This window comes from Labeo rohita, chromosome 2, assembly GCF_022985175.1.
Source record: "Labeo rohita strain BAU-BD-2019 chromosome 2, IGBB_LRoh.1.0, whole genome shotgun sequence".
NCBI lineage: Eukaryota > Metazoa > Chordata > Actinopteri > Cypriniformes > Cyprinidae > Labeo > Labeo rohita.
The window spans coordinates 9,011,678-9,155,856 of record NC_066870.1 but is presented as its reverse complement, the minus strand read 5'-3'; the positions used below and the strand labels follow the sequence as shown (position 1 = coordinate 9,155,856).

The 144,179-nt window shown below is 36.6% G+C and overlaps 3 protein-coding genes across 5 annotated transcripts; 1 reads left to right on the top strand and 2 right to left on the bottom strand.

Annotated features, from left to right (window-relative positions):
• Positions 1-39,255: 39,255 nt before the first annotated feature.
• Positions 39,256-42,966, bottom strand: bambib (BMP and activin membrane-bound inhibitor homolog (Xenopus laevis) b). Its single transcript, XM_051125473.1, has 3 exons — positions 42,501-42,966; positions 41,708-41,989; positions 39,256-41,007 (listed from the first exon to the last, which is right to left on the bottom strand). The coding sequence occupies exons 1-3, from the start codon at positions 42,574-42,576 to the stop codon at positions 40,592-40,594; spliced, it is 774 nt and encodes a 257-aa protein (XP_050981430.1). The 5' UTR covers positions 42,577-42,966; the 3' UTR covers positions 39,256-40,591.
• Positions 42,967-45,073: 2,107 nt separating this feature from the next.
• wacb (WW domain containing adaptor with coiled-coil b) lies at positions 45,074-59,446 on the bottom strand. 3 transcript variants are annotated; one of them, XM_051125383.1, is made up of 13 exons: positions 58,988-59,442; positions 58,754-58,787; positions 57,904-58,096; positions 55,618-55,694; positions 54,399-54,514; positions 54,207-54,319; positions 53,837-54,073; positions 50,476-50,598; positions 49,968-50,113; positions 47,710-47,807; positions 46,866-47,034; positions 46,621-46,748; positions 45,074-46,523 (listed from the first exon to the last, which is right to left on the bottom strand). In XM_051125383.1, exons 1-13 carry the CDS (start codon positions 59,026-59,028, stop codon positions 46,454-46,456), a joined length of 1,545 nt encoding a protein of 514 aa, XP_050981340.1. In that variant the 5' UTR covers positions 59,029-59,442; the 3' UTR covers positions 45,074-46,453. The 3 variants fall into 3 exon arrangements, with proteins under 3 accessions (XP_050981340.1, XP_050981356.1, XP_050981348.1); XM_051125399.1 differs by having other exon boundaries at positions 59,026-59,441; XM_051125391.1 differs by lacking the exon at positions 50,476-50,598 and having other exon boundaries at positions 58,988-59,446.
• mpp7b (MAGUK p55 scaffold protein 7b) lies at positions 58,131-121,858 on the top strand. The gene is made up of 19 exons (XM_051128976.1): positions 58,131-58,484; positions 60,301-60,431; positions 61,213-61,289; positions 61,805-61,923; positions 68,092-68,169; positions 74,515-74,595; positions 77,135-77,275; positions 81,482-81,563; positions 82,181-82,266; positions 82,607-82,681; positions 82,777-82,973; positions 84,329-84,393; positions 88,533-88,571; positions 96,121-96,285; positions 100,617-100,697; positions 108,963-109,056; positions 112,433-112,541; positions 113,171-113,314; positions 121,102-121,858. Exons 3-19 carry the CDS (start codon positions 61,262-61,264, stop codon positions 121,279-121,281), a joined length of 1,764 nt encoding a protein of 587 aa, XP_050984933.1. The 5' UTR covers positions 58,131-58,484; positions 60,301-60,431; positions 61,213-61,261; the 3' UTR covers positions 121,282-121,858.
• The last annotated feature ends 22,321 nt before the right edge of the window (positions 121,859-144,179 follow it).

The window sequence follows — 144,179 nt, the reverse complement described above, 5'->3', positions numbered from 1 at the left end:
TTTAATATGCATTTAAATTATAATACATTTTCAATTAATTGCAAATCGCATGAAGTTATGTGTCCAAAAACATTACTTTTAGTATGCACCTAAGTATAATCTTTTAAAGTATATTATTTGCGTAATAAGTAGGCCTACTTCTTTTTTCACAAGGGCCCGACAAATGGACTTGTAGCTTGGCTAATGTTTTGCATGTTGCTTTGTAAACGCATCCAAACCAACCTTATTAAGTTGTTACTAGACAAGTAAATGTCAGGTAAATTACCAAAATTACAATGAAACAACAATAATGTTGCAGTCAGCTCTGCAAGAGGACTTTTATTAGTTTGGATCAGTCATCACCTCCCCTATATTTACTTGTGGAGAGAGGAAAAAGGCACGGTAATGCTCGCAGTGGCAAACGTATGCAATGTGTGTGGGATGGAGAGCAGCCTGTTTAGTTCTCTCACAAAAGTGCCAGTTCGCCAGAACTTTTCACAGCACTGTCTCCCCAGACCAATGAAAACAACATGCCTCCGCACTCCGCACTCCGCAAAGAGAAGCAGGAAAATAAATGTTAGACCTTTTCTCCATTACTGCGGCTCGGGCAAAAGGGCGCACAGTGTTCCCAGGATCGCTCATGATGTGGAACGGAATAGGAAAAAACTTATTAGGGGAACCAAGAAAAAAAAGTTGGAAAGAAACGTGAAGCAAAACAGTCCTTTTAAGAAAAAGGAAGAGTTGAAAAAGTGATTGTCAGTTGCTAAAAACAGTTGTACAACACCTACAAAGTCATATTTTTATATAAGAGAGTTCATATACACTTTTTAAAAAAGTATGTTTTAACATATTTTTAACAAGACTTTAAATAAATAAACTTTAATCCAAACTGAATATAACATTTTGCACACATACACTCTTAAAAATAAAGGTACTTCACAAAGCCATAGACATTCAGATTATTAAAATGTAAGAAAGACAAGGTTCTTTAACAAACCTTGGACTGAATGGCTCTTTGTGGAACCAAATATGGTTCTTCTATGGCATCATTGTGAAGAACCTTTTAAAGCACCATTTTTAAGAGTGTAGGCTGTGTCCGAAAGCTCTTAAATGCGGCCTTCGGAGGCAGCATTTCAAAACGGGAAGGCATTAAGGCACGTCTAAATCCAAATTCTGCTTCACTTCCTTTCTCCGGAGGTAACTTCTTTTGATCGAATTTTGAAGACAGCATAGATGCCTTTAATTTACCACAATCCTGTGCGTGTGTGTCATATAGGCTATATAAATAAAGATATTCTCGTGAAATTAAACGTGTTACTTTATAATAGATGAGATCTTGACCATGATATACTTCATGAATAGTAATAGTGTAAAAAGCATAATAAGCAATATTGTTTTTTGGCAACCCAGCACTGGGTAAATATTGGACAGGACACATGCTGGGTTCTTTTGACCCAGCTGGTTGGGTTAAATGTTTTTACCAAACATGCTGGGTTATTTTATTTAAATCAACTATTGTTTAAAAACTATTATATTGCTGGTTTAAAATGCACTGGAACTTACGAAAACACACAAAAAATTACTAGAGGCAACAGCAATGATGAACAAAGATTAACAATTAACTGCGAACTTCAGACCGCGGCCTCGTGTTTCACTAGTAGATGAAATGACTGTAGATGTCATGACTGACTCCAAAAACTGCCCATAAACAAACAGTACTGAAATTACAGAACATATTTTAAAATTAAACTCAGTACAATAACGAATAAAATCAATTTATTTTATGCAAAGCTAAAGGCGTTTCCATCCTGCGAAACAACTGCTGCTGATGTAGCTGACATCTCGTCATTATGTTGTGTTGCATAAAATAATACATTTTACAGCACAGTAAAGATTTATAAATGAAATAAAATGTATACAAACCTTTATTTCGCTGAAGAAGTCCAAACTGGCAGTGCTGAGAACCGCTCTCTTTAGTCGAGTACTCAAAAAGCCTGTGCTCTGACTGACTGTACTCAGCAGCTGGGTTGTTTCGTCAGAGACAGGCTCAACTCAGTGGCTGGGTAGAAAAAAAATAACCCAGCGTTAAAAATGACCCAGCAACTTAGTTACAGAAAAACTACCCAGCACCTGGGTAAAAATATTAAAAATAACCCAATAAAATGACCCAGCATTTTTTAGAGTGTAATAACAGTATATTAAATATTTAATATACTGTTATATTATACTGTAATATTTAATATTATAAAAATGTTAAAAGGGTTCAAATAAGTAGTAATTTTTTATTATTTTTTTTTACAATATAGTACTAATAATAATGAAACAGCCTTATAACAATGACCTGTTCTGCAATAATACTTGAATCAGTACTTTTATTTTTTAAGCAAAAAATAGCTGCTATTCTCAGTCATCTTCTCTAAAACGTTTTTAATAGAGTTTCTTTTATATGGTTGCACTTGCACATTTTTGGTGTTTTTTGTGCTTCAAAAATTATTAATCCTAACAGTGTTTAGAATTTAGCAGTACTTGCATGACATTGTTTGGTACATTGTACTACCTGTAGACAATAAAAGTTGTTGTTGATTCTTTACTTAATGTTTTTAGTTCAACTTGATCAAACTTGATCATTTTAAGGCAATCAGTTTCCTAAAATGTTCCTAGTAATGTGAACAGTAATAAGAAGTTAACACAACTAATTATTTTGAGTTAACAGTATTCAAGTATACTTTATTATTAGTTTGCTGTACAAACCGTTTTAAGTTATGCCTACTTAAAATTAATACACTACTTAAGGCAATCGGTTGCCTTCGTTTTTTTCTTTTTTTTTTAAGTTATTAAATTATTACATTTTGTAAAATATGTGAAATATGTGTACTGCAGAATGTACTATTTAAGTATTTAAGTATTTATGGTAAACTAAAATATTTTTTAATCTAAATTCTATTTACTCTTGTATTGTATGTCATTTGTTTTTAATATATTTGTAATTACAAATTTGTAAAGGTAAAGTTGCAATGTACTAACATATGAGCGTTAAATGTAGTATCAAATATCACACTACAATTAAAATGTAAGTACATTATAAAAAATTAGTGTATTTCTTTAAAGATTCTAAAAAAAAATGATTTAAAAAGTACTGTTAAGTAAACCCTTTAATTTCACATCATTACAAAGTGCAGTTTTTCTGTGTATCAGTATAGATCTGTAGATTTAGCAGTGACAAATTACCTATACTGTGCTAATGCACTAAAATTATTAATGTTGATGCATTTGAACAACTGTCCAATTGGTGAAGATTTTGCAGAGTAATAGAGGCATGTCATAAGATAGGCCCAGACATGTTCTGCGCTCACTATAGTAAGACACAACAGGAGTCTGTCATAGATTTACTATATGATATCAAAAGGCACTGGTATTCTAACCATCCCAGCTGTAGTGATTAAATCTCTTGATGGCAATGCTTTCCCCAGTCCACCTCATTTTAATTTTAACAGCTGTATTTATGTTAATATTATTTACAATAAAATGTTACAACTAGTCTTAAAATGATAACTTATTTTAGTAACAATAGTCTTAATAAGAATTTTTAGTTGTTTTTATTATTAGTAGTAGTAGTAGTAGTATTATCAATAACTGCACAACGGATGTATTCTGCTTATAACACTGGTAAAGGTTGCAAAAGGGTGTTACTCATTCTAATGATTTTTATTTTATTTTATTTATTTATTTATTTTTATTTATTTACAAGCCGCTTTTGTTGTTCCTGCTGAAGAGACCACCGGGTAAGCAGAAAGCAGTCAGATCATAGAGGGACAAGAGGGGTCTGATGGCAGGCTGTGATAAGCAGGTAAGCTTTTGCCTCTCACCATATTGTCAGCAGGTCCAGACAGATCTGTCAAGAGTGAGAAAGGGAGCCACACATGTGAAAATGAATACAAAGCATTCATCTCCAACTGCAGATAGGAGCACACATAGTCAAACATTACTGTGAACAGTTTTTCCTTGAGGTGAAAAAAAAAAATGTTGTTCATGTTGTTTTATCACGTGTAATTCTCTTATGTGGAACACAAAGATATTTTAATGAATTATCTTTTCCAATTACAGTGAATGGGGGCAAGAGTCAAAAAGGATGCAAATGCAACATAAAAGTACTCCAAACATTATTTTCCAAGTCTTTTGAAGCTATATCAAGAATAAAATAAATAAATAAATAAATAAAACTACATTTACGTTATCTGCTTTCTCCATGAAACAACTATTCCTTTAACATATTTTATAAAGAAAACAACCAAAAAAACAACCAAGGTCATAATGGGTTGAATAATAATAATTTTGCTTAGTCAGGTATTTCAGAATAGCTTACTTTTTAAGTTTTAGATCCTGTGGTGTTACTTAAGAAAATATAAACAAAAGACCTTTTCAGTTATCATTCTATATTAAAACTTGCACAATGCAGATCTGTTTCCTTGAGTAAACAAAATTTTCTTCCCATATTTTCTGCCAAAAACGAAGTAAACCATTCTCACAGCACTTACAGTAACCACATCCTTGACCCAACAGGAATCTCTTTCAGGTTAGTGACAGAGCCCCAGGCCTCAGACTAACAGGCACATTTGTGGTGAGCCATTCCAGGCCCTGGGGCCAGTCCCATTAGTCTCTATGGCACCAGGCAGTACTGAAAGATACATCAGGCTCTTTTATGTTTTCACAAGAGGGTCAAGAGTGCTTTTTCTCTACAACTTAAAGGCAGGACACAATGGGATGGGCATTTAGGTAAAAAACTTTGCAGGTCACACTGCTTTTTGGTCCCTGGAATTTTGATTCGCCATGATCACATGTTCAACAACCAGATTTAACATTAGGCCTCTTTGTTAAGCTTGGATGTGGATTCAATTTACTCTCTGTAAACAGAAAATAAAATAAGTCCCTTCTTCTGCAGGACTCCCACAGTCTCAGCTGAGAGTATTTCTCTAGAACCTCCCCTTACGAGCATATGAATCAGTGTTTATGGACATTTGGCTAAATCTGGCTGAATTCATTGTGCTGAAAGGAGATCATCCTGAGGTGTGTCTCATTTGGGCATGGCTCATCTGGGTGGCAGCTGAGAGCTGTCAAGGATGAAGGCATTGGAAAAAGCACATGTAAGGGATACGGCTGTTGGCACTGGTAGGAAATGAGCCAATGGTGTTTCCGCCGCTGATTCGTTTTTTCCCATCGTGGCTTCCAAGTCTTTTTTATTGAGCCCATTAAAACAGAATAAATACACCAGCATCCTTTGCAAAATTGTTCCTAAACTCCTGTGTGTAAACATACTGAATGAGAACTTTCTCCAGAAGACCTTGAGGTTTATGACTGATCACCAGGCCGGAGATTTGTAATTGTATTCTCATACAATGCCTATATATATATACACACATTTTGTGTTACCCCCTGAAGAAATCAACATCTTGACTGCCAATTGTCTCCAAAAGTGTTTAATTAGGTAACCACAGTAAGAAAACCTTCGTTTTTCTCAGATGAATTCAGCCTGCAGCCAAAAGCAGTGTTTCCTCTTGTTTGGGGAGCTTAAAGCTTTGATTCTTTGCCATATATTGTGTATTTTCCAGTGCAGGCCTGTAATTATGGTGAATTATCAGGAAGTTGAGTTTCCAGTGGTTTGCTGTTGATTTAGACTCTAAAGACTTTGGAACAACATTGGAACAAACACCTTCTAAGGACCTTATCTTGATTGTTGCTGTATTTGCAGGCATGTTAGATGCAAGAAAACCTCACATAGCATACACAATAGTCCCTATAGAAATGATTTCATGAGTTTGTTTGCCCATATAATCTTTAAGCAATTAGTTATACCCCCAAGTTAGTTAAAACCACCAGTGGTACTTCTAATGCTTGGACGATGCAATTGTGGATGGTAACGTAGTTGTACTTCCTTACTGTCCTTAAGTACATGTTTCAAGTATCTGTACTTTATTGGAGTAGTTTTATTTTGAGTAACTTTCACTTTTACTTCACTGCATTCCAAAGCGTAAGATCATACGTTTTACTGTACTGTTTCATAAAACATATTGTTACACCTTATAATACATCACATGCTCCGAGACGCAGAAGCGGTGTCTGATTCATAAACAAACTGCTTCTTTTCAATGAACCTGTTAAATCAATTTGCAAATCGCAACAAACTATTCATTGTATTGATCCGATTGCAGCTGTTCTCGAGTCGACAACACATTGATTCAAATGATCCATTTAGAGCAACGGTTCTCAATTCCAGTCCTGGGGGAGCCCTGCTCTGCACATTTTTCATGTCTCCCCCCCCCTTATTTAACACACCTGATTCAGATCATCAGCTCGTTAGTTCAGTTCATGGAACTCTCTCCTAATAAGCTAATGATCTCAAGGACCAGGATTAAGAACCACTGGTTTAGAGCGAGTCTCCAGTGAACTGAATTCACAAGCAGGGTGCGCGGGGCACAAACTAACGCAGGGCTAATTGTACCACACGTGGTCCACACACCCTAGCATAACCAAATTTATGGTATTTACTATACAGAGAAAAAAAGTGTGCCAAAATTCAAAAGCCTTTTGATGATATTACTAAATATTTATTTTACCATAGTAAAAGTAAATTTCTGGCTGAAGTAAATTTTTCATCTCAGTTCTTAGTATTCATGTAAAATGAGACAAATTTGCAATTATTTTAATCGCCAATCTGCTGTTTATCAGTTTAGATAGTTTATAAATGCTTGGCAAGTCAGCAGAAGACACTAACCACTTTTAAATTCCAGTCGCGCTGATGGGGAAAGTTGTAACACTGCATTAATGTGCTCCGCTATATTAAACTATGCTATTCTATGACATTAGCGATGTAATTTACACTATTTACTTTTATGGATTTTAAAAAGAAACCACAAGAAACAGGTGAATAAAGACTCACAATTGACGTTTAATGTTGAGAAATTATTATTTCAAGAAATGTAAAGCATTTTGGCTCGTTTATGTGTCTCGTGTTCTATGAGAGCTGTGTTTGGGAGGGAGGGGGGTGTTTTTTTGAATGTTTGAATGTGTTTCATCTATTTGCGCACATTGTTTTGAACTATACTGTATAGCTGTGTTTTGCGATCAGGGCGGTCCCACGCATGGTTGCGATGTGTTTACTGTGAACCTCAAATTTTTTTTTTAATTCTTAAAAAACGCCATTATTTTATTTGAAAAAGTGAATCATTTTATTTTATTGACAAAATATTTTAGTTTGTCGTGTATATTTTTTCATTCGATCAGATAACATTTTAAGCTGTCATATGGTCATGTTACAACGTGCCCCTCACATGTTACAATGTACCCCACCTACGGGGCATGTTGTTACTTTTTACTTCCTTTTTTTTTAGGAAGTACGAAAAACGTATACACTGTGATTATGAAACAAAGTGACATATTTGTAGTGCTTGAAGTGGAAAAAAAAAGAAGTGCCGGTACTACTACGTACTGGTGCGTACCGGCCCACTTTAAGCACTGCATATTTGTACAAGACAAGTGTGAAATTAACGTGGATAAAAAATTATACTCTGAACACATGGATTTACACAAACTGAGAAATTCAAAAAGTGTTAGGTTGTCCAGGACATCTTGTGAGAGCATACGCGCGACTTATGCTGCAAACGTAAGTCACTAATGTCGAATTTTAGGATTGTTTATTCATAACCATGCTGAAAATAAGTGTTAGCTTATGCGGTTCGCGAGTCGACAACACATTGATTCAAATGATCTGTTAAGAGCAACGGTTCTCAATTCCAGTCCTATTTCATGCTGAAAATAAGTGTTAGCTTATGCGAACTGTCTAGCTAACAAGCTTGCTGGTGCTAAGTTGAGGTACTTTTTAGATATAAAGTCTAAATATTTGTATATTTGTACCACCTAGATAGATTACATCTGAGAGAAAAATAAAGGATGTGATGTTCAGAACATGGTAACTACAGTAATTATCAAAGTGGGAAGTGATGCCTTCTGGGGACGTTTGGCAAGGGGTGTTTTTACACCACAGACAATGTTTGAGAGGGAAAAAAACATTATGAATATATAATTATATTTTCCTTAAAATCTTCTTGCTAACTTCAGGCTTTATTCTCATGTACAACTGTGACATTATGCAAAACTACAAGCTTTGAAACTTTTTTTCTTACTGGAAATATTTGATGGTCGAATCTGTTTTCTCTCAGGTACATAGCAGTGTAAGCTTCACAGTGAATATTACTACATGTCTCAAAAACATAGTCCATAGCAACAGCAAAAAATTTATTTTTACTCCATATAGTGTTTATTTTGGGAAAATCCTAGATAATTTGAACAGTAGGATTATAAAAAAAAATATGTGCTAATATATATATTGCAAAATAAATCTACTTAAGTACATAAAAAAGCGGGTACTTTTGTACTTTCACTCAAGTAAATTTGAAAAAGGACCACTTTTAGTTTTACTTTCACTCAAGCACTTGATTTGTGTACTTCATCCACCACTGGGAAAATGGGAAGAAATTACATGACATGTACCTGCAAGGTTACTTTTAGTCAGAAGAATATCTTTTAGGGGACTATCAAAATAATGTTAGCATATATTAAATACTAATACTCTAATGACTGGTAGTTAGCATGTAGCCGTAAAAAATACTTACCAGCTGTACCTGCTACCAGCTCTAATCTGCAAAAATAAAGGAACTAGAAGGAACCACTATGCATCAAGACCTAGGGGGTTAAAACTTTCTGAATTTGAAGATCAAGGTAAATTGTACTTAATTTGTCTTCCAGGAAACATGCAAGAATCTTCTGTTGCTTCCGCAGGGCTGTACTAAATGGGGAAAAAAAAGAAATTTAAAAAAAATAAGAAAATATCTTCATCCTGTTCAAAAGTTTTCACCCCCTGGCTCTCAGTGCATCATGTTTCCTTCTGGAGCATCAGTGAATGTTTGAACCTTTTTTAATAGTTGTGTTTGAGTCCCTCAACTGTCCTCAGTGTGAAAAGATTGATATCAAAATCATACAGTCACTTCTGGAAGGGGTTCAAATATGCTAAAGATTTTGGAAAACTGAAGAATCTGCAGGACCTGGAAGATTTTTCTGAAGAACAGTGCTCAGTTTAACTGTTCAGAACAAACAAGGGACTTATGAACAACCATCACAAAACAAAAACAGTCATAGATCATCCAGGTAACCACACACAATATTAAGAAGGGTTCCCAAGCTTTTAAAGGGGAATATTTTCATAATTTCAGCTTTTTTTTTTTTGGTCTTGTGGACAACATGTAAAAATCTTTTATGTAAACTATCTTACTCAGAACAGTACTAAATAAAAAAAAAGAACATTTTATAAGATCTCTCTTATTTTATTAAAATTATTCACATTTTTACAGATTCTAAAAGGGGTTCCCAAACTTTTGCATGCCACTGTATAATAGTCCTAATATTGGCTTCATGTCTGTAAGCCAAATAAAAATTCTTATTTTAATTTTGAAGAGAAATATGACTTTTTCTTGGCAGGCTTGTGAGATTCGCCCTTTCAGGTGATTTTCTTTTGACGCTGAAGTGTATTTGTTGTTCCATGCCAGTTTAAAGCCATGGTTCAGTTTAAAGCTGTGTGAGTGCCATGTGTTGATCTGGTCTTGAAAAGGAAATAAAGTACTGATGGACTAGTCTGAGCAAGAGCTCGGTCCACGTGACTCATTAGATTTGTAGCTTGTGAATGCTTCTGTCTGTGATCTCCCTGACCAGCGTCACAAAACAGACATTCCTGCCGTCAAAGATCTAATCAGGCAGGGAAGTGGCACCTCAGGGTCCTTCAGGTCAGATAACAACCTCTCCCCCAGGGCTGTCATTCCCTGTGACCATCAGACTGACCTTAGCTATTCAGTTCTAGCTCTCTTTCTCTCTCTCTCTCTCTTTCTCTCTCTGAATTTTTCTCTCTCAGCGGGTAATTTGATTTATACAGTGATACTTTTTAAAGGGCTGCCAAGAAATTGGACAAAAGGATGGGAAGCTCTCTGAGTAGTTATGAGAGACGTTTCCCTGTGAACTTACTTCAGAGTGCAATTATAACCAAGTAGAAATGGTTCTTGGAGATTTATTGAATAAAGAACACAGAGTAGCTATTCAAGACAAACAACATTTTTATTTTAAGGGAATATTTATCAAAGGTTAAAGGGATAGTTCACCTGAAAATGAAAATCCTGTCATCATTTACTCACCCTCATGTTTTTCTAAACTGATCTTTCAGTTTTCCATGGAACATAAAGGCAAAATTTTGAGGGATATTCTGGCCAATCTTTTCCAGAAATTAGAAAAGAATGATAGCTTGGACAGTTAAGCTCCGAAATGCATGGAGAGCTTCCATAGAGTTCAATTATCAATGATTTTTGGTAAATATTGTCTTGAGTATAAGTGTAACTTAAGATAACTTGGAATATAATGTACAAGTTGTATGGACTTGTTATGGTACTTTTATGGTACTTTATGTAATTTTGTCAACAAAGTCCTAATTAAATTTGATTATACTGTATATGAATGAGTGGCCAGAATATTCTCTCATAAATAACTTTTGGGTGTTACATGATTCATACATGTTTGGAATGTTTTGGAATATATTTTTAAATACATTAACTGCAAAACTGTAGTTTAGCATACTAGAAAAAAGGTACTGCTTTTGCTGTATGTGCTTCTGTTTGGTTTTAAGAAAGGTCAGGGAGGCAGAGAAAGATAGGGTGAGTGAGGTTTATCTCTTATCAGCCCTTTGGTGTGACACACTCTGATCATTGATTTAACATGGAACAGGATCCAGACTGTTTGTCTTTCTGTCTGCCTGGAGTGAGACTGTTGGTCTTACTGATTAAAGAATAGTTTGGCACTGAGCATGTTTAAACCACAATCTCAAATACCACATGACTACAGTAGTAGTGGTGTAAATACTCATAAATTGTAAAAAGTCATAAATTCAACTTAATAAATGATATGACCATTTGAGACTAACCATGTGATGCCAGCATGTGAAAAATATTTTTGAGGCATATAATAGTCAGGAAGGGTACTGTCAAGCTTAACAACTCAACTCAATTTTTTTTAACATTTTATTTTAATCCGTAAGTATATACAATGTACTTCTCTCATTGTTGCCATATATGGTCTACTCTCCTAACTATACATGAGCAGCAGTGGACATTTTGAGTGAAAAACCTCAACCCTGTCACAAATATATTTCTCATTGTTACAGGGTTGTAAACTTCTGACAGGGCTATTAATAATTTTAATGAAAAAAAAAATATATATATATATATATATATATATAATAGTCATGGTTTCAACATTTTTGTTATAAATAGATTTTTTGATGTAATATGTCTACTTAAACTTTGACAAGCATCCTACATCAGAAATTGCACCCCACATCTGCAGCAGAAAAACAGTGTTGGGCATGCAGATATGTTGACCCAGAAATAAGGGGACAATATGAGAGAGAAACAAATCCAGAAATTAAAATTTAAGGCAATGTATCTCTTCAGATGTGTTACAAACTTCAACCCCGTCACATTAATATTTTTGAAAAAAATATAGGGAAAACAATAAAGAATAAAAGTATTTTTTGCTGATTACTATCTGACATGTTAAGGACTAAAACAATAAAACTGTAGTCTTAGTTAAACTTCTAAATTAAAAAAAAATATTTGTTACAAAATCCAAAAAAACCACACCCACCTCACCTACCACGTCTCCCGATTACTAATCGCTCACACCTGCAACCACTTACCTGCACATTCAAATACGCACTCACCCCATTCCCTCGTTGGCTGATCTCAAGGTTGCACACAGATTTCTCAGCTCTGTCTTACCTGCCTTACCTGCATCTTACCACATGCTTTCGATGTCCCTTTTGTCGTCCTGAATACCTATGGACACAAGATAAATCTGTTTACCTTTCAAGCCCTTGAGCTTCATGTTTATGTCTTTGTTAATTTATGAAGATTGGGAAGTTATCCTCAGTTGTGTTTCTAATAAAGAAGCTCCCATTGAACCTACCGTTGCCTGCCTCTTCACCAGTTGTGACAGAAGACCAGCCCAAAATATAACATTAAGCCGCACGGAGAACTCGCTGGATGGACACTCGGAGCACCCTCTCACCAGAGCACTTATCGGACCTCGTTCGCACAATATGCGATTCACTACAGTCACCTTCCACTATGTCAATTTCACATGTCCCACGGCCAATCCCGCGACCTTTTCCGGTGAGGCAGCTTCTTGCAGCGGGTTCCTTCTCCAATGCTCACTCTGTTTTGAATTACAACCTCAACAGTTCGCCAATGACAAGGCCAAAGTGGAGTTTATAATTTCCCTGCTATCAGGGTGAGCTCTGCAGTGGGCGGAATCTTTCTAGAATTCACAAAGCCCTTTAGTTTGCTCACTACATGACTTTGTAGATCATTTCAGAGATGTGTTCGGCAAATCAACTACCACTCACTTAACTCTCAAACCATTAATTTCACCTATCCCCTTCCTCTGGTCCCTACCACTCTGGAGGAACTGCGTGGAGCCATGGTATCCACCAAACTCGATCTGCGAATCACTTAAAACTTAATCCGCATTCGCAAGAGAGACGAATAGAAAACTGCCTTCGTAACACCTTCCGGGAACTACGAGTACCTGGTGATGCCCTATGGCCTGTCCAACTCATCTTCAATCTCCCAAAACTTCATTAATGAAATCTTCAGAGACATGCTCAACCTGTTTGTCATCATATACATTGACAATATTCTCATATACTCACCCAGCCTCAAAGAACACCACAGTCATGTCACCAGAGTACTCCAATGCCTGCGAGAACACCACCTGTACCTGAAAGGAGAGAAATGTGAGTTCCATAAGACCATAAGTCCTATGTGATCACCCCCGAAGGGGTACAGATGGACCAGAGGAAGGTGGAGGCGGTCAGGGACTGGCCCCAACCCACAACAGTCAAGGAAATGCAACGATTCCCGCTACCCCTACCTCGCCGGCCCTGGTCCCATCTGGGAGTGGACTTCACCACCGATCTGCCTCCCTCACAAGGATTCACCACAATCCTAGTCATCGTGGATCGCTTCTCCAAAGCCTGCAAGCTCATTCCTCTGAAAGGATTACCTACCACACTGGAAACTGCGGAAACCCTGTTCCATCATGTCTTTCGCCATTTCTCTATCCCAAAGGATATCGTCTCCGATCGAGGACCCCAGTTTATATCCAGGGTCTGGTGAGGTTTCTTCCACCTGCTGGGAGTGTCCGGAAGTTTATCCTCAGAATACCATCCGCAGACGAATGGCCAGACCGAACGTAAAGTCCAGGAGATTGGGTGGTATCTCAGGGTCTACTGTCATAAACATCAAGACAGCTGGAGCCAGTTCCTACCCTGTGAAGAATACGCCCAAAAATCCCTCTGTTAAGAAACCACTGATCTAACTCCATTCCAATGTATCCTTGGATACCAACCACCACTATTCCCCTGGACCGGGGAACTTACAGAAGCCCCTGCAGTAGACTACTGGTTCCGTGAGAGCGAGAGGGTATGGGACTCAGCTCACATTTACTTCCAGCGGGCAGTCCGGAGACACAAATAGTATGCCGACGCTCATTGCTCGCCCACTCCTCTATACCAACCAGGCAACCGCGTCTGGCTTTCCACCCAGGATATCCGTCTCCAGCTGCCCAGCAGAAAGCTGTGTCCCCATTACATCGGTCCATTTCCCATCAGTAGACAAATAAATGACGTCACCTATGAACTCATCTTACCTAATTCCTATCGCATCGCACCTACCTTTCACGTATCCCTTCTCAAGCCATATGTTAATCCTCTTCTCCCTCCATCCACAGACCACGAAATACCTCCTCCCCCCGAGGTCGACGCCAACAAAACCATCTACCGAGTCAAAGAGATCCTAGACTCCCAGGGGGCGCGGTCGTCCTTGCCGTCAGTTACGGGTATCAGGAGACGCCCATGGGGGAGGGGGTACTCTCACAGAGTCACCAGCAACACCCACCTCAACTACCACGCCAACCTCCTACACACCTGCAACCACTTACCTGCACATTCAAATACACACTCATCTCATTCCCTCGTTGGCTGCTTTCAAGGTTGCACAAGGACTTCTCAGCTCTGTCTTACCTGACTGGATTTTACCACATGCTTTCAATGTCCCTTTCGTGATCTTGAACTCCTATGGACACAGGATAAGACTATTTACCTTTCAAGCCTTTGAGCTTCATGTTTATGCCTTTGTTGATTTATGAAGATTGGGAAGTTATCCTCAGTTGAGTTTCTAATAAAAAAGCTCCCATTGAACCTACCGTTGTCTGACTCTTCACCAGTTGTAACAATAGACACACATTTTGTGTATTTTTAGTTTCAGTCCTATATAAATGTGAAATATATGATACATTTGTTTGATATGTTACATTTGTTATAATTAAATTGTTATCAGGGACACATTGAGCAGTAGGTAGATGTTTGTTTTATAACAAGTTCTGTGTAAAATCCTTTTTAAACCAATCCTATTTTGTCCGTTACGGGTTAAGGGAAAAAAAAACTGTGAATAATAAGGTCTTTAATGCCTAAGGTGGGAAAATATGATTTTTTTTTTTTTTTTTTTTTTTTTTTTTTTGGAGGTGTGGCATATGGCTAATTATGTGGGATACTTTTTGGTTATTAAAAAAAAATCAGATCAAATCAAATAAAAAAAAAAATAATAATAATAAAAAAATAATAATAATAACAATAATGGCTTAATTACTTTGAACAAAATTAAAAATCACTAACAAGACCTTTGTCTTAAAATATATTTGGTAAATTTAACTATTCTAATTTGTACATGCATACACACACACATATATACAAACATAAATATTAGATAAACTTCTAACTTCTAACAAAATCTCCCATATGTATTCAGTTGTGTTGAGATCAAAGACCTTTTGCATAATTTTCATCCTCATCAAACTATTTAGTGACCCTGAAATCCAAGTGACATCCTGGGAAAGACCACTTTTATCAGAAATGGAATGTTTCGTTCAGAACACCTTTGTATTGATTTGAAATGATCCTTCCATCTAAGGGAAAAGTGAACCCAAACCATGTGAGCAAAATGCGCCACACAGCATAGCAGAGCCCCCAGCTTATGTAGGTTGGTCTCAGATAATGAGCTGTGCTGATTCATTTACATATATTATATTCCATTCATGTTTTTTTTGTTTTTGTTTTGTTTGTTTTTTTTAAAAAAAAGGTTATTCATAGTGGAAAATGATTTGTTAGATTATTAAAATGTTCTTCACAACTTCTATAGCATGAATGCAATAAATTGCTTTATTTATCAGTGTGCATTATAGATAACAATAGGCCAGTTAGTTCATACATTTCTTCACCAACACTAAAAATAAGCCATGCATATCACAAAACAACAAACCAGTTGGAACCAGAATAAAATGCTGCATAAATATATAATGTTATATTGTGTATAAAAAGGCTACAATTTTCTATGCAATAAGCTTTTTGGTCATAGTGTATAGTCATATTTTTTTCAGAAATCCAGGCTTTCAGTATCACTTAATATGTTTGATACTTTATATGTTGTTTAACCAGTGTTCGTTACTTCCATGAACACATTGCATTTTATGCTATCCTGCATGAAAAGAACTCTATTAAAGCTTTAAATAATAGCAAAAAGAAAGAAAGATAGATACTTTCAGTTGAACTTCGGCGGAGGTGGGTTGAATCTTGGAAATATTTATATGTTTGTGAAGACTCCACCATTGAGCAGCACACGCAAACAATACTGCTATAATGAAAAACAACCCAAGAATCAAAGAAGAGAACCCAAGAAAGAGCCTGGAAAGAGACTGTATGAATGGATCTTCATCTCTATTATCCAAAAATAAATAAATAAATAAATAAATTTTGGTGTAAACCAAACGCTAAATCAGAAACACACCATTCACCACCTTGGCTTGTAAAGTGCTGACAAATATAGGGAGATTTTGCTGGAATGAATACTGACTTTCAGACAGTGATCGCAAGCATAAAGCCAAAGATGTACAACAATGGTTAAAAATCAACAATATAAAAAGATAATCCAAATGCATTGTGAAAACTTCCAAGGGGTTGAATACTTTTTATAGATGCTGTCATCTACATTTCTACTGTATGCCCACGCATGATGCCTCAACGTAAGCATTGTTCAATTCAATCCACCACATAACCGCATCTGACATGCATGACAGTAAGTGCTTGCTAATTACAGCTCAAATGTTGCAGGACAAGGTTTTGTGTCACCAGCCTTCCGGAACAATCCACCGATTGTTGTGTGAGTTGATTAGGCAGACAGGGCAGGGCTCTTTCCCCCCCAATTATCTCCATTTGGGAAAGTATTTTCATGCCTCTATGCTCATGACAGAAAGAGTGTGGGAGTGGTTGGAGAAGTGGAAAGGGGGGTGGGAAAAAGCTGAAAATGTAAGATCTGCTATTTCATGGTGTTTATGAGGTCTGCTTGGAGGTCCTCTCCAGGGTATTTAGTTCACTTACATCTCCAGTGTGACTGAAGAACGGCAACATTGTGCCCAGAGAAAAGAGAGGAAGAAACAGGTCACATACCAGTAACAAACCAAACAAAAGATATCAGATTTTACCACTGACCATGTGACACTTTATGAATGAATGCAGCTCATTTGCGCCTTTGATTGTTGTTGAAAAAGTGAGGCACTTCATTTTAACATTTTATATAAACGTTTGATGACACTTACGTTTTGTCTTTCTTATGCACATATTTATACAGTAAAGAGATTATTATAGTTTGATTTAAAAACAAATGGGATTGAACACAACAGAAAATATAGGCTACTCTCTTGGCATTCTCACTAATAGTTTGAAATAACAAGTGATATGTATCTTGAATTTTCTTCACACATTATTGTTTCATATTCTTTATCTGCAAGCTCTTCACTGGCACTGTTGTCTACCTGCTGAACAGGTAAGCTAAATTAAAATAACAAGAATTATTATAATTATTGTTATTATTGTTGTGTAAATGGAAGTGATTATATGAATTATTCTCATATTAAAAATACTGAAGTGGTTTATGTTTATTTTACTTTTCACCATGACATCACTCAGATCATCATGTTGTTGTTGTTTTATTTTATTTTATTTGTATAGAACAGTAGAGTGAACAGTAAAAAAAAAAAAAAAAAATAGAGAGAGAGGGATTGGAAAGGATCACAAGCCAGGACTCAAAGTTGGGTTACTCAAAGTGCAAATGTGCCACCAGGCTATTTGCTCTGACTAAATAACTAAATATAATAATTATAATTCATGACTGATTTTCATAGATAAAACTCTGGTTAGTTTGATTCTTGTAGTCAAACAATTAAGTCAATGAAAGGCATTTGAAAATAAAGCACAGATAAATTATGAAAGCCTGGTAAAATGTTTCTATAACAATTATGTGACCTTCATATAACAGAAAAAAATTAAAATCTATTCCTAACTGATATAAACATGAATAAAGTCCAAGTAACACCAAGAACATTGATTAGCTCATTAGATGTGTCAAGCAACTTTTTGCCCTTTATGCTATTTCAATTTTAATTTACTACACTAGCACAGAAATGAATGTATTGTGTGGGAGCAGTTACCTGTCCAAGCAACTATTTGACACATCCAAAAGTCTCAGTTTTAGATCTTCCGTCTTGCTTACCCATGAGTCATTCTATATTTAGGGGTACATTTCATGTCAGCCAAAAAGTCAGGAAATACTTGTTTGATAAATAAATTAGGTGGTTGAATAATATATCCCCTTAATGTGCTAAATTAGCTTAAGCTTAAGCTCTAATGACTTTTGAAATATGTTAATGAAAATTAATATTTGATTCATTATTTTGTCAACTGTGTTACAGACAAATGCTGTCAAATGAAACACAAATGAAGTACCACATGTTTGATAACATATTTGTTTGAAGGCTTTTGAGCTAAATTTAGTGTTATTCACAATCCTTACCCAAGACTTCCATCTCCAGAGATATCCCCATATTCTTTTTTTTTTTTCTTACGGTTTAGTTCACATTTAAAAGATTTCTGACATAAAAACCACACATAACACAGCTGACAAAGTAACACAGTTGACAGGACACATTAGAAGAAAAAGAGAAAACTTTCTTTAAGATAAAAACTTTTTATTTTAACTTTTTCAGTTTTTCATTAGTCATGACCAAGCAGAAATAGATATATGTCAAATATATAATATTATATAGGTTTAAGTCAATCATGAGGAATTCTGAATGCTTTATAACCCTTGACAAATGTGAATATAATGTGTATATAATATTATGGATACTAAGTTCATAGAAAGCATAGTGTGGCCGTGATTAGATCAGTTAAGTTTATCAATTGTAATGCAAATCATGATTTTAGGCAATTCCTATGTAATTTCTGTGTAATGATCAGCAACAAATTGACACTAAATTGCCAATAACATCCTTGTCAACTGCGTTACAGTTGATGGGTAACAAAGTTGACAGGTAACACAGTTGACATTTTGGCCATTTTAGGGCCTTGTGCAAACTGCTGACCTTGGACTAGGACCTTGATTAACTTATGTTTTTATATTCTTTCTTTACATATTTATAAATATAACATGACGTAAGTTCACCAGAACATGCTGATAACACAGTTGATGGTCAGTTAATTTACTCTATGTGCAGACAATAATATAGATAAAATATTGAAGAGGAGAAGTTATGGCCTACCACACTGTCTTCAAATTTCCCTTCAAAAAGGAAATTACATTAGGGGATGTTGAACATGTGACTTTGGAACAAACCATTGCTGATTTAGGGGGTTTTATAGCAAGTAACACAGTTGACACTGATTCTCAGATATACACAAAATGGATGATGTAATGCAGATGCATGCGCAAAATTGTTTTAAAAACACCTTTCTCATAATTTAATATGTATAAGAATAACATATAATGTATATAAGAAATATGTATAAGAAATATATACTGATTTTTAGAGCTAATCTGAAGAGCAAAACCTTACATTTACCAAATCAGACAGCACAAAAACAGCAAATTCCAGTATAGAATATGCCATTTTTGCAAGATAAAAGATGGGTATCTGTTGGATTTTTGTATTAAATTAATTAGAAATGTCCCCTGATATAAAAGTGATCATTGCTTGAAGGGAAAAGTTGACTCCCACAAGCCCCTGAAAAGGTAAATTTATACTGTTTAAGAAGGTTTTGCAGTGCTATGGCATCTCTTGCTTTGACTGGGCATAGGTACAGGCCAGATGTTATGGCCGCTCATTTGACCTGATCAGCAGTCTGGAGAACAGCTACCCAACTCCGACTCATACCCGCCCGCCCCAGGGCTGCCTGTGTGTAGTTATTGAAGTGGAAATCCTGGTGGGAAGCAGGTTTCATTTAAAAAGCCTGTGTTCCTCTTTGGGGCCTGTAATTATGTGATTTACAGCCAGAGATCTTTTTCTTTTCTTTTCTTTTCTTTTCTTTTCTTTTCTTTTTTTTCTACCCTCCTTTTGCTGGACAGTTTACCTACCTCAATTTTCAGTGACATCCTTAAATCTGAGGCTGGTTAAATAAAAGAGCATTAAACAAGCTGACTAGAGAGGGGGCCATCGAAGCTACCACTCAGGGGGCTAAACGTTTCCATCTGTTTGTTTAATAATTTAGGCTTTCTGTTTTAAACTCAACCCTCCTTTTTACTCTCTCTCCCCCTGTTTCTATTTTATTCATCCCTTCTGTTTGACTCCCCCCCGTCACTAGACAGACTTAAAAGTAACATGCGTCCGGGAGGGGCTTGAAGAAAAGATAAGCCGCACTAGGCCAATCAGACACAGCATTACTGGGCACCGCGCCTCACTTACCCACTTTAACTGGTACCTTGGGGTGCACAGATGTTCCCCTATAATGATTTTTTTACCCATTAGCTTAATAGTTGTTTATGGCTGTGAAACGCAGGAATGTGGCCGTCTCATGAAGAAGAGGTAGAATAATGAGGGATATGGGAAACTGGCCGCAAGGTACTGAAGGTAAAAGCCATATAACACACCTTATGACTGTAATATCATTACACAGATTAAAAAAAAAAAACATTAGACTGCAACCCAACATCTAGTTTCATAGTTTGGTCTGTATTCCCATTCTAAAATAAAAGTAAATAAATAAATAACAAAACAAAAAAAAGGTCAATAATGAAAGAGAGACCTAATTAAGACCTTTCAGAACGCTTCTTAACTGAAAATAATTTTAATCTTTTTAAAGTTAAAAACTCTCTGCCTTTTCTATTAAATTAATTTATACTGTACAATTAAAATTGTCATTAGTTCTACTAGTATCTAGGGTCAAAACTTTTAAACTTTTAAAAGCAAACAGCTACAGTGCTGCTTGTAAGCCTGGATGTGACATAGGTAGCCGTTTGTCACCAGAATGTTCTGTTTTGTTTTTGTTCCAAAATGACAGCGTTTCCATTAAAACTGATGTTATGCGACTAAACATATTTTTTTCCTCTGGCTGATGGATGTTGATAGGTTTACATATGTTGAAGCCACTGCACTAGCAATTAATTTGAACTGTAGGAGACATAGGCATCTATCTTTACAAAAGCAGCCCAGAGAGCCACTCTGGGCCACTTCTGAAATTGAAACGAGCCGCGGCGAGGCTGAAATAAACACAAACATTGACTAGAGTGGCTGCGATCAGCTCTGTAGACTTAAGGTGTTATCCAAGCTTTAAGCAGCCACATATGAGATGTTTATTTTTTTTTAGTTATAGTGCATTAAAGAATGATCATGTGACTTTTATGTACACAAAGTGACCTGTAAATGCGAAAAAGGCATTTTCATTGCAGTTTTGCAAAATATTACTTTTTCGAATTAGCTGAAAAACCACCTTATGCGAGCATAAAAACTTTTTTTTTGTGATAAATGGGAGTTTTTGCGAAATTGACATGTTTCCATTTGTCGTATTCTGTTAGGCAGTGAGCTACAACCCTTGATACAGATTGTCATGGAAATGTCTTATAGAATTTTTAATTCACATTGCCCAATGAAAACCAAATGTGGAACACATTTGCCAAATTAAAGTGCAGATTTATTAAATGTATCGACAACCATCACTAATATCTCACATCACTAATATCTCACATCAGGCATTAGATTTTTACTCACTGTACATACACTGAAAAAAAGGTAACCTAAAAAATTTGCTTCACAGAATTTATTCAAATAAAATGTTTATTTAACAATACTGAATCAACCTATTTAGATCAGGTAGAAAAAGCTCTTTTACGTAACAATTGCAAGTTACCACTTTTTACAGCCTGGTCTCATTGTTTATACGTAGGTATTTATACGTAACATTTAGAGGCACAAAACTTAGATTTTTGTGCCTTTTTATTGATGCTAAAATGTACACTTTAGACGTATTTCAACGTTTAAAACATACAAATTGCTACAAATTTTTAGCTAAAAAACGTACAATATTTTTGTATCTTTTATATCATTAAGATATTCGTATCAATGCCTTTTTATCATTTTATCAACAAGCAATTTAGATTTTTAGCCCCCTTAACCCACCCCCAAACCTAAACCTACCCATTTTATAGCGAATATGCATTTTTATCATTTTATCAATAAGCGATTTTGATTTTTAGACCCCTTAACCCATACCCAAACCTAAACCTACCAAATTTAATATTGAATATAAAAGGATATAAAATGTAACTGACCAAAATATGCTCGGGATGGAGATGAAGATCGCCGAATAAAGGCTTTAATTGGGTCCGTTCTTCGCAATTGTATGGATTCTCAAGATCTAGATTACAGTGCACAAATAAAATTGTTTCATTTTGTAATTATGATGTGTGTTCGTTGTATTTTATGGTTCTATTGTTAGTCACAGAATGTCAGAGAAAACACCTTTTGTGTCCCGTCACGTTAATATTACATGAATGGTTAAACGATTGCAGAAATATTATTTATTTTAAGGGTTTAAAATGTAGTCTTTGACATTATGTAGGCCTATTCTTATTCCATTATGTAGGCAGCAGAAATCACACAGAACAGAATGAAGTGTTATAATTTCATATTGAATAAACGATCAACAATTCAATAATGCAATTGAAACATAAGGTCATTGGTAGGACAAATAAAAACAACAATAATGAATTTAATGCCGCAATTTCAGTATTCATAAGTATTTGTTTTTAGGTGTCGTCAATACGTCAGTATTGTACATTTACATGCTGAAAATACGTAAGTATTGTATGTTTTAGTGTCTGGAAAAACTTAACTAAATGTATATTTTGTAGAACCACATTTAACGTAAAATGCATACGAATTATCATGAGATCACATTGCTTTGTACATTGTAAAAATAAACCTCTCTGAAAGCACAGGCATCAATAGACATGAAACCCTCAACATTCAGCGGTCGCATGATTAGGAAATGACAGGATCCATACACGTGGAACTATAAAACAAAACTCTGTTTCCTCTAAAACTGCAATAAAACAATTCTGTTTTCCACTACTACAAAAGCACTTCATGCTAGATATCCATTTAGCACAGGTGTTAGCCTCCATACCCAGAAGCAGGGCAGCTTGTGTCCTTCTATGTAAAGACCTGCTCCAGGGCTCTTTTTCTCTCTCCTCCCACCAAAGGGTTTAATGAACTCCAGACCCCTCTGTAAAAAGGACCAGGGACTCTCTTGTGTACAGTTGGTGATGGCGTTAACACAAACCTCCTGTTCGAACCAAATAAAAAGGGGCCCTCTCAGAGTGACTTTATGGAGAGCACAGTCACCCAAATTTCAGAACTGTTTTTTTATGGAGAGCACAGGGAATGGTTTTCCTCATCCTCTTTCCTTTCATTTCTACCTCTTTCAGACCTGGAGCACTCTGAGCCGTGTAGTTTCGTCCGATGTAATTCCCCAGGTCATAAAATATCCATGTACAAGACTAAACAATATAAATGCTAAACACTAAATGATTTAGGCCTGGAGTACATCTAAGCCACTCGCATTTGAAATGTATTTGGTGGGACACGGTCTATTTTCAATACTTTAGCCAAAGCGATTATAAATAGCTAACAGGAATAATTAAAGAGGACTGGTGTGATTGTTTTGTAGGAGATCAAGGTCTTTGCTTAAACTGTCTAATAGTTTAAAGCACTAAAGCCAGATCAACTCCAGTTCAGCTCTGGAGTCCAGACAAACCACAAACAGATGTCAATTTACTGATGTGCCCATTTGTTTTTACATCCTGAGCCCTTTAGGGAATTGTTTCAGAAGGAAGGTAATACTCATTTGTGGGGTAACCACAAGTGTTTCCCGATGCCACTTCAACGTTTGATGAGGCTATTAATGCAAACAGACTACTGGCAGAAATCACTTTTTTGGACTGGCCAGAGGTGTCTCTACCATTCTTTCCATGAACAGTATTTCCATTGTGGTGCAAGACATCAGCAAACATTTAATCATTTTGGTACATTTGGTGCTCATGAGGTATTAAGGAAGTTGACATGAAATGTCAAGCAGTGTCAGCAGTGTGACATGCTCTTTAGTAACTGAAATAATATTTTTTAAAATCTTGAAAAATTATTATGCTTATTGTTTTTTTAGAGACTATGTGGAACATGGACTACATTGTGCTTTTAAATTTAATTACATTTTTTAACAAATAATTTGCTACACCACAGGACTAAACTATGCAAAAAAAGAAGTGCATCTAAGGGGACGTTTACACTACACTGTTTTCAACTAAAAACTTGTCAAAATGGGTTTCAAAGTGCAAGTTTTTGAAAGCAATACAGTTATTGTCTCTGTGTAAACTACAACAATGTGCATTTGTGAAGTGGTGACTATGCGCACGCATATTACGTGTTCAGTCTATAGAAATGCATATGTATGCAGATGTGTAGTTTTTCTTAACAAAGTGTCATCTCCCAACTACAGCCCTGGCATGCATAATACAGCTGTTTTAAATCATTTTTGCGGATCTGTGAGAATAGGGATGGCTTTAACAACATTGTTTTCGTTACGCAAAGCGCAAAGGGAAAACTTTCTTTTTTTAGTACAGTTGTCATGTAATTTCACTGAATATCCACTTGCAGTGCACATCAAATCTTAAAATTATACTTTCTTAACATAAAAAACATTACTTTCAAATAAAATAATATTAATAAAATAACACTTTTAAAAAGTGAATTTTGTGATAATGTATTTTTTTTTCTTTACAGTATATTTTAATCACATGTCGTTGTGCTAAAGATACTAATTGCAAAGTACTTGATTACATTTTAACCGGAGTTATTCAATATTACAATTAAAGGTTTAAATATATATCAAATCGGAGATCGGTAAAATAATCCATGTGACATCAGGGATTCAACCGTAATTTTACGAAGCTACGAGAATACTTTTTGTACGAGAATGAAAAAAAAAAAGTGACGACTTTATTCAGCAATTTGCCTCCGTGTCACCCTAGCGCCATTTTGGAGAGTATCTCCTGAACGCAAATATAAAACAGCGTATGCTGTTCTGTGTCAGCTGCGTCATGCAGACACGCTGTTTTCACTGAAATCAAAGCGTAAACGACATAAACAGCGTATCTGCATGGCGCAGCTGACACTTTAGTTAATGTAAACATTAATTCATGTTTACAAATGACACTTTATTGTAAAGTGTTACCAAAAAAAAAACTAATATACAAATTCAAACCTCATTCAAATTTCAACTCAAACTTCAAACTCACGTGCACTACACACATTTAGTACACATTTAGTACCCATTTATTGTTCACTACATTTAAAACAGTCAGTGAATCAAGCTAGAATGTAGATCTAAAATTTGTCTGCTGTCTCACAAGTCTTGTCTTTCATTGGGACTAACAATGGGTGTAGAGTTCACTGTAATGATAATAATATGACTATTGCATCACGTCATTGTGCAACATGCATAAACTAATAGAGCAATTTTATACACACCTAAATAACAAAATGACAAAGAGGAGCATTGAGAACACAGTTTTGGCTTGTTCAAAGCTACTACACACAACCACACACAGAACGGATAGAGGGTGGAGAGGAGATGTAGGCAAAATTTGGAATGAAATATTAATTTAATAGCTTGAAAACTTTGCTGTATACACTGTATAATGCCTGCTATTAAATAGAACATCAGATAAATTACTTGAACATCAGACAAATTGCTGTCTGGATTGAATTTTAATTGATTTGATATTAATTTTCACACTGTTAATCCATCACGCTGTAAATGAAAGGTCAGGTTGAGAATTTTGTGGTTAGGTTGAGAGCATTGTGGGAGACAATATTCCACGCAGTGTTTACTGCACATTCTGGCAAATGCAGTTGGTGTATATTATGCAATTTTACATTACATGCACAATACATATACAGTAGTATGTTAACATGCTTTTCTAAAAATAACTGTACAGGTAGGCGTTAATGATAAAAGCCTGGGATATGACTTGGACGAGCCACATACAAAAGTCAATACAAACGTAAGTGTACTTCTTCTGCCTGCAGGTCTAACCAGAGATACTGGGTGTGGGAACCAAGTGGGAACAACCAAGCGCTTGGGAAACCTGTTGGAAATAATCATCAAGTGGTATAAAACCTTACACTGTGTGTTCGTTTATGTTTTGACAACAAAACCAGCAAAAAGCAAAAAACTCATAATATCAAATCTTAATTCAGTCTGAGGATGCAGAAACGGTTTAAATAGTGGTTTAAAATGTATAAACTGCTCTGCCTTAGCAGCATTCAGGTTTTCATTCAGGTTCACTCAGGTATAAATCAGCCGCCTCGTCATAGAACATTACAAACTAAACACCCAGACTATGTAGAACAAAAAGGTAGTGTGGAGCCATGGCTGTCTGTCAGACTATTAAATAACAAGGATGGGGCTTTGAGAGCGTCTCCTCCCTTCTCTCAGCCCAGGCCTGAGGCTCTCTCTCACTCTCTCTCTCTCTCTCTCTCTCTCTCTCTCTCTCTCTCTCAGCCTGTTTTTCCCCAGACAGCCTGGCACACATATAATTACAGAGCAGAGCACGTTTAAACGCAGAGACGAGCTCAGCAATCATAGGGCAGGACCCGGCAAGACGCCCTTCTACACACACAGCTCAAAGAAACCACCTACACAAGGAACAAGCTGAAGGAAAACAAGTCATTAAGCATATATGTTTTTAAAACACAGTAGGGGAGATTGGGGTAAATTGTGTCACCCCCCTTAATTTAGAAAATGGTGCACTTTTTCAAAACCTGTACCAAAATATTTAGAAAAGACCCAGCTACCTGTGACTAACACAAAAAAATCACTACTATATAAAACTATTATTATTATAATTATATAAAAAATAAAAAATGACCCCCTTTATATTAAGTGTCTGTAACTACTATGTACTTACATTTAAATCAATCATTTGATACAACAGACTTATTGTATACTTACATGTTTCTACATCTTACTTAGATAAATAAATAAATAAACTTCATGTAATTACTTTAAATAAATTATGTAGTTACATCTATAATTACACTTGCAATTCAACATGAATACAGTAGGTTTGTTCATTCGTTCATTCATTCATTTAGACATTAAATATGCAGCTACAGACACTTAAAATAAAATGGTAATATTGTGGTAATATATAAATTGTAATATTGCGATTAATGTATATATTAGCATTAATAGCATTATAGAATTTTATTCTGAGTTTTCAAAATTTGAATGTTTGTTTTAGGAAATCATATTTCTATGCCATATGTTAGAGATGCTTGCTTCCAAACATTCTATAATTTAATTAGGTGTATTATTTTTCATTTTTGTTTGTTATCTTTTACTTTTATATTTGCCTAAATAAAAAGTGGCACAACTCACCAACATCAATCACTCCAAAGTTTGCATGCTGTAGGTATGCATGTATATTTTTCTCTGTATAAGTATTAGAGATGCTTTTGCACAATGTTGCAAAACAAGAAAAATCCCAAGGCACAGGGGTTATATAAGGTGAAAGGTAAGCTAAAGCAGGTAGCTGTCACTCTGTTATGCTGAAAATGTATGTATGGCTCCATAATCACAGCCTCTGACAATAGACTGTCAGACTCAGCTAGAAAAATGGAGCCATGAAGCATTCAAACACACATTTTCAGAAACATCAGTTTCAGCAAAACCAGAATCCACATTTAAACTGGACAATCATCATGCCTCACTAGGGTTCTGCTTCATATTTTACAAAGAAAAACTCCCTCCATTTTTACAATCGTATTTAAAGGTGAAGTATTTATGTTGTGTTGATGTTTGGATACTTTCTTCGATCACAACATAATATGTAGAGAAAACTAAAAGTATAAGTCATTCATAAGCTTATTTCATTAACAGGGCTCTATGGCACTATCAAAACATTGCTGTATCCTGAATGGCCTGACACAGCAGCATTGGCTTAACCACGGGAGTGTGAAGTGGGATCTAGGTAAGCATCTACCTAGAAACCATAGCAAATTTGTCACACATTTTGTAGTTCAAACCACATTGGTTAATGATGTCACACAGGGGGTGGACTTATAACTATTTATAATAAATGCATTCAAAATTGAATTAATGTCAGGTTATTACCCCTGGGGTAATGCACATTTATATATGCACAATTAAAAACAAACAAAAAAAAAACTAACAGATTAAACAAATGAAATTTGTGTATACTGTATATGAAGTAAATATAGATTACTGCATGTTAGCTTTCTTATTTTGCTCTAGAGAATTATCTCCACATGTTATACTAAGAAACTATGCTTCTAAATTCAGGTTGAGAGCTGTAATTCCAACCAGACAACTTTGCAATGCTGTTTGCAAATGCACAACAGCACTGGAACACTGGACCCTTACTCTTTATGGAGTTTAACAAAAATAGATGAATCCCACACACTGTTATAGCTTGCAGATAATATTTTATTTACAATGTTTCAATCATCTAGCACTATTTTGTTGAATTTAGGCATTAGTCTTCCAAAACCCACATTCTGAAAAAAAAAAAAAAAAAAAAAAAAAAAAAAAGTCAAAAATTGGAGGATGGCTGTCTTGCAGTTCTAGCACATCTAAATACAGCACTCAGCAGAGAGTCTGTTTCCTCTCATTCCTTCTCCAGCACAGGCACAGATGCAGCACTGTAATCTTGGCTGGCCTGTGGAGATGACTTCAAACCCTACAATCTTCCGGCCCAGTAATTAGAAGCACCGGGTGCTGGCTTGACTTAGCTTGACTAGAGAAAGAGAGCGAGAGACGGAGGGTGGGAGAGAGAGAATTCTCTGCACATTGTGGTGGCTTCAAAGCTACTGTAATGCAATGCAGCAGAGGGTAAGGACTAGTCAGGATGTATTTCAAAACCAAACTTACATTTTATTTCACCAGATTTGCTGCGTCATCCCATTATCCTTCTTGCCCGGCTCATTTTGATTTGTACTCAAGCCTCTGAGGCACACATGCTCTTATAAATGTAGGCCAAAACCTGCCTCACTTTCAAAGTCCCTATATCTCATCAGCGTTCTGATTTAATAGCTTCGCATTTTTCGAGCACAATATCCTGTCCATTCGCCATCTTTGACTGGCTGCATCAGAAAGCTGAGCTGGTCTCCATCGTCACTACCAAATGTGTCCAATAGTGTTACTTCCAAAACAAAGATTCAAATATAATGTACTCACCCCCCTGGTCATCCAAGATGTTGATGTCTTTCTTTCTTCAGTCGTAAAGAAATTATGTTTTTCTGAGGAAAACATTTCTGCATTTTTCTTCATGTAATGGATTGATATGGTGCCCCGATTTTGAACTTCCAAAAGGCAGTTTAAATGCGGCTTCAAATGATCCCAAATGCGGTTGTAAACTAACCCAGCTGAGGAAAAAGGGTCTTATCTAGCAAAACGATCGGTTATTTTCATTAAAAAAATACAATTTAAATACTTTTTAATCTCAAACACTCGTCTTGCCTTTCTCTCCATGAACTCTGTGTATTCTTACTCATGTCAGGGTATGTCAAAAAACTCAGACCATATTTTCTCCCTCAACATCAAAAATCATTTCAAAATCATCCTACATCACTGCAGAAGTACCGACCCAGTCTTTGCAAAGTGAACATGCAAAGAAGATCAAACAACAAAAAAGGTAAAACAGCGAAATAGGATGATTTTGAAGTTGAGGGAGAACATGAGATGGATGTTTTTCGACATTCTCTAACTGTCATGAATGGGAACAAAAACAGTCCAGGCAGACGAGCGTTTGGCATTAAAAAGTATATAAATTGTATTATTTTTATTAAAATAACTAATCGTTATGCTAGATAAGAGCCTTTTTTTTCAGCTGGGATTGTTTACAACCGCATTTGGGATCGTTTGAAGCCGCATTTAAATGGCATTTTGGAAGTTCAAAATCAGGGCACCATTTCAGTCCATTATATGGGGAAAAATGCTGAAATGTTTTCCTCAAAAAAACATAATTTCTTTACAACTGAAGAAAGAAAGACATGAACATCTTGGATGACAAGGGGGTGAGTAAATTATTTGTAAGTTGTTGTTCTGGAAGTGGAGTTCTCCTTTAATGTATGAGTAGTATGCAATATAGCTCTTACATTAACTGTGCTTTAAAGCTGAATCATGCTGAATACGCTCCACTTCTTCAGCTGAGACAAGTTCTGTTCTGACACTCTTCTGATCAAATGACACCCAAAACAAATAAAGTAATGAGAAAGAAAAACATCTCAAGTCAGCTTACATGCTTCTCTTTAGATCTCGTGGATGTTTGGACTAACACAAACCAAATGGAGGGGAATGAACGATAATAGATTACTTATATAAGTCTGACAGCCCTTCCACTGATTGTGCAAATTTACAGAATGAATACACTTAAAAAAATAAAAAGAAAACACTATAAAATAATAAGTGAAAATGAATGTAATGTTTTTAGACACTTCATTGCTTATTTATAGTTAAATGGTAATATAAATTTACATTAAATGCATTTAGTTAAACTTGAGAGTACTTTTTGAGCCACTTAAGTAAGACTTCACTACATCTTCGTATGTATGTTAAATAACACAAAGTAGTATGTTCTGACAAGCATTCGGGGGAAACTAAAATACACTTTAATGTCGTTTCAACTGGTACTTGTATGCAATTTAGTACATTTAACAAATACATTACAGTAACTTTGTTTTCATTGTCACAGGACCTGCTGATGTATTGTGGTATAGCAGACATCTGTTTGCGGTTGGTCACTGGTAGTCTTTGGATGCCACAAGGCAAAGTGACATCCTACGTGCAGGAACAAACATCCTGGCCTGTTATTACGTCCTCAGCCACTGGAATGCCCTCCATCTCACGTGACTAGGAAATTAAGTTTAACGTCAAAGATATGTGTGGAAGTGTGTGTTTATCTTCTTAGTGTGTACCTTACAGAGAGAGAGACATGATAATGTGGAGTCTAAGGGTTTGGCTCAGAAGTAGACAGCTTTGTGTAATTACGAGCATGACAGGACATGACAGGGGAAGATCTGGTGTTGGCTTCAGTAAGCCTCTATGAAGCAGCGTGTTCCTTTGATCACCTACTATCACCCTGTACTACACCTCCCAGAAGTCAAAATAACAGATATTGACAGACAGTCACCCAAAGTACATTGAAACATTACATTTAGCCAAAAACATTTGCCCTGACTACTACAGATACAGCACATCCTGTCAGGTTTTCATCTTATCAAAAGATGACAGATTTGTAATAAATTCTAAATAGCACATCAAATAGACTTCCCCAACAGTCATAACAAGTGTTTCATCTAAAAGAATTTCCTGGTTCTTGTATTCCAGTGAATATTAGAAACACGAAGGGGAACTGATCCGAAATGAGCACATATCAGCACAGACACTTGCGGAGCAATGACGTATGAGTGGACAAGTATTGAAAATGAAAAGAAAAAAAAATTAAAAACTCTTCGAACATTGAGTTCTTAGAAACATGCTTATTGAATTTAAGTTGGTTTTAAGCTGGATGCTTTTTATATCTATGTATATATATGTGACCCTGGGCCACAAAACCAGTCATAAGGGTCAATTTTTTTAAATTGAGATTTATACATCATCTGAAAGCTTAATAAATAAGCTTGATTTATGGTTTGTTAGGATAGGACAATATTTGGCCGAGATACAACTATATGAAAATCTGGAATCTGAGGGTGCAAAAAAAAAAAAAAAATCAAAATACTGAGAAAATCACCTTTAAAGTTGTCCAAATGAAGTTCTTAGCAATGCATATTACTAATCAAAAATTAAGTTTTGAAATATTTACGGTAGGAAATTTACAAAATATCTTAATGGAACATGATCTTTATTTATGACAGTTTATGGTAGTTTTGTGGTCCAGGGTCAAATACTTTATATAAACACCATATAAATGGCGCATAAATTAGGTTAACTGGAACTGTGAACATTTCCCATAACATCCAATGAACCCATTACATTGTAAGTGGAGTGGTGTCTACACTAATATTAGGCCACATTCGGAGGGGAGCGCGGGGCACAACCTAACACTTTTTGAATTTCTCAGTTTATGTAAATCCACGTGGAGTTCAGATTATAATTTTTTATCCATGTTAATTTCACACTTATCTAATACAAATATGTCGCTTTGTTTCATAATTACAATGTATACGTTTTTCGTTATTTACCTCAAAAAAAGTATGCCCTGTAGGTGGGGTACATTGTAACATGACCATATGACAGCTTAAAATGTTATCTGCTCAAATGAAAACAATATACATGGCAAACTAAAATATTTTGTCAATAAAATAAAATGATTAAGTTTTTCAAATAAAATAATGCAGTTTTTTTAGAATTAAAAATAATCAAATTTTTGAGTTTTACAATGAACACATCGCAACCATGCGTAGGACGGCCCTGCAAAACACAGGTACAGTATAGTTGAGCCGCGAGTTCATTCCTCAAACCGTCATTAACCAACAGCAGCTTTTTCGAATTCAATTCAATTAAAATTTATTTGTATAGCGCTTGTCATGATACGTATCGTTGCAAAGCAACTTTACAGCAAATTAAAGTTTTTACAATATATTAAGTAGTAGCTTACTAGTGGTGACTATGTCAAGTTGATGCACATATGGCAGAGATGTATGGTGAAAATAGTAGCAAAATTCGGTAGTGCTGTTGTTTGAGGGTTGGCATCATCTGAAGTCCTCTGAGGGGTTGGCATCATCTTTTCTTAAGTGTTCTGGATCCAATATTTGGCTGAAAAGCAGAGCATCTGAGCTGAGCACAGAACACAAAACTGACGGGAGTGGCTCCAGTGGAAAATATAAAAGTTGTAAGTTACTGAAACCATAAATGAGAGTACACAACACACGGTAGAGGCATGTCCGTGTGGCAGAGCGGCTCTCTCACACTGAATGACACAACAGACAACTAGTTCTCCAGTCCTGTTCTGTTCACACAGTGCGTGTGTTCCGATTGTGGTTGTCACATCCGTAAATAACCATACTGTGTGTGAACGTAACCGTATTAAAGGAGAACTCCACTTCTAGAACAACAATTTACAAATAATTTACTCACCCCCTTGTCATCCAAGATGTTCATGTCTTTCTATCTTCAGTCGTAAAGAAATTATGGTTTTTGAGGAAAACATTTCAGGATTTTTCTTCATATAATGGACTTCAATTGTGCCCCTGATTTTGAAAGCTTATGTAGCACAGGCTCTGGGATGCGCGTTCTCGAATGATTCATTTATTTTGAACGGATCTTTAATGTGACTCGGGAAGAACGAGTCGTCTCAGGGAGTGATTTGTTCAGTTGCGCATGGAATTAGTTCACCTGTTTCGAGTCTTCGGGTTTTTCGAGTCGTTCGTTCATCTTATGAGGCTGTCACGTGATGAATGAACGACTCAAACCCGAAAACTTGTCAGATAAGAGGTGAGGTGAGCTAATCATAGACTAAAGACCCAGGTAAACAATGAATTAATCTTTTCTGTTTCTTATAGCATTACAGTTTTGTCTTGTTTGTAGTGTGATCAACATTTGTGTAAGCAGTAGGTGTGTTAGGGAAGTAACACGTAACATTTTAATTATATTTTGCTAAAATGAACGAAATGACTCGAAAAAAGATTCGTTCATTTTGCTGAACGAGACTCAAAGGTCCGAGTCAAATGATCCGAACTTCCCATCACTACTCCGAATCACGTCTAAGTTCATCGTCTGTGTACTGCGGCTCAAAAAGGTAGAGATTGGAGAAAAACTCTTATCTTATTTTCTCCTACAACTTCAGAATCGTCCGACATCACTGTAGCGTTTTGTTTGTAAATAGCGTTTGACTTACTTGCACTTTGTTAGTCTTTGCGCATTCGTTTTGTAAACACTGGGTCTGTAGTTCCGCGTGACCTTTCGACGTGATTCAATAGTCAGTAGTGTCGTGAACGCGCATCTCAGAGACTGTGCTACACGAGCTTTTGTGCTTAAAAGTATACAAATTTTTATTTTTCGAAAAAAAAATGATCAATCGTTTCGCTAGATATGACCCTTCTTCATCGGCTGGGCACGTTTAGAGCCTCTTTTGAAGCTGCATTTAAACTACATTTTGGAAATTAAAAATCGGGGGCACAATTGAAGTCCATTATATGAAGAAAAATCCAGAAATGTTTTCCTCAAAAACCATAATTTCTTTACAACAGAAGACAGAAAGACATGAACATCTTAGATGACAAGGGTGTGAGTAAATTATTTGTAAATTGTTGTTCTGGAAGTGAATCTCCTTTAAGGTCTCAAATACAGGACTGACAACTGTATTTTGCCGCTGTGTGAACGTGGCCTTAGTTTGTCTGTATATCTAACGCCATCTCACGACCAATTCGTACGTATTTTATGAGGTGGCTAATTTTGTATCTCTATTGTGGTTATTGTAGCCACCTGGATCCAGTCTGTATTGAGACTAGTTGGTGGATCAGCACCTAGTGATGACCACAACAGCTCTCAGTGTCAGCGGAGACCATGGTAAGGCATAGAGACAGATCCCCAGGAATAACCATGAGAACCTCTGCCCAGACCCTATGACCAGCTTCAAATCCCCCACCAAATGGCGTAATGTATCCCGATCTTCAGGGAGAATGAACTGGGTGAAATATTCTGAAATATATCAATCCAAGTATAAATATATATAAATATTTTAAATGAATTAATTAAAAAAAGGAGTGTCACCTTAATGAACCTTACAGGCTCCAATCTGTCCTCATATTCCTGTTCAACTGTGCCACTACCGCATAATAAATCCTCCTGTCCTCAGCTCAAGCCCTATGTATACCAACTAGCCAGTACTTAACAAGGCCACAAGGAAATAGTAGCCAGGAAGAAAAATGCTGTGGGGGGAAAAGACGGTACTATTTTACAGACAATATTGCTCTAATGTAAGGCTTCTCTGAAAAAGCCAACATAAGAGTCAGTTTCTGTCTCCCCTCATCTGTCGGCTCAAGACCGCCTTTGTGAATATTTTTTACTGCAGTTAGCATGAGGCTTTGATAAACAAGAACATAGTAGTTTCTGTGGGGCTTGCGTGGTGAGGCTTTGTAAGATCTTTCATTTCCAAACTCGCATTCAAAACTTTAATCATCATTCTGAAAATTACAGTTGTGAAAGCACTCCCTCACTTAAACAGGGGGCAGAAAATAAGTAGTCTGAATACAGTTTGGTTTTTCAACGTGGCTCCAGTGTCTCAACATCTTGTTGTTTGTGTTGAAATCATACAAGATATGATAACAATTTCTTTGATTTTAGATTAGAGTCTGACATTTTAAGTGTTGCTGTTTTAAGATGAACATTCGTAGAACATTGTGTGAGTTAAATGTGATTCGATATCAGTGGATTTAACTAGTTATCTAACACAAAACCATTCATGGTTAATATCTGGCTATATTTATGGATGTATGTGTCATTGTTATAGAAATGTTCTATTTAGTTTCTTGCCAATATTGAGGAAATTATCCAAGTAATTCAAGGAATAAATACAACCCGATTATAGCTCCAAAGTTTCATAATGATCTCAGAACATTTTGTTTTGAGAATGGAGAGTGAGCCAAAAGTTATTTATGATTCCCAGTCCACCTATATCTGTTTTCATTACTTTTCATTACTTGGCTACTTCAAAAACTATAAAGCTGCTATTTCTAAATCTAAATCACATATGAATCTTAAATCTCATTTGAGCTCCATATTCACTGTTTTCTTACTCATACCCTTTTCTTTCTTCTTAATCCTTTTTTTTTTCATTCAAACCAAACTCCACACCCATCTTGAACAACAAGGCCCATATCCAGGGGGTACTGGTTGGGCTACACCCCCTAAATTTGATGTTTCGAATCATAATTTATGTGGGGTTTTCAGAATGTTCTTATCTTTCTATGAGAACATTGTTTTCCCCGTCAAAGCAATTAAAAAGTAATGAATATGCTCCAGTTTAACTCATATGTGTAATAACAATTGCTTGTTTCTTTTAAATCAACTCATTTTATACTTGAATCACAATAAATGTTAGCTGCTAGCAGTTAAAGTTAAAATGTTACAGTGCTAACAAACTTTAAACGAGTTTCCCCTCTGCTTGGTGACGTAATATTTGTAGAATGTCATTTGAGTTGAGGATCAAAAGAGCCTAAACTTAAAACAATATTTTCATTTTTACTTTCCCGACTACTACAAGTCAAAAATCAAAAGGTGAACATCAAAAAGTTACAAGTGTGAGACCTCAGGGGTAAAGAATATCTGCAATTTCTGAAGTAAACAGCAAGTGACTAAGTACTCCCTGTCTGTTAGCAGAGTTGGAGTGAGTGAAGGTTGGAGAAAAAAGGAGGTCACCAAACACACTGCAGATTTAGAAGCTGGTCCAGCTCTTTCTGAACCACCTGGTGTAGGTTTTGCTCTGGCTGAGCTGTTCTTCTAGCTTTTTCATAAACGTCTTTTTACAGTTAAACATTTTGAGATGACTGTTTTCTCTACAATCTGTCATTAAAGCTTAAAGCTCTGACAACTCTTTGGCTCTGTTCTTAAACATATAGCAAGCTGCCCTACTGTCTACAAAGGAAGCTACCTTTCAATAAAGCATTCAAACTGAAATGGAACCGCATAAGTGACTAATTTAAAATACTTTACATGCCAGGAATGTCTTTAACAATCATTTGTGATTCTCATGAAACCACAAGTGAGACTCCAGTGCTTATAGTTGATTCCAGTAGTCTGCCAATAGCGGATATTGCTAAACAAACACAATAAACTATTCAACACAAAATAATGAAAATCACACTCAAATATGTAAATAATGCATATCACACTCTGTCTCACTTTCTCGGATTAAAAATGATTCAAAAGTTATATTTATTCTTTGCCTGCAGATGCTTTTATCCACATATGTGATTGTGGACCACAAAACCAGTTTTAATTAACACAGGTATATTTGTAGCAATAGCCAAAAATACACCGCATGGGTCAAAATTATAGATTTTTTGTTTTATGCCAAAAATCATTAGGATAATAAGCAAAGATCATGTTCCATGTTCCAGATATTTTTTTCAATTTTCTGCCGTTAATATATCAAAACTTAATTTCTAATTAGTAATATGCATTGGTAAGAACTTCATTTGGACAACTTTAAAAGCGATTTTCTCAGTATTTTGGCTTTTTTGCACCTTCAGATTTCAGATTTTCAAATAGTTTTATCTCTGCAAAATATTTTCCTATCCTAACAAACCATACTTCAATAAAAAGCGTATTTATTCAGCTTGTAGATAATATATATATCTCAATGTCAAAATATTGACCCTTATGACTTGTTTTGTGGTCCAGGGTTACATATGCAAATTCAGAGTTCTTAAAGGAGAAGTCCACTTCCAAAACAAAGATTCACATATAATGCACTCACCCCCTTGTCATCCAAGATGTTCATGTCTTTCTTTCTTCAGTCGTAAAGAAATTATGTATTTTGAGGAAAACATTTCAGCATTTTTCTTCATAATGGACTGCTATGGTGCCCCGATTTTGAACGTCCAAAGTGCAGTTTAAATGCAGCTTCAAACGATCCCAAATGTGGTTGTAAACGATACCAGCGGAGGAAGAAGAGTCTTATCCAGCGAAACGATCAGTTGTTTTCATAAAAATAATGCAATTTATATACTTTTTAATGTCAAATGCTTGTCTTGCTCTCCCTGAACTCAGTGTAATCTGGCTCAAGACAGTTAGGGTATGTCGAAAAACTCAGATCATATTTTCTCCCTCAACTTCAAAATCGTCCTGTATCGCTGTTTTACCTTTTTAAGTTCTGCTGCGATGTAGGATTATTTTGAAATGATTTTTGAAGTTGAGGGAGAAAATACGATTGTAGTTTTTCGACATACCCTAACTTGAGCCAGAATACACAGAGTTCAGCGAGAGCAAGGCAAGATGAGCGTTTGAGATTAAAAAGTATTTAACTTGTATTTTTTAAATGAAAATAACCGACCGTTTCGCTAGATAAGACTCTTCTTCTTTGGCTGGGATCGTCTACAACTGCATTTGGGATTGTTTGAAGCCGCATTTAAACTGCGTTTTGGAAGTTCAAAATCGGGGGACCACAGCAGTCTATGTGGAGAAAAATGCTGAAATGTTTTCCTCAAAAAACATAATTTCTTTACAACTGAAGAAAGAAAGACATGAACATCTTGGATGACAAGGGGGTGAGTACATTATATATGAATCTTTTTTTGGAAGTGGACTTCTCCTTTAAACTCAATTGAATCTTACCATTTCACGTCTGTTTAACTGATAAACACATAACTAATATAGCTCATTCTGGCCATGTGCCTCTGTATTTCAGCTGTTGTATGTGAGAAAATGGCCTCTGTGCCCTTGAAGAGAGGACTTGCTATGCGCTCGTGCATTAATCCACATTCCTCACACTACAAGTTCAAAGTGCACACTTGCTCTGCTGATCATGTTCGGAACAGGCCTGGGATTTGAGGGAGTCTTGAAAGGTTGAAGGCACAAGGCATTACTGAAACCCCCCCTAATCTGACACCTCCTCATTCTAGACACAAAAACCAAACATTCCCTTTCACTCAGTAGTGTTCAAGGCATAAAAAGCTAGGGGTCAGACCTGTTTTGAAAAAGCTAAATTAATCTGTCTTACTTTTTTTATTCCTTTAACACATTTTATTTGTCTGCAGGGACACTGGGCCCCCTTTTGGTTTCTAAGACTCGCTTAAACACTTTGATATTATCTGGCATGTTTGAGCAGGCATTTTAATAGCTCTTCAGAGGATGAGAATGTACTGTAAGTGTGACATGTTGAGGGCTTTTGTTAACAATAAAGATTTACAGTACTAGAAAAGAGGATTATTAGTGTATCTAAAATATCATAAAATGGATTTTTAAATAGAAACCTCAATTATTAACTCATAATTATATTTCACTTTGAAATAATCACATATTGCAGCAAATATTTCTAAAACATTCTGGAATAAGTGTCACCACCAAAATCCCTAGAAGGCAAAAGAAAGGGTGGTTCTATTCTCCGACCCCGATGTTAACCTCTGCAAAAATGCACATTAAAGAATCCGAGCTTATGTTTTAAAATATATGTGGACCACGGAAGAAGTTCCCTGTTATTACTGTCAGAGGAACATGCCTTTTATTCCATTCACTTTTATAAAGCTTGCATTCTCCTCTAGGGCCAACAATAACTGTTAACTTTTTGTGCATTGAGCCAGAGGCCGAGTGTGCAGTGCCACGATGACTTGGAAAGTGAACAGGAACACATTTCTGAGGAAGCGTATGAAAGACTCGGGATCTCAGAATTGACTAAAATGCAAAATGACAGTAAATGTTAAGTGCATTGACTGCATTTCCTGCAAAAGAAAATTAAAAATGGGTAGAGAGGCATGCTGTGCTGTCATGAGGGATTATTTGTAAAATGATTTTAGGACCCACTGCACTACCTGTTCGCAAAGTGAAACAAAGGAGCCAAAGAGACCAACATAAAATCTATTTTACACTGGAAACCAGTGTCAAATGCACCTTCAGTCCAGTGGAATTAACAATAAGTAGTGTGAGAGGGTAAGTTTACACAGAGGATCTGAATTCTTTCCAAAGAAGCCGAGTGAAAGAGTCTGAGTGATTGTGGCCAGGGAATTGAGTCAGTCAGACGTGTAGCGCTACTGTAAAACAAGACATGATTGTAATAGCTACCACACTACACTGCCATGCCCTTATACTGCTGCTAATGATTCCAATTCCTCAGTCGAGCGGTTGCAACTGTGCACGTGTTGACATACTGAAGCATTAGCCAAGACTTCTCCCTCTGGGTATAATGAGCTTGTCAATATCGTACACAACGCTGAGTACTTTTAGTGCTGTTCAGCTTCACCCACACGGTGCGATCTCAACGAACAGGAGACAGTAAAGATACGAATACCAAAAGTGATTCCTTGTTGAACATGTAATATTTACATTGAAAAATCTTTACAGCGAGCACAATCTACAAGCAGGTCAGAGGTGACTGGTGAATGTTAAGGGGACAGTTCATCAAAAAGGGAAAAACTCAAAAGTATTTAAAGTATGTATTGGTTGTTTTTGATTTTGTCCGTACAGTGAAAGTCCAAAACTTTTAACCCAATGAGGTTAGATGTTATTGGCACATCACCTTATTTGATTTCGTCTTCGTATAAACAAGTTTAACAATGATTTGATCTGTAAATGAAAACCCTTACATTTTTGGCTTGTTCATTGTTCTAAATGAACGTAATGTTTCAGAATACATTCATTAATTTACTTGAGTTTTGATCTGGATTACTTACTGTATGAACAGCTGAAAGCCCATACATTTGAGTTTAGAACACCATGAGAGTGAGTAATGGCAGAATATTCATTTTGGGTGAACTATCCCTTTAACAGTGAGTCACACATTCACACAGCAGCAGTCATCATTCACTGTGAAATAATAGCAAAAATTGTACCTCACTGATACAACAGAATGTCACCAGGATCTTTCCCTAAAACCTTAGAATAGTAACATGCACCCTTAAGCTACCTCCTTAAAACTATTAGGTGTAACTAAGGTATAAAGATGTCCCTTTAAGGGTACTGCTTCAGTGACAAGATGTTGTACGCCTACAATTTTTACAATTTTGGTGTTGACACACTGGTTTTGCTCTACTATTAAAGCAAATAAACCACAGTTTCTTTATACAAAAAGTGCAAATTATAAAACCAAAATACATTTTTTGGAATCCTTCGGTGATAAAGAATACCAGCACGAATCCGCTCCTCGTCGCAGCCTATAATACAAGCAGTCTTCTCCTCAAGTCTCTAATTCAAGTAAAGTGCTTCTAGAGCAACAACCATATGGTTAGAGCTTTCAAGTTTTCTCTTTTGAGTTCTTGTTTGCAGTACCTCCTTTAGAAGGCTTGAAACAAAACAAGTTTTTATTCAAACAAGTCCCACGAAGGAAAGCAAATTCTAAAGCCATCACACAAACTCCAGCTTGCCTCGGCCACTGTACTTCCCCCAGCTGACCAATGAAAGAAGTCTTTGGCTGCTAAGGTCAGACTGCTGAATTTTGTCACAGGTCAGGCAGCAGTTCTCGTGGCCTCCTACTGGAACCATACACTCTAAGTCCAATTTGGCCACATGACCCTTGGTGAGGTGTTGGCCGTGAAAGCTGTAATGAAGGCGAGACAGCATTTCTCGCCGCTGTTGTCGCAGTCTGCGGTTTTCGCTGCGAAGCATGCGCAGGGCCAGCATGATGAGGAGGACCAAGATGAGGCCGCCAGCAATGGGTACGGTGATGACCGCAGCACGGAACCATACTTCTTTGGAGGAAGGGATTTCCTGTAGTCGTGCAATCACGTGACGGCTGCCTTCGGTTTGATGTCGCCGTTTGTCTGAATAAGAACAGAGAATGTTTAGGGCCATGTTTTTATGAAGCAACTGAAGAAAAACACTGACATACACTCTTTTAAATTGTATGATATTCTGTGGTACACAAAAGAAGATATTTTGAAGAACGTTTCAACTGTTTTTGTCCATATATTTAAAGTCAGTGGGGTCCAAAACAACACCAGACAATTTTTTTTTTCTAAAATAGTCAGATTTGTAACAACATAAGAGTGCAATTTTTTTGTTTTTTGGGTGAACAACCCATTTAATTAAGTGAAATGTACTCTGTTTCAAAACCATCCATTCATAGAGGGGAAATGTGCCAAATGCACAGTATTATTATTAGAGATCAGCATGGCTGACAAAGTAAAACAGCAATTGAGATGCAACTGATATTCTGAAAACAATCTTTTTCTTAACTTTTTATATTTTTCTCTTTTCTTTAAACATTTTTTAAAACACCATGTGCAAGGAAACAACGCACACATATCTCAAAATGCCTCAAAACAAAAGCTGTTAATTACTTATTGACAAAGCTGTTTGCAGATAATTCACGGATTATAAATTGATAAACTGCTAGACTGGAAGAATTCAGTAGGTGCTTTTATTAACTGGCCAAGTGGGCACAGTTAATGACTGAAATCCAAAATTGGCTGATTTATCTTTCCGTCACTGGCAACAACTAAAGAATACTCATTCTCGTACCATGAATTTCACTTCCTCTGTATGTGACATCTTGCAGGCCTCTGTAATTGCACATATCCTCATGGCAACACTGAAGTGTGGCAGAACCATGAATGGTATCATAGGTTGACTCTGGATGGCATGTTTTGCCAGAGTTCAACAGAGGGTCGTAGCATCCATGAGATAAAGGAGATTTAGTGCTTTGAGGGTCTAAAGTGCGGGTGAAGCAGGCATTCAGCTCCGATTTGCACATGTATCCGGTGGCCACACAGTGGGGTGCATCGCAGTAACACCGTATTTCCCCTGTTACATGAAAAGAGAAATTACTCATATTGATAGAATTAACTTCAACTGAAAATGTAAAAGAACTTAAAAATAAAGCCTTTGAAATAAGCCCGTTTAAAACCTAGTTCCCAAATGGACAAAAACGTCATATGATCCTATGTTTTCAATTTGGCTTTAAGACTGTTGTTTTTGTATGTTTTTTTTTTTTTTTTTTTTTTTTTTTTTGTAGATGCTGCTCCAGATAATTGCTCTGACAGAACAATACAACATTTAATATTGATATTTGTGCTTAATTATGTCACACACCCAGCATAAAGGGATAAAAGTTATAATTAAGTGTTCAAAAACTTTTGGTCAACCTTTACATAAGATTTCTTGTTACAGTGTAATAACTGCGTAACAGTGATTATTAATACGCGTATTTAGCTTTATAAACACTTATTTGGTTTTACTACAAATGTAATTAACTGTAGTTCAACCGAATCATATATCAGTTTGGAGACGGCCCTATAAACAATTATTCACTCACCTTTAGTGAGGAGAACAGCCATCGCGCACAGCTCGAGCTGAAGCCAAATGGAAACGAGACTGCTGTTCCGCTGCATTGGACAAAAACACTTTCTTTGCCTCTCAGATTCGCATCGATACGGACTTTATAGCCAAAAACACTGTATTACTGTCCCCAATGTGTTCCAACTTGCTTCATTCAAAACTTTTCTTAACATTTTTGGATAGAAATGATCACTTCGTGATTCAGTCCTCGCTGCTCTTCAAGACCAGATAAAATCATATGTGCGCAGAAAAGCCGACGTGCAGTTGTTTGAATAAAGATTAAAAACCCATGTTAGATATAATCCATTTTGGTTTTAATTCGAATGCGAGATTCGGAGTTCACAACTGTTCAAATGGATAATCTCCTGTATATACTCCGCTTGAGTGCTCTTAAATGTTGAAGACTTGAGAATGAGAGCAGCTCCTCCTATAAGAGTCATCGAGCCGCTGGGACTGTTCATTCACACGCGTGAGAGTTGTGACTGTTGCCTCCCCGTGTGCCCATGCACAGCTAATACAGCTTAACCCTTGTTCTGTAGGGAAAGCATGGCTTGACTTGTAACCTACAGTGACCCCTGTGTGTAAAAATACCAATTGCCAGTTGTTGAATAATTTCTTTTACAGCAAAATCACAGTACAGGCAGTTTTAGCTTGAAATAATAATAAAAAAAAATTGTAATTAATAATTATGAATTACAAAATTATAATAGCCTAATTAAAACATTTTGTTAGCTAATGCTAATTGGCTAGCTAACTAGCTACCTGCCCTGCTGAAAAAAAAACAGCTAAAACCAGCCTAAGCTGGTTGGCTGGTCTTAGTTGGTTTAAGCCGGAAGTAGTCGGTTTTAGCTGGTCTCCCAGCCCGACCAGCTAAAGAAGTGGCCAAAGCCCCTCTAAAACCAGCCTGCTGACCAGCCAACCAGCCTAGGCTGATTTTAGCTGGGTTTTTTTTTTTTTTTTTTTTTTTCAGAAGGGTGATGCTAACTTGACATAATTTTTTAAACACACTGCCCTCCAAAAGTTTGGAAACACCCCTGGCAAAGTGTGTTTCTGGACGATATCAGCATAAATCCTTGTAATTTTTTGGTGCAAATACATTAAATTAACTTGATATTATCATTGAAGACCAGCAATAATAATTTTCATTTTGATTACTTACATAATGGCAATATATACATGCCAAAGTCAGACATGCCCCTTTGCCAGCTGTGATGCCTGGTTACTGGTTTAAACTTGGCCCAGGTTTTTAAAAGATTTTTGAGCCAGCACACTTTAATAGCTTCAACAACTGATTGCTAATTAAGTTTAGAAAACAATGAATTTAGGCCCAGATTATGCAGAGCTGTAGCTGCTAATGATGGATATTTTGATGAATCGAAAATGTAAGTTTTTTCTATGTATAAACTGTTTATGTAATAAAATATGTTTTCGTAGTTTGTGTTGTCCCTTATCAGTGTAAAATTATCACAAATTAAAAAGGATTCATGCCAATATTGTCCAAAACCCCACTTTTCTAGGGCGTTTCCAAACTTTTGGAGGGCAGTGTATAAAATTCAAATATTTTTATTCAACCAACTAGTTAGAATTCATTTGATGGAAAAACAAAGGATTTGGTGTTCAAAACAGAATAACTACATTAATTGTCCAATGCTCCCTAGGGGGCGTTTTACCCCACTGACAATGTTTGAGAAAAAAATTAGGTCATTCTGAAAATAGAATTATATTTTTATTTAATAACACATACTCCCTATCTACAGGCCCTATTGTTCTCGCATCATATATATAACTTTAATGTTCTACAAAAACAAGCTTTAAAACATTTTTTTCTTACTGCTGAAAATTAGATAATTTACTGTGAAATCCTTTTTCTCTCCGCTGCATCACCAGTCTAAGCTTCATGGTGAAAACTTATACATCACTCTTGTCAATGTAGTCCATAGCTATAATAAAAATGTATCTTAATTTCATCTTGTGGTTATTTTGGGAATAACAATAGGGGGCGTTTTCCCCCATTCTACCCTCAATATATGCATGGTTTATTTATGTTTTCCATAAGACAAAGCAACAATTTACCCCAGATATCATCTTAATGCATCTTTTGTTACCTTCTTAAATGTAACAAAAAATGTAAATCTTTACATCTTTGTAACAGTATTAGTAGGAGTGCATCTATTGCGTGAAACAGCTTATTTAGTGCACTCAAAAAAATTAAAAATAAATAGAAGCAGTGTTTTCACCTTCTTATGTTAAAATGAACATTTTGCAGGTTCTGCAAGCATTTACACTTATGACTATAACTGTACATATAACACATCTAATATAATATGGTTACGACTTACAAAACAGAACATGCATTTTAAAAGGTTTTTATTTTTATGCCTAGAGTTCTGAACAGAAAAATCAAAATCAGATCAGATTTCAAGTGCACATGAAACATTGTTCCACAGGAGGCCAAACATGGACAAAATGTGTTTTGAGTTCTTTTAGTTCATGATTGCATGCAACCTTTTTAAACCAACCAATGCACAAAAGCAAACATGTACCAAAACATAATGTGGTAATTGTTTATTTCCTGTAGCTTTTAGAAACCATATACAAAGCAACATACCCATCTCTATTCTGAAAGTGAACTCCATTTACAGCCTATAGTTAAAATTGGTCTAAGTTCAAACCCTGCATCAGAGGGCAGAGAAGACAGAAAGAACAATGGAGCAAAACTATGAATGACATTGCAAACATCAAAGAGGAATCACCAGTTTTGCCTTTTTTCACATCCTTGTCAAATACAAACTGACAAGTTAACTAAATGCTTACAGTTTTTTTTTTCTTCTATAGACTGGTTGATATTTTATGTAAAAGATGAGGAAAAATGTGATCTGATCCTATACGCCTCCATTCTCCTCCCCTAGTAGGTCACCTTGGACAGTCCTCATGGTCCTCTTTTGTCTGTGAAGGATGCCTTTTTGATGTGCAACCAGAGCTCATGTACAAAATATGGAGTCCTCTCATTGCATCCTCCTAATTTGGGCAATATGGGAATGACTAAACTCAATTCTATGAGTAAAGAACAACTGAGCAAATACAAACAAATCAAAACAACATTTATACAAAAAGAGTCAAACAGTGCTGGGGTGCAGCATGAAAAGTAATCTCTGTTAGATGTGTAACAGCACTGCAAAGAACAAGAAACATCGAAGGCAGATAGTGACAACCCTTACATCAGGGCCAGAAACTCAGAAAATGTGCGTCTACCGCTTCGGCAAAAGCTTTTAAGTGCCACGTCACCAATTCAGAAATCTTTAGCACCCATTTGTTTTTTCTGCTGTGAATTAAGGAAGATCACTTATGCATCCTACATAAACCTTCTGAGGGGTCAGAGAATCATGCCTAACTTTTGAGAATGAGTGCTCAGAAGTATATTGGGTTTATTTTAGTTGGTCACTTTGATAAATGCCAGCGCAGCTGGAAGCGTCTTTGTGCACAGATAGCCCTTCTGACATCATTCATGATCACTGTCAGTCACTGGAGGACAAGGGGATATTAAGCTTCCAGTGTGACAGTGAACTTTATGATCCGTTAACACAGGCATAACCCTGAAAAACCAGCACATGAATCAGCAGATCCACTGCATGATTCCTCAAAGGTTAGTCTGGGTTGGAGAGCGCTCTCTGAATCTCTCTCTAGTCACCTGTGGATCTGAGAATAAGAAGCGATGTACATCAAAGGATAGTGAAATTAATCTATGATCTCAGGGCCTTGTGTTGCCTTGATAAGCACTTTTGTAAGCTTCCTTTCTCCTTTGTCCCATTACAGGCATTGCAGCCTACAGTTCGACTGCGAAACTGAGAGCTCGGGCTGAGAGCGGGGGTCCAAACAACCAAGGGCTGGACATGTTTGGAGAAAGACTGCCATGAGCTCTACAGCCACCTCTCAAACCATGAATGAATTCTGATTTTTCAGTTTGTCAAGTTCTTTGATTTGCTGTCTCAGAAACAGAATCCTGCATGAAAAGAAGAAAAAAAAGGATTGATAAAATGTTAAAATTAAACATTTAATTATGCATATTTGATCATTTCATCTAAATCAAGGGTACAAACCTTTGCTCTCTCAATGTGGCCTGGATTTCACATACTCTCACTAAAGAGCGAAGGTTCTTAAGTTCGGTGCAGATCTCCGACATGTAGAGGGTTCCCATATTATGGATATCCTCACGTAACCGTGACACCTAGGCGACAGGAATTTACGATGAAGAGATAGAAAAAAAAATTGGAAAATAGGAAAACTGTTGTCTGATCTTCAGAAGATCGATGAACAGTTGAAGAGACAAAAGGCTTGCTCATACCTGCTTCTCCACATGTTCTGCAGGCCAGCCTTGAACATGCTTGATGAGATTTTCATCAAAGTGCAATGCTAGAGAAGGAGTGAAAGTGCTTTGGGTTCGAGAGGTGCTGCCTGAGGCGGGAATGTTGATACCCGCGCTGCCATTGGAGCCCGACAAGCCCTCTTGACTGCTATAATATAAAAAGCAAAACATTCATTATTCATTAAAACAAATACATTGAGTTTTAAAATAGAACTAGAACCATTTAAATAATTAATGCTTAGTATACTACTACTACTACTAATAATAATAATAATAATAATAATAATAATAATAATAACAACAACAACAACAACAATAAACATATGCTTATAATAATAAATATGTGACCCTGGACCACAAAACCAGTAATAAGTAGCACAGGCACATTTGTAGCAATAGCCAACAATAAAATATATGGGTCAAAATGATTGATTTTTTTTTATGCCAAAAATCATTAGTAAACGATCATGTTCCATGAAGATATTTTGTAAATGCCCTACAGTAAATATATCAAAACTTTGATTGGTAATATGCATTGTTAAGAACTTCATATGGTATCTCGGCCAAATATTGTCCTGTCCTAACATACCATTCATGGTGGTCACATGTATTAAAGGGATAGTCTACCCAACAATGAAAATTCTGTCACTATATATTCACACTTATTTTGAATTAAAATTATAGTCAAAGTCAAAGGGAACTGAAGGTGTGTTTGGTTGCATTTCAGCACTGAACAGGTAGATGGTGTTGTAGGACAATATCTGATAGGCTGCTTTTATATTACCAACAGAAAAAAAATAAATTCCTACTGAGAGATCCATACATTTGCCTGTTAAGACGGGGATCACTGAATTCCAGAGGTTTGTCAGAGTTGACAGACTGCTGGGATGTTGATCCTTGTCTCTGAATTGATGCACTGACCTGAAAGTGAAGAACAGTTTGAATATGAACAGAAATGTCAATTAAATAATGGCAAAAATACCTACACCCGTTCATTCTAAAGTGCGCTGGGACATAATACATACAAAGTGGTTCCAAAAAGTATTTGGACACTTAAGCTACACTTATATGTATGAATATCATTGCAACTAAATAACCAAACCAGCGTAACATTTATTTAACCCTTGTGCGAGCTTTTGGACATTTTTGTCTTTTTCAATTTTGTTTTTTTGATCATTTTGCCTGTGTTATTGCCAGGTACATAAATTTTGGCACAGGCATGTATTTTTATTGGAATTTTACTATTTCACCCCCATTTCCTATAATAAATCTATTTTGCACTAGGTCCTCTCAGGACCTCAGAACAAAATGTCCCAATTGAAACCCATTAAAACTGCTATTTTTTTTTTTTTATCACAGAGCCATTTAGCTGTAAAATGATGCAATTTTTGTTAACAGACTTTCATTCTGTTGGCAAGGCTTCAGAATTATTATTTTTACCATTTTTTACCAGATGGTGCCATTTATTTTTTTTATTTTTTTATTTTTTCAGATTTGGCCAATAAAGCAAATACTCACCTTATTCCTGTTTTTTGCTTCTGCATATTATACAGCTAACTGTGTGGGTGTGTTGGTATGGATGTCAGAGTGTGGTTTGTATGCGTGTCATAAAAAAAAAAAAAAATTGTGTTCTTGTAATGTTTAAGAGAGAAAAACTGCACTGTGTGCACCAGCGGAGTTTTGCTGGCATCTAATAGGGAAAATCTGGTACTTCGCCCAAACAAAATCTTACTGAAATCAGATTTTTTTTTTTTAAGATTTTTTGAGATCAACCTCAAATTTGAAACACAACTTGTTTAGATTTATGGTTTTGATTTTCTAACAAGTTTAGAGTTCAGCAAGTTTCATAAAATATATTTTTGATATAAAATATTGTTCATAAAGCATTTTCATAAACTTAAACCTCTATAATGTTTTTGTTTTATTTCACTTTTTAAACTCTTTCTACTTCAACAATAGTCTCACATAACCAGACTTACGACAGAAGGTCTGGGAGCTTTGGCCACTTTGAATGGCACCATGGCATTTTTGTTTCCAAGCAGAACGTTAAAGAATGCGACACACACGTCTCCCAGAAATCCTGTATGATCAAACCAATCTGATGACGCTTCGAAACTCCTGAAGTGTTTCCAGCTAAGTGTGCCTTATGCAACAGATGTTTAGCCAATGTTCCATGAGCGTGACTTCTGAGGCTAAGATTACTTCGGCAATAATCTGCCCTGGGTCTTCTTTAAAATGAGACCAAGCTTCAAATTTGTATGACAGTTTTTTGACATGGACATTTTTGTCCACTAAGGACCCATGCTTCACTTTTTTATTGATGCACGATGGTTAAAATAAAGACACATTTTAAACCAATGAGATAAGAAGTTATTAAAATATATAAATACATGCCTAGTGTTTTGAAATCTGTTCAGATTTTAGAATACAGTGATTCTATATTATATATTATTCTTAGATTATGGTAATGCTTTATTGGGTGGTTGCTCTGTGCACTTATACACAAAATCCAGCTGGTCCACGATGCAGCAACTATAGTTCTTAATAGAACCAGTGGTTTAACTCCGAAGTACTTCAGTGTGCTCTTATCAAACCAGATGAGTTCTTTGCACATTCTGACTGGTGTTGCAGCCTGGAATTAAACCACACCAGAACTGGCCCCCCCAACTGAGCCTGGTTTCTCTTAAGGTTTTTCTGTCACAAATGGAGTTTTGGTTCCTTGCCTCTGTCGTGTTAGGCTTGCATAGTAGGGGACACATAATTTTTGGCAATATTATCAACTTCATTGCACAGACACTATTTGAAAAGAACTAAGCTGAGCTGGACAATGACATCACTGAATCAATGATAAACTGACTTTAACTGATCAACTAACTGTTTACTGTTGAAGTATTAAACTACTACAGAACTACAAAAAAACTACAAAAAAAAAAAAAAAACATGTCAGTTCAAGGTGTAGCATATTCTTTTTGTATATTTCCACATGGTTTGATGTTATCTAATGCAGTGATGTGCAAACACTTTCTGAGACCGCTGTAAGAGAGAAGTTAAGGAAATGATGAACCACTAATTGCTACTAACCTTTGGTTGTGAAGAGAGAGATGCAGAGCTGAGCAGGGGTTTAGAGACAGCATTGGTCTGAGGTGTGCTGACTCTAGGAGACACGTATGACCTCGGTGAAGAGGCATCTGATGCTAATGACATGGGTGACTGACCAGACTGTTGAGCTGTTTATTAGAAACAAAGTTTAGTTAAATAATATATGCAGTCCAGTAAATAAACATATTTACAACAATATACCAAATCCTGCTGAGCTAGATTAACAATATTATAGGCATGTCTTATTCTGCACCCAAGTTTGAGTACCACTGTGTTAAATAAAGTTGTGTGGCTAAACCTATTAAGAATTATTTAACATGTTTTTGTCCATAGCCTTGTGCGTGTATGAAAGGTAAACATACCTAAAACACCAGTATAACAAAATATTGTAAAATACGGTCACATAGTTCTATTACAAAATGTGGATTAGTTGCTCTGCAGCACATCATCAGTTAGAAGAGTTGTGAAGTGACTGAGACTCCAGCCGTACCTTGTGTGGAAAGCTGAGCAGCTTGGGAAAGCAGAGTAGTGACGTTGAAAGCGGACGGTCCGGCAGTGAGAAGCTTATGAAGCATAGACTGTAAGGAAGCTTGTGTGACAGCGGCTGTGAGGACTTGGAGGAAGACAAAGACAGAAAAAGACACGCATACAGTCAAAGATGTCCTACACACTGAAAGCAATCTGAAAAAGGCACTACAGGTGAACATGAAGCCTTGTCGGCTTACGTTTTTTTTCACCATGTGGAGAGAAGATGCCACATATTTTGCAAAAAAGCAGTTGTCAAGTTGGCAAAACAGCTAGGGCACAACATTTTAGCTATCTGGATGAACGTCTAAGTTTAAGTATTAGTTGCTACAGGTTGATGCATTTGTATAGATTTTTATTTATTATTATTAAATATTTTATTATTTACTTAAACTCATGTCAAGTTTGACGTTGTCATTTATGAATCCGTTTTGACATGAACTGAGTTAACGACAACATCCAACTAGTTCAAAAGTGTTTGAAATCATTACGCTAATGAACACAACTCAAAAGAATGCACAAACTGATCATTAAAGAATAAATCAAGGAAATGAACTGAAGGCTCTAGGGAAGTGGTCAAACGATATACAACCAATACCAATATTACAGGAAGGTATTTGGAGTTTTTATATTATTAGAATAGGTTTTTCTGCTTAGCAAATGTGTCTAAAGCGGTACTTTTATTTGTCCCTATTTTTAACCATTTCTTTGTGGGGAATAGTGCTTATTTTGTTAACGAAAACGAAAAAATGTTTGTTGACAAGCTTTTTCCCCCCATAACTAAAATGAGACAAAGACGAGACGACAATAAAATCAATACACAATAACAACATGCAATTTTGTTGATGAAAAAAAGATTAAAATGTATTCAAAAAATAAACACTTTACCAAAACATCCTTTTATTGTCGTCATAAAAAGAGACCAAATATTATTGCGAACTGCTTTACATGCCTCAACTACAAAGCTTTCATGTGTGCGGTTGCCAGACATAAAAAGTTCAAATCTCTAAATCAGAGCTTTTCTGTTGCTTTGCTGTTTTATGCAATCTGGCAACCACGCACTCGAGCTCACTCTTCATTGTGGCAGCGCCGCCGCTGATGATCTGAAAACACCGACAAACAAGCTGGAGTTCAGTGATTTAAATGAAAGTGTCACTCAGCCAGTCTGTCTTCTGTCATGAGAACTTGACTATATTGTTTGTGACTGTGGTTCCTGAATAAATGCACTTACTCAACCGCTGTTATTTTAACAGAGAGGCCATTGCAATTTGGTATTATTGAAATTACACTGTTATAATATTTTTCGTTTGTTTTACCAGTTTTCATAATGAAGACAGTGCGTGCATAAGTCACTGATATTAATTTAATCAGTACATTAGATAAGGTCAAATAAACCTTATCAAATAAAGTGCAACACCTGAAATGTAAAAGTAAATTTCTCAAAATGACAACAATCATTACGATTATAATTTTGAGCAAAAATATATTTTTTTATCAGTTTAATCATAATTTTAATCATATACAGCATGATGAAAATGGGACAAAGACTTCATTTACTAAAACTGGACTAAAATAGTTTAGATTTTCTTTGACTAAAACTAGACTAAAATGCTGAGACTTTTAGTTGACTAAAACTTGACTAAAATAAAATAGGATAAGGTTGATTAAATATGATAAAAACTAACAAGGACATTTAACATGGAACTAAAACTAAAAATAGCTGACAAAATTAACACCAGTGGGAAAGAAAAATACTGTAACAGAATTACCGAATCAAAAAGTTGTTTTCTAAAGTCTTTAAATTAAAAAGTATGATTTATGTATCTGCTTTACATCAGCTACCCTGGCAAGTACAAAAAAAAAAAAAAAAAAAAAAAGTCAAGATAGGGACCATCTCTGATTATACTATACTCTTTCTCCCTACAGCAACAGATCAGGTCAGCTGTCTACTGAATAAGGTAGAGTAATACTGATTTCCTTTAAAACTGCAGTCTTCATTTGAGCAAATACTAATTCTCAATATACCCAAATGAATATGATTAAACTGCACTGAAAAATGAATTGAAGGAATCTGGAGTTAGTGAATGAGAACTGATCTTGAAAAAAATCTGTACCCAGCTCTTCCTGTATAATTTATGCTTGAATCACATGTGTTCAATAGGAAATTACACAGAAAAATAACAGTGTAAGCAGCACAAAAAGTTACAAGACTGGAAAACCTAACAAGATCTGGGGCCTCATTTATAAAACTTAATGAGATTTCATCCTAAAAGTGTGCGTATGCACAAAAGCTAGATTTTGCATACGCACAAAAGTTTTCAGAATTATAAAACCATTCGTACACCTAAAGACACTGCGTACACTGTGCAAAAATTCCTATAAATCCCAGTCAGGCGAAGATTGGACGTACTAGCATCTTTACTCCGTCTCCTCCCCGAAATCACCATATATGAAGCTTATAACGCCTTGTTTTACTATGCATAACCTCATCTGCATATGATTTCCATGCATATTTCCATCCAAGTGACATGTTTAACACAACATCAAAGGTAGGAAAATATGAGATACGGACTATTAATGCTATTTGTGCCATACACATTACATTGCTAAAATCTTACAGTATCCTTATGTTTTAGAATAAATATTTCAAAATATCTTTAAAAATCAAATTGTATAAAATATTTATAACTTCTTTTTTTTTTTTTTTTTAAAGAGGTCATTCTTTAAAATTCATTCTTTTCCACTGGCCAAATAGTAGGCTAACTTAAGTGTTTCAAATAAATAAAATTAATGCCGTATTGAAAGTAAACACGTTTCAGTCTATAGTTTGGCCTACTTATATTTTGTTGTGAAAATGCAGTTGACTCGGCGCATCACTGGCAAAATATTTAGCATACAAACTGAAATGGGTAAATCTTACAGTTTCCTTTAAATTCTATCCTTCAAAAAACGGGTGATTTTATATGAGAGAAAATAATAGAATAGAAAATAATAAAAATAAATAAAAAATGCATTCCCATATGTACACCGTAAATTATAATCTGTATTCTAAATGTCTGACCTCCTAAAACAAACGTAGACTGAGACACTATCACAATTAAAAAAGGTTTTAGTCCACATTAAAGTCCAGGTACAAATCAATGCAAATTACTCTATTGAATTTAGACACTGAAAACAGGTTGGAGCTCTTAATTCTGAACTCTCAAAGTACACTAAATTGATGCATTTAACTTCTAAATGTACAAAACTTTCTTACGGTCCCTCACTATACAGTCCACCCCCCACAGTCTTACAAAATCCTGTGGGAAACACTGCGACGCCATTACCTTCATTAATTTTGCCCATGTCTACATTGCCGTGGTTCATCTGCAGGGTGGCCTGGAGTGCAGGCAGCAGCTGTCGGAGGAGAGCTGGATCCTGGAGCAGAGTGGAGGCTGAAGCTTGCAGGGAAGGAGACACAGGCACTGTGGAGGACGAGGAGGAGCTGGACGTGCTGGAGGGGTTTATGGACAAAGGCTGAGAATAACCAGAATTTGATAATGGCTTCTCCGCTAAAGTAGATTCTGGAAGAATGAAAGGGATTGTGGGAAAACACAAGACAAATGCGTTAAGAACCACTGAAACCATTAACAAAGTGAACATCTATCAACAAAACTCCACTTTTAGGAACCAAAGAAAAGTTTTTCTGCCACTTACTTGTACTACTGAGGGCACTTGTGGCACTGGCCTGCATCGCCTCTTGTCTGTAGTCTCTGTCTTTGGGAAAGCTGTTAACCATAGTCTTGGCACCTTCTCTCTGCCTTTGTTCTCTGCTCAGACAGGAAGTGTGGTGTCAGTTTATGTTTGAAGAGGAAGAGAGGCAGTTACAGGGGATCTAAATCAACTCACCTCTCCAGCCATTCTTTAGGTTTCTCCCACTGAGAGACCTCTGTCCTACAGTTGTAGTAGTACTTCTTGCCAGATGAACTGATATGCTCTGACCAATCATCCGCTGGCTCACGGGGCTGGCAGAGAAAGGAAATATGCAGACATATGAAGAAAGAGAGCAGGGAAATCTGTCATCTGAGAGAACATTAGGGATAGGGATGAGTCAGCATGATTTGTTAGTCTGGTCGACTTATTTTTTTTTTTTTTTTTTTTTTTTTTTAGGAATGTTGCTTTAGATATCCGTAAAGTTAATTCAACCTTACAGTTGTATACACAAATACTATGTTTTGCAACATGTCTAAATTACAATACTATTTTTTATTATAATATCAGTACAAAACAACTTACTTGCACGTTGTTATACTAAATGGCCAACCAGTAAAAAAAACTGATTCAGGTCTCACAAACACAGATATATACCGCAGCAACATTTTGTTAATGTATTTAAAATCATATAAGCAAACATTTATTTAGCATGAAAGTCAGTCATGAACTTAGCAACAGGTCAACATGGCACAAGCTCTGTAACATTGCACTGTTTAGTCCCACTTTTGGTTTGTTTGGCTTCCAATATGTACGGCTGAACACCGGTTCTCTCGCTCTCAGTCATGTTGCTTCTACCGACTGTTTATTGCTGTAGGTATGCAAAGCAGAGATGCATACGCTATGCCCTCTTCTGAAGACGGGGCAGGAATATGCAGATCATTTGCATTTAAAGTAATAAAGCTCTTATTTAGACGCCCCAAAAATGACATTTTCCAGCTGTTAGAATAAATTATCTGTGGGGTATTTTAAGCTCAAACTTCACAGACACATTCTAGGGACACCCAAGACTAACATCACAGCTTGTGAAAGGGGGCAAAATAGGTGCCCTTTAAGTCTGTGATCTATGGTGGGCAAGTTTTAGAATGTAATGTTTATGTTTTAATCCTCTTTTTCACATTGCATAACATACATATATACGTTTTTCAGTTTGAAAACTGTTTGGAGAAAAATACTGGGCAGGATGTCATTTTTTATTTATGTATTCATTTATTTATTTATTAAAATCATTCATATATGGCTAATAAATACAACTGATCTGTCTATTAGACATGGCAGATAAAAAAAAAAGCCTTATAACCCAGGCTTCCTAAACACAGGCTAGTTTTTCAGACAACCCACTGACTAATCAACTTACCACCTCTGAAGTTCTGTTTGGATGAGGGTGAGAACTGGATGCATGATGGGAGTTTTCTTGTGGAGAAGAACTGACACCTGAAACATAATTAAGAAGGTCAGAAACAAACTACCATGCATGTCTACCGTTGCAGAACACAATTCATTGAAACAAAACAGTATTCTGGATTTCCATTTAACACACTGGACTGCTAGTTTATAGGCTTGAGCTGACAGTACTGTGGCTGAGTGGTGGAAACATGGCTTCCTGACAGGATGAGCTGAAGTTTCCACTGACATCCAAATTGTATGGGCCTACATACAACTCTTTAAGCTTGTGTTTTTTTACATTTTTGTCCAGTTGAGAATAAAAAAAAAAACACACACACACACATGCATAAGGTTAATTCTTACTAAATTATCTGTATGCCATATCACAAAGGCTGAAAATACACCAGAGCTCTGAAAATATCGGAATTAAAAGCATGGTATAAACATGCACAACACAACCTATCAGAGAAAAGACCAATGATAAGAGGCCACTGACGAGTTGAGATGAAAAGATAAATACTACCATGCACCTGCTGCAGCATCATGGCTGTGGCAATAACAGGAAGTAAAACCGTATGAAGGGAGCACAAGAAAGTATCCTGTGTTTTATTGCTGCTTGATTTACTAAAATGTAGCTACTATAACTATTCCACAAAAACATGTCAAGCCCATTTTTAATATTAACAATTTTCAAAAAAAAAAAAAAAAAAAAAATTAAGATGAAACTTAGCCTTAGTATATAATCCTTCAACTTTTAAAGGGTGTTTTGGTTTGCAGACCAATTATATGTTTGTAAACATTCGGGATGCACACGCATCATGGTTGCAGGAAACCCGGGAGAGATAGCCTTTGCGGTTAGAGAATTACATGGATACGGTACAAAATGGTTAGATTTAAAAAGATTATAGATTATACTGATTAGATGTTATTTTCAAAATGTTCTCCAAATATCACAAGAGCTTGTCACCCAGTGATAAGCACTGTTATTCAACAAAATTGATGTTAGATGTAAATATAAAAAAGATGTAAAAATGTTAATAGTAATAGGTTTAAATAATATGAACAGCATATGTGAATATTATGTAGACCTGTTGTTTAAATCCAATATATGCTTTAGAAGTAGAGTATTCATAGCAGTTTCCATCCATAGTACATTCGTTTAACCATCTGTGTTTAGCTTCATATTGCATCTTTGATGACAGTATTCTATAAAAATTACTTGCGTTCCGATTTTGACATCAAAAAGCACAAAAATATTTTTTTCTCTTATTCCATAGATTTTATCCGATTATCTCCATGTTACCACTGTTTTTCTGCAACCACTATGTGTGCGCAACTGCAAGTGACGCAACTGTGACGTTTACTCCAAATTGGTCTATAATGTACATTTTCAAGAGTAACTACATTAATAACACAGCATTCTAACATGCAAGACTGCAAACCAGGGATTAATGAAATAATGCATTATGTTAGTTATTGGCTATTTTAATTATATAGTTTATTACCCGTTAACATGGTTAAAGGTAGCAATTCTCAAAATTAATATCCATTTCACAAACTCCATTACATACTACTACTGTGAAGACTAAATTGACTTAAGTATTTAGAATTTGTAATTTAGACAAAACACTATAAACAACATTACTATATATTAATATCAATAATAACATGAACATGGATTATAAGAATCAGGCAGAATTCTGCTCATTTAATATTGATCTAGGCCTAGTAATAAATTAAATAAACAAATATTAAAATACAGACCTGTAAACCAAACCATAAAAACTAAATATAATGCATAAAACATCAATAAAACAGTTTTGCCGAACTCAGAATCATTTGTCACAGTTCTAGATTTTAGCAGTTATCTGAAATGCGGGTTCATTGCGATATCATTAATAAGTTATTCTGTAATAACAGTGTTTATATGACTTCATGTTATTTCTTAGCACCTAATTTCAGTTACTAATAATGCCTAAACAAAAGCATAAACTAAATAGTTTTTAAAAAACTATATAAAATATAATAGGTGCCGAATTGTGAAATGTTATTGATCTCTTAATTCTAATGCCCTTCTTAACCACACATCCTGTAAAGACTTTAGAGTGTAATAACAAGCGCATAAGTATTTAACACTATGACATTTCCGCATATAACCCACTTATAAATAGGATTTTGGGGTTCTGAGGAATTACAACATGCAACCATACAATATTAACCATATGCATGTTGTACCCCTTCTCACCCATGTTCTTACCGCTGTCCCTCTCACGGGTCCGGTGAACGTGGAGTGCTTTCGTTTGGATGTGCCCCGTTCCATCACTGTGCTTGTTGTCTGGACTGTCTGAACGCCGCAGCATTTTAGTTGGTGGAGTGGAGTCTGACGAATCTCGCATCTTGTCATGGCGATGGTCATTTGACGAGTGACTCTTTGACTGATATTTGACAGACTGCAAAATACAATGCATCAGAGGACTACAACAACCTGTGTACAAAGACCACTGAGCTTGAACTTTTATTCTTGAAGAGATTATCTGAAATGGTTTCAATATTATAAAATCCCTAAATGCAATTGAGGAAGTTATTTCACAACAAATAACATGAATGAAAACCTGGTGCTTTTGAAAGAAACTCAAATAGGACGTTTATTGAAACTGAACAGGGAAAGAGCTGATCTGCACTCTTATCAGTGTTTGTTGAGCTCACGAAGTCAATTCACTATAATATGTAATAACAGATCTGATAAAACCTAATAGTAAATGAGAATTGCTATTTTCGATTTGTTGTGAATCCAGTAATTAGGATGGCTGACTTCAAAACAAGCTAGCAAGCTAAGACGTGAGCTCTCTAGTCACATCATTAACGTTACACCTGTATAAGCTAGTATTCCAGTTTAACTGTAGAGTAATTTGCCTAATACAAATAATTGAGCGCTATTACCTATAAAGTATGACGTGCAGTGTATAACATAGTTTCATGTAGCAAGCAGGAACTAGGCCTGTGAGCTCTTGTGTTGTGCTAAAGCCGGCTAATAAAATGTTGATACTATTTCGGCTTCTCTCGAAATTACGTGACTACTTTCAAAGATAAAATACTTCTCTGTGTACCTGGTAGGCTTGAGGATCTCTTCGATCATTACACCTGTAAAAGACAAGAAAGTTAATATGGTCAGAAACGCGCTCTCTGCTAGCAAGCTACAATGCTAACGTAGAGAAATAAAAACAACTCGCTATCAGAGGAAAAACCTACTTTGAAACTATTTCTTCGAACATAATATGCGCTTAGTTTAAGCTTTAAAAGATTAGCTGAAGGGTGTAAACTGGAGGTAAATGTCTGTTTACCCATCATTGAGTCTGGATGGATTCGTTGCATGCATTACCATTAATGCTGCAATGATGTGGAAGTGAAGTGTTACTACTGAAGCAGTTCTGCTGCACTACAGCTCTCTTTACTGGTACTGCTTGCAAAAACAAACTATAATATCTGTAAAAGTAGCTCTGCTGCAGTGCTGCTTCGCTATTCGGGAAAGAGCTGACGGTCCATCTCTTCGTTTTGCTCGCGACTGCGCCCCGCAAGTGCACGAGCAAAGCGCTGAGACCAGTGCTCGCGACCTGCCAGGCTCGCGATCAGCACGCGACGTGCACGAGCAGAAAGACTGCAACCTGTGTTCACGGACCTACAGTAGCAGTTGAGGTGCTAGACGTATTTAAGTAAAGCTAAAAAAAAAAGAGTTGAATGTGAAAAGTACAATTCCAATTAAATTGACTGAGTACGCACTACTGATACACAACGGAGCTGAAAGCGCAACGCAGGAAAGGCGCATTTGATATTATTTTCCTCTAAACCACTAGATGGCACAAAACCAACACCAGCTCTTTCCTGAACATACGTGTTTGACGTGATCGCGGGTATCAGCGCAGAGTCAGTGCGTTTGAGCTGATCTAATAGTTAATTTTTGGAAAATGCTATAGATTTGTGTACCTACTGATAACTCTTAAAATTGCCAAATGTATTTTAAGACAAGAATCTTGATAGTAATTTTTAATTAAAGCAACAGTTTTTCAGTAACTGAAGAATATATAGAAAGTATGGTATTTGGGGTAAAAAGCGCCCCCACTGCCGAGGCTAAAGGCATAAATATTGACGTGATAAAATGGTGGCTGACTTTTCCATTTGTTGACAGTAAATGGTTAGCATCAAATGGCCGATATCATTTATAAAGCTGGGTGTCCACCTTAGACAGAATTACAACATTTCTTATAAATTTTAAAATATGATATTAATCATGTGATATTAGTGTTAATACTGTATAGCTATATGGAATTATTATGAGATCACCCGAGACTCACTTGACGTTTGTAAGGTTTAATTATTTACGTAAGCACATCTGATGGTGCAGCTTTCTTAAACAAACACTGAAAAACTTCTTGCACTTCTTTCTAGACTGACACTTGATTTATTCTCTAACTAGACTGGAGGTGCTACAAGACCATATTATCAACTGTTTACTTAAAATTGTTTAGTAAATAAATGTTGTTAGTATTGAATGTGCCTGTTTTATTGCAGAAGGTGGTTTATTTGTGCTATATGGGAGTTAAAGAGGTCAAATGCTGTGCTGCATTATTGAGTGTTTCTGCTTGTCTGTTTTATTTAGGTCATTATTGATGATGATCAATCTGCCTGATAGTTTGTGAGTGAGCCTCTGTCACACTCCTTTCCTTCATGCAGGGTTTAGAAGTCAACTACCAGACAAGACCATTACTGGAACCTCATTCTACAGGCCAGGTAAGATAATAGCATAATATTATAATAATGACATTTCTTTTTGAATAAAATGCAATAAAATACAGAAAAAAAAAAAGTTATTTATTATTAAACCAATTAAATTATGACATTTACAAGTATGATCAAGCCTTATTGTTTCAGTTGTAATACTGTTAAACACTTATACATTACTGTTCAAATGTTGTTGTTTTTTTCCTTTTAAAACCTTTTAAAATAAGTTGCTTTTGCTCAAATAGTGAAATATAATTACAATTTAAAATAGCTGTTTTGTTTATAAGCATATTTTAAAATGATGGCAAAGCTGAATTTTCATCAGCCATTACTCCAGTTTTCAGTGCCACGTGATCCTTCAGAAATTATTCTAAATTATTATTAATCATCAATGTTAAAAAAAGTGCTGGTTAATATTTTTTTATGGAAACAGTTTCTTTTTCATAATTCTCTGATGAATAAAATGTTCAAAATAACAGTATTTATTTGAAATATTAATCTTTTGTGACATGTTTTGACTGTCACTTTTGATCAATGCCTTTGCAGATTAAAAATATTAATGCTTGTGTATGACAATGAAGTACACCACTAAAAAGCTTGAGGGGAAATATTTACCACTAGGTGGAAGCATTCCCATATGTGATACCCCTTAAAATTGCACAATTAAATTTATGTTTAGTTTTTTTTATATATATATATATATATATTTGAATTAACGTAATACGTCTATCAATAAAATAATTGTAATTAAATATTAATTACATATTCCATTTTTTTCCTGCATAATCAGGGCCTTTATCTGCTGGCTTTCTGTATATCATCACCAAACCACGGGAATAATGATAAACTCATCATCTGGACCAGGAGGTGAGCAGGATGGTTAAGGGTCATAAATACATTTTGATGCTTGCAAATACTTTGGCTTCAGGCTTGAGTCTGTTGGATGTGATTACTTTATGGCTTTGTTTCACAGCTGTTATGGAAGATTCATTGAAGCAGTTTCATATTTTATGTCTAATCTAAAAGCCTAGTTTTTATGTCTAAGTTTCAAGCCTAGTGCACCTCTCCTAAAATTAAGGTTAATTATAAGATCTGTAAAAACTTATAATGTCTATATATGTCTATATCTTATAATGTCTAACTTTTATATTTGTATCTGCATTTAAGCATCCCCTTTTAGTTTCAATACAGAGGGTGACAGCTGCAAATCCTAATTTATTGTCAGTAGAGGGCGATATGTGAATGAGATAAATCACAAATATCCTAAATGATCATGTCTTTTTGCTCTCTTAAAAAAAAAGAAAATGTACAGTATAAGAATGTAGATGAATATTTAGAGACTATTAGATTATTTATCATATTCCTTTCCTTTTTACTTTCAGGTGTGTGTAGGTTACTGGCGTCTTTGCTTTATAGGCTGGAGTCTCACATGGACACCTCAGAGGACAGGACTTTTCTACAGGACATGCTCATGGGCAATACTCTGCATCTGCTTATTAAGGTCAGACTTTATTTTAGCAGCAACCAGTATATGAGTGTTGTTAGCCCACTTTAGTGACTGCTGTTTGCCAGGGCTACAACTTGAATTGGGTGAAATTATTCAGATCAAGTTGTTGGTTTGACCATAAGAAGTTACACCTGCACATTTACACATTCATTCATTCATTCATTCACTGACTCTTTTATACATCCATGATTTCATTCATTCACAAATTTTTGCATTCACTGACTTAAGGCTGGAACACATGATTTTGCACAGATTTTTGCCCTAGTTTATCCTATCTGCCTGGTCTTATAATATCTTATAAAATTTATATTTATTTGAAAAGAATTATGATTATGAAAGCCTAAAGTAGTGTGACCCCTTTGCAATGTTAAAAAGAAAAAGTGATAAAAATGTCATTAGATTTATTTATTTTTTCTTTATTTATTTGTGTGTGTGTGTGTGTGTGTGTGTGTGTGTGTGTGTCTGGCAGCCCATTTTTTTAGATGTTCTAATTTTTTTCTTCCTTGCTTCCTTCCTTTCTTCCCTCCTTTATTGAGTGAACTTGTTTATTGAAATTGTTCAAACAAATTTGTTCATCTATTCACTTTCTTAACCCTCTGGTATTCCTTATTTAGGACCATGTTTTCCCTAGTTGCTTCAGAAGGTATTTTCAGACATAATTAATTTTAATTAGCATTTAAATATATATTATATTTAGACATTATCAAAGAAAACTAATTTGTTCTGTGTTTTCATTTCAAGTGGTTATTTTTGATTGCAAAGTTTTACAGTTTTACAACTGTGACTTTTTTAAAGATCATTTAGCATTTTTTGTCATGTCCACATTTTTTCTCATATATCAAGTACCACAAAAGTCACAATTCTGATGAGGTTCTGGGATGGAACAGCATGTAGAAATACACAAACAGTTTAGAGATACAAAGTCTCATTAGTTTAAAAAGATGTTTATGAAGGTCCAAAGTACTGTGAGCCCTTTGCAATGTTAAAAGGGAAAAAGCGATATGGCTTTCTATCATAAAACATGTCTTAGAAAATTTACATCAATATTATGTTTTCTGTGAAAGAGTGAGCACAATCATTTTCACATCGTTTTGAAGTAAATATTCTAGCCTACAAGAGTGATTACTTAAAAGCCTTGTTCATGACTATTCAGTATGAGTTTTATGGCCTTATTTCAGCTACATTTATTTTTCCAAAACTTACTAACCACGCATAATCTTTTTTTTTCTAAAAAAATGCAAACATGTACATCCATCTTGCTCACATATTATTGTAGCACTGTTTGTGCTGAATACAAAAAAATATATATGTTGGCCAGTAGTATGTTATAAGTAGCTGAAATAAACACAAATGTCAGGGCATGTCAAAACATCTAAAGACCCCCAAAATCACCTCAGACCCCAGAGGGTTAATGAACTTTAATGTTTTTGTTGTTGTTGTTGTTTGTTTGTTTGTGGCTGGGCAGCTCATTATTTCAGATTTCAGTTCATTCTCATTCATTTACATTAGGTTTGCATTTAAATGTAGTCATTTGTCAGACGCTTTTATCCAAAGCAACTTACAAATGAGGACAATAGAAGCAATCAAACCAATAAAAAGAAAACAAGGTACAATAGAAAAAGAATAGGGAATGCTAGTGTTATAAGATCAAGGTTTTTCAATAAATAAAAAGAAAACAAGCAGATTGAACAGAAATAGAATAGGTAGTGCTAGTGTTAGAGGGTCAAAAAAACAGCTGCTCGGATCAAGTTGGGCAGATCATTCCACTAGGAGGAAACAGTTAAGGCAAAAGTCAGTGAAAGTGATTTTGTGCCTCTTTGGGATAGCTCTATAATGTGCCATTCACCTGCAGGGAACATAAGTCTGAAGTAGTGAATTTAGACAAAATTTAGGTAGGCAAACAATAATGCCTTGAATTTTATGCAAGCAACTATTGGTAGCCTGTGCAAACTGATGAACAGAGGTTTAACATGCCGTCTTTTCAGCTCATTAAAAACTAATCTTGTAGCCACATTCTGGATTAGTTGCAGAGGTTTGATTGAACTGGCTGGAAGACCTGCCAAGAGAGCATTGCAGTAGTCCAGCCTGAACAGAACAAGAGCTTGAACAAGGAGTTGTGTAGCATGTTCTGAAAGAAAGAGCTTTATTTTTCTAGTTTTGTATAAGACAAATCTGCAAGACCAGGCACTTCTAACAATGTGGTCTGTGAAACTCAGCTGATCATCAATCACAACTTCAAGGTTCCAGGCTGTCCTGGAAGGTGTTATGGTTGATGCGCCTAGCTGGATGGAGAAATTGTGATGAAGTGATGGGTTGGCCTAAACCACAAGCAGTTCTGTCTTGGCAAGGTTGAGTTGAAGGTGATGGCTCTTCATCCAGCAAGACGTGTCAGCTATCGTCAGATCATCAGGATGGAATGAGAGGTAGAGTTGAGCATCAGCATAGCAGTGATATAGAAAGCCATGTTTCTGAATGACAGGACCTAGTGATTCCATGTAGATGGAGAACAGAAGTTGTCCAAGAACTGAGTCCTGAGGCATCCTAGTAGCTAGATGTTGCAATTTGGACACCTCACCCCTCCAAGATACCTTGAAGGGTCTATCTGAGAGGTAAGACTCGAACCACTGGAAGGCGGTTTCTGAAATGCCCTTGCCATGAAGATTTGGAAGAGCTCTTGCAAGTCATAGGGCTTCAACATCCAAGAGCAGGGCAGTCTTGGTTTGTGAGTATTAGTAACAGTAGGGATTTAGAAACACATAGTAAAGATCAGTCATAAAAACTGAAACAGAAGTGAAACAAGCTGTAATTGAATTCAGCAGGACGCTTTACTGTTTAACACAACAAAGGGCCAAGCCAAAGCACAGAACTGACATGGCATGCTATACAGTATGAGACCAAACTTCCTTCTTAACTTCCTTCCTTCCTTCATTGAGTGAAGTTGTTCATCCATTTGTTCCACCCTCTGGTATTCCTCATTTAGATAGGGCTGTGCATTCCCTAGTTGCATCTAAAAGCATTTTCAGACATAATGAATTAATTTTATTAGGTTTTGCATTTGGATATACAGTATATTTAGATATTGTCGAAAACTGCAACAAAACAAATGTTCTGTATTTTTATTTTAAATGGTTATTTTTGACTGCAAAGATTACAAGTGTGACTATTTTTACAGACCATTTAGCATTTTTATGTCATGTCCACTTTTTCATATATCAAGTGCCAATGGGACATTGAAAACATACAGTTATTTAGTATAAAATTACCAAAGACCACCAGAGGGTTACTCATTCCCTTACTGACTCACTCTGTTTTAGTTATGAGTATCGGGCACACTTCAGGATGAAATCTTTTGAAAGCTGAGTTCTCCAAACACTGCAGTGAGTGAACACCCAGCATCATCATTTGCTGGCAGACGGGTCTAATGAATCCAGCACATGCTGTCTGTGACACAGAGAGAGGGGGAGGCGAGGAGGGAGGGAGGGAGGAGAGGTCGAAGGGGAAAGGACTGTGATAAAAGCCCAAACACAGCTCAGCTGGACTGCTGGGTGCTCTATTCCATGAGTCACGTGGAGCTGTTAAGTGTACAGTGCTCTTGCTGGATGTTGGTCTTTTAATGCTAGGAAAGAATCAGATTTTCCTATCAAGATTTTTTTCTTTACTTAGAGAAACTACACAACTGCTCAAAACAGTTTGAAAGGTATTTCTATCCTTAATACAAAAATACTTAAAATGTATGCCAAAAACTTAATAATGAACACATACATTAAATACAAATAGTATTTATGAAAGTCACGTTATATGTTTTATATTTATGAATATGAATCAATCAATTAATTAATCAGTATACACCACTGTTAAAAATGTTGGGGTCAGAAAATATATATATATATATATATTTTTTTTTTTTAAATAATGCTTTTAGTAAGCATTAAAGTGATCAGAAGTGACAGTAAAGACATTTACAACATCACAAATATAGTAATATAATAAAAAAAAAATCATTAAAAAAGTGAAAATTAATTTAAAAATCTAAACTAATGACTGATTACTAAAGCTGTCAACTACACAGGAAGCCCTATACTTGCACATTGTTGTAATATTAAAGGTTACAATTAACAACTATTCCACAGTAGTCCAAATTAATAAATTCAATTGCAATTTACAAACACACACACACACAAATGCAAACATGTAAATTGTACATAAGGCAGTTTTTACATTTAAATCTTGTAAATCTAATTATTAAATTATGTATGATCCGTTGTTGACATAATTATTTACACAGTTTCTGTCATAACTTGTGTTTATTACAAATTTACTTAAACATATGTCAAGTAAAAACATCACTGACAGGTAAAATACACTGATATATTTTATATATTCAACCCATTTATTTTGTATAGACATTTCATATAAATGCTGTACCTTCGAACACAGGTTTCAGTCAAATTAATGTAAAATGTAATGTATCACAGTTTCCACAAAATATGTACACATAATATTAAGCAGCTTATTATTTTCAATAATACTAATAAGAAGGAATGTTTCTCAAGTATCAAATCAGCATATTACAATGATTTTTGAAAGATCATGTGAAACTGAAGACTGGAGTAATGACTGCTGAAAATTCTGTTTTGCCATCAGAAAAAAAAATACTATACTTTATATTTTACTAAACTATATTTTTATTGTTTTATTTTTTTATTATATTTTTATTTTGTTTTTATTGTATTATTTGTGTCGAATAAATGCAGCCTTGGTGAACATAACACACTTCTTTTAGAAACATTAAAACATTTAGCTACACCCATACTTTTGAACAGTAGTGTATATCTGGGAAAGTGTATGTTTAATTTCCTGTAATTTAATAATCTTTTTTGCCTTTATAATAGTTAATTTTATGGAGAAAAAAAAAAATTATGAACAATTTTAAAAATACAAATATTCCATGTTGTTATAAATTAAAATGAGGTCATGAAAACATGTATTTAATAATTATATTTAAAAAAAAATCTAAAATAGACGCATGTGAAACCACAGAAGACTGCTGAAACTGCCTGAAACTTCACCCACACACACCTGTTAAGGGACCATTAAAAAGAAAAGTGTTCATTACATCAAGTATCTCAAGAGGCAAGCTATGAATGTATTTCATGTGCAGAACATTTCAGCGTGAGTCAGAAGTGTCTTCGACTGATATACCAATTCTCAAGAAGGTCCAACGAATGCCAGCGTCCATCTCAGTACCGAACACAAACATGCAACTAAAGGATTATACTAAGTATGCACAAAAATAATGTTTTTGCATTTTTTGACATATGACTGTAAAGGAAATCAGAGCTCTTTTTCTTTTGGAAAATAAGCAATTATACTGTCATTACAAACAAGAAGAAACCTTAAAAAGAAATGTACTATAAGAATCTGAAATTAATGGATGCTGTCTGAGTCAGAATCTCCATAAATTGTAGTTTTTGCATATCACTGGGTTCACATACTGGCAGTTCTCTTATTGTGGAAATAAATAATTCATTATATTTAATAATTATATTTAAACGTAAGTATTTTGATATTTTGGCATTTCTCTATAGAAGATGTGATATTTGGCATGTGGATTCACATTAAGAAACATTAAGAGACATTATGGGACAGCAAGTGTGTAAAGATGCTTTACGTGCAGTTTTGTGTTAACAGAAAATGTGGCCCCAAACCTACAAGCCAAAATGTGTCTGGTTTTAGTGTGTGACATCATCTTTTAAAAAATTGAAAATTGTTTTACTTAATACATCTGTTTTGAAACATGTTCGTCTTTATGAGCTCTGTTAGCTGTGTGAGGGCCATAAATAAATTACATCTTTCTTGGCTGATATTCTAATAGCTTTCCCATTGCCTACACCGTACAGTCCAGCCAGTGGATGGACAGACAGATAAACAATAAACACACAAAATTCCTTTGCCTTTCCTGACTCTTCAATGTCACTATGGATTTGACTGATATATTACACTTCGGTTACTTCTGATTGTCAGACTGTGTGATATCTATCTCACATAATACAGAGAAACATTTTGCTACTAGATGAATTTCAGGGGTGAAGGTCAACAGGGTGAGCGGTAACCCTCTGGGCATCGGACGGCAGTCTAATGCCACTTCTCCTCTTCTCACAGGTCTATGACAGGCTGCAGAAGTACAGAGCCCAGCGGCCTGCTCCACTGTTGGATAGCACACAGGGCCTGGCTCAGGACGTAAGTTCTCCTCTGGGGCATCTAGTGGTTTTTGTCTCCAGACCAGAGTGATCAGACAATCCAGCAGAGCTGGGACAGGATTCAGTTGCAGGACCTTTAGTCTGTTTAGTGTTGTCGGTTTGAAGTGTACTGGAAGGGATTACTTGTGAACACCCCAGTGTCACATAAATATATGTGCAGCTTTACAGACACTCATTTATTTATTGTATTTTTTTTTAAATCTGGCAGCTCCAATCTATATTCAAGGCCAAAATGGCATTTTTGTGTATAAATGCCCAGCATGACCCAATTTTCCCTAAACTCTATAAAACTGCAGTGTATAATTTCTGCACCACTAGCATGACAAATTGGAAATTAATTAAAAAATAATTATTGTTTCAAACAAGCTTCCCAAACAACCCTATCATCTGCATTGGTCGAATAAATAAATAGTCCTGTCCTAAATTCACACCATTGGTTAAGCCCCTATTGCAGTGTCAACTGGAATTAAGGAAAGATTTGAGAAAAAGCTTAGATTTAACTATAGATTATTTGTTATATATAATTTATAATATTATATGCTATATATGTATGTACTATTTGTTTACTTTGATCAAATATTGCATTTGGACAGCTACAGAAAGAAACTAGTACCCACAACAACATCTCCTTGTTATCTCCAGTGATCTCCAACATTAACTCCAGCAATCTCTAGTGTTAACTCCAACGATCTCTTACATCTCCATAAGTGCTCCCATGTGTATCTACTTGTTTCTTCTGTAGGGTGACCAGACGCGCCACTTCCTGGGGACACGTTCAGCACAGGATCTCTAAATTGCCTAAAATAACCAGGTGTTGGCTGATTGATCGTTGTACGACATCAAATATAGAGAGCACAGACCAGAGCTATAGAGAGCAGAGCAGACGCTCCATGCTTTTGAATCATTCTTGCTGTACTTTGCTGTCATACAATGATCGATCGGCACAGCGCAAACAACCAACGTGGAAGGTGGCACGTCTGGTCTTACCCTACTCTTCTGCTCCACTGTGTAGTGTGCTGCTCTGATATTCTGCAAAAGACATCGTCATTAGTATTGCTACTCTATCTCTGCAATATCTCATCTGCAGATTTACTTAGCTGTCAATATTGTTCAGCTATGCAATAAGTACCTGCAGTTGGGTTCCTGAAGTCTTGTCTACAGCATTTGGTGTTCTGTGACAGAAGTCCAGACCACAACTCACTATGAACTGTGCAGGGACTACACACCCTGATTCATTTTAATAAGGAACTCTCCAGTGGGCAGAAATGATATGGAGTAAAGCTGGTTCTGCCACTCAGTCACTTCAGAACCTCATATCCCATTTACATGAGGTTTTTGGACATCCTCTTGGTGATACTTCAGTCAGTGAGCAACTCTCAATTACATAAAGGAAAAACTTAAATCATAAATTATGCTTTAAAATTCCAGACCCTCACATTTGTCAGTGGCAACATTGTTGGCAACATACCGACAAGGACTCAAACTAGTGTTGCGGCTGCAACTCGCTGCTTACAGTGACTCCATCAGGCTTGTAAGATTCATTGCTGTCCATTCATGTGGCTCACAGAATTGCATTTACGATACACCTCACCTGCAATCCTCCCATTTCTATCACCAGCCAGCTTCTCCAGAACCACTAGTTTTGTCACTTGTTACAATCGCCACACCTCTGGGAAAATCTGTGAATCTTCATAAAGGATCCTCTCAATAATAAGAAAACCTCTGGGTCATGGCACTATCCAGTACTGTGTGGGTTCAGTAAGGCTGCTTGCACATGGACAACATCTTGGGGTACCCATGGATCGCTAAACATTCACCCATAGTATCCTGGTCAATAGGACACATGCTGAAGTGGAGTTCTCAGTGTTTCATTGATTGCTTTCCATCACTTACTCCATCCAAGTCTCCGGTGCTGGAAGTCAATTCCACCTCCATCGAAAGCCTGATCGAACAATAGCCTGTCAAGGCTCCTTACTGTTCTTTTCAGTTCAAGGGAGTCTTCTGTCCTAAGCAAGCCTCCCAATTGAACTGTTACCCGGTGAACCAGTGCCTAGAGAAAAGATTTATCCACTGTCATTCCTGAACAGAAGGCCATGGAATAGTATGTGGAAAAAGCACTACATCAGGGCTACATTCATCCATCAACATCTCCTTCTTTCTTATTTGTGGTGAAAAAGGATGGAGGCTTTCCCTCATCCCGGCTGCTTTGGAATCTTTATGATGGTTGACCTTTGCAGCACATTCAGCCTCATTCAGATAATGAATTTAATTGGAAAATAGCTTTCGTAGCCACTACAAGATGCATGCTGCATCATGCCATATGGCCTGGTCAACGCCCCCTCCATATTCCAAGGGTTCTTAAACTAGGTAATCCAGGAGTACCTCCATTGTTTTCTCCTGGAACAAAACTGACCATTGTCACCATGTCGCACTTGTGTTTGCCAAGCTGAGGGAGTACCTTTACTTCATAGCTGAAAAATGTACATTCCATTCCATTAAGTTCCTTGGATACCACCTTAGCCCTAAATGGATCAAAATGGATGAGGGAAGGTAGAGGCAGTACAATCCTAGCTCACTCCCACAACCTTGGTTTCTCAATTTAGACTGTTGATTCATTAATAAATACAGTATCTTGACTGCTCTGCTTACCTCCCTCCGTGGATCGAAGGATTGAAATCTCTGTCCCCAGAGGCCACCCACAGCTTCAAGTCCCTCTCTCATTCAAGTCCCTTCTCATCAGCTCCTCTTTTATCCACTCCTATTCCAACAAGCCTTTCATAGTAGAAGTAGATGCATCAACCTGCAGGTGTGGGTTTTGTCCTCTTTCAGCAGAAAGGGAAGACCTTCCAACTCCATGTGCTGTCTTCTCCAAAAAGCTTATCCCAGCAAAACAAAACAATGAAGTTGGAAACAGAGAACTCCTCGCTGTCAAAATGGCCCTAGAAGATTAGTGGCACAAGTTGGAGGAGGCCTATCATCCATTCCAGGTATACACATGCCACCCTAAACTTGAGGACATCTGTAAAGCGTCTTAACCCAAGACAAGCTAGATGTGCTCACATCTTCACGTGTTTCCAGTTCACCAACTCCCAGGGACAAAGTACAGCAAAGCAGACATCCTCTCCTTTCTCTTCTCAGAAATCATGGTCAGTCTTTTCCAGTGGTCATTGGACAATAGATTCACAGATGCTACCACCACCGAATCCACTCCGCAACAATGTCCTATCAACCACACCTAAGTTCTCCTCACTGTATCCACTCAGTACTCTGTAGGCACTGGTCACCCAAGAATAATCAGCATTGGCCAGTGCGACATGGTAACAATGGTCAGTCTTGTTCCAGAAGTACACACTGTATGTTGTTGATGTAAACCAGGACAATGGTTTTTCAGAGGTTAGGCTAGGCCCCTTACATTCAGTGATGGCAAAATCTTACTGCTTCACCATACAAAGATATTTCGGACAGTGTTATCCTTTCAACTTTGTGGTAAGAGTTTAGGGAAGGGCCTTTTCTATTACAGCCTGACTGTGCCCCAATGTACTAAGCAAGATTCATAAAGAGTTTGGTATGGAGAAACTTGACTGGCCCGCACAGAGCCCTGACCTCAACCCCATCAAACAACTTTGGGATGAACTGGAATGGAGACTTTGAGCCAGGCCTTCTCATCCGGCATCATTACCTGACCTCACAAATGCTTTGGATGAAAGAGCAAAAATTACCACAAAATCTTGTGGAAAGCCTTTCCAGAAGAGAAGAACTCTTATAGCTGATAAGTGAAGTCCATATACTTTATATATATTATTACAATTCGAATAGTGGAGTTAACCTGTGGCAAATTCAATTGAATGAGTATGATTTGAAAAGGCACAGACCTCTCAATAAAAGGTCTAACAGCTGAAAATGCATATCAGAGAAAAAACCATGCCATGATGTAAAAAAAAAAAAAAAAAAACTGCCTGTAGAGCTCAGAGACAGGATTGTGTCAAGCCATAGATCTGGGAAAGAGTTCAGAAGAAATTTGCTGCATTGAAGGTTCACAAAAGTATGTAGCGTCCATTATCCTTAATGGAAAAAGTTTGCAACAACCAGGACCCTTCCTAGAGCTGGCTCCCTGGCCAAACTGAGCAATCAATGGAGAAAGACCTTGGTTAGAGTGGTGACCAAGAAGCGAATGGTCACTCTTGGTGAGTGGAGATGGGAGGAACTTACAGAAGAACAAACATCACTGCAACACTACACCAATCTGGGATTTATGATTGTGTGGTCAGACTCAATCCTCTCCTCAGTGAAGACACAAGAAAATCCACTTGAAATTTGCAAAAAAAAGCACCTAAAAGACTTTTAGACTGTGAGAAACAAGATTCTCTGCTCTGATGAACCTCATTTCTAAGCATCATGTATGGAGGAAAGCAGGCACTTCTCATCACCATCCCAACAATAAAGTATGGTTGTGGCAGCCTCATGCTGTGGGGGTGTTTTTCAGACTGGTGAACTTGGCAGAGAAGAAGAAAAGCTCAATTTAGCAAAATATAAAAATAGTCTTAATAGTCTAGAGCATTCAGAACCTCAGACTAGGCAGAAGGTTTACCCTCCGACAGGACAATGACTCTAAGCTCCTATCACACAAGGCAAGAGTGCCTTATGGACATCTCCATGAATGTTCCTGAGTGAGGCAGCGAGAGCCAGGGCGTAAACTCAGTCAAACATTATGCTTTCAAAAAAAAAAAATTCTTTCACAAGGCACTGTATATACAGTACATATATACATACATACAAACAAACAAACAAACAAATAAAATTCCTGAAAAAATGGGGGCAGGGGAAGGATTTCAAATGTGTGTGTGCGTGTTTTCCCATTTATTTATTTGTTTGTTTGTTTTTGAAAGTCTCTTATGCTTCCCAAGGCTGCATGTATAATTAAAAATACTTTAAAAAAAAATTAAATAAAATAATAATATTGAAAATTATTCTTACAATTTGAAATAAATATTTTTGATTTGAAAATGATTTTTGATTAAAACGGATCCCCCCACCCCCCACTGATAACAAAGCTGAATTTTCAGCAGTCATTATTTCAGGTATATGTGTCACATGATAATTCAGACATTATTCTGATATCCGGATTTGGTGCTCAAGAAACATTTCTTCTTATTATAAATGCTAAATTATTATATTATAAATTATTATATAAATTATTTTTTTCTGCTTAATTGTGTTATTATTTTTATCTTTATGTTCTTTCTTTCTTTCTAAAAAAATATTTTACAGTAAACACTTTTGTAATGTTACAAAAGAGTTATATTTCAAATAAATTATTAGCTATTCTTTTGCACTTTCTATTTATCAAGGAATCCTGAAAAAAAAAATCATGGTTTTTACAAAACTTTTAAGAAGCAAAAAACTGTTTTCAACATTGCTAATAATAATGTGAAATGTTTCTTGAGTAATGTTTCTTGTTTCTGAAAGATCATGTGACACTGAAGACTGTAATGACTGAAAATGACACAAGAATAAATTACATGTTAAAATATATTAAAATAGAAAACTTATATAAATTATAATATTAATTATAAGTTTGGTAAGCAGAACTACTGACTGAAAAAGTTGTTAATAAATGTTTCTCTTTTTGCTGAGTATTTTAAATCACAAAAACAGTTGGATTACACTTCTTTCTTTCCTCATTACAGTTATCTCCCTTCAAGAGTATTCACATTTCTTCAACTAAAGATTTTCCTCTTCCTTGCACATCTTGCAAAAACAATCATCTCTGTCTTTATCAACTCAGTTCTGCAGAGACTCTTAAAACAAAGATTATCTCCAGCTTTTGACGGTGCACGCTGTATTTCATTAAGGCAAGGAGCAGTTTTAAAGTGATATCACTTTCCATCTTCTCTCAGACTGAAAACGAGCAGGACATTTTGGAGCATTAAGCCATTAAAAGTGTTTTCCTTACGTCGCAGCTCAGTGTAAAATTTCAGTTTTGGAGATTTAATGTATGCTTAATGTCGGGTCAGGTGTCACTCACAACCGCATTCAGTCTAGTTGGTTGTTGCTTGGCTGAACCACAACAGAAACAGCTATTTCTCCAGGGCTTCTGGTACTGTGGCTTTTTGACCTGCTATGCAAACATTCACATAATATTGTCAAGTGGGCTGGGATAGATTGAACCAGACCTCTGAGCATTGCCAAAGCAAACTGGCACCAGATCAGTTCATGATACCTGGAGCATAAACTAAGCCAAATGGGATGGTCAGAGACTCTTGCCTGTTATACCATATCATTTAGACATTATTAAATGTTTCATGCTTCTTATTTTTCATTCCAGTTGGCAAAAGAGCTGCACGGTGAAGTCGCCAGCCCAGAGACAACAGAGTTGTTATACCTGCTCTCCAAACCTCATGTACAGGTGAGAAAAGAACGCACATTTAGGTCAAGATTTAGTGACAGTCACAAGAAAGGCATAGGATCGACATAAAGATTTGACTGAAAACAGAAGCAAACAAAAGAATTCCTGCTTTTATGGTGGGCTGGTGTCAATAGACAAAGTACATGAATAGTATTAGGCGGAAATTTCATTCAAATGATAAGTATTTCTCAAATACTCATCACTTGGTGTCATGTTAATACTATTTTCTTGAGTTGTGTGTTGTATACAGTTGATAAAATATGGAAAATATACTTTACTCTCTGAATCCAAGCATGAACTGGATATGAAAAGAACAAAAGAAAATAATTCATCTTTAGGCCTGTTAAAAACCAGACCCACACATTAAGTTTATAGAGTTCAGGAGTTGCACTTATGAGGGCTTTGACAGCTTTATTTGTGATTGGTCTAATGATATGTTGCTTCTTGGATCGTATGTTTGGCTCTCACATTTTATGAAGTAGCACTGGGTTGCCTCAGAAAGGTGATATTCAATGTGGAAAGATTCTTTATCAAGCAAAGTGTGAAGACCAGTCAGCAGTGCTGATTGTTGATTTACCTTCAGATTTTCTGAGAATATTTTACCATTTATATATACACTATACACTCTCAGAAATAAAGGTACAAAAGCTGTCACTGGGGCAGTCCCTTTTCAAAAGGTACACTTTTGTAACTTTCAGTTATTAATATGTACTTTTAAAATGCTAATATGAACTCTTTAGGTACAAAAGTGTACCTTTTAAAAAGGTACCACCCCAGTGACAGCTTTTGTAGTGTAACCGTTCAAAAGATTGGGGTCAGTAAAATTTTCAATTTTTTTTTTTTTTTGGAAGTCACTTATGCTCACAAAGGCTGCATTTATTTGTTCAAAAATTTAGCTGAAAGAGTACTGTTGTAATATAGGAATATCATTTAAATAACTTTTATATTTTAATATATTTTTAAAAATGTAAATCTGAATTTTCAGCATCAATTACCAGTGTTGGGGAAAGTTACTTTTAAAAGTAATGTATTAACAATATTGTTACTTCCTAAAAAAGTAACTAATTACATTATTTCGTTACTTTTTATGAAAAGTTTTGCATTACTTTTGCGTTACGTTTTACATCTGGACAGGGCTTGTTTGTTTTTAATATAAAAAGTTCGATTTTTAGCAAATGTAAAAGCCCTTTCACACCAAAAAGTGAAATAAATAAGCCTAAGGCTGAAGGAAAAGTAAATGCACATCTGTACAGTAGAACTGTATCTGATTACATAACTTGCGTTACTTGTAATGCGCTACCCCCAACATTGTCAATTACCCCAGTCTTGATCCTTTGGAAATAAATCTAATATGTTGATTTGGTTCTTAAGAAACATTTTTATTTTATTTGCATTCTTATCTTATTAACATTATTACTGTTGAAAACAATTACTACTTAAAGTCACCATAAAATCTGATTAACAATCAAATGCTCAAACTCTTAATTTTTAATCTTTTTTTTTTTTTTAATTCATCTGCCCTTATAATGTTTAATCAAAATAACTTCTCTCAAAATAGATCTAAAATAACTTTAGATCAAAATAACGACATCTCTTCTCTTCTCTGATGATGTGTTCACTGGCTCGAATGAAGATAGCAAACAACAATGATCCAACAAACATATCAGTTCCTGATGGACCACATTAAATCCCTCCCTACGTTTTTTTTAAATTCAGGAATCGTATATACATATGGAAGAAGAGACACAACATCCGCTCAGTGTCGACTTCAATATTTTTGTGGAAAATGTGACACTTTTTTTTAGGATTCCTAAATGATTCTTCGATGTTCAAAAGAACAGCGTTTTATAAATGTCTTTTCTGTCTCGTTTGATCAGTTGTATCCTAGCTCAATAAAAATTTAATTTTCTTTTAATAATAATAATAATAAATCTTACTGACCCCAAACTTGTGAATGGAATTATAGTGGATAAATTAATCTTTATTGTTGCATGATTATATGTAATACTTGATTCTGACTGGTCAGTCATGTAATTCAGCTACTTTTGTATGACAACTAAAAAGGTTGCTAGACTCTAAAATATGATTTATTTTGACCCTGCATCTTTTTGCAAGGAACCCCTTTTTTCACACAAAAACACATTCATAATATAAATCTAAGAATAATTTAAACATATAAAGACAATAGTGACAAGTCAATATTTTTACAAGACAAGACTTTTTTTTCTTAATTTATTTAGTTATCTGCAAATCATTTATTTTGTAATCTGACATTGTAAAAAAAATAATAAAAATGACATAATCACAGTCAGTTTCATGGTTTCTTACCAAGCTTTAAATCGCAAAATTAGCAAAAAAATATAAATGAATAAATAAATACAACTAAGTGAATTTTTAGTCACATGCTTCTGTGCTAAGCTGTACTACAGTATTCACTTCTATATATTTTATATATTTTTCCATCACACATTATCCCTTAAAAATATAGCCAACCAAATTTCTAACCAGATTACCTCTATGTTTTCACTGTCCTTTTCAGGCTCTTCTCTCAGTGCATGACATGGTGTCTCAGAAAGAGTTTGACCCTCGATTGCCGCCTCTGCCCCCACTGCCCGATTACATTGAGAAAGAAGAAGATTCAATCAAGATTGTTCGCCTGGTTAAAAACCAGGAGCCTCTGGTGGGTGCCTCTGGATAACATGTATAAAAAACATAAGAAAATAGTCCATGTTGGTTAAAAGAGATTTGTAGAAGTATAAACTCAGCATTTAAGTCATTATGGACCATCACCATAAAAACAATCTAGGAGAGAGATCTGCTTTCAGCTTTAAATATAAAATGCATTGGTCTGCCTTGCAACGTCAAACTGTCAGATGCTTTCACAAACTAATTTCTGAAGGCTATTGTTCGAAAAGGTCATTCATAGATGAACTTTACATAAAGTTATTCTTCATGTTTAGATTAAGCTCATGGCCAGGAAATTGATTAGGAATCAATTGAAATCAACTGAAATCGATTACTTCTCTAAATTGTTTTTGATTGTAATCAACATAACACTAATAGGGCACGCATATTTAGAGGTAAGATTTAGATTATCATGCTAAAGAGTATCATAGTGCAACCTGGATCAGTTTTACCCTCAACTCTACCTCCAGAATCATATTTTCCATCTCTGAACAAAACCATCTGTAACATTTGTGATACTTAGATGAGATGCTTTAAATACAAATAGGAAACACTGTATAGTGCTCTGCAAATAAAATGCATGACTTCAGATTGAACCCTCTCAAACAAGATCTATCTTTTTATTGTGGTTTATCCTTCTCATTCTGACGCACAGTGTGGCTGTCTTCCCATTCATAATGCATAACTTGTAAAAAAAGTCCTTTCGTCTATAACATCTGGTGAATAATGCTAAAGAAGGCAGCCATTTGAATGGAGCTTTATGAATTCCAGAGAATGAACGGAAAGAGCATCATACTTTTTTGATATGACTAAAAGAGTCCTTCCATGCCATCCGCTCACTAAACTGGATTTTTTTTCCATCTGTTGTCTGTCATGATTGTAATTAGAATGGAATAGTCTATGATGAATTAATCAGAGAACAGTCAAATGCACAAAATTTGTAAGCAGTCTGTGGGAACAACAAGATGCAGAGTATCACTAAATATACTATACTGTTCAAAGTTTTTTTTTTTTTTTTAAGCTAGCAAGGACACATACAGCTTAAAATGACTGAAAAATGATTAAAGGTGACAGTGACAAAAAGGTAACAAAAACAAAATTTTTACATTGCTACAAAAAAGGAAATAAAAACATTTTTGAATGATACCTGGATCATGTTACACTAAAGACTGCAGTAAGGGCAGGAATTGTATCACAGGAATAAATTACTATTTTAAAATGTATTCTATTTTAACATATATTTTAGTTAATTAATTAATTTATTCATTCATTTATTTGTAGTAATAGTTCATAATCATAGGCGGAGTGTGCGTAAGGCTGGGGAAAGTTTAGCCTTCCCCTGGCCACAGGGACTTGGGCCAAAAAAATGCCACTAAATTGGACAAAAATGCCCCTGCACAAACAAATTAAATCTATTATGTTTGTGCTAACAAAGTGAAAATGAGCAGAAAGTGTCCATTGCGGAATTGAATTAAGATCTGCTCATGTTGCACCGTAATCCTTTTTAGGCGTTTTTACAGTGTTGCACATTATAACTAATCACACGCGATTCTATTGCGCTTAGGAATGCAATGGCCAGTCAGAGGCATTCATCGCTGAAAATCATCAGTTTTGTTGAGCGCGCGCAACTCTTGAATTCTCTCATCATAACAACAAAGCACAGATCTACTTACAATGTTAGTAAGAGATTCATTTCGTAGTGTAGGCAGCTTTAGTGATTATAACGAATGATTTTATTCAATTGTGATCATGTTAAATACAAATTTAGTCCCATTAAAAATATTTTATCAGCCTACATGACACCCATGTCTGGTTCTTTCCTAAAAAGACTAGTTTATGATCTATGTAGCCTTACACTGGAGTTGGTTCACCCTCAGCCTATGTTCATAATGTTACTATTTTTACTGTATTATTACTATAGTTGCTATCTTTTGGCTTGTTTCAGTGGTTTGGTGTAGAATACATTCAGTTTCTTGTTTCCCAATTTCTCTGCATAGTAATCTTCTACATGACATCTGATACTAGTGCACTGCTATCAACTCAGTATATACTCAGATACTGTACAAACAAAAGTGCCTGCATTTCCCGTCATCAGGGTTGGTCTGTGCTCGATGTTCCAGCAAAAATATTTGTGGTTTAAAGGGACTTCTGTAGTGATTCGGAACCTGGCAGATGGGGGTTACCTTACAAATAATGATCAGTGATGTTGCCATAGGGCTACATTAACCTTAAATCTGCTGTTCTCTCTTTGAGCAGGCTATTTTAAAGAAGCCCGGACCAGAGCCCAACTTTTTTCCGCACCATGGGTAGAGAGTTATAAACATTGGGCCATGGCTTTTCCATTTTCTATTTAAGAAGCATGAGAAGGAACTAAAAAGTTCTCCACAATCCGGAGAGATCTTTTTGTCCTCCTAATAGCCCTGCGATTAAGGACTACAGGCCATTTCGGCTTCTCCCGTGGTCGAGGAACTATGCAGGGCCCCCTAGCTCCTATATCAATGTAGCATCATGTACCTCATTGTCTGACTTGTTAAAGCTTGGCCTCCTGAAACCTAATCTAAGGGGCCTTTTAAGGACTGAAAGTTCACCATAGTTTGGACTAGAGTTTATTTTAGGAGCTTTGAAAGCTGTTAATATGTTTTGGAGGGTTTAACCTAAACAATATTAGTGGAGCTGTGGTATTGTGGCCACGATCAGTGTACTGATTGTCTTGGGAGATGATGTGTATGAAATTAAAATTCTGGTACATGAATAAAGCAGAAATTTTTCTATTCAAGTGATGTGAGATGGTGCTAATGGATATGGAATTGTAGCAAAACACAGATGTGTGTCTAATTCATCAATGTTAAATTTGATGTGTGTTTAGAGCCAATGAACCTGAAAGATTAATTTCATTGGCTGCTGATTTTTCCTTCAGACACTAAAAGAAAACGGATAAGATGTTTGACATATAATGTCAACAATCTCTGTGATTTAAACAAAAGCTTTTTTTTGTCCTAATTTGAGCTTTCATGAATAGGGTTTCCCTCATCAAGTTTGACTTTTTTTACCATGCTTTCATGCAACATTTAATACTCAGCTCTCACTGCATAACATGTTTAAAATTCCTGTGTTATTGTGATATTCACACCTGTATCACCCTCTCTAAAGATATTTCTGAGATTTCTACTTGGACTTAACCTGACACTTACAAACTGGATATATGAACTTGAGCTTTACAGTAAATGTGCTCTTTAGGACTTTAAAGGAGAAGTTCACTTTCAGAACAAAAAATTACAGATAATTTACTTACACCCTTGTCATCCAAAATGTTCATGTCTTTCTTCCTTCAGTCGTAAAGAAATTATGTTTGTTTTTGTTTTTTTCAGACAGGACAGTAGAAATGAGACAGGAAGTGAGTGGGAGAGAGGGGGGTGGAATCAGGAAGGTTGGGATTCGATCTCGGGACATCCAAGGCACAACTGCACCATATGTCGGCGCACTGCCCACATTTTTTGAGGAAAAACATTCAGGAATGTTTTCCATATAGTGGACTTCTATGGTGCCCGCGAGTTTGAACTTCTAAAACGCAGTTTAAAGGTAGCTTCAAAGGGCTCTAAACAATCCCAGCCAAAGGAAAAGGGGTCTTATCTAGCGAAACGATTGGTTATTTTATGACAGTTAGGGTATCTCGAAAAACTCCCATCTCATTTTCTCCTCCAACTTCGAAATCGTCCTACATAACTGTTTCACCTTTTTTGGTGAAGGGTGTTTGACCCTCCTTGCACGTTCACTTTGTAAACACTGGGTCGGTACTTCTGCAGCAGTGTAGGGTGATTTTGAAGTTGGAGGAGAAAATGAGATGGGAGTTTTTTGACATACCCTAACTGTATTAAACTGGAATGCACAGAGTTCACGCAGAGATAGACAAGACAAGCATTTTAGGTTAAAAAGTATATAAATTGTACATTTTTTTTAGAAAATAACTGATCATTTCACTAGATAAGACCCTTCTTCCTCAGCTGGGATTGTTTAGAGCCCATTGAGGCTGCATTTAAACAGCATTTTGGAAGTTCAAATTCGTGAGCACCATTGAAGTCCACTATATGGAGAAAAATCCTGAAATGTTTGCCTCAAAAACTTTTTGTTCTGGAAGTGAACTACTCCTTTACTATTCAAATTTCTAAATGATAGAACCTCAACAAACTTTTCTATGGTCCAGGGAGCCACCATCAAGAGAGATGAGTCCAGTGGAGCTATAGTTGTGGCTCGGGTCATGAGAGGAGGAGCTGCTGATCGAAGTGGTGAGAAGCATTTAAATGTATTATTAGTATTAAAAAAAAATGCTATATATCACCACTATGTTCTTGATCAGCACTATTAAAAATAAAAGTTATAATTAGAACTAAAATCCATATATAGACATAAGAGAAGCCTTTAAAGTTGGCATGAAACGGAAATTCACCATCTTATTGATCTTATTGTGAATGATTTATCCATACATATGTTTTATTTTTACTCATAGCTCATAATTTTTAATCAAAATGAATTCATAACTGTCATGACCTTCCAATCATTTAGTCTGTTTAACTTAAATTCAGATTTCCTTCCATCCAGTCATTTTTTCCATTTTTTAGTAATCCCTTTTTTCTTGGATGTACATCACACTATGAAACAAAAGTGCTGTGGCTACTCAAAATTCTTGCTTACTTCAGATTTTAAAATAAACTCTAAATACTACTGACTAAAGACATGCAAATCATGCAATAGTGTTGTTTATTTAAATATCCATGGCACGGTGCTTTACCAATGCTTATAGTTCCTGGTTTAGCTCTTGGTTAAATTAATTCCACAATGTTCAACATAATTCATTCTGCTGTAAATAACTTTGTTCTCATTGCTTCATTGGTTAATGCCACAGGTCTAATTCATGAAGGTGACAAGCTTAAGGAAGTCAATGGTGTTCCAATGGAGGACAAAAACCCAGAGGAGATCATTCCCATACTAGTATGCATTCCTGATCATCAGCATGTTTTGTGTTTTGGATGCTGGTTCCCAATCCCCACAAGACTTTTTAACTAGCTTATCCAGCAAACCTCTCTTGGTCAACATGACTATGCTGTGTATATCAGAACTAAACCAGAGCAATATCCAAAATATAAATTGATGTTAGTCTGTAGCTGTGTATGTGTGAATTTTTTTTTGGCAATTTGGTGTGTTTGTGCATTTGTTTCTGTGGGTTTTCTGGAGAATAGCAAATCTACATTCTGTCTTTATTAACAAGTGTTATTGAATCTGAACCTTGTAAGCTTGTTTTGGGCCTGTGTATTATTATCACATCCTCCAGGCCAAGTCAGAAGGAGCAGTGACCTTCAAAGTCATCCCAGGCACCAAAGAAGAGCCAGACACAGCAGATAACAAGGTCTCATAATTAAGTGTTTCAGAGCTGTTTTCTTAATTGATTTACACTCCAGATAAAACCTGGTGACATCAAAATGTGTTTGTGGATTTTTGCAGATCTTTGTAAGGGCACTTTTTGACTATGATCCCCAAGCAGATCCTGCTATTCCATGCAAAGACGCCGGGTTGGAATTCTGGAAAGGAGATGTGTTACAGATTGTAAGCCAAGAAGATGACACCTGGTGGCAAGCCAGGCGGCACAGCGACGCCAACCTCAGGGCTGGATTGATTCCCTCAAGGCAGCTTCAGGAAAGGTAAGAAAACTTTCATAATCAGACTATTGCGAAGTTTCACTTCAAGTCTAGACTGAGAAACTAAATCCTTCTGTTGTCAGAGTCATACACAGACTTTGTCAGTCAGGTTCAGATACCGTCATCATGTTCCGAGTGTTGAGCTAGACACAGCACAGTCTGACATTTCCTTAGTCAAACTTTCGATCTTAGAAGAAAAACAATCAATCTCATCAAAATGTGTCTTTCGTCTGGACAGTTGAGTGCCTGTAAATGACAATGAGAATATATCAGCCTACAAAGATTGTGTGTTATTTGTGTGTCTTTCAGTTGGTGATGTCATTGAAAGGTTTGCTAAATAACTTGATCTAGTCTCAACATAAGATGACACATTCACCACAGTCCGTTCATTGACCGTCTGAGCCCAGTTCCCACAAACTGTAAAGTGTGTTCTTAAACTGGCAAGCTGGTTTATCCAGCTTTCAAGAATAAATTTTTTTTAGTCTGACTGGAAATAAAGTCTTGTTTACAAGTCGAACAAGTACATTTAAGGATGAAATACTTTGCCAGGTTAATGATATTAAATAGACAAAAACTAATTTTAACAAATTAACATGATATCTATGCACAGACCTATATTTTGTCTGTGAATTTGTGTGTTTATTACTTATTATAGACTTGCAGAAGCTGGCAGATTCTTTTTTTATTATTTGCTAGTTTTTGGACTACTGTTAAAAATGTTGGTGTTAGAAAGACTTTTTGTTTTGTTTTGTTTACTTTTATTAATGTATTAAGGATACATTAAATTGGCCAGAAGGGTCAGTAAAGCCATTGTTGCACTGTTACAAATAATAATAATAATAGTAATAGTAATAGTAATAAAATTAATACTGTTCTTTTGAACTTTCTATTCATTAAAGAATGCTGAAAAAGATCAGTTTCCACAAATATTAGGCAGCACAACTGTTAATTGTGATAATACTAAGAACTGTGTCTTGATCATTAAATCAGCATATTCAAATGATTTCTGAAGGATCATGTGACACTAAAGACTAGAGTAATGCCTGCTGAAAATTCAATGTTGCTATCACACAAATAAATAAAATAATATTAATAATAATAATAATAATTTACACTATTATGGTTATTACTGCATTTTTCAATGAATGCAGCTTTGGTAAGCATTAGAGCCTCTTAGTGACGCCAAACAATTGAACAGTTTTGAGCAAGAATAGACTTCAGTGTTTTGACTATGTAAGATTGAACTTCATTTAACTTTGAATAGACAGCTTTACGATATCTTACGGAATCTTTACGGAATTTCCCTGAGCTAGCTGAGATGTTGATGTTTTCAGCATGGTTCCTATGTTTACCTACAGGAGAGTGACTTTACAAAGGCCAGCAGTTCTGTTCCACCCACTGAGAGAGTTAAAGGTATTCGGTGGTAAGTTCAGAAATCCCTGACTAAACCAAGCAGTATTGAAATGGCATGCAGATAAGGCATCATTTGAAATATTCAAATGCTAAAAATATCCACTCTCTTTAGCCCTGTCCCAAATGGTGCACTTGATGTGCACTAGCAGACTTGTGATTGCTGCTGTGCACACATTCTTGAGCCTAACATGGCAGTAGGGTCATTTTAGCTGTTTTACACCCTGCACTTTGTCTGAGCCTGCAGTGAGATATTATGTCTGCAAGAGCTTAGGCAACAGAGTGGGACAGAGTCTGTCTCATATTAAATAACTGGAAGTCCAATTAATTTTTATTAGTTCATTTAAATGAATTTGTTAAAAAAAAGATCTCTACACAGACTTCTACACAGCATTCAGTATACCAAATACTATATACGCTATATAGAGTCATAAAACACAACAACTAGCCTTTTTAGGGTCATTTGTAACAAATACAGAAAAGCAGGTGTTGTTATTTTTGAGCTCATGTTGGATGAAATACATAAACAAAGAATAGAGTCAACATCCCACATTGTCTTAAAGAGTGATGTGGAAATGATTGTGGAAATGGAGTGATGTCATGCTTAAAGTTGTCATCGGATGCTAAGTTCACTTTTTCATGTTGTTTGAACATTAATGTGTGTTGGCAGTGTATGTAAAAATCTACCCTATATTGATAAAAATCCATGCAGTGGTTTTTAATTAATCTGTAAAAATAATATCCCCTTTTTCAAATCGAGCCGTTTTCAGATGCCTGTCAGTGTGCCGTCCCACCGACAGAGGCCGCTCCCACAATAGTTGATTGACATGAGCTCTTACCTTAGACCAGCTGTCACAGTCCAGTAACTTTCCATGTTTTGATGCCAGAGCAGGGATGTAAGTTAGACAAGAATATCTGATAGATATCCTCCCAATCTACATATATCCCTCTATGTTCGCGCAAATCATTCATGATCCAGCTTCACTTACAGCAGAAGTGAGTATAAGCCTTTTTTTTATGAATCTTTGCGATCGCCTTTCCTTATAACGTGGTAGTTAGGAAGTTTAGCTGCTAAACGCGGCTAAATGCGGCTAATGTAAACAAGACCGTCTTTCCACAGAGAGAAGAGAGGGGCGGGGTGAGCAGAGCTCATTTGCATTTAAAGGAACAACCCCTTAGAATGAGATGATTTTTGCATAGCTGATTTTGGCAAGGTAAAAAGGGTGTTGTTTTACAAAACCATTGAGAATTTTTAATCAAAGTATATTAGAGACTTTTCATTAAGACCCTAAAGAATCATATCAAGTTGTGGAAAATGGGCATCCGATGACCCCTTTAAGATCACTACAAAAACTATTAGTGACAGTCAGAGATGAGAGTGTGTCTAAGGGTGCCAGGCATCTTCCTGGAGCTGCTCTCTGGAGACGTGAGCTGAATAAATGACCTGATAAAGTCTGAGGAAGTGCTGTAAATCACAGTGGCTCTGCCGGACATATTAAAAAATGTTTTACTATGTGTGAACACATTCATACTAAGCCATTGGAAAGGTTGCAGACGCACTGTTCAGAACAGTCTCAGTCAATCTTTCATTTTTGCTGAAGACTTCACTATGTTCTGAATGAGAAACATTAAAAAACGATTGTCTAGTAAGTACAAGAAAAGGTGTTCTTTTAGTTTGTGTCTTTCTTTCTTCAGTCAAAAAGAAATTATGTTTTTTGAAGACATTTTTTTTTTTTCATATAGTGGACTTCTATGGTGCCCCGAGTTTGAACTTCCAAAATGTAGTTTAAATGTGGCTTCACACGTTGTAAATGATCCCAGCTGAGGAATAAATGTCTTATCTAGCAAAATGTTCGGTAATTTTTTTTATTAAAAATAATACAATTTATATACTTTTTAATGTCAAACGCTCGTCTTGTCTCACTCTGCCTGAACTGTTTTTTTCCGGTTCATGAGAGTTAGGGTATGTCGAAAAATTCCCATCTCATGTTCTCCCTCAACTTCAAAATCGCTGTATATCCCTGTTTTACCTTTTTTGTTAAGGGTGTTTGATCTTCTTTGCATGTTCACTTTGCAAAGACTGGGTCAGAACTCCCGCAGTGATCCAGGATGATTTTGAAATGATTTTTGAAGTTGAGGGAGAAAATACGATTGGAGTTTTTCGACATACCCTAACTGTCTTGAACCATAATACACAGAGTTCAGGGAGAGCAAGACAAGATGAGCGTTTGAGATTAAAAAGTATTTAAATTGTATTTTTTTTATTGAAAATAACTGATCATTTTGCTAGATAAGACCCTTCTTCCTCGGTTGCAATTGTTTACAACCTCATTTGGGATCGTTTGAAGAAAGAAAGACATGAACATCTTGGATGACAAGGGGTTGAGTACATTATCTGTAAATTTTTGTTCTGGAAGTGGACTTTTCCTTTAAACAGGACTCTTTGTTTAAAAAACATCAGATATTGATATTTTGGTTTAAAATGTAATGCATCTGAAATTCATTCCTTACTATTACAGTTTGGCTTCTATAAACAAGTATGACATCAACAAATAAGTAATGAACACTACATCTGACCTAGTTAATCTGAACCTATGAACAGTGAAAACACAGTATGCATGCAAAGTAACATGTAGTTGCCATTGTGCTAAATCTTTATTTTGCTGCAGTATAAATTGTAGAGGGAATTAAAGTGGGGTGGAAAAGGAAGAAGCCAATAGATGGATCTGGAATAGTTTGATCTCATCTTGAAAAGCCATTGTAGGTCTGTTCAAAGCAACAGCCTTCCCTATAAAAGCTCCATCTGTGGGTTGGATGCAAGGAGAGTGACAGCTGCTCTGCGACTCCGAGTCCTCACACGGCGATGATCGACGAGGTCACTTTACGGCCTTCCCTATAACACACTCAAACACAGAGCTTAGGTCGAAGCAGAAGGTTACCAAAATGCCACATGTTAAACTCAAGACAGCACCAGCATTTTTACTGGCTCTGTAAAAGCATGAAACACATCATTCCCCAGTGAACCGCAGGTGAGGACATGGTTAGGACAAGTTGAGCTTGGTCACAGAAAATTGCAATTACTATTCCAAAAATCCACCCTGGCCACAGCATGATGGACAATTGGACTGAACATCCATGTCTTGCCCCTTGGCTGCCATTGCATTGTGGCTTCTAAACACAAGGCCACACACATACTGTAAGCTTTGTATTTATGTTACTTACCTTGTCCTGTTTGAGAAGTAAAAGCATGTTTGTTCTCTTCCAAAATAATTACATTTTCCTTTATTTTCTCACTTTACAGTACAACCATCACAAAAAAAAAAAATGTTTACATTCTAAAGCCACCAAATGAAAGAGTAGAGATGAGCAAAGGTTTATCTAAAAGGTTTCTCTAAGGTTTATCTAAAATAGATTATAAAGTAAAATAAAATGCATCACTCAATCAGTCAGTCAATCTACTTATCATTATTGGACTCCATATGCCCCTACTCCTGTAAGATGCATCTAGTAGCCAATCAGCTTAGGACAGAAAGTACATTGAAGTCCTGTGAGTAATATGCATAAGCGGTCAGTGAACTGTCAGCGGTCAGTGAACTGTCAGGGTGCAGCTGAACTCTGTGACCATGACAGACCAAATTTAGGCAGTAAAAACGACATCACATGCTCACTGATTATACAGTAAGATTGATTGATGAAGTGCTAGGCCTTTTGCTGTATGTAAGTGCAGCTTCTTTCTTCGGCAAATAGCTATGATGTCTGTGTAATCTCAGAATAAGAGTGTATTTGCTTAGTATTAGAAACCTCTACAAAATGTGAAAAACTTTTTCTAGTTGTGAGTGCAATTTCTGATCAACTCTCTCTCTCTCTCACTCTCTCTCTCTCTTGCCCTTTCATTCACACTGAAAAGACAACATGGAAGGTAATTTTTCATCCTTTACAGCACGGTCACATAACAGTAACCCAACTCTAATTTGCCAGTATTTTTGTCTTTGTTTACATCATGTGTAAAAAACAGTAACATTGCAAATTACCCCTTTCTTTCACCACTTCTTGATTAAGGGTTGCCCAGACTCCATCTCACATTTATCATTATTTGATTAGAGTGTGCTTTTTTTCTCTTTTCTCTCAATCCTGCTTTCACTCGATAAGCAGAGGATGTGGACTATGGCGCAATAAGTGGCATACATATAGGTGAGAATTTATTTGTCTGAACTGTAAACTTCAAAATTAGCCTCCAGAAATTACAATGTTGCCCTATTAATGTTTGTTGTATTAACTTGAAGTGGACTATACTTATATTTAGATTTTTATTTATTTATTACAGTTAAAAAGTACTGTCAACAATAAAATAATGCTGTTATACTTATGTCTTTAAAAAAATAAAAGAACAGCAGAATGAAGAAATTAAAACCAAAAATCTAATTTGATAAATGTTTTTTAAAATCATTGCATTAAACATATTTTGTTTTTTGTTTTTTAATTACATTTTTCTTCCACTCACTTGCAGTCCACTGGCTGTCGACTGGTCCAATTCCCAGAAAACAACTAAAATGTGCATATTGATTCAAAATTGTTTTTGATAAAAAATAATCTGATTAAAGATGCATAAACACAAATATGCATTTCAGTTTGATCCCATTGTTAGCCAGTCACACTTTTTTTTACAGTATACAATTGAAGTCAAAGTTTACATGCACCTTGCAGAATCTGCAAAATGTTAATTATTTTACCAAAATAAGAGGGATCATACAAAATGCATGTTATTTTTTATTTAGTACTGATTTGAATAAGATATTTCACATAAAAGATGTTTACATGTAGCCCACAAGAGAAAATAATTGTTGAATTTATAAAAATGACCCCGTTTAAAAGTTTACATACCCTTGATTCTTAATACTATGTTGTTACTTGAATGATCCACAGATGTGTTGAGTGTATGATTTTGAGATCCATTTTTCACACAGAACAACTGAGGGACTTATATGCAACAACTTACAGAAGGTTCAAATGCTCACTGATGCTTCAGAAGGAAACACAATGCTTTAAGATCCAGGGGTGTAAATTTTTGAACAGAACGAAGATGTGTACATTTTTCTTATTTTGCCTAAATATCATATTCTTTTAATTTAGTACTGCCCTTTTTGCTACAAAAGATATTTACATGTTTCCCAGAATACAAAATAAGTTCAATTTACCCTGATCTTCAAGTTAAAAAACTTTTAGTGCATCGTGTTTCCTTCTGAAGCATCAGTGAGCTTTGAACCTTCTGTGATAGTTACATATGAGTCCCTCAGTTGTCCTCAGTGTAAAATGATGGATCTCAAAATCATATGGTCATTGTTGGAAAGGGTTCAAATACACAGCAATGCTGAAAAACCAAAGGATTTTTCTGAAGAACAGCAGGTAGTTTAACTGTTCAGGACAACCAAAGGGACTCATAAACAACTATTACTACACTAAAGCAAAACAAAACACAGCTGTGGATCATTCAATTAACAGCACAGTATCAACTGTGTGTAAACTTTTTAACTTTTTTATAAATTCAACTATTATTTTTTCTTGTGGACTATATGTAAACGTCTTATGCGTGAAATATCTTATTCAGGTCTGTCCTAAATAAAAATAGCATGCATTTTGCATGTTCCCTCTTATTTTGGTCAAATATTTAACATTTTGCAGATTCTGCAAGGTGTATGTAAACTTTTGACTTCAACTCTATGTGACTTGGCCTGTTAGTCACAGTGCTGATGGACAGGACAGTTGTTAGAGATATCCATCTCGTCCTGTTTCATTTGTATTTTTGCATTATGTTCCCACACCATTATGAGGATGATGTTTATTCAAGGTGAGGATCATTAGTTTTAGATTTAGTCTGATCTGGTTTGAGCATTCATGCTAATGGGAGAGGTTTGATGGCTCCAGACTGGGTGCTTTGTGCTGGTCCATTAGTGATAAAGGCCATCTGTGAGCTAAACATGCACTGTGCTCATTTAGCAGCTAGGGTACCGGATGAGTCTAGCAGAGACGCGCCTCATTTTCAGCTCTTTGGCAACCTTGACCCCACTTCAAAAGCCAGCATGTCCACAGCTAATCTCCAGGACACGCAATGGCCAAACTAGCATCAGGACTGCTGCGGTCCCTCAAGAAAACATGCTTAAGACATTACAATGGGACCAAGCCATACTGGGCTTATTTTGCCAGCTCCAAATTTTCAGATTTATCACAGCAGCGACGCAGCAAGTATGTGATGGAAAATTGGATGCCTTTGCCACAGATGGAGAGCTCTGGTAGCACTGGATGCTTTTTGAGCAATTGTCAACATTCTTCTATAAATCTATTCAGCAAAGCCCCTGCTAAAATTTAGAGGTGCTGTTCAGAGTAACCACGTGGAGATACAAGGCCCAGGGTATTGTGGGATATGAAAAGGGTCATGAGGGAGAGGTGTGGTGGGATATTAAACTGGGGAAACCTGGAAAAGGTATCAGCAAATCCCAATAATAACCAGACATGGAAAAACAGAGACGCATTAAAAACAGGCTCTATTTACAAACCAGATTATTTAATCAGTATGCAGTCCCACATGCTACACGCCAATAGTTAATGCATGCTTGAAAGCTTGCTTACTTCTCCAGACATTTGAATGTTTTTGGTGTCAGGTAGCCGCAGCTCATGTGCGTTAGTAGACTTCGTAATATGGCAGCCGAAAGTCTTCGTCAAACAGATAATGGTTTTAGCATGCAGTCTGATGTAACCAACCGCATATGATGTATGTTATACATTTTATGTACCGTTTGTGGCAGATAATGTGGACTGCGTACTTGATGAGGTTGAGTTCCGTGTGGTTTCTGAAGAGGCATAACAAAGCGCTCCCCGTCATATTAGCGGATTGTCTGTCCAGATTCCGCAGCATGGGATATATGGTGTCTGTGTTGGCTCACTGCTCGCACGTTAAATCGCTATCGATGATTTAATGGCTCATCAGGGTGGCTTCATGCATCGCTTCAGGAACGCGAGGGCAGCAGTCTGGAGGTATAGCGAGTGTCCAGTGTGTTTTGGAATACCTCTCACTCTTTCTAAAAGGGATAGTACATCCAAAATTCAAATTTTACTTTGAAAAACCTCTTCTGTATTGTGATGCATTGTGAGTGTATTCTATCTATCTCAGCCCAGGAATCCCCAGACAGCAATTTGAAAACTCCTGCAGTAACACACTATAGATGACTTCAAAGTTAATACACATGGACTAAAAGGCCCAAAACATTTTGCAGCTAATTTGATTAGTCATGATTTGTCTGTTTTTTTTTTTTTTTTGGCTGAGATCCATTGCTCCCTGTCTACAGTGATCTTCCATGTTACAGACTCTGGAAAACAACATGACCGCCAGGATTACCATGATCCCGAGTCAATCCTAACAAAACTGCTTCCAAAAACTCAAACATCTCTGTAACTTATAATAAGACAGAGGCTGTTCTACCCACTGAGTGTAATTTCACAGATGTCAGAGCTAGGAGATGCCCATATCATTTCAGTAAGTCAGAGCCTCGCCGTTCCCACAACATGGCTTCCGCGAGACCGCATGCATGTGGTGAAAGCCCTGCTTTGGTGTAGCCCATGAATTAAGGACCATTAACCTTCTGGAGTGGTGACTCCTGCACGGTGTTATTTTCTGAAACTGGTCATGTGGCTATGTTTCTGTCATTTTTCCGACATGAAAAATCCTGCAGGTTCCAAGTTTCTAATCTCTAGATAAAGTCAGCCTCTGTCAGCACCACCATCGCCAGTCATCAGTTGCATTAAGAATCGAGTCTTATCCAGGTTATTTACTGCCAGCTGCTCAGCTTTCCTTGAACAGGATGGAAACAAGCAGTAACGTTCATTAGTTGTAACCAAGGTCATCTGTGAACAGAGATGAGCATGAAGGCTGATGGAATTACAGTGTCACAGACTAGGAGATTCTCTTTGGTTTATCTTTAGCAGCATTGTTTTGCTCATAAAACATCTTTCCTATAACCTCATAATAGCTTATGTTTCATTCATGTTCTTTTTTTTTTGCTCTCTGCTAGATGTGAGAATGTAATGAATATGAAGAACTGAAGAACTTTTTTTCCCTTCTTTCTGCCCTTAATGGATCTTTCAGTGACAGAATACTGAGAGAAACAACTTTCATCTGTATTCCTATGTTCCATCAGTGTAATCGAAGATTGATTTAGTCATCCAGATCTTAAGTGTAGTTTTTGAATTTACAAGTTTATTTAGTTAATTTAGTTAATTACCACATGAAGCAAGTTTTGGGTTACATAACAAAACATTGTCACAGTGTAGAGTATAATTTTTTGTATTCTCAGCGTTCTTTTTTTCTTTACTTACATCTACTTAGATATCCTGACCTGTATGAATTAAAAAACAACAACAATTAAAAGAAACTAAGAAAGAAAATCTACTGTCAAGAGTTGTTTTTATCTAGTCCAGTGGCCACTCTGTCAAAATATCTTCATCAAATCTTCCTAGCTTCTTTTTGATTTATTTATCCAGAAGCTGTTGGCCTTCAGTCCTAATTTTGCTCTCTATGTGGGACACTAAATGTCTGGAAGCATTTAAAGGATTCAGCAAGATTGATATTGGTTGGACCAAACAAACAAGTATTTGTACAGGGGATACTGCAGCAGACTTCTGTTCACCAAGACCGTTATGTTCCTATGTTCAGGCTCTCCATAATTCCCAGAGGTATAGATGAACATCAACAGCTATTCAGTGCCCTGTAATGTGTTTATGATACTGTTATTATTTGTAGCTACCATATGAACTGGGCAATTGTTCTATGGCCTCCAGTTTTCATTTCTCAGCACGGCAGCAGACGTTTTTGACAATGATTGCCCAACATTTATACAAATCTGTTTATAAATTGTGTCAGTTATGTTGAATGTTACTTGAAAACAGTTTGATGTATGTATCTTTTCCACAAAAAAATCTTACAAACTCTTGTAGGAATTTTTGTTTGTTCATTGCACAATACTACATTTGATTTATATGTTGGAAATAACGTTTCTGATGCCTGTATGTTTAGTTTGCAGCACTGCTGAGTTGGATAGTTTATGTAATAAGGGCCTTTGGGATTCCATTTGCTGTATGCCTGCTAAAAGCTATGTTTATATAGTGGCAGCTGGGTTCTTTATTATACTATTATAATGATAGAGAAGAAACATGCTTCCCCTGATATTAAATAAGTTATGAACATTCAAATTTCATCACTTCACCATGGCAGAATATGCATAAAAGCCCTATTTTCTGTATTTTGTACAGGTAACTACTTGTAAAAAGATGAAAAAGAAATATTAACCACAGTGCAGGAGGAGACAGTGACCAGTACACCATTAAAGGCTTAGTTCAAATCCAGAACAAAAATTTACAGATAATGTACTCACCCCCCCTGTCATTCAAGATGTTCATGTCTTTCTTTCTTCAGTCATAAAGAAATTGTTTTTTGAGGAAAACATTTCAAGATTTCTTTCCATGTAATGGACTTCTATGGTTCCCACAAATTTGAACTTCCAAAATGCAGTTTAAAGCCTCAAAGGGCTCTAAATGATCCCAGTCGAGGAATAAAGGTCTTATTTAGCAAAACGATCGGTTATTTTCTAAAAAAAAATAAATTATAATTTATATTCTTTAAACCTCAAATGCTCGTCTTGTCTAGCTCTGTGTGAACTATTTTTTTTTTTCGTTCATGATAATTAGGGTACGTCTATAAACTCCCCTCTCATTTTCACCTCCAAAGTCGTCCTGCATTGGGGTTTTTACCTTTTTTTTTTTGTAAAGGGTGTTCTTCCTTGCATGTTCACTTTGTTGGTACTGCACCAAGTCCATTACATGGAGAGAAATCCTGTTTTCCTCAAAAAACATAATTTTTGTTCTGGAAGTGAACTAATCCTTTAAATTACCATTAAAACATCATAAAATGGTTGAATACTGCAACTCCCTGATCGCTTATTTATCCCGCACTTCTTGATTTGTCATGTCTGCTCACTTGCAGAATGCTAGCATCCCCACTGACATTTGAGGTTCATGTTGTCATATTACATATACAGTATAGCATTAATCTTTCCCCTCATTGAACTTTTGGCCATGCAGTAGATCAGGAATGGGCAGCTTCTGACCTGGAGGGTCCCTGTTTTGAGAAAGAAAGGCACACTGAGAGGAGAAGACCTTGACTTTGGTTTTGGTTTTATCCACATCTCCGGCACATGTAGATTTTCCTTGTTGGGGGGAAGAATATACTTACGTACTTAAGAATATACTTACTGCATTAACAGTTGGTTTAAAAAACAAAGTAATAATGTCCTAAGTTGATGGCTACTGCTTTTGAGTTCCCACAAAGTTCCACCATCTTCAAAAAGCTGGATCTATACAGGGTCTACACTCAGAAAGGGAAAGAGTAGAAGAGCATCTTCATTATGCCTACAGGGCAGGTAATGCAGCTTGATTTGGTCTGTCTCCCAGTCTTTTATGTCACTACAGACTTCCAGAATTAGTATTTTGCAACATGCTTGACGGAGTACCTTGACAACATGCTTATCTTTTCTAAGTACTAAGCACGCTATTAGAGGAAGGCAATTTTGTCCAAGTTTGAAACAATGTGCTTCACATATAAGTTTGCTTATATCTTGATTGCATGGAAATAGATCTGAGTAAGATCCAAATTGTCGTCAGTAAAGAGCATTCAGCTCTTCCAAGAGTTTTTAAACCTTTATTTGTTCTTAAAGAACTTCAATGCTCCAATCACTATGTTGGCCATAAGAACCCATCAGCAGTTCACAAAGCCTCAGCATGACAAAGCATACTCCACCTCTACTTTATTGCTCTAGTGAAGCATATGTGGTAGTGTGTCCATCCTCTACTGCACTTAATCATGGTCTGCAATAATCAGTTCTGCTTGTTATCCCAGAGCAGTGTTTCCAAACCTTACAAGTTTTGGATATTTCCCTAATCAAACACACCTCATTTAACTTATCATCTTGCTTGTAGAAACTCCAAAATGTCAAATGGGTGTGTCAGATAAGCAAGACATCCAAAATGTGTACAGCTGGGGGGCTTCCAGGAACAGGGTTAAGAACCACTAGTAATGTGCTACTTAATCTTCCATCATCACACATAATCTCCTGCACCCTGGTGAATACTCCTGTTGGACAGATGCTTGAGGGGTTTTCTTCATGGTTAAAGTTTTCCTCTGACAGCCACATTGCTGATTCTATTTGGTTGCTGTTAAGCTCAACAATGCTTGCATTTCTCAGAGATTTACCAAACAGCGGGTCTCACACGGACTATAGTTTTGACATTCAAGTCTACTGATTTCTCACTTTTGTTGACCCTACTTTGGTCCTCATGTCTGGTTTCAGGTTCCAAAAAACAATTCCAAAGCAAAACTAGACATTGACAGCTATCTAAAACATACACTAATGATCCAGACAAACACACTTGTCTAATAAGAAACAGATGTAAGTACAACTGCCCAAATATTTTTTGGCATCTCTGCTTGGTAGGAGCTCTGAGCAAATTATGCTGTAATTTCTAAACACATTACTCAATATAGGGGGAAAAAAAGAATCAAATCATGCTTGACATATTATGACATACCTATGTAAATTTAAATCAATAAAAAATGATAAAAGGATTCCAAGTATTTTTCTAAAACTAACTACATGTGATGTTAAGTTAATCGATTTTGTTTTCTCCTTTTCAACAGCTGGTTTAAGGAAAAGTTTCCGGTTGAGCCGGAAGGAGTCTACAAGTCAACGCATGAGACAGAAGATGGATGAACGACATGCCAGTATCCACTTACGAATATATCAGGAGGTCCTCCCTTACAGGAGAAAGCCTGAAGAGCCTTACCGCCTTGTGCTTCTAACTGGTGAGAAAGACTTGCTTAAAGAAATAGTTCGTCTAAGAATTTAAAAGGGCACAATATTGCAAAAGCTATGGAAGCCTGTTTCCACCACTGAATTGAAAAATAAAGAAATAAAGAAAGAAATGTTTAATCTCACAATTGCAAATTTCTGGCCTTTTTTCTCAGAATTGAGATATAAACTCACAGTTGAGTTATAAAGTGTAATTCTGAAGACAAAAAAGACTTTTTTCTATTTTTTCATACAATTACGCATTTATATCTCACAATTCTGACTTTTTAATTCACAATTGCATGTTATAAAGCCAAAATTTTAAGACATAAACTCGCATTTCTGAGAAAAAAGTCAGAATTACAAGACATATTTCTCAGAATTGCAACTCAGACGTTCAAAAATCACAAATCAGACGTTACTGCATCTTTCATTAACTCTTGTGAACTAAGCAAGGAGAGCTAGGGCATATGTTAAGTTTTTTAGTATTAATATAGTATAATTTCAAAAGACTTTGAATAAAGCATAAAAGTCACATGTTCCACTGTTATGATACTTCTTTGGTTCTTTTCTATCTTTTTTTGAAGCTTGACAACTTCAGTTGCTGTTCATTGTAACTATGTGAAAACGAGCATGGAAAAGTCTTCATATATTTTCTTTTTGTGTTTGGCAAAGGGAACAAAAGGCATATAAGTTTGGAATGCTGAGGGTTGTTATTATTGATTTTGTTAAATATGATGATAGAAAATTCCATTTTCAGTGAACTGTTCCTTTATTGATATTTGTACCTATTGTATTGTTAAAATGTAGATACTGTATAGAGAAAGAGAGTCTAGAAAGTTAAATTAACACATGTATCTGTTTTCACTGTACTGCCTGGACGTAGACCTGGGTCTGCAAAATGTTCACCTTAATGTCATTTCCAAAGTCAGACTCCAAATGAGCCAACAGAATACATGCTTATTATATAAACATGAAAGTAGTGCTTGAATATGCCAGGCAGCCCTCCGTGCAGCTGGAGCCATTCACTATTTTTATGTCATTTCATTCCCTATTGCCACAGTCCATCAGTAGCAAGAGTTTAGAAAATGGTCATAATCAAAAGTTGACATTCCATTAAGCATGAAATTCAGCGCTATCTGTTCAGAGGTTTAATGAAATGGAAGTTCAGCTTCTCTGTTGATAAGCGTCTAGATAAAAATATTCTAAATTGAATGGCATCTTGGCTGGTAGAATTTCTATTGTTATAAAATTAGTAACTGTTTGCCTAAAAGGTCATCATTGTTTGCGTAATTACGAATGCATGATATTCTACTTAGAAATTCGATGAGGCGTGTGAAATCATTCAAACTTTTTCACTTTTTTATGCACTGCAGAATGTGTCCCTGTGGTAAATTTAAAGCAATAATTCTTAGATATATCAGGGGTGAGAACAGCTGTTGGCAAGGTGTAGGTGAATGCAAGGCTACTTTCCTAAACAAACAACAAAAGAATTGTACAGGAGCACAGTGAACTCTCTCCCAGTACTGAAGGACTTCAAGTGAGCCTTGACAAGTCTGGCCAAAGAGCCAGTATGTTCTAGGACTGCATGGATTTATTTCAAAGACGGTAAATCATCTCAGCAAGGTCAGAACCTGGGTTGTCTACCATTGATGTATGAGAAAAAAATGAACAAAAATGTGGCATTAGACAGTGCTGCTTCTTTTTTTTCCTTCTAGATATTTTGATTCGTCCACAGTGTCTGAATTTGTTGTGAACAGACTTTTGTTGGATTCAGACAAGTGGAATTTGGGTCAGTGACATGACATTTACTTATTCCTATATATTAATGTTTCTATTTATTGGCATTTTTCATATTATTATTTTTGTCTTATATTATTTTATTCACAAATACATTCAAGTTTAATTCTTACAGTAATATGTATTACAATAATACTGTCAGGACTATGGACCTGTTTTGTGTTGTGTTGCCACTGTTTCAGTTCCTGTTGTCCTTATTTGGTCAAGTTCCTGTTCTCATTTAGTTTGATTATGAAACAGTTACCTCCGTGTTTTTGTTTTTGTTTTTGTTTCCATTGTGTCTCCCCGTATGGATACCTTCGACCCCTTCTCCCATCCCAAACTCTTCCTCCTTCTGCTGGAGCAGGGGGATCAATCTTTCGAGAACCACACCAGAATGTTCCCGGTTTTAGCTAGTCACACCAGCTACCTGGACGACAATATATGAAAATATCAGCACCATTGTCCGAGTATGGTCTTCAGGAGAGTTTGTGGAGTGGGTACTGGCAAGTAACAGATCTCCTTTCAGTCGCCAGTCCCACTCCGGACCCAGCGCCCAGCCCACCATCTCCCTGCTGTGCGGAGCGCACACCCGAGCCCACCACTGATGGAGAGCCAGAGCCCATCACGAACGACAAGCCATCACCGCATGGAGCAACAGAGCCACAGCGCGCAGTGGAGCCGGAGGTGCTAGTGACGTCAGTCCGTGTGTGTTAATTTTAAAACTTTGGTCCAACAAATCATATGCTGCCACGAAGATCCAGAAACATAAAAGAGAAAATCAGAGAAGAAAAAGACAAAATATCATTAAGAGGACCCATGCAGATTCTTATGACATTGTGTTAGGTTGATCATAAAATATCAGATAATTTTACCTTTTTAGCAAGATAAGTGGTTACACTTTATTTTGATAGTCCGATTTAGACATTCTACTAATTATAAGTAACTTTGCAACTACATGTCAACTAATTATCATTCATTTGCAACTACATCTCTACTAACTCTCAGAGCAGACTGTTAGGTTAGGTTTAGGGTTAGTAGAATAAGTTGACATATACTTGCAGTAAAAGTTTAGAAGAGTGTTAGAAGATATTAAGCAGACAGTCTACTAATACTCTAATGACTAGTTGACATGCAGTTGCAAAATTACTTACTGTTGGTAGAATGTCTAAAGTGGACTATCAAAATAAAGTGTTACCAGATAAGTTTAAGCTATAAAATGTCATGTAGTGCAACTCCCCCCAAAACACTTATTTGGATAAAAAAATTCAATTGGATAAAAAAAAATTCAAAACTACAAAAAATACATACTGTATATTATTTTTTTCCTGAATTTTCCTGTTCTATTTTATGAACTCTAATATGTCATTTGTTATTTTGCATATGAGACAAACAAAATGTCCACAAAAGTTTGAGCCCACCAAAGCAGTCTGCTCATCACTAATGAGCAGGTTGTTGTACAAATTACTAGTTTCACTTCTAATGTGTGTCATTCTCATGAGTTTATGTTGGCCATGAAGACAGAACGTTAACGTCTAATTTGACTAACTCTGTGATCGCTCCTTGCCTAGGTATGCCATATAGAACTATAACTTAAAAGACATCCCGGAATGAAAATATACTGTATCTTCCTTAATGTGTTTGTTCAACTGACCACAGACACAGCTTGCAAATATTTCGAAGACCGTCAACCCGCAGGTTTGTTTGCAAGATGAGCACTGGTGGATGATGACAGTGAAGGCAGGCAGAAAGCCCACGTGAGGTCAAACAAGATGATTTAATATTTTCATATTGAACCTCAATGCGATTTAGTTCTTTCCTCTCACTCTGTAAAACTCATTTGCTGTGAAAAGCAACACTGGGCCAAACGTGAACTGAGATGGCCAAAAGCATTTCATGCATTATCAGAATGGCAGGAATTTCACTCCAGAATCGCATTCCACATCAAGGAGGCCAGTTGCAGCCAGTGTAGCGATAACATACTCACTTTGATTTCTAGAGATGCACCCGCAGCGACCGTATACCGTCTGTTTGTGGCTGGCAGGCACAGGCTTTTAGTCTCTCATGAATGGGCACCAGACAGATTCTTCATTTTCACTACAGTAGTATGGCTTTTCCTTCTGGGGGTGCTCGGGCCAGAGCAGAGACTGGATCTGTGTTTTGGAAAGGGTGCGAGTGGCGGGAGCCACAGCCTGAAATCAATACAGCATTACCCCATCATCCTCATACTTAAGTCCCAGTGATGGAAACAGCAGATGCCTGTCGGAATAATGGGCCACTTCATGGCCCAGACAGTCCATGAAGACTTTAAATACAGTACATGTCCGCCTACAAACAAGGACTTCACTGAAGCTGTTCGTGTACCACTTAACCAGCCAAGTCTGCAGTCTTTTATATTGGGCGCAAGATAAGAGAGAAAATGTTTGGACAGGGATCATGAGTGTACTGACTAAAGTCATGATGAAAATGTATATTGGTACTGGTGATTTAGATAAGCTTGTATTGAAACTGAATGAATTATTCAGTGAATGTTGACGGCTGTTTTATTGCTTTGTGTTTTGTACAGGGCCTAATGGGGTTGGTGTGACCGAGTTAAAGAGAAGACTTCTACTCTCTGACCCAGAACACTTTGCTGTAACTGTGCCATGTGAGTTCACATAACATTTGTGCAGTAAATCAAGCTAATAGTATTTATCTGTTTCAAATAACCAAGAAGACTGTGTGTAAACCACTTTAGGACTGTTTAAAGTCCAGTTCACACCTCAAAACTGTGCTGGGGAAGTTACCAGCCAAACTAAATAACAACTGGGTCATCATGAGAAGGATGAGACAGACCACTCATGGGAATAATATGGTGGAAATAAAAACAAAATGATGGCTATAAACCTTATGCACCAGAGAAAGACGTGTGCAGCCATCTTTGGAGTTTTGTCTTCGACTTTCATTTTAGTAGTAGCTCTGTATATGTCTATGACATCGCTGCTGAAGAGTAATTAGCTGGTGATTGTAAAGTTAATGAAAGTTATGATGAGCATTGTAATGTTTAAAGCATTTGAAATGTCAGTAGACCAGGAAGATTTTAAAATGAGTGGTTTGTTCGTAAATCTGCAAGATTTATTTACTCTTAAAGGGGATATCGGATGCCCATTTTCCACAAGTTGGTACAACTCTTTAGGGTCTTCATGAAATGTCTAACACACGATGGTTAAAATTCCCCACACTCTAAAAAATGCTGGGTTATTTTTTTTTTTTTTAGCACAAATGCTGGGTTTAGCCTGCTGGGTCATTTTATTGGGTTGTTTTTTAATATTTTAACCCAGGTGCTAGGTAGTTTTTCTGCACTTAAAAAATACTAGGTTGTTTTTTTGTTTTGTTTTTGTTTGTTTTTTTTTAATCCAAATGCTGGGTTCAGGTTGTTGATTCATTTTATTTGGTTGTTTTTTAATATTTTTACCCAGGTGCTAAATCGTTTGGCTGCACTCTAAAAAATGCTGGGTTATTTTTTATTTATTTGTTTATTTATTTTTATCCAAGCTGGATTCAGATTATTGGGTCATTTTATTTGATTTATTTTTAATATTATTTTGGTGCTGGGTATTTTTTTCTGTACTTAAGCTGCTGGATCATTTTTAATGGGTTATTAAATAATGGGTTATTTTTTCTACCCAACCACTGAGTTTAGCCTGTCTCTGACGAAACAACCCAGCTGCTAAGTTACAGTCAGAGTGCAGACTTTTTGCATCTTCTACAGAAGATAGCAGTTCTCAGCGCCGCTGATTTGGTACACTTCTTCAGCGAAATAAAGGTTTGTTTACATTTTATTTCATTTATAAATTCTTCACTGTGCTGTAAATTATATTATTTTAAGCAACGCAATATACAAGGACGTGATGCCAGTCAGCTGCGTCAGTCAGTGGTCGTTTCACAAGATAACATAAATTGATTTTATTCATTATAATACTGAACATAACTTATTTTGATGTTAAAATACAATCTTTAATCTCAGTAGGGTACAACGGGGCTAAAGGCACACCTTAAGGAAATAATTGCAGAAAAATATATACCTTTGTATTGAACATTTATGAAGCAACAGATTTTGAGTAAAAATAAATCCTACATGTTGTTTAATTTGTTTTAAAATCTTATAAATGTATGAGGTGGCAAGGGGGGCCTATTACCCCACACACAGGGTAAAAGTCACACAGTATTGATACACATACTTTAGCTATAATAATGTTTTTTGTTTTTGTTTTTTTATTGTCTAAGTTAATATTTTTTAAAAACAATCACTTTAGCAAAGTTTGTACTATTTTCAGCTTATTTTGAAAAATAAGATAATTATTTTTTGTTCAATAAATATACTGTCACTAAAATATGTTAATATAAAAAATATATTTTAAAATACAAAAATAAAATCATTTAAAAAGTAAAGATTCTGAAAGCATTGAAGGAGATCCCATAATAATTCAATACAGATTCACACTAGTAACAACAAATTATAGATGAACAAATTTAGAGGAAAATAATATCAAAGGTGCCTTTTACCCTGAGGTGCCTTTAGCCACAGTGTGCCCTACTATTTGTTTATGGGCAAGTTATGGAGTCAGTCATGGCATCTTTCAGTTACGAGTGAAACGTGAGGCACTGGTCTGAGTTTCGTAGTTCCCTGGCTAACAGCAGACCATCACCAGCTTAGATTTCACCAACACGAGAATTAGCACTATTTTGGTGAAAAGTGATTAGAGACAATACACTTGAATACACCTAAATTAAAATGCTGCTTTTAAATGTTACATTTTTATTTCAAAAATGCTTGTTAAATGAGTTTAAATGTATGTAATACTGTAAATACATTCATTTTGTCTTATATTTTTGTCCATGGGTGTTCTTGCTTAATAAATGTTCATCTTTTGATTATTGCTATTGCCTCTATTAATTCTGTGTGTAATTTTTAATTTCCAGCCCATTTTAAGCCAGCAATATAAAAAATTTTTAAACAATATTTGACTTAAATAAAATAACTCAGCATGTGTTCTGTCCAATATTTACCCAGCGCTGGGTTGCTAAATAACCCAAGTTGGTTGTTTTTAACCCAGCATTTTTTAGAGTGCAATGGTTGTGTTAAACTACAAAACTAAAAACTTTTTTACCTTGTCAGAAGCAGCTCTGTTCACAGTGACCCATATCTATGTAGAAACCATCTGCGCATTAAAAGCTTGCTGCTTGACACAGTTTCAGACTCAGACAACCAGTAACAAACTGGCTGTGTGTTTTCTTTTGAAAAGTCCAGACCTGCCAGAAACCAAAGTAAATACAAAGAAATATTTCATCTGATGTCCCCTTTAAAGATGCATGTGCATTAGCTGGACAAGCCTGCAACTGCAGTTGCAGTAAAATTGTTTTGAGTAAAATTTGGAGAAAATTTTGGATGTCAGTGTCGGTTGTCTACAAAGCTGTCTGCTCTGTGGGTACTATGATCATGCAGAATAAGGCATTATATGTGTTTAATACGTACTAATAAACAGTCAGTATGCTAGTAATATGCATGCTAATAAGCAACTAGTTAATAGTGAGAACTGGCTCTTAAAATAAATACTTAGTAACTACTTAGAAGCCATTTAAGAGAGAATGTCTTTTTAGTTTTTTTTTTTTTTTTTTTTTTTTTTGTTATAGACAATTTATTATAAAAAAAACAATAATAATAATAATAATAAAAAAAAAAAAAAACTAATGAACTGAAGCCTGATAGCATTAAACTTAAACGTAACCTACTAAAAACCAGTACAACTAGAAAACATCTTAATTTACGTAACAAAATAACTTTCCTGTACAGGTAATCCTATAAATTTGTCAATTGTTTATTTGATGGGTGAATTTACTGATATGAAAATGAATTTGACTTCCTACCAGTATATATAAACATACAACTACACATACAACACGCTTAGTTACTTTCTAACTCTGGTTTTAACTTGGCAAACTGACAAACAAGAATCAAGAACATCCATATTTCCTAAAAGTAAAACTACTGCCTTGATTCCACACTCTTGTAAATGTTCATGAATAATATGTAGGCAGACCATCAAATCTTTCCACATTGAGGCCTAAAGCTGTGACAGACTGCCAGAGTGGAGAAGAGAACAGAACCAGCTTTTCACTGCCACTCTGAGTGTCTAAGAGTGATGAGGACAGGGGGCGATAGAGCGATGAAAGAACAGGATAATCATAGCCACTAACAGCTAGACTGACGATGCAGTGATGGAGTGAGCAGTGTGACTTTTTCTCCTTATTCTGGAATAAAGCCAGGTTTCTGCCTGAGGTCGGCATTTGTCTTGCCTGTGTCTCTCCTCAGGAAGCTCAAACTAACAGCTTTCCATGTTTCTGACTGTGTTCCAAGCTTCCGAACTGTAGCGAAACAGGGTTAGGGTCTAACTCTGTCTGACATATACATTTATTTGATTTATGACATTTGAGTAATAAGTGCTAAAATCGATCAGTAAGATTGTGGCTATGATTTTGCATCAACATGTAGCTGTACATGCCCACCACGACTAATGGCAACCTCAACTATAATAAACTGTGATCACACTGGTTCCAGTTTAGTTGAATAAAATGTTTGTAACAGACTCCTGCTGGCTTTAAATGTCCATACAAAGCTTGTACTTCAAAGCCCGACACACTGAAATGGGCTTGTATTTGCTGTTTAATGACTGGGAACAGTGTTATGTTGATAGGTTTAGATCAGTTTTTTGCCATGTTAGCCATATCACTTAGTATGCATGTTCTATAAACAGAAGGTTTTTGTGCGATTCGCATGGTTAGGTGAAGTGGACACTCACTCACACACGCATACACAAATCACATTGGCCCGACATCTTGCCCCCCCACTGGCAGTAAAAGTTTATAGTTTATTTTGGAATATGCAGAGAACGTGTGGACAATTAGAGTTAGGGTGTGTGGCGAGCTCCTCAGGCCTTGTTAAGCTCACCTCTGAGCATACTTTCTGTGTGACTCAGTCTAGTTAAATAAGGGTCTTACTACCTAACCCCTGTTCAGTTTTGGACACATGTTACCAGAGACAGCTCTGCTTCCACTTGTGAAAAAGAAGTGTGCTTAATTGTATTAAATGTGTATGTGTAGTGAACTTCAAATAATTGTTTTTAAAAGGATCGTCGGATGCCCATTTTCCACAAGTTGATATGATTCTTTAGGGTCTTAATGAAAAGTCTATAATATACTTTTGTTAAAAATACTCAGTGGTTGTGTAAAATAACACCCTTTTTACCTTGCCAAAATCAGCTCTGCAAAAATCATCCCATTCTGGTTGAGGCTGCTTTAAATGCAAATGAGCTCTGCTCGCCCCACACCTCTCTTCTCTCTGTGGAGCAGTGGTGGGCAGTAACGAAGTAGTTGTAGTTCCTTACTGTACTTAAGTACATTTTTCAAGTATGTCTACTTTACTGGAGTAGTTTTATTTTGAGTAACTTTCACTTTTACTTCACTACATTCCAAAGCGTAAGATCGTACTTTTTACTTCACTACATTTCATAAACACATCATTACTCCTTATAATGTATCACGTGCTCTGAGACGCACAAGCGGTGTCTGATTCATGAACAAACTGATTCTTTTCAACGAACCTGTTAAATTTATTCGCCAATCGCGCCAAACGATTCATTGACGAATTGGAATGATCCGATTGCAGCTGTTCTCGAGTCGACAACTCACTGATTCAAATGATCCGTTTAGAGCGAGTCTCCAGTCAACTGAATTCACAAGTAAGAAACGGGAGATCTTGTGCGCGCGCGACTGATGCTGCGAAAAGTAAGTTACTAATGTCTAATTTTAGGATTAATTATTATAACTGAAAATCATATTTAGTTCAAAGCTGTCCGTTGTTTGTGAATTACATCTTGCTGTAAAAGGTGATCTGTTTAAGCGCACTGAAATGCTTGAATTCAGACACATTAAAAATGAAAAATTTAAATAACAGCTTAAATAAAATATAACTCATGCACGTTCATATTCCTCGCTAATGTAACGTTAGCAGTTTTATTAAAATGCTACGCTTGTAGCCCTACGTGACGTCTGTTTTTATATTGTTTAGCAACAGCATAAAATTTTATATTGTTTGGATCAGCTAGAGTAGACAGATATGAATGTTTATTAAACCATACTGAAAATAAGTAAATGTTGTTAGCTGATGCAAACTGTCTAGCTGCTTGCTGGTGCTAAGTTGAGGTAATTTTTAGATATAAAGTCCACGTTTTTATTCAACCACCTAGATACTAGAAAGGATGTGATGTTCAGAACATGGTAACTACAGTAATTATCAAAGTGGAAAGTGATGCCCTCTGGGTGCATTTGGCCAGGGGCGTTTTTACACATACAATATTTGAAAGGAAAAAATCATTATGAAAATATAATTATATTTTCCTTAAAATGTTCTTGCTAACTTCAGGCCTTATTCTCATGTCATATATAACTGTGACGTTATGCAAAACAAGCTTTAAAACACTTTTTTCTTACTGGTGAAAATTTTATGGTCAAATCTGTTTTCTCTCAGGTACATCGCAGTGTAAGGTTCATATTGAATATTACTACATCACTCTCATCAACATAGTCCATATCAACAACAAAAATGTATTTTTTGGAAAAATCCCAGGTATTTTGAGCAGTAGGATTATAAAAAAATATGTGATAATATAAAATTCAATTAAGTAGTCTATATAAAATTGCAAAACAAATCTTTCAGTACTTTTTTACTTGAGTACATAAAAAATCGGGTACTTTTGTACTTTCACTCGAGTAAAATTAAAGGAGGAGCACTTTTACTTTTACTGGAGTAATATTTTATTATATGTATCTGTACTTTTACTCAAGTACTCAACTTGCGTACTTCGTCCACCACTGCTGTGGAGTGACGAGCATGTTTACTTTAGCCGCATTTAGCCGCGTTTAGCCGCTAAACTTCCTAACTAGCACATTATTAGGAAAGGCGTTCACAAAGATTCATAAAAACCTCTTATACTCACTTCTGCTGTAAGTGAAGCTGGATCACGAATGATTCGCGTGAACATAAACGGATATATGTAGATCGGGAGGCGCATTCACTTCACAAACAAACGTAATCCATTGCATCTTCAGCGGCTCAGATGTCGGGAGTAAATGATGACCACTACGTTCATTATTACATCCAGCAACACAATATCTCGATTGCTCAATTCTTGTCTAACTTACATCCCTGCTCGGGCATCAAAACATGGAGGTTGGACTGTTACAACTGCTCTTAGGTAAGACGCTCATGTCAATCAACTATCGTTCGGAGCGGCCTCTGTGGGTGTGATGCCACAACAACAGGCATCTGAGAATGGCTTGATTTGAAATGGGGGATATTATTTTTACAGATTAATTAAAAACCACTGCATGGATTTTTATCATTATAGGGTAGATTTGTACATACACATTAATGTTTAAACAAGTAAAAGTGAACTTAGCATCCGATGACCCCTTTAATAGTATTTAGTAAAAAAACAAATCTCCAACACAAAGATAGAGTGTGTGAGAGGCTACAATACATTAAAAGCATAAATGCATTAACACAAGCTATATGAGGTCAAACCCAATGAGGAGAAAAGAGGCTAAAATTCATGCTCCCCATAAATGTTGTGTTGGCATTATGGCTTTTAAAGTTAAATGAATGAATGAAACAAACAATAGATACTTTTGAATGTACTGCAAATGCATATAACAATACTAATATCCAATTATTGCAGGCTTTTATTATTAATTTTATTGAATTAATGTTTATATATACATAATCCATAGATATTATTTTCCTCTAAACCACTACATAGCAGAAAAACGTGGCGTAGCGCTTTCCAAAACATCCGCTTTTCAAGATACACATGCAAATTTGCTTGATCTTTGACTGCAATCGCGGGCAATGGCGCAAAGTCAATGCTGTGCTTGCTTGATCTAATATTTGGTGTTTTTAAAAATGTTGTAGATTTAAGTAGCAAATGAGAATTGCAAAAATGTTTTAATATACCATGAGACAAAGGTCTTGTTAATGATTTTCAGTTTTGTTTAAGATAATTAAAGTATGGTATTTGGGGTAAAAAGTGTCCCTGCTGTTGGGGCTAAAAGGCACAATGATTAACATGATAATTAAGAGAAGGCAGACTTTTTCATTTGTTGACATGACATCGTTAGATTCAGATGTTAAATATCATATACTATGTTGGGTGACCATCTTTGAAATAACCACCATGTTTAGAATGGAACCATCATATTTAAAAACAAGATATTAATCATTTAGTATAATAAAATATAATTTGTTGTTACTGTAAATCTGTATTCAATTATTAGGGGATCTCCTTCAGTGCTTTCAGAATCTTTACATTTTAAAATGATTTTGTTTCTGTATTTTAAAATATATATTTTACATTTTTACATTTACACATTTTAATGATAGTATATTTCTTGAACAAAAATTTATTATTTTATTTATTAAAATAAGCAGAAAATAGTACAAAATCTGCTAAAGTGATTGTTTTGAACAAGTATTAACTTAGACATTATTGAAAAAAAACATTATTTTAACTGAAGTATTTATATCAATACTGTGTGCCTTTTATCCCATGCTGGTGAGCCTTTTACCCCATGTGTGGGATAAAAGGCCCCCCCTCGCCACCTCATACATTTATAAGATTTTAAAACAAAATGAATGACTATGATTTAGTTTCACACAAAATCTATTGCTCCATAAATGTTGTACCCTACTGTTATTTTTTAGATATCAGGGTCTGTAAAAAAAATCTATATTTTTTGTATCTATATGTGTAGAAAAGGATAGTTAAGTTCCTGTTTATCAGCTGGTTGGTTTAAGTTGATTTTTTTTTTTCGACAGATACCACTCGGGAGCAGAAAAAGCATGAGAGAGAAGGGGTGGAGTACCACTTTGTCTCCAAACACTCTTTTGTAAAAGATATCCTAAACCACAAGTAAGCTAAACACACCTGAATGGTACCCTGCCCATGTTGTAGTTTATCTAGAGGCTAGTTTTGAGTTGTGTTGTTTTGCATTGCTAAACCTCTTTTGTTTAGTGAGCAATTATGGAAGTTTGTTGTCATGAATAAAAGGTTAATACAGGTTAATAAACAACACTTCTATTAATCTACCACTTAATGATAACCTTGTTTTTATCTAAAATCATAACTTTAAATAGTGGATTTATAAGAAGCTGACTGCTTTATTTCTTCCTTTAAAGATGCTCATGGAATTTAAATCGCACATTTAATCCTTGTTAATGCTGAAAACGCAGATCACATCCATTGACAGGAAATACTCTCTCCAATTTTCACTCAAAAGTGAGAGGAAATCTCAAAAGCATGTGTCCGTGAACAGTGTCACATTATATTAAACTAGGGGGATATTTTAAGAGCCCTCTGTGGTTTGAAATGACTTTTTGTCTTGTTAGTTGGACATAGGGAAAGAAGTCAAAGCAAGTGAGACAGGAATGACGGAGAGCAGACAGCCCAACTTTCCAGAGAGGCGCACTAGAAAGAGGAAAAGCGGACTGCTTTTTGCATCACTCCACCGAATTACCATCATCTTTGATTACCATAGAAATGCCTTAAAGCCAAAGACTAAAGTAGTTACTACCAGTGCTCAGGAGTTAGAACCTATCTCTGCTTCAGTAAAGACCATCAAGGCAAATGATTTGAAAATTAGAAAATGATTCTGGGTTGAAATTACCAAACAGTTGTGTCACTTCTGCAAAGCACAAAACCCTATAAGCCAGTGCCTAGCTTAACTAAATATTAAATGCATATTTAAATCAATTCATTATATATTGAGCATAAACATGCCTTCTTTTATATAAATTAGTTTCATTATAGATTATTCAAAAAACGTACTGTATGTGCTTGCTGCAATTATCATTACACTATTACTGCTCATGAAAGCAGGTGGTGAATGAAAATTAAAGTATGCTAGATTATAGTAGTCTGCTATTTCATCTACTTTTGTATTTGCAATTTGTATTGCCACAAGATTCAGGAGTTAAAGCATTAGTTTACTTCCAGAACAAAAATCTACAAATTTACTCACCCCCTTGTTATCCAAGATGTTCATGTCTTCCTTTCTTCAGTCGTAAAGAAATTATGTTTTTGAGGAAAACATTTCAGGAATGTTCTCCATATAGTGAACGTCTATGGTGCCCGAGTTTGAACTTCCTAAATGCAGCTTCAAAGGACTCTAAACAATCCCAGCCGAGGAAGAAAGGTGTTATCTAGCGAAACATTTTTATATTCTAAAAAAAAAATGTATACACTTTATAACCACAAATACTTGTCTTGTCTAGCTCTGCGATACGCATTCGTACTCTGTGCACTCTGGATCAAGACGGTTAGGGTATGTCAAAAACAGAGGTCATAGTAACTGAAAATTGTCCGTCATTTTTTTTATCAGTGACAGAAAAATCTGAAAACCGTCAGTCACTTTGACAGATTACACTGAGGGTGACCTATTATAAATTCTAACTGTAATTCCTACCCCTGTCCAGTTAATGGTGAGTGCGCTTCAGTGTAGCAGCAGAGCACGGGATCCAGAACAAAAACAAAACTGTCTGAACCTTTTGCAATGTTTTTGATTACGCACAGGCGAGTAGCCTACCCACTTTAGCTATAGCGATCTATCATGCCACATTAAAGAGTGCCAAAATGGTATTTATTGCTTGAATTTCCTAATGAAATGGACAGAATCTAGGACTCTTTTGTTTCATATCAAAAGTAACAAAGCATAGAGCTCAGCCTATTGGCGATTTATTGAATGGGAGGCGCACCATGTACAGTTTATTCATAAACTGAAAACAGCAAAGACCAAAAGATTGATTGGGATTTAAAAATCGATATTGGTTCATTAAAATGAGATCTATTCAAATCAAGAAATCGATTGTTTACCCAGCCCTAGCGTATATTGTTTTTAAACACTGCGCTGTCATCCTGTAGGTTCATAATTAAAAAAGAAAATGTGAACAAAAATAAATGTAATGTACAATAAAATCCATTAAATGTGTTGTTATAATTAAAATATGAAATTTGAAATGAAGGATAATAATAAATTATGACAGAATTTTTACGAAAAAATTCTACCCAAAATGACGGACAATGTTAAAGTCTAGTGCAACCTCTGATTGAAAAACTCATCTCAATCTCATTTTCTCTTCCAACTTCGAAATTGTCCTACATCCCTGTTTTACCTTTATTTATAAAGGCAGTTTGACCTTCTTTGCACATTCACTTTGTAAACACTGGGTCAGTTCTTCTGCAGGAGAAGAAAATGAGATGGGAGTTTTTCGACATACCCTAACTGTATTGAACCGGAGTGCACAGAGTACACATGCACATCGCAGAGCTAAACAAGCTGACCATTTGAGGTTAAAAAGAATATAAATTGTAATTTTCTTTATAAACTAACCGATCGTTTCGCTAGATAAGACACTTCTTCCTTGGTTGGGATCGTCTAGAGCCCTTTGAAGCTGCAGTGAAACTGAATTTTGAAACTCACAGGCACCATAGACGTCCACTATATGGAGAAAATTCCTGAAATGTTTTCCTCAAAAAACATACTTTCTTTACAACTAAAGCAAGAAAGACATGAACATCTTGGATAACAAGAGGGTGAGTAAATTTTCTGTAAATTTTTGTTCTGGGAGTGAACTAATCATTTAACTTATTAGCAGAATGTCAAAAAATGATGCTATCAATGGGCATAACACATTATTAGTAAATTATTCTTCTCTCCATTTTTAAGTCGCTGTAGGTTACAGAGTGCATTTGACTTTCAATAAATAACTAAAATTGATTTACTATCGTATTTTCTATGTGAATGTGACACTTATGGAATGCATTGCATTTTCATGCTAGATCGTTCTTTAGAGACCATTCTTAAAATGTCTGATCAAACAGCTGGCTCTCTTTTGTGTAACATACATAAAACATACTGGGTCAAAAAAAATGATCAGCTGAAATGTTACAGTTTACTCTAAATGATTGTGATGTTCCTGTGCGAAGAGCTAAAGCACTTTATATAGCATTGTTTTCCTTAAAATGTAACCACAGTGTGTCAGCCATATGGCAGTTTGGGACGATCCACTGAGCCGCTCTTTAACTACAAACATATTCAGTGGTAGCCAAGTGTTTATGTTAACGTGACAATGATGCCAATGATGTATAACAGCAAACTGGAATAGAAATTTGATAATAAAAATGATTTATGGCCATCTTGTTTTTAAACAGAAACTTGTTGTTTAAAAACAGACTTGTAATTTTTAAGTTATTATGGGTTTAAATTATAAAAAGCTCTATATTCCCCTAGATTTTTGGATTATGGTGAATACAAAGGGAACTACTACGGTATGAGTCTGGATTCAGTGCGCAGGGCTGTAGCGGAGAGCAAGGTGTGCCTACTGGATGTGAAGCCACACGTGAGTAAAAGATCATTCATGTGCTGCTTGGTGTGTAAGTGCCAAGAAGCACTGGATCAGGTATCAACAACAACTCCCACTTTCATATTGTTTAATGGATTTTATTTCATATTATTAAAGAACCACACATGCTCTATACGATACAAATACCACAATGTGTGCCTCGCTCCAGAAGCATGAACGGTGAAGGAAAGAGAGAAACAGGGATAAACAGAGTGAGCGAGAGCCAGTGAGACCTATATTACATGTCATATTTGTTGACTTTGGAATACAGACTCAAGGGCAGGAATTATGTCATTCTGGATGGGGAGATTCTGTCAGCTCCACTCCAGTTGGTACATTTCCTGCAGTCTGATTATTTTTCATCAGCTTGTAACATTTATAAGAACATTCTCACTGTATTAACGAACATACTACGGACACATTTATGCATGGCTGATGCTGCAGGCCTTGTGCAGAATTTTGGAAATGGTCTAGTGTTCATGTCATAGAAAATGGTTTGAAATGAAACAGTTACAATACAGCATGGACACATGCACAAATTATTTCAGAAAAAATATGGTTACCATATGTTGCCATTTTGCTCACTCTATGTCATTGTTTACAATTTTTTCTCTATTCTCTAACAGGTCATAGCAGCCTTATACACCTCTGAGTTTAAACCCTATGTTGTATTTGTGAAGCCCCCATCAATAGAGCGCTTGAGACTGAGCCGAAGAAAAGCAAAAGTTCTGTCAAGTCAGAATGAGCAAACACCTTCAAAAATATTTACAGTAAGAGACATAACCATTGTAATTTCCTGCTGACTCTATTTGTTTGTGCATTATGGTTGTTATACTGTCTGATTGTTTGATGTTGATATGAAAGGGGTCATCGAATGCAAAGTTCACTTTTTCATGTTGTTTGAACATTAATGTGTGTTGGCAGTGTATGTACAAATCTACCCTATAATGATAAAAATCCATGCAGTGGTTTTTAATTAATCTGTAAAAATAATATCCCCTTTTTCAAATCAAGCCATTCTCAGATGTCTGTCGGTGTGGCGATAGTTGATTGACATGAGCGTCTTACCTCAGACCAGCTGTCACAGTCTAATAACCTCTATAGTTTCGATGCTGGAGCAGGGATGTCAGTTAGATTGAGCGATTGAGGTGTTGTGTTGCTGGATGTAATAATGAACATAGTGGGCGTCATTTACTCCCGACATCTGAGCCGCTGAAGATGCAGTGGATTACATTTGTTTGTAAAGGGAATGCACCACCCTATCTGCATATATCCGTCTATGTTCGCGCAAATCATTCGTGATCCAGCTTCACTTACAGCAGAAGTGCGTATAAGGGTTTTTTTATGAATCTTTGCGATCCCCTTTCCTTATAACGTGGTAGTTAGGAAGTTTAGTGGCTAAACAGGCTCGTCACTCCACAGAGAGAAGAGAGGGATGGGACGAGCAGAGCTCATTTGCATTTAAAGGAACAACCCCTTACAATGAGATGATTTTTTGCAGAGCTCATTTTAACAAGGTAAAAAGGGTGTTGTTTTACACACATTGAGAATTTTTAACCAACATATATTACAGACTTTATATTAAGACCCTAAAGAATCATTTTAACTTGTGGAAAATGGGCATCCAATGACCCCTTTAAGAAATAAATATGCTGATACTTGAATATACTTTTAATGTTTTGTTTTTTTTCAAATGTTTGCATGCACATAAGATGAAAACATCAGAAGTTCTACGAAAAGCTATTTTATTCTTTATACAGAAGGTTGACACATGACCAGCTGAATACTAAGCACCTTTTTACACTAAGCCATTTTGTTGCAGACAAAATTAATCAGATAATCACATAAATTAATCAAAACCAAAATTACTTTAAATAAAAATGTGACTTACATTATATGCTTTGATGCTTAATAAATGATGGGATAGGAATTACGGCATTATAAATAAAAGGCATTACTAACGGCATTCCTTTTTTCAGTAATGAGTAATCAAAAGAATTACTGTTTTCCCCGTTACAACGTCGTTACCGTTACTGAAGCGGTTTTCATCCAAGTAGGCTCTCTCTCAGCCATAGAACCTGCAAAGCTGCGCATTGCATTGTGTTGCATTGAGTTCTTTTTCTGAGGTACATTCTGGCTTATTCCTTTCAGTGCATCTTCTTCCAGAAATGAAAAGTAGCTGAGATGAACCTGATAAATGTTCACGTTTGTTTACAGAGGCGAAGTGGGCGTTTACCTACATGTACGCATGTCTCACGTGGATGTTTAACATTTGAAAAGTTGAGCGTGATTACATTAGAGATAATGTGTTTAGACGGGAAAAACTGGAACTTACGTTGGTATCATACAGATTACTTTATCAGAGAATATTTGTTTTTCGACGTGACTTACTTCATTTAAAAGTAGACATTTCAAGCTTTCTATACATATATTTCTCATGTGAGGCAGATATTCGCTGAGATTCTGTTTTTTTTATTTATGTGTCTGTGAAGAGAGGTGACGGAGACTGAGACGGCAGAGATCGCACACTGTTTATTTTCTTTATTTTACAAAAGTATATTGCTTTGTTGTTATTATGACTATACACATAAAAGTAGACCCGTTGCAGTTTCAAATTATGCCTTATTCTTATCTGTGGGATGTTTTGTATGTCCGCAGGTTGAAGCGACCCCAATATGATATTTAGCCCCTGGAAGATGTCTCTCACATTGTCCCACAGCATCATTAAAATAGTGTAGATTAGTGTACAATATTTGATTCATTTAACTTATTTAATATCGGGGGGCATCCAAGTTATTTAATATATATGAACTTTTTTTTTTTTTAAAGTAACACAATAGTTGCTTTCGCTGGTAATTAGTTACTTTTATGATGATGTAACTCAGTTACTAAGTTACTATTTGTCAGAAGTAACTAGTAACTATAACTAATTACTCTTTAAAGTAACATGCCCAGCACCCAAAAATGAAAATTCTATCATTAATTACTCACCTTCATGTTGTTTCAAACCCAATAGATGTTCATTCATCTTCAGAACACAAATTAAGATATTTTTTATAAAATCTGAGCACTTTCTAACCCTGCATAGACAGCAATGCAACTACCATGTCTAAGGCCCAGAAACGTAGTAAGGACATTATTAAAATAGTCCATGTGACATCAGTGGTTCAACCGTAATTTTATGAAACTCTGAGAATACTTTTTGTGCGCAAAGAAAACAAAAATAATGACTTTATTCAACAATTTCTTCTCTTCTCTGTCAGTCTTTGACACTCTAATTTTGAAGGCCTCCAAAGTATTAACATAATCAAACTGTTTTACACAATCTACTACATACCTTCTGTCATCTGATATTTTATACTTTTTTAGGAAGTAAAAGGCATTTTAGAATAATTCTAAAAACGTTACCCTTCAAGTTGTCTTTTTGCTGTGATTTTTTTTTAAACATAAGAATTTTTTTTTTATGTTGTTAGTAATTTTTCAAGATGAACATTTACAGGAATTAAGATACTTAGGGTTAACTGATTACCTACGCAGTATTACACTGACCAAAATTATGAACGCAACATGTTTTTGCCCCCATTTTTCATGAGCTGAACTACAATTGTGATTATTGCACAGGTGTGCCTTAGGCTGGACACAATAAAAGGTCACTCTAAAATGTGCAGTTTTACTGTATTAGGGGGGCCGGGAAGGTCTGAAAACCAGTCAGTATCTGGTGTGACGACCATTTGCCTCACGCAGTGCAACACATCTCCTTCGCATAGAGTTGATCAGGTTTTTGATTGTGGCCTGTGGAATGTTGGTCCACTCCTCTTCAGTGGCTGTGCGAAGTTGCTGAATATTGGCAGGAACTGGAACACGCTGTTGTATACACCGATCCAAAGCATCTCAAACATACTCAATGGGTGACATGTCCGGTGAGTATGTTGGCCATGCAAGAACTGGGATGTTTTCAGCTTCCAGGAATTGTGTACAGATCCTTGCAACATGGGGCCATGCATTATCATGCTGCAACATGAGGTGATGGATGCACAACAATGGGCGAGCATGCAGATGAGCTTCCTTGAAATGGTTTCTGACAGTTTGTGCAGAAATTATTTGGTTATGCGAACCGATTGTTGCAGCAGCTGTCCGGGTGGCTGGTCTCAGATGATCTTGGAGGTGAAGATGCTGGATGTGGAGGTCCTGGGCTGGTGTGGTTACACGTGGTCTGCGGTTGTGATGCCGGTTGGATGCCAAATTCTCTAAAAAGCATTTGGAGTCACGGGCAACAGCTCTGGTGGACATTCCTGCAATCAGCATGCCAATTGTACACTCCCTCAAAACTTACGACATCTGTGGCATTGTGCTGTCTGATAAAACTGCACATTTTAGAGTGGCCTTTAATTGTGGTCAGCCTAAGGCACACCTGTGCAATAATCATGCTGTCTACTCAGCATCTTGATATGCCACACCTGTGAGGTGGATGGATTATCTCGGCAAAGGAGAAGTACTCACTAACACAGATTTAGACAGATTTGTGAACAATATTTGAGAGAAATAGGTCTTTTGTGTACATAGAAAAAGTCTTAGATCTTTGAGTTCAGCTCATGAAAAATGGGGGCAAAAACAAAAGTGTTGTGTTTATCATTTTGGTCAGTGTATATTATTTATTTATTTTTAGAAAAATTATGTTACAATTTGCATTTTAAATATGATAAATATGATTTTTTTCTGTTCTACTTTGGCCTTTGAAAAAAACTGAGGTTTTTTCTTGGAGTATGAACTCCACATTGTCCTATATCATACTATATGAGCCTAAAAGCATTTGACAAATATGATAGTCAATAAAACATTGCAAACTTATTTTATTTATTTATTGTCTAAAGGTTCAGTAAACTGTTCCATTTCAAATTAGATTTTCCTAAGTAAAACTTTACAGGATAAAAATACACATTTGATACAATGTACTTATTGTGTTGTTAGATTGTAGTTACATCTTAAGTACCTACATGTAATTTGCAAGAATGTGTAATGTAATCACTGCTCCAACCCCTAAGCCTAAATCTACCCCTAACCCTAACCTTATCTCAATAGCAGAAACTGTGGATATTTTTTTTATTTTGAAGAACACAAAAAGTACTCAATAATTATAGCGTATCAAAAGCTTATTTTGTAAGTACATAGTGGTTAAAGACACTTTATGTAATGTGGGACCAAAAATTATATGAGAGAATCCCACATTCATATTCATGACTTTCCTGATGTTATACCAGTTTAGTACACAGCATAGGTGGAAAAGGCCTGACCTATCATCTTGACCCTACTTCAGCTTCTTTGGCATTTGGTGCACCTTTAATGCACAAAGGGTCCCTTTTAAAAATCGCTCCAGGGTGGGCTGCAGGTGTGCCCCATGAGCACACGCAGGTTCATCTTCTTACACTCCCAACAGTTTGGAGGTTGTTCAGGCTTGGGGTAGAAGGTTTTCTGGTAACCCCACTGAGACCCATCTGTGTCATGCTGTGAGCATGAGCACCTAAGTCTGCCCCGGGGTCTTATAAAAGACTTAGGTCATCTCGCTCACACCTGGATGTTGTTTTACAAACTACCAAGCTCTTGGGTGCAAATGTGTTGCTCATCTTTCCATATTAACCGAGAACACGTCCTATAATGACTGCACTGAGCACTGACCTTAACAAGACACATTTGGACATCTCTTGTTTTGATGATTTAGTGGACTGACTCATCTTTACTGCCTTTTTTACTTTTCTTACTCCAATCCAAGCCAGTTCAGTCTAACGTATAATGTCACATCATTTTTATAATTCATAAACCGCAAAAAGTGAAATACCTTTTGCAGTAAGGAAAGACATTTATAGGCAAGATGTATTCTTCAGACCATCTGCAGCTTTGGGTAAAAATGTCTTTTCATTGTTAAAAAATGGTGAGCAATATAGCAAGGAAGAACATTTCTCACACTGACTGTTGACCTGAATAAATTTAATATGAACCCTTAAATACACTGAACTGTACATACTCTTATGGCTATTTTTCTAAACGGTTCAAGATGACTATATCTATATAAAGAATGTAAATTAAGGCTTAAACTTAAGCAGTTCATTCTACTAGGCTGTCCAAAACAAGGACAACACTCCAAAGCATGGTATCCCACCTAAATGAACCGTCTGTATGCAGTGGAACCTACTTCTTCTGGCATGCAGTCTGCAAATGTCAGTTATGGTTAAAAAAATCAATGATTATTTTTTATTATTTAGAAACATGAGGTGAACAAAGCAACAATAGCTGGGTTTCCATTCAAAGTTGTGAATTTAACTAATGTGCAAATTTGAAATATCGCTTAAAGGGATAGCTCACCCAAAAATGAAAATTTATTTACTGACCCTCCATGCATCCTACGTGTATATGACTTTCTTCTTTCAGACAAATCCAATCTGAGTTATATTAAAAAAATTATATCCTGGCACTTCCAGGCTTTAGAATGGCACGGGCGGGTGTTTCTATTCATCAGTCCAAAACAAGCCCAATAAAGTGCCTCCATCCATAATAAAAAGTGCCTCACATGGCTCCGGGGTGTGAATAAAGGCCTCCTATAGTGAATCGATGTATTTTTGTAAGAAAAATATCCATATTTAAAATGTAAGAATCACTTTAATCTAGCTTGCACCAGCTAGTCGTACACGGAAGCAGCTCCGTGGGGATGACGTAGCACGTCAGTGTTGCACATGCGCCAGTGAGTCTCACACAAACCAACGTTTACAGGAGCAAAGTTTCCTTACTTTAGCAAAGGAAAACAAGTCTCCTCTTGATATATCGCTGACAAATCCTTGTTTTGAACTTCTAATTCATGACCGGTGCTGTGTTTATCTATATCCACAGTACATTTACGCTTGTCATTTCTGAGCGGCGCATGCGCAACACCGATGTCTTACATCATCTGCTCGGAGCTGCTTTTGTGTACGACCAGTTGGTGCAAGATAATTTAAAGTAATTCTTACATTGTAAATATGGATATTTTTCTTACAAAAATGCATCGATTTGCTACAGGAGGCCTTTATTCACCCACACTTTATTCAGTGTGTGGCACTTTTTATTATGGATGGATGCACTTTATTGGACTTGTTTTGGACTGATGAAGAGAAACACCCTCCCATGCCATTCTGAAGCTTGGATGTGCTAGGATCATTTATAATATAACTCTGATTAGATTTGTCTGAAAGAAGGAAGTCATACAATATGTACCTAGGACGCTTGGATGGTTAGTAAATAATGAGCTAATTTTAATTTTTGGGTGAACTATCCCTTTAAAACATTTACGAATCATCATTTTCAATTCCAAATCAATTTTCATATATAATAAGTTACTTAAGCCTCAGAGCGAGCAGACGAAACACAATAATGCAGAATCCAATAATACAGAAATACTTTGATGACAGACTTTGCTCAGGCATTTAAGAATGATCAGAACAACATTTCACATGCTGTGCAACAAGATCAGTCCGCTGGTTAGTCAGGTTATGGCTAATGTCATGTAGTTGGACCTTCAGACTGACGGCAGAAGGTATGGGAACTTTGGCCGCTTTGAATGGCCAAGGCCATATGACTGACAGGTACAGCAAGCAATCACGTTTCGTTTTGTGCGGTGTCATGTTTAGGGGTGTGGAAATGTCACCACAATAACAGACCGGTGTGTAAAACCCTCTGAAATATTTTAAAGATTCTATGCTGCAAATTTAAAATTTTTCACATACTTTTGAAAATTGTTTAGTTGATCCTGATAAGTGCTTGTTGTCACAGGTGTAAACATGGCTTTCTTCTTTTGTGAGGGGATTTGGCGCCACGGCATTTTTGTTTCCAGGCAGAATGTTAAAAAACACGACACACATGTCGCCTGGAAATCCTGTATAATCTAACCAATCCGGTGACGACTTCGAAACTCCTAAAGTGTTTCCAGCTAAGTGTGCCTTATGCATCAGACATTTAGCCAACGTTCCATGGGTGTGATTTCTGAGGATTAGACTAGGATATGGCATCTCATTGCACAAAGTCACATGACTTTTTTGATGTGCATAGAGAAATTTATTTGGCAAATACATTTCAATTTCCCTATATTCGCATTAAGCCTTTTTCGCACAACTCAAAAAACACCTGAAGTGACGTTTTTGCAAATTAATGGATTTTTCCCCCAAATTTGGCGTTTCTAAAAAAAAAAAAAAACGTATTTCATTTACTAAAATAAAGTTAATATACTAATATAGTGATACTTTATTATTATTATTATTTTCTCTTTTTTTTTTCTTTTTTTTTTTTTTTTTTTTTAAATATTATTCCTTGTTCATTTTTACTTCCAAACACTCTCCCACTTTTTCTACTTTTTCACAGTAGAGTAAGGGAACTCTTTTAGCATAACATTTTTACAGGCTTTTACTGTTGAAAGTACAATATTTTTTAAATCCCATTCATCCAGTTCCCATTTCATATGATTCATTTCTGTGGGTAAACAATGAACAATGTAATATTATTCTCATGCATTGCCCTTTTATTCATTTTTTTACAGGAGGAGGATTTTCAGGATATGATTACCAGTAGCCAAGCCATGGAGAATAAATATGGCTACTTGTTTGAGAAATTGATCATCAATGACGACCTGGCCACAGCATTCACCGAGCTGAGAGACGAGCTGACAAAGATAGAAACAGAGATTCACTGGATCCCAAATACATGGGCTCATGTCTGAAAAAGCAATTCATCTTCACTGAACCACTTAGACCCATGATATCTTTTGACTATGTTTTGGAGATTTTCTGCATATAAAAAAGGCACACCATATTATTGTAATTATACGCTTATAAGCAGTGTGTGCTGGCCGGTCATGAATCAACTCCATTCATAACCGCCAAACTCATGACACTGCACTGAAGTTGAAATAGTTTTGTTTATGTTAAGAAACAAGTAATTGTAAAGAATTTTTATCTCCCTCTAATTCCTACATAATGATATACATTATGCTGTATTACTAGATTTCTATACACATATTGCTTTGTGCACTGTTGTGGCTCATGTTTTGACATTAATCACTTACAGACGTGGATTTTCCACTGAAAAGATGTGTTCTCAATTTGGTTTAAGTGAGGTGGAGTACTACAGTTCCTTTCTCTTTTTTTCGTAAATTGTGACTACAAGATTGAACTCTGGATTAGACCGCTGAAACACATCCAGGTAGCTCTATGTACTGAACAGTTCCAATCCAAGTTTAGATTTGTTCCTGACATTGATCTCCGGGCTTTATGATGATTTAAATGCCTTAGCGTTCTTGAAGAACATTAACATTTGCAGGTATACGAGGTGATCCATGAGTCAGCCTCTCAAAAGGATCAATCCAAAGCACCTCAGTTGTTTTTTTAAGGCTTAAAACTACCAAAGAGCAATTCCCATGACAATTCCTCCCAAACATTGCATTTGGGAAGGTGAGCTGACATGGACATTAAGAGGAAGACGTTTGCTCAAGGTGACCTTAATGGTTACTACGGAAGCAAGAAGAGGAAGTGGAGTTTATTTTCACCAGCACTCAGTATATTAAAGTGGAATTGAAGAGTAACAGGAGAGTTCCTGGGGTTGCATTGGATAGTTGCCTGGTCAGCACGAGGGACAGAACTCCACACATACCATGGAGAAGCAGACTTCAGAAACAGTATGTCAGAATCTTTTCAAAGTAGTGAAAGATTATGATTGTGTCTTTATTCTAAACTATTCAAAATTTAATGGATTCAGTATTTTAGCTGCTTTTAGCTTTTCGCTACTGCTTTCCACCAACTGTGGTTCCGTTCATATGGTACACATCAAGCAAACTCGACAATCAACTGACTCCTAAATATCAGGCAAGTCACTTATGGAATGCAGAGTCACTCTCTTTCATAACTCTGCATGAACATATACAGTTGAGGTCAAAAGTTTACTTACACCTTGCAAAAAAGGCAAAAAAAAAAAAAAAAAAAGGACATCATACAAAATGCATATTATTTTTTTATTTAGTACTGACCTGAATAAGACATTTCATACAAAAGATGTTTACATATAGTCCACAAGACCCCGTTCAAAAGTTTACACACACTTGATTATTAATACTGTGTTGTTACCTGAATGATTCACAGCTGTCTTTTTTGTGTGTGTGATATTTGTTAATGAGTTCCTTGTTTGTCCTGAGCAGTTAAACTGCCTACTGTTCTTCAGAAAAATCCTTCAGGTCCCACAGCATTTTTGTGTATTTCAACTTTTTCCAACATTGACTAAGATATTGAGTTCCATCTTTTGACACTGGGGACAACTGAGGGACTCGTATGCAACTATTACAGGAAAACAATGCATTAAGAGCCAGGGGTGTAAACTTTTGAACAGAATGAAGAATGAAGAATGTACTTTTTTTTTTTTTTTTGCCTAAATATCTTTTATTATTTTTAAATTGCCCTTCAGAAGCTACAGAAGATACTTACATGTTTCCCAGAAGATAAAATAAGTTAAATTTACCCTGATCTTCAAATTCAAAAAGTTTTTACCCCCCAGCTTAATGCATTATTCATCCTGGAGCATCAGTGAGTGTTTGAACCTTCTGTAATAGTTGCATGTGTACCTCAGTTGTCCTCAGTGTGAAAAGATGGATCTCAAATTCATACAGTCATTGTTGGAAAGGGTTCAAATACACAAAAATGCTGAAAAACCAAAGAATTTGTGGGACCTGAAGGATTTTTACTGTTCAGGACAAACAAGGGAATCATGAACAAGCATCACTAAACAAAAACAAAACAAAACAAAAAACCCGTGGATCATTCAGGTAACAGCACAGTATTAAGAATCAAGTGTATGTAAATTTTTGAACGGGGTGATTTTTATAAATTCAACTATTATTTTCTCTTGTGGACTATATGTGAATGTCTTTTATGTAAAATGTCTTATTCAGGTCAGTACTACATAAAAAAATAACGCATTTTATATCTCTGTTATTTTGGTAAAATAAAAAATAAAAATAAAACATTTTGCAGATTCTGCAAGGTGCATGTAAACTTTTGACCTCAACTGTATATTTATATACATTGTGTAAAAAATCAGCAAGGAAAGAAACATCCTTCTACTTTCAGCTGTTTTTTTTTTTTTTCCCCAGCAAACATCTTATGCATGAACTGAACAAGTTTCACAGACATTTGACAAACTGAAATGGAATAATGACACATGGTTACATGTGGTTAGCCACTGCCAGGATGATCAGCTGTCCTTCCTAAGTTCCTGTGGCATCTTAGTTGTCTTACATTAACAACATCACAGTTTATTGCTCTGGCCACAGATCCCCTGCCTCCCGGCAGCAGGACTATGGCACATTCCCATAGGTGATCAAGGACCCTTGGCATCTTTCTCCTGGTGTTTTTCAGAGTCAGTACAAAGGTCTCTGTAATGTCCTAAGTTATTATAACTGTGAACTTAATTACCTGCCATCTGTAAACTTTTAGTAAGGACTGTTCCACAGGCACATATGCAATTTATGCTTCATTGTACAAGCATGTAAAACATTGTTTACACCCTTTTCAATAAAGACCTCTAAAGCTTTGAATTTGACAAAATTATATTTAAAATTCTATGTCCTGACAAAAGATATAGATAGATATATCTCTTTTTTAATAATTAAATTACATCAAGCCTTTAAAACTGAGAGTACTGTCATTTTCCACTCAAAGTTTCCATGTATCTGCGGTGGATGTGAAATGAGTTTATTAGTCAGTCATGGCTCATCCAAATGTCAGTCAATTCGATCATTTTTTTTTTTTTTTTTTAATGTAACTGATTTATAATGACTAGAAAGAGGCCAGTGTAGAAAGATAAATCTGGATGAAGAGATGGATACAGTATTTGTCTGGTTTTGTGTGGAGGAGCTGGATGGGTAGACAGCCCAGGCTTTGTGGCTTTACGAGAGGTCAGGTTCCTTCATGGGCTCACGTCATTGCTATTAAAGGGCTATCTGAACGGCGAGGCCCGAGTGTGTTAAAAAGACCAGGATACTTCATGCGCGCACATGCACACAATGAAAACGCCAACAAAAATATGGCAAGCCCAATAGAGCTGCGGACAAGGGTTTAAAATAACTGATTGAGTTAAATATGCTACCATAATTCATGGTGAACAAGAGATTTGTGCTTTCCTGATTATCACAAAATACAGCAGCAGAAGCAATGTAAGAACAATGTTAATGAAACTGCATAAAACAAAGCACATTTTATCCCCAATGTCAAAACTCTTGCAAAACTATAGGCAGGCATTGTCTCTCAGCAACAGAACGAACATTTGTGGTCAGCAGTGAAATCAAGTCAACTACTCCATGTTTACAAAATCTAATCTCACAGGGATGAAGTTATTTGATGGGGGCTGTTTTAAACATTTTTTAGCTCACTAACTCACGATAAGTGCTAAAATGAAGAAGGCTAAAGAAGTGCACTCTAAAATCCAGAGGACCACACCTTTCACTGGACATGCAGCACAGAGGTTGCACACCTCACTGCCAAACCTCAGATACTTAGAGCCATAGCTACCAGAACCCTGTTTTATGAGGACTGTTTTATGCAGGGGAGAGCGGGGCAAAAGTACCATTTTTCAAAAAAACGTCATTTTAAAAGATAACGTTTTAGACAAATATATTTATCAATACCAGGTGGTGTTTTGTACAAATGTGGAATGACTTTAGTATCATTCACATTGCACATACGTTGCACATTGTTACTTTCAACACCCTCAGTTGGGACAAAAGTAAGACACTGTCACGAGCTGGGTTTGATTCTAGTTATCTGTCCTTTTCTTTGTCTTGCGCTCCTATCCTAGACTCAGCTTTTCGCGGTCACAATCAGGGCTCACGCTGATTGGGATGGCACCTGTTCCCTCTTTACGCTGATTTCCCTGTCTATTTCTCTCTGAATGTTCCTAGGCTTTTCACCAGATTGTTGTACTTCGCTACCTATCTGTCAGTGAACCTTAAGCTCTATCAGGATCAAGTCAAATCTGATCGTGTCTTGTCAAGTCGTATCTTGTCAAGCTATTTACCAGTGTTTTGTCTAGCCTCCCAGTTACCTGCCGCTTGCTGTTCTCTCTCCTCCGGACACTGCTTTCCGGACCAGACTGTACCGCCTAGGTTGTCGCCCCTCGCCCTGCTTGTGAGCAGTTCTCTCTTTTAAAGGAGGAGATGATAAAGGTGTTTGACCACTCTGTTTTTGGACACGAGGTGTCTCAACAACTTGCTACACTTCACCAGGGCAGACAGACCACTGCTGACTATGCTATTGAATTCCACACCTTAGCGGCCACTTGCGAGTGGAACAAACCAGCTCTTAAGGCTCGCTTCCTGGAGGGACTCTCTAGGGAGATCAAGGGAGGGCTCGTCAGTAGACCGGGGAGTACTGGCGAGCGTGACAACATTCTCCCTGTCTCACAAGACTCGTACCTCACTCACTGCCCTTCTGCGCTGTGGTTGTGCCACCCACTACTGTGTGGCTCTCAATGACTCCGGGGGCCAAGAGGAATTTTATGGATGAGGACTGGGCTCTTGATTACGGCATTCCTCTCCGGGTATTAGATTATCCCCCTACTACCTATTCTCGAGCCACTGTTCTGGTGAGTCTCACAATCTGGCAATAATCAAGAGACAATTTCCTTTTTTATTTTTCGTTCCCCCCCTAACACCTATCGTTTTGGGGCACCCTTGGTTAACTCAGCATAACCCTCAGATTAACTGGGCAGAGGGGACCATAATGTCTTGGAGCCTATCGTGTCATGTTAAATGTCTTGTCTCTGCCGTGCCTGCTGTGTCTTCTGCTTCTGTGTTTCAGGAAGAGCTCTGTGATTTTTTTTTTTTTTTTTTCTGGGGTGCCCAGGGAGTACCATGATTTGCAAGTGGTCTTCAGTCGTTCTCGGGCTGCCTCTCTCCCTCCCCATCGACCTTTTGATTGCAGTATTGATCTCATCCCAGGTGGCATTCCTCCTCGCGGTAAACTATATTTTTTATCCACTCCCGAACACGCTTGAGAAATACCTTGCCGATTCACTAGTCGGCGGTACTATTGTTCCCTCCATCTTTCCCGCCGGTGCCGGGTTTTTTCGTAAAGAAAAAAAGATGGTTCTTTGCGTCCCTGCATAGATTATCATGGGCTGAATGAAATAACTGTCAAGAATCGGTACCCGTTGACACTTATGTCGTCGGCCTTCGAGGTTTTGCAGGGAACACAGATCTTTACCAAATTAAACATTCGTAATGCGTATCATTTAGTGCGCATCAAGGAGGGAGACGAGTGGAAGATGGCTTTTAACACTCCCCTAGGCCACTTTGAGTACTGGGTCCTTCCGTTCTGGCTCGTCAACACCCCAGCTGTCTTTCAAGCCGTGTGTGAACAACGTCCTGAGGGACATGTTGAATATTTTCGTTTTTGTTTACCTGGATGACATTCTCATTTTTTCATCCTCCCCCCAGGAACACATCCAACATGTACGTTGTGTTCTTCAACGTCTGTTGGAGAATCAACTTTTTGTTAAGGCCGAGAAGTGCATCTTCCACGCTAGTTCTGTAATATTTTTGGGTTCGGTCGTGTCCACCGATGGCATCAGTATGGATCCGGCTAAGGTGTGTGCCGTATTGATTGTCCCTTCCCTGATTCTCGCACAGCTCTCCAAAGGTTCCTGGGGTTTGCACATTTTTATCGTCACTTTATTCATAATTTTAGTCAAGTGGCCGCCCCCCTGACCACTCTCACTTTGACCAAGTCCCATTTCACATGGTCAGAGACTGCTCACGAGGCTTTCGACTGTCTTAAGAAATTATTTACTTCCGCCCCTATTCTTATCACTCCCAACCCTTCAAGACAATTCATAGTGGAGGTTGACACATCAAATGTTGGTGTGGGAGCAGTGCTTTCGCAGCGCTCACACCAAGATGACCGTGTTCCCCCGTGCACATTTTTCTCTCACCGTCTCTCGCCAGCGGAACGTAACTATGACGTGGGCAGCCACAAACTGTTGACCATTCGATTGGCACTAGGTGAGTGGTGGCATTGGTTAGAGGGGGCGGCTCTCCCATTTGAAATTTAGCCTATATCCATTCAGCTAAGAGATTAAATGCTAAGCAGGCGCGTTGGGCTCTGTTCTTTGGGCGGTTCAACTTTACCATTGGAAATTGTTTGTCCCTAAGTCTGTACGTCCTGCTGTTCTCCGCTGGAGTCACACCTCCAGACTCGCTGCGCACCCTGGTAAGGGGTACCCTGGCCTCTGTCTACCAATGGTTTTGGTGGCCAGCTTTGGTCAGGGACGTACACCATTTCGTTGCCTCATGTCCTGTGTGCAACGGCCCTCCAGCCGGTCAGCTTCGTCCCCTTCCCATCCCATCCTATCTCGTCCATGGTCGCATATCGCTTTGGGTTTCATTATGGGATTACCTCCCTCGGCAGGTAATTCAGTAATTCTTGCGGTCGTTGATCAGTTTTCCAAGGTGGCTCATTTTATCCCCCTTTCGAAGCTCCCTTCCGTTAGAGAGACTGCGCAGACCATGTTTGATCACATTTTTAAGATTCACGGACTACCCTCTGACATAGTCTCCGACAGAGGACCTCAGTTTTGAACTCTGTCAACGGATTGGGGCAACAGCCAGTCTGTCGTCAGGGTTTCACCCACAGACTAATGGGCAAGCCGAACGCGTCAATCAGATCCTCAGGTGTTTACTCCATAGCTGCTCGCAATCCCTTTTCCTGGTGTGAGCAGCTGGATTGGGCTGAATACACCTATAACTCGCTACCGTCATCTTCTACCGGTTTTTCTCTTTATTTCATGGTCTAGGTTACCAGCCTCCCCTATTCTCCTCCCAAGAGTCAGAAGCTTCCGTCCCCTCTGTCCAAGCCCTTATTAAACGCTGCCAACGTACCTGGAAGATGGTGCACTTTGCATTGTGTAAGACAAGAGAACGCACCTGTCGAGCCGCTAATCATGGCCGCTCTTAGGCCCCTCATTACATTTGTGGCCAGAGAATGTGGCTATCTACTCGTAATCTACCCCTTCAATCCCAGTCTCGAAAGTTAGCACCTACATTTATTGGCCCCTTTTCGATTGTCAAGGTTCTGAGTCCGGTGGCGGTGCGTCTTAGACTACCACTCTTTTTACAGCGTGTGCACCCGTGTGTCTTGTGTATCAAATCCGTTATCCGCCCACCCTCCCGTCCTTCGCCACCCTACCCCTGTCCTTGTCAAGGGTTCTCCTGTCTTTAGGGTCAAGAAGCTGCTGGCCGTCCACCCTCGGGGAAGGGGTTTTCAGTACCTGGTTGATTGGGAGGGGTACGGCTCGGAGCCCAGGACATTCTGGACCACTCGCTCATCGAGGACTTCCTTCGCTCTCACCAGTCCTCTGCTTTGGGTGTGCCAGGGGGCGTTCCTCGGGGGAGGGGTACTGTCACGAGCCGGGTTTGATTCTAGTCTGTTCTTTTCTTTGTTTTATTCTCCTATCCTAGACTCAGCTGTTCGCGGTCACAATCAGCGCTCTTGTTCCATCTTTACGCTGATTTCCCTGTCTATTTCTCTCTGCATGTTCCTATGCTTTTCGCCAGATTATTGTGCTTTACTACCTATCTGTCAGTGAACCTTAAGCTCAGGATCAATTCAAATCTGATCACGTCTTTTCTAGTCATGTCTTGTCAAGTCGTGTCTTGTCAAGCTATTTACCAGTGTTTTGTCTAGCCTCCCAGTTACCTGTCGCTTGATGTTCTCTCTCCTCCGGACACTGCTCTCCAGACCAGACTGTACCGCCTAGGTTGGCACCCCTCACCCTGCTGCCCGGGACTGCTCTCCCTCCAAGTTTATTCCTATGTTCCTGTTTTTTCCTGAGTTAACCTCCAGTTCTGCGAACGCCCTTTTTGGCCAGTGAACGGTAGACTGCCTTAGTTTTTTGAAGACTAATAAATACCTTTGTTTGACCAGCCTTTGCTTTTGGTCCTTTTGTTGTGACGGACACAGGTGGGTCAAAAGTAAAACAACAATACATGCTAGATATTTAGTGTTACTTTTGTTTTAATTAAATATACCTGTCACGAATCTTGTCTGTGGTCTGCCATCCGTTCGCCACCAGAGATCACCTTCTGATTATATTGACACTCACACCACTCACTGTGAGTGTTCACTCACTCACTATATTGACTGTTACACGTCACCCTGGACTGCATTTCCCATGTTCCATTGCACTGATTACGCACTCACCTGTAGCCAATAACACACGCTATAAATACGAGGCCCTAACCACCATTCTAGGCAGAGTATTGTTAGCGAGTATCGCTACATCAGTGATAGCTACATTACGGAGCCACTCCGAGTTTTTCCGAGTCTAGTCTTGTTTATTGTTTCATCTGTGTCTTGATCCTTTCCTGGTTTATCTCGTCCTGTCTGTCTGCTGCCTGCCCTGAAATTATAACGTTAGCCTGTCTTGGATTTCCCTCTGTCTTGCCGCTTCGGATTTTTACTGGTCTTCGTCTGGACTATTGCCTGTGTGTGGATACCCATTTGCCTCGCCCTTTGGATTACATTCGCCGTTGTTTGACCCACGCCTGTCCCTGGTTTTGTCTTTCCTACAGTATACCCGTTCGCCATTGTCTGACCCTTGCCTGTTTTTGACCATGTCTCATAATACAAGCTTTGCAAATTGATCCGCACACCTCTTGTCTCAGTCACTCCGTTACAATACCTGACTACGACCATGCTAATATTTAACTTTATCTTTGCAAAAAGGTATTAAATTACATTTTAATTTAAAATTTCAGTTTCATCAAATGTTTGAAAAGTAACCCAACAGTACAAACAAAATAGTTTAGAATATCTTTTTTTTTATTATTGGCAATGTCAATCCATTTTATAAAACATTTTTAACAGTATGAACAATATGAAAATTAAATTAAATTTGCATAATATCAATTCTCAACATAATGTAACAATAACAATAATCATGTTACCATCTAGATGAAAACATCTGGCTGAATCAGACCTCTTTCTGACCCTCACTCTTGGCATGTTCTGTTAGTATAATATGGCGTAAACGTTTTAACAAATACTGCAAGACACAGAAAGTCACCACATTAGCAGCAGGACCAAAGAAACACTTGCTGTCACTGTAGCGGGACTTATTAAAAAAAAAATAAGTTAAACCCGACTTATTTTTTTTTACTGAAAAACTCTGGCAAACTTCAGGATGTGTTACAGCACTAAATAACCAGTAGATTGATCATTACTGTGACACAAGAAACACAACTTGTAAAAGAAAAGAAAAAAAGTGTAAAAGCTGTACCCTTTTAACCTGTGTTGGCTTGAGAAACAAACTTGTAATGGTTCAGCTTGATCTGGTGAACTGATTCATCCAGTTCAATAAAAAGAACCAACTCACGGTTTGTCCGCAAACCAGACATCAGGCTATGATTAACAGGTAATAATGTTGCGATTAATGTTCAGTTTCTTGCACAGAAATTGTCCACAACTATATTCGAAGGGCCCCATGACCTCAGGTGTTGGTGATTTACTAGAAAGGATTTTTAAAAATATTATGAAACTCTTGCATGAAACTCAACATCAAAGTAATATTGGCAAATCATCCAACACTGCAACCATTTTATTCATTTATACCCAAGCGCATGTTGCAGCTAGTTAGGCCAAAATTGAAACATGAATGTTTTTTGGTAAATCTGCGGCTTTTGTTCCAAACTAGGAATAAACATCTATTTCTAAACATTTAGAAATTTGTTGCTTCATCTAAATCTAAATAGTATTAACCAAAATTGAAACTGCTTTAGTTTCGGGAAAAAAAGACAAATGCTAAATAAAAGAAAAATACTTTAAGTTCAGCAAGTTCTTGTGCTCTGTGACAAAACACACACAATTTGAATGTTGTTATAATACCAATAAATCAATAAAAAAATAGAAAGCGGAATTGTTTAGTTTACCAGTCCACAGATCCACTTCCAAAGAAAGGCTCCAGAAACAGGCTGCTTTTGTACCAGCAAAATGTTTTATTTAGTCTTTCATAAAGTTGTCCCACTGTACCGCATCTGTGTTGGCTCAATGCAAAAACGGCTTTGCGATTTTGCATGCTAGAGCTAGCAGTCTTTTAGCAGCCAGTTCTCTTTCCAAGTATGGATTAGTTAAAAACCACCACTCCTCCCTGACCTTAGAAATGTTTCAGTATTTGTTTATCAAGGCTGATAAGAGCATCTGCACACCCCTTTACATCGCTGTACTGCACTACACAGGTGTACGTCTAGGTTTCAGTAAGCTGCTTGCCCTTTTTTTCCAGTGGCATGATTATGTTGGCTGGGAAAGTGAAGAATTCCCCACAAACTTGTACTGTTTAACCTAGCACGCATAGACTTCTGTCTCTTGCCGCCAAATGGCGAACTAAAGCGTGTAATCATTCTGACAGCTGGACAGTTTCAATTAAGCGTTATTTATGGAGACTTGAGGAATACAAGACACACACTGGAGAAGCAGAGAGATTCTAAACATATTGAAAGCCAATCACAACAGAATCAGACTGAACGGGCCATTCTTACAGCTGACTGAAGCACATGAGATTGATTAGTTAATGAACCGCTGTACACTGGGTGAATCTGACCTCACCATCATGGTAAGCAATTCTATGATCAATATGGATCAAGATGAATAAAACAGACCACCACTTAGAACGAAATATCCTTGGGATGGAAATATGCCACAAATGCTTCAATTTTATGAGAACTTCACTTAAACTTGAATCACCAAACTCTGACAAACTGTGCTTGGGTCACGACCATAACCGTCAAACCACCATCCTGTGTGATTCATTGTATCCATTCATTTAAAAACACAAATGCTCATTTTGGTATTTTGCCCCCCGCTAGTAAATGAAAGAGCTTGCGGTTGTATTGTTGGGCTCCACCTTCATGAGCACGCGACCCTGAAACCAGCAAGAGTGCATGTTCCCACTGGGAAGGTTATCTGTCTAACTGACAGCTCTCGTACATTCACACAAGTAAAATCTTCCAGAGACTTTGCCTTTAACAGAACTCCAGACTGATGAAAAAACAATGAAATGCACCTTGGATCTTCACTTTATGTAATTACTCACCTTTCCAGACAGTTGAGAAGACAATAAAGGCTGGATCTGCTTAAAAACTCTTAGGCAGTATCCAAATAATTCTATAATCTGGGCGCTGAAGCTCTTGCACTGACCAAAAGATCACAAAGCATAATACCTAGGTAGTTACAACAAACAGCTTCATACCGACACTCGGGGTTATTTTTTTAACCCAAATGCTGGGTTCAGCCCATTGGGTCATTTTATTGGGTTATTTTTAATATTTTTACCCAGGTGCTGGGTTATTTTTTTACCCAAATGCTGAGTTTAGCCCGTTGGGTCATTTTGTTGGGTTATTTTTAATATTTTTAATATAGTTTTTCTGTAACTAAGTTGCTGGGTCATTTTTAACGCTGGGTGTTTTGTTTTTTTTCTACCCAACCACTGGGTTGAGCCTGTGTCTGCTGAGTTACAGTCAGTCAGAGCGCAAGTTTTTTGAGTCCTCTACCGGAGAGAGTGGTTCTCAGCACTGCTGATTTGCAAATAAAGGTTTGTGTACATTTTATTTAATTTATGAAGTCTTTACTGTGCTGTAAATTGTATTAAGGACGAGATGTCAGCTGCGTCAGCAGCGGCTGTTTCGCAGGATGTAATTGTTTTTTGCCTTGCCTTGTTTAATCAGTTTAATCCTAAAATATGTTCTTCAAAGCCAGTACTGTTTGTTTATGGGCAGTTTTTGGAGTCATCTTTGGAGGCATCTTTCAGCTACGAGTGAAACGCAAGGCTGTGGTATGAAGTTTGCAGTTAACCCAGCGAACAGCAGCCCTTCACCGGCAGGAGAATTAGCGCTAGTGCGGTAAAAAGCGATTACAGAGAATGGATGAATACTCTGGAATAAAAATTCTACTTTTAAATGTTACATTTTTTATGTCTAAAATGCTTGTTAAAGGAGTTTAAGTGTATGTAATATTGTAAACTATGCTGTATTCACCCAAATAAATTCAGTTTGTCTTGTATTTTGTCAATGTGTTCTTGCTTAATAATAAATGATCTTCTTTTGATTATTGCTGTTGCCTCTAGTAATTCTGTGTGTGTTTTTATAAGTTCCAGTCCATTTTAAACAAGCAATATAATACTTTTTAAACAATAACTGACTTAAAATCCCAGCAAATTTGGTAAAAACATTTAACCCAACCAGCTGGGTAAAAATAACCCAGCATGTGTTCTGTCTAATATTTACCTAGCGCTGGGTTGCCAAATAATTGGGTTGTTTTTAACCCAGCATTTTTTAGAGTGTAGCAGAAGCTCAAGATTGTCCACCATTTTTTTTCCTATCTTTTCAAATATGACACCTTCCCAGCTGAGGGAATAGTGAAGGGTCCACTGGGTTTACACTTTTCATCAGATGCAGTAGGTCATCTGGATATTGTTCTCCTAATCTAATGTACAGATATTGTACTTATTATACTGAAACTTCTTCTTGCATACTGTGTAGCAGGGAATATGTACACATATTCAGATGAAGGGCTAGACTTACTTCTTGACCCTCCTGTTATTTCATACAACACTGAAACTCCTTTTGCTCCAATATATGAAAACCGAAGCACTTGTTTTTCCATAAGATGTGATTTACAGTGATGTCCGATCACTTCTTGTTAGTGTAGAACCTTTGGGTAGTATTGTGAACAGAGCTGAGGGCCTGTGGGTTTAATGGACTATGACCAGAGAGCACATAAAGAGCCAAAGAAATCTCCTGTTTACCTCTGAACAAATCATTCACTTGGCCATTCAAGTTGGAACTGGGATTACAAAAATGTGATTTCCTTACAACATGCAAATAGGAAATTATAACAAGACCCTGGCTATGTGCCGAGGTCAACAAGTCTTTGTTAGTTCTGGTTGTAAAATGTTATATGTGACTTCCCAAGTGTTTTGATTTTTTATCATAGACATTCTTTTCACTGAAAGAAAGAAAGACCAAACAAATAGGAACTGGAATACTCTGCTGTTTTCTTCATTCATTTCCATTTATGCATTTCTGGGGAAAAATTCTCCATTAAAGGAGTAGTTCACTTCCAGAACAAAAATGTACAGATACTGTATTCACCTCCTTGTCCAAGATGTTCATGCCTTTCTTTCTTCAGTTGTAAAGAAATTGTGTTTTTTTGAGGAAAACAGTTCAGGATTTCCCTCCATATAATGGACTTCTGTGGTGCCCCTGAGTTTGAACTTCCAAAATGCAGTTTAAATTCAGCTTCAAATGGCTCTAAACGATCCTTACCTAGTGAAACGGTCGGTTCTTTTCTAAAAAAAAAAGAAAAAAAAACAATTACAATTTATATACTTTTTAACCTCAAACGCTCATCTTGTCTAGGTCTGTGTGAACACAGTTAGGGTATGTCGAAAAACTGTCCTACAAAAAATTGTCCTACATTGCTGTTTTACCTTTTTTGTGAAGGCAGTTTGACTTTCTTTGCATTTTCACTTTGTAAACATTGGGTTGGTACTTCTGCAGCAATGTAGGGTGATTTTGATGTTGGAGGAGAAAATGAGACAGGAGATTTTCGACATACCCTAACTGTCTTGACCTAGAAAAAACAGTATTCATGCAAACCTAGACAAGACAAGTGTTTGAGGCTAAAAAGTATATAAATTGTAATTATTTTTTTAACCGATCGTTTCGCTAGATAAGACCCTTTTTCCTCTGCTGGGATCGTTTAGACCTCTTTGAAGCTGCATTTAAACTGCATTTTGGAAGTTCAAACTCAGGGGCACTATAGAAGTCCACTATATGGAAAGAATCCTGAAATGTTTTCCTCAAAAAAAACTATTTCTTTACGACTGAAGAAAGAAAGACATGAACATCTTGGATGACAGGGAGTGAGTACATTATCTGTACATTTTTGTTCTGGAAGTGAACTACTCCTTTAACAAGTTTAATGTCTTGAAAATGAACTCAATGAGAAAGACCTCTTTAATCTTTTTCCCATTGTGCGTGTAACCAGAACACTCCCAAGAGTCAATTCACCGTATTTGACATGGCAGAAACATGAACGTAATGAATGTTTTTGTAAAATATCCACAAAAAGCTCTATTTACTGCAATCGTAACCAGCCTCTACTTAAGGCCATCTATTCATATGGATTTAGTTTGGCATAAAAAGGTATCAGGCAGCACCTATTTTCCAATAAAAACACTCCTTTATGTGGCTGTTGTAATACGGTGGCCAAGCAAGACAAGACTCCAAAAGCAGGACGCTTCCTCTCTGGAGTGTTAAAATATCCCTGTAATAGTTCCTGAAGATACAAATAGACATTGTTAGCAGGTATGCGAGCAGAGGTGTTGCTACTTCGTGGCCTTGGCAGAATCAAACATTTGTAGCCAAAAACATCAGCTTAGAAAAGAACATGAGACCACATCCGTCTCAAACAGCTACGTTATGTTGTGTCAGGCGATTACTTTTTACAGCACACAGTATTCCACACAAAATCAGCAGGTCCTCTGAGAAGGCATGATTCGGACCATGACTTCAGCGCCGTTGATTGTAGGAACTCCCATCGTGGTGATTTACGGATGTTTATTTTCCTACACAATGAGAGGCTGTGAGAGAGGCAGCAGCCATCTGGAGTGGTCCTCGGATGGGTATTAATTCAATCTGCCCTGTTAACGAAATGTTATGGCTTTAACTCATGCATCAGAGGCGCAGCCATGCATGTTCCAGTGTTCTGGCTGAGAGGCAAAGTCATCTGTCCAGTGAGGTGAATGTATCTGTGTCTTTCTTTTTTACACCTTGTACGTCTTCTTTATGAAAGTGTCTCAAGGGAAGTGACACAACATATCGAAGATTTCACACCATCTGTCTCAAACTATTTATAGGTGCAGCTATGGCTCCTAGAATTGGTTATATCAGGGAATATCAGCCTAAGCAAAAAGTCAAACATAATTTCTCCATTTAATCATGTTATTGGCTCAGCCATTTATAGACTCAGACTTAAAAGTCTGTTATATATATATAAAAACTTGGAAAGCTGATCAGACTTGACCATTATATGCGTAAAGCCGGAAGAGTGGCATTTTGGAAGAATATGTTGGATTGCTAGTCCTTTCTACTAGAAAAATAACTTACAAGATTCCTACACATGCAGCCAAATTTTATGTTTTTCCACACTGATGGGAGATTCATTTTCCATTGCAAAATATCCTAATTTGTGTGTCTGGTCTTTCTTTTTGGATGGCCTTTTTGGAGGATTATGCGTTGAGTTGTTTGTCTTGGTTCATTTTAAAATATCGGGAGTGTTCTTAAGTCTTTCTAAACCTGAAAAATGACGATGATATTTAACCCATTTAAGCCAATGGGCAATTAAAGTTGCTAAAGGCTCCACCAGATTTTTTTTTATGGTTTGTAAAAAACTTTGTATGGGAGTTATATAAAGCCTAATGTTGTTTAAAAAAAAATGCAGCATTCTAAAAGGTATTTGGGAGGGGGAAGGTGGGTGAATATAGGCATTAATTGGTTAAATATTCTCTAGGTCTATTAAAGGAGAACTCCACTTCCAGAACAACAATTTACAAATAATTTACTCATCCCCTTGTCATCCAAGATGTTCATGTCTTTCTGTCTTCAGTCGTAAAGAAATTATGGTTTTTGAAGAAAGCATTTCAGTATTTTTCTTCAATGGTGCCCCCCGATTTTGAACTTCCAAAATGCAGTTTAAATGCAGCTTCAAAGGGCTCTCCCAGCTGAGGAACAAGGGTCTTATCTAGCAAAACGATCTGTCATTTTTTTCTAAAAATTTAAATTTGTATACTTTTTAAGCACAAAAGCTTGTGTAACGCTAGCTCTGGGATACATGTCCACAACGCTACGTACTACAGTTCGTACAAGTCCATTATATGGAGAAAAATCCTGAAATGTTTTCCTTAAAAACCATAATTTCTTTACAACTGAAGACAGAAAGACATGAACATCTTGGATGACAAGGGGGTAAATTATTAGGTAAATTATTTGTAAATTGTTGTTCTGGAAGTCTACTTCTCCTTTAATATAACTCTAATATCTCACTAATATGTCAACAGAAAAAAATGACTGTTAAAACACATTTCAGTTACCGCCTGTAGGATGATGTTTACCACATGGCCCTCTACTATGCAATGAGGTGCCAGCTGCCTCACACATGGGCCAAAAGCTGTTTGACACCGTAAGTCACTATAGCATTGGAGAATTATGCCGTCATCATCCTCATCATCTTCACAATGAATTCATTATCATCCCAACACCTCATTATGCTCCATTTGAGTTCAACCATACCCTAAACAGGGAGTCATAAATAAAGATGATTACAATAATGAGAGCCATAATTGCAGGTGCAGTTTCCTCCATGTCATTAGCAAAGCTCCATGTTCAACACTGACCCATGATGAGTCTAATGAGAAACGTGAAATAACAAAAGTTTTTGGAGGCTCACCTCTCCCCTGGATCATATAGTCAATTGGGTGTGAAAGGCATAAAATTGCCCATTGCTTGTCGACGGAAACCAGCATGATGCTAAGTAAGAAGGTTAATGTGCTACAAGGGGATTTCATCTTGAAGCCGAGACCTGGAGTTATGAGCGAGCAGAAAAACATAAAATTGTCAGCGTCCAAGAAGAAAAGCTGGTAGCAAGCCGGCGGCTGTCAGAGTAGATTGCAGACCCTGGTAACAGAGACGTATGAAGCTTTGTTTGCAAAAGCAATGCGGTACGTTTGAAAGCCCAGGAACGGAGGGAAGTCTTGACACATCCGCATGGCTCTCGAAAGAACACGTTCATACAGAATTATCAATGACTGCCTAACTAGCAAACATGACCCGACTCATTAGGGATGTGAAACAAGATGTAGCCTATGAGTTGAAGGAACCATGTGTTGCATGGTACACTTACAATTCTGTGGAAAATAATGTGGCAGGCACACAGTATTTGGACCAGAGGAGTGGGTTCGGATGAACATATGGGAGCTATTTGTTGGGTTAATGATGCATTAGTATGAAAATGTGATTGATGGCAAAGTCATAATTATATGATATAGTAACTACAGTGTTTAAACACCCAGGGACTTCTGGGAGTGTACGTGGCACAGACCAACACATTCACAAAGCAATTCATCAAGGGAAAGGCACGCTGGGCATTGCCTCTTCAGCCGGGCTTATTTTTACTAAAGAAGGCTGAAGAACTGGATGTGTAATTGCTTGATAGAAGCAGACAGAATAGGAGTGCAGCTTCCAGTGCTTTGCCAGATTTGATGTGCAATATTTGTACTGCAACAATTACAATTACAATTAAAACCTGTATTCTCATCTTGTTTCAGAAATCAATCAGTAAATGACAATTGGAAAGTTGAGCCAAATATCTTCTAAAGGCACCAACTGCAACACAACAATTATCTAAAAAATAAAATAAACTGTTGTAGTACTGAAAATACTTTGGGTACTGGGTCAATGGCAAACTGGAGAGTCCAACATAAAAATCTACAAAATGTCATATGGAGTAATCTTAAATAAATACACACATTAAACGTTAATTTTAAGAACATTTTAAATGTATTTTTCAGTTTACATTTTTTACAAATATCATGAATTTTTATATTCATAAATATTATTACATTGTTTGAGGACTTGCACTATTTGAAATTTTACAATCTGAACAAACATAAAAAGGTCAAATTATCTGATAACCTAACTTACACTCACGTGGGTCTGTGAATGTCTCTATGATATAATTTTCTGTTTATTTGTTTCTCCCTCTCTATATATTGAATGTTTCAGTATGTTGGTTGCATTACATGAGTCTGATCTGGCAAACAAGATTTTCATGAATTTATAATACTTTAACAAAAATGCTGACTTGAATTTAAATTCAGAAGATAAAATTAAAATATCACAGCACAGGCAGAGTTAGGTTACTGAATGTATACAATGCATCTCTTGCAATGGATTTAAATTAGTAGATTTGGGCAAAAAAAGGGGAGTTATTGTTACTATTTACAGTTCAGGTCAAAAGTTTACATACACCTTGCAGAATCTGAAAAATGTTAATTATTTTACCAAAATAAGATGGATCATACAAAATGCATGTTATTTTTTATTTAGTACTGACCTGAATAAGATATTTCAAATAAAAGATGTTTACATATAGTCCACAAGAAAAAATAATAGTTAAATATATAAAAAATGACCCCGTTCAAAAGGTTACATGCACTTCATTCTTAAAGGAGAAGTCCACTTCCAAAACAAAGATTCACATATAATGTACTCACCCCCTTGTCATCCAAGATATTTATGTCTTTCTTTCTTCAGTCGTAAAGAAATTATGTCATTTTTTTTTTTGAGGAAAACATTTCAGGATTTTTTTCCATGTAATAGACTGATATGGTGTCCCAATTTTGAACTTTCAAAATGCAGTTTAAATGCAGCTTCAAATGATCCCAAATGCAGTTGTAAATGAGTCCAGCTGAGGAAGAAGGTTTTTATCTAGCGAAACTATTGGTTATTTTCATTAAAAAATACAATTGAAATACTTTTTAATCTCAAACGCTCATCTTGTCTCGCTCTCCCTGAACTCTGTGTATTCTGGCTCAATACAGTTAGGGTATGTCTAAAAACTCCAATCGTATTTTCTCCCTCAACTTCAAAAATCATTTCAAAATCATCCTACATCGCTGCAGAAGTACCGATCCAGTCTTTGAAAAATGTAAACATGCAAAGAAGATCTAACAAAAAAGGTAAAACAGCAGATAATTTTGAAGTTGAGGGAGAACATGAGATGGGAAAAAACAGTCCAGGCAGAGTAAGACAAGATGAGCATTTGACATTAAAAAGTATACAAATTGTATTATTTTTATGAAAATAACCGAATGTTTCGCTAGATAAGACCCTTCTTTCTCGGCTGGCATTGTTTACAACCACATTTGGGATCGTTTGAAGCCACATTTAAACTGCATTTTGGAATTTCAAATCGGGGCACCATAGCACTCCATTATATGGAGAAAAATGCTGAAATGTTTTTCTCAAAAAACATAATTTCTTTACAACTGAAGAAAGAAAGACATGAACATCTTGGACGACAAGGGGGCGAGTACATTATATGTGAATCTTTGTTTGTTTTTAGTGATAGTTTCAAACTGAATGACTCATATGCAACCATTACAGACGGTTCAAACAATCACTGATGCTTCAGAAGGAAACACAATGCATTAATAGCCAAGGGTGTAAACTTTTGAACAAAATGAAAATGTGTTAAATGTGCCCTTCAGAAGATACAGAAGATACATGTTTCCCAGAAGACAAAATAAGTTAAATTTACCCTGATCTTCAAATTCCAAAAGTTTTCACCCCCTGGCTCTTAATACACGTGTGCTTCTGAAGTATCAATGAGCGTTTGAACCTTCTGTAATATTTGCACACAAGTCCCTCAGTTGACCTCAGTGTGAAAAGATGGATCTCAAAACCATACAGTCATTGCTGGAAAGGGTTCAAATACACAAAAATGCTGAAAAAACAAAGAATTTGAGGGACCTGAAGAATAGTGGGGTGTTTAAGTGTTCGGGACAAACAAAGGACTCATGAACAACTATCAAAAAAAAAAAAAAAAAAAAAAAAAAAAAAACATTTTACAGCTTCTGCAAGGTGTATGTAAACTTTTGACCTCAACTGTATATTGCATCTATGGCTCTGAAGGATTTGGGAACTATTCCAATAATATCAGAGCATTTTACAGAAAAGTCTTGTTACAAAACTGTTCCTAATTTTAACAGTTCACACACTGTATTATGTTTAAGAAATAGAGAATTGCTCTGTAGCTCTTATATGCTGTCATTTGGTTGTAAATTAGAGTCTTTTTTTTTTTCTAAGTGCAGTGTCCAAAACCTTAGTGGTCATGTAAGGTGCTAAAATAGGGTGAGCCCTTAAAAAGAGCCACCTGCAGAAGAGCAGACACAATTATACCTGTCCCAGTTATTGCCCTTGCCCTCAATACATTTTAGGTGCTCTCAAATGAGTTAAAAGAACAATTTTCGACATAACTTCTGTGCGAGAGGATGCACCCCGTGGAGCTTTTTCGCCTTGAAACCTTTTGAATCTTGAAGATCCACAGTTATACACTATTTAGCATCACCTTGGGTGCATTAAGTGAAAACTGTGTAATGCTATAAAAACAGCTAATAGATTTCAGAAAAAAATGATACTCTCCTGCTCCATGTATAAAAACTGCATTACCAACAAAGAGTATTCAATGACTGTAGAATATTAAACTACCTGGTGCATCTCTCTATTGGACCATTCCCCAGCTAGCTAATGGGCAAAACAGCAAGTATGAGAAGACGCTAACATTGGTATGTCATCATACTCAATTTACTATACTCTGTGGATATAATTCCACTTTGGTAGATTTATTAGCAAAGAAAAACACATGACGCAAATAGACTCTACTGGGATTTAACATTTTGTTAGACACGGTGATATGTTGATTAGAGAATGTTTAAGGAATTATGAGCAGACAATGTTAAGGTGGCTGGACGCATATGGAAATGCAATTACATCAGGCGGCCTGCAAAAAGCAATGGATTTTTTACAGTCTGGTTTAAATAAAGTGGTATTACAGCTTTGAGTTCATGCTGCACACTATTAATACATGTTTTACCTGCCAACAAAATGTGTACACACCTCAAGAAGCTAATCTGACTTCTAGTAATTCTAGTGTTTCTCTCTTAAATTCAGCATGAAATGCCATTTGCATCCCAGGTTGATTTTATTGATTGCATCTAAAAACATTTCGAACCAGAATGAAGCCAGACCTAAAGTTCATCATCTAGAGCATCTCAAATCATTATTTTCTATTTATTACCTTAGCACAGGGATTACCAAGCATTTGCCTGGCCGTCTTAATAGACTTTAATTTGGTAGCTAAATTTAGCATTAACAAATAGTCCATGTGGCCAGACCATTACATTTTGCAGAATAACGTGCAGGGTCAAGGGTCAGTTATGATTTCATATTGACTGTAAACCCAGTGCTTCATACTTAATACTGTCCAGTGTCTACAGTCTCTTTACCCACTGAAAATGATCCTGTTACTAATATGATCTTACAGTACGTTCCACATTCTGCCTTCTGTTCAATTTTTCCAGCCATTGCCATGACTGCACCTTGGCATTCAGGCTGCTTTTTGTCTGACTAACTATGCTCACCCTGTGATTGTGGTATGAATTAACATTTCATTTGGCCCAAGTCGTGGGGAGAATTCTTCAAAAGATTTATATTAGTGGAATGTCAAAGGTCTAATATTGTATGGATATCAATTACTTCACAATTTCTTGTGCGGTAAATGTACCCAGATGAGACTTCCTGTATGGCAAAAAGAAACGTACAATAACTATATGGTAAAAGGGGTGAAGAATCACTTAATACACCAAAGTACAGTATTTCTTTAACACGACTGGTACCACAGTTTCATGTGCCAGTACCAATTTAATTCCGATTTTTACGTCGAAGCCAGTGACAAGGTAATCCGTACGTCTGGCTAGCACCAGAAGGAAATGTGATCTGTCTTGGCGCACTGCTTATTTAGATAAGACATGTGGAGTTGGTTATAGAGTCTGAGACACAGTAACGCTGCAGTTATGCTCTTCTCTACAGCCTGTCAGCGATAGCTGGCTCTGGCCGAGAACCACTGCACGTGGATACTGTGACCTTTCAGAACCATCGTTGCCGCCTCAGAACAACAGCTGCCCAATCAAAGAAATAGATGTGATTGCTAAAGCAACGTATAGCCAATTATGTCGAGCAGCTATAAAAGAGCCAAACACAAATCACATAGGTAAAAAATGTCCTGTCAGCCAATTTCCTCAGTTAAACCAATGAAAAAAACGAGTTCATTATAGTAGCGAGTCTATCAAGCAGCATTAGCTGCAATTAATAAAAGAACTGCTAGATATACCAGACCAAAACTGGAAACATAATAGCTGTTTTTCTTGTCTCTTTTGAAAGCTTTTTTCTTCTAGGATTATAAACTCAGGCCTGTAACAGCAACTATGCACACATTTCATGGGACAGCGCCACGTACCGCAGTCTTCATATGTTTTCCAGTACATGCAATGCTGCATCTGTGACCAAAGTTTAGGAATCAAAACAACAGATCAAGAAGGCGCTGAGGCTGTTACCTGAATGACTCAAACGGCTCGTGGTACGTGTGATACATTCGCTGACACTGTTTCTATTCAGATCACTCCATGGGAATATAAAACCGATTTTGTCATTCACAAACATACCGTACATCTCTCTGGGCCGTGCTCGTTTTATTGTGTGCTGCAGCGCATTTGTGGCTGTGGTGTTCGTGGTTTCAGATTTGCTCTAATTGGTACTATATTGCAGTAATCTCAAGTTGCCCAATGCTTTTTCATTGGGGCCTGTGAAGAAACTGCAGCTGTTTTTGCAATGAATTTTATAGCTTCATAACCATATATTCTCATTACATTACACAGCATTACTCAGTATTAAGTCAACAAATACAC

Excerpts from the sequence above, each read along its gene's own strand:
- bambib (XM_051125473.1), bottom strand. The coding sequence starts at position 42,576 with ATGCAGCGGAACAGCAGTCTCGTTTCCATTTGGCTTCAGCTCGAGCTG. Across the intron at positions 41,990-42,500 it reads GGCTGTTCTCCTCACTAAAG|GGGAAATACGGTGTTACTGC; the intron begins GTGAGTGAATAA and ends TTCATGTAACAG. Across the intron at positions 41,008-41,707 it reads CAGAGGAAGTGAAATTCATG|ACAAACGGCGACATCAAACC; the intron begins GTACGAGAATGA and ends GTTCTTATTCAG.
- wacb (XM_051125383.1), bottom strand. The coding sequence starts at position 59,028 with ATGGTAATGCATGCAACGAATCCATCCAGACTCAATGATGG. Across the intron at positions 54,515-55,617 it reads CAAACAGAACTTCAGAGGTG|CCCCGTGAGCCAGCGGATGA; the intron begins GTAAGTTGATTA and ends TTTCTCTGCCAG. Across the intron at positions 54,320-54,398 it reads CCTAAAGAATGGCTGGAGAG|AGAACAAAGGCAGAGAGAAG; the intron begins GTGAGTTGATTT and ends CTGTCTGAGCAG.
- mpp7b (XM_051128976.1), top strand. The coding sequence starts at position 61,262 with ATGATAAACTCATCATCTGGACCAGGAG. Across the intron at positions 74,596-77,134 it reads TCTCCAAACCTCATGTACAG|GCTCTTCTCTCAGTGCATGA; the intron begins GTGAGAAAAGAA and ends TGTCCTTTTCAG. Across the intron at positions 88,572-96,120 it reads AATAAGTGGCATACATATAG|CTGGTTTAAGGAAAAGTTTC; the intron begins GTGAGAATTTAT and ends CCTTTTCAACAG.